The sequence below is a fragment of the Schistocerca piceifrons genome, unplaced genomic scaffold (assembly GCF_021461385.2).
Source record: "Schistocerca piceifrons isolate TAMUIC-IGC-003096 unplaced genomic scaffold, iqSchPice1.1 HiC_scaffold_1682, whole genome shotgun sequence".
Classification (NCBI taxonomy): Eukaryota; Metazoa; Arthropoda; class Insecta; order Orthoptera; family Acrididae; genus Schistocerca; species Schistocerca piceifrons.
Genome location: NW_025727548.1, coordinates 2,408,358 through 2,552,536, shown reverse-complemented (window position 1 = coordinate 2,552,536; position 144,179 = coordinate 2,408,358). Strand labels below are relative to the sequence as shown.

Sequence of the window (144,179 nt, the reverse complement as noted above, 5' to 3'; positions counted from 1 at the left end):
GCAGTGACGTCATACGGGAACAGCTTTTTCATTTTTAGGGACCTTGGGGCTTGTTTTCCACTTCGAGATTAAGAGAGGGGGTAGTTGGCGCCCATCTGCTGTCACTGCCAGCATTCCAGTTACCGTGCTGTTTTTACACTCTGATGTTTTGACGGTATCGTCTTTTGTCCCCTTCTCATCAGTCGTTTAAGTACGTGGCATATCAAACCAAACTGGCGTCTCGACAGAGTTACCTGTTTGGCCCATCGAAAAATTCCTCTGTTTCCGAAGTGTGATGACATAGAGCTGAAATTCTTGATGTTTTTTCTCAAAATCTTGTGGAAGCTTTTGGCATACGGTTGTAAGGCATCGTAGAGATTGGACCGTCCCTCTCATAAAGCGATCAACCGATCCATGGCTAGCCAGAAACTCTTGACTCGGTAGTAGGAACTGCAACCACCTCTTTTGCATAGTTTCTTATGGTGTAATTGGTTTACAGGATGCCCATTTTCCCCCTTTCACGGACAAATTCTAAAACCATTACTTCAACGTCAGGATGTTTTCCTCTGCGAGCTCAGTTTTGAATATGCACATGGTAAAAAAGAGTGTGTATTTGATTCGCGTAAATACGGTAAGTGAGAAAAGTAGAAATCACGTGCACGTTCGGTTCGGATCGACGTAGTCGACAAACAGTGTTGCACTTATGGCAAGCCACAGGTCACTAACATCTTATATATCTCGTTTTTTTGTCGTCAAGCAGATGTAGATATTAATATCACCGACAAAGAACTTTCGAAGTAATTAGCTTCGAAAGTGAAAATTCTTGATGCTCACCGTATCCTGAAAAAAGATTCGAACCACAGTGAAGATAAATGCGCCACTTCTCAATCAGTTAAAATTACTTTCGCTGGTGAGAGATTTCAGATAACGGTCTATATTATGCATACGAGCTGCACTCTAGCCCTCGAGATGTGTGTCCTCTAGCAATTAACTTCAGCAAGTAACTTCTACAAGCACACCCTGAGGTGTTTACATTAGAAGCAAAACTTGCGCAAGTTTACTTCTGCAAGTTGCATGGGCAAGTTAATTCCAGGAATTTCCTACAAGTGCTTGCAGAAGTGTTTCCAGTAGAGTTTCGTCGTGGGATAGACAAGTTGAAGTTTAGTGTACTGGTTAAAAACCAGAGCAGCCGCCATCATCGCTGCATTATTATTATTGAAAAAAAATCGTTAAGAAAAATAACAAACTAAAAAATAAAATAGTTTGTGTGAAGAAATGGACACAAAAGCGTTCAGTTTAAATTATTAATAAACACTATCGAATGAACAAAAATCAGATTAAAAACTACCTGAGAATTTCGTATGAAAGTTTCCAAAATCTCTTGCCTGTTGTACCATAAAATATTCGAAAACGGGGCACAAAAATGCTGCAAGCTATATGACCAAGAGATCGTCTTTTAATTACTCTTCGATTTTTCAGACAGTACTTATGACAAACGTCTTTGTTCACGCTAAAATTTAAACTCATTCCACTTACCCTTCTAGCGAAACAAATTAATAGGTAAATTCATTTCGCACATTCTTGGCTGATAGTAGCCAATTATTTACGTATTCCAATGGTACATTTGTTTCTGTCTATCTGTCTTCGCGCAGTTCTCCTTTTCGACGCTAACCTTTTGTATCGGCATTCAACACACAAAACTGCAGTAAATTTGAGAAAAACTTCCAGCAAGTACTTGCAGTAAGATGCATGAAAGTGTTTCCACTAACATGCGGAAGTTAATTCTGCACGTTGACGAAAGTTGCGGAAGTAGACTTTCTGGGGATGTTTCCACATCAAAGAAAGTGAAAAGCAGCTTCTGCAAGCGCTTACAGAAGTTTACTAGCTAGTGGACAAATGCCTTAAAATGTACACAATATCATAGAGTGATATAGTTACGTTAGTCATGGCCACTCCGAGAACCAGGATCGCTGTGCTGTACAGTGTACAAAATTTGCCTGACCGCTCAACTTATCTGAATGCAATTTCATGGGAGTTACTCATCGTGCCAACTGCCCCATCTCCCCACATACCCCCCTGGTCACGGAAAAAAATTGCACGGAATATATGAAACAGAAGTGTATTAAGTATAATGTGGCACACTACAAATGAAACCATGGAAAAGGCACTACAGCATGAAAACGAACGGTAATTTGTAGGCTGGACATGCTGCCTTTCCTCCAACAGTCTTACGTGTTTCTGATTCTCCGCCGCTGAAGAGTGGTGTATCGGAGCCGCTCGCAAATATCCCGCCTGTGTCGCTGCCGCCAAGCGATTGGCGATTCGGTAGAGTGACTTGCCGGCGGTGCGGAGCCGCGTTTTGATCATGCGACCCGTTGTTCAAACGCAAATACCCGCGACTGCTCACGGCAGTTCAGGCGCGGTAAACGCCTTAGTGGGATGAGAAGTGAAGGGGTAAACAGTTGCCGCCTCGCCAGGCTGTGCTGCGTTTGTCAGTGCCTTGTAATTTTGAGACGTGCTTTTCTGTGGAGTGTTAAATGAATTTTTTGGCCTTTTGTGCTGCAAAGACGACTTTCGACATAGAACTTTTTGTCACTCAAGTTCAGCGTCGTCCTGTAATCACAGCAACAAGCTAGAAAAACGTAATGCTTGGGAAGAGATGTGTAAAAAATATCTTCCTGAATTCGAGAATAAAATTGTATAGCAGAAAAACGAATGTGGTACATATTACTTATTAGAGTACATTTTATATCATTTCCGCATTTTTTGTTGCTCATGAAAACCACACATCGCATGTTGTACCACCATACAGCGAGACCTTCAGAGGTGGTTGTCCAGATTGCTGTACACACCGGTACTTCTAAAACCCAGTAGCACGTTCTCTTGCACTAACGTATACCTATATTCGTCGTGGCATACTATCCACAAGTGCTTCAATTCATTGTTGGTCCAGATTGTCCCATCCCCAACGGCGATTCGGCGTTGATATCTCAGAGTGGTTGGTAGATCACGTCGTCCATAGACAGCCCTTTTCAATCTATCCCACGCATGTTCGACAGGGTTCATGTCTGGAGAACATGCTGGCCACTCTAGTCGAGCGATGTCGTTATCATGAAGGAATTCATTCACAAGATGTTACGATGCGGACGCGAATTGTCGTCCATGAAGACGAATGCCTCACGAATATGCTGCCGATATGGTTGCACTATCGGTCGGAGGATGGAATTCACGTATCGTACAGCCGTTACGGCGCCTTCCATGATCACCAGTGGCGTACGTCGTCCCCACATAATGCCGCCCCAAAAAATCAGCGAACCTCCACCTTGCTGCACTCGCTGGACAGTGTGTCTAAGGCGTTCAGCCTGACTGGGTTGCCTCCAAACATATATCCGATGTTTGTCTGGTTGAGAGCATATGCGACACTCATCGGTGAAGAGAACATAGAGAACATGGTGCCAATCCTGAGCGATCCATTCGGCATGTTGTTGGGCCCATCTGTACCATGCTGTATGGTGTCATGGTTGCAAAGATTGAACTTGCCGTGGACGTCGGGAGTGAAGTTGCGCATTTGTTTGAATCGTAACACGACGTCCTGTGGCCGCACGAAAACCATTATTCAACATGGTGGCGTTGCTGTCATGGTTCCTCCGAGCCGTAATCCGTAGGTAGGGTCATCCACTGCAGTATTAGCCCTCGGGCGGCCTGAGCGAGCCATTTCATCGACAGTTCCTGTCTCTCTGTATCTCCTCCATGTCCGAACAACATCGCTTTGGGTCACTCCGAGACGCCTGGCACTTCTCTTGTCGAGAGCAGTTCTGGCACAAAGTAACAATGCGGACGCTATCGAACCGCTGTACTGATCGTCTATACATGGTTGAACTACAGACAACATGTGCCGTCTACTTCCTTCCTGGCGGAATGACTGGAATTGATTGGCTGTCGGACCCCCTCCGTCTAATAGGCGCTGCTCTTGCTTGGTTGTTTACATCTTTGGGCGGGTTTAGTGACGTCTCTGAACAGTCAAAGGGACTGTGTCTGTGATAACAATATCCACAGTCAACGTCTATCTTCAGGAGTTCTGGAAGCCAGGGCGATGCAAAACTTTTTTGATGTGTGCATATTTCATAAGTTCGTTGCTTCTGCATCCAGTTTTGGAATAATCTTTCTTAGCTGTACCCCGTGGCGGCCCTATCTGTTAATTTGTTTCGTTTAACTGGTGCAACACATTAGAAAATCAAAAAAACTTACATAATCTCTTGTGCTACATATCAGCAAGTGCCTGGCATGATGGTATCAGTGCAAAGTTACAAACACAGTTGTCATTCTTTCAGCATTTTGACAGTTGTCACAATTATTGCCAAGTGTGTGAGCTAGAGTTTCTCATGAATCAAGCCGTGGTAAGCCGGCCGGGGTGGCCGAGCGGTTCTAGGTGCTACAGTCTCGAACCGCGCGACCGCAACGGTCTCAGGTTCGAATCCTGCCTCGGGCATGGATGTATGTGATGTCCTTCGGTTAGTTAGGTTTAAGTAGTTCTAAGTTCTAGGGGACTGATGACCTTAGAAATTGAGTCCCATAATGCTCAGAGCCATTTTCAAGCCGTTGTAACATTTCAGTGTAGTTTAACTGAATTACTACAACGGTCAGACAGATCGTTACGTGATAATCTTAAATCGGCATTCACTCTCACGCTCAGCATGTTTTATATGACCGTTAGGCCTATCATAAGTCTTTCTATCGTCCACGATTCCTATTGGTGTACCTCATACAACTGTAACATACGTGTCTTGTTATGTGATGTGCAGAAAATACAATGATTGGACAAAATTTGTAAACACCACAAGAAATGCATGTTTGAACATAAATGCATATCCTACTCAAGCCCGCATGTTGCGCTGTTGTATTTGATCACGAACGGCATCTCTGTAGTTTCCTCAATATGTTGGAAGAGTCGGTCATGGGCGTAGCATTATGCGGTGTACTTGTGAGTGCATTACATCGAAGATAAGTGAAGTCCAACGTAGGCCAATTTTTGTGCTTTTATTGGGGTCATACGTAACCAAGGTAGCGAAGTTTTCGATGTTTGAAGTGGCGCCGTATCGAAGTTTTAGGGAAAGCGGAAAAATCATCCACTAAGTTACAACACCGACGGAAAAATGTGTTGAGTGGTCGTGATGGACAGTCATTGATGAAAAGTAATAGGACGAGACGACTCGACATTGCAGTGCATGTGTTATTATGAATTACAATGCAAAGTTCCTTCGGACATGCATGCATTCTGAAGCAACAGGCACTGCGACGACTGCAGCCGTCATGAAATAATGAAATACGGCAAATGTATTCTCAGTTGCGAATACGGGAAACCATCAGCTGTATAACGGAATGATGACAGTGAAAATTTTTGCCGGACCAGGACTCTAGCCCAGATTTCTCGCTTTACGTGAGCGGTTGCCTTATCCATCCTTTCTTCCCAAAGCCGCCAGCCTGTCGCTGTACTGGTCCTGCACATGGTACTGACCCTTTTCTTATCTGTTATTTTTTATTTATTTTGTGTGTTGAAACCGAACAACTTGGTACTCAAAATGGAAAGAAACAAAATCGAACATAATCTTACACGGTTACCGCCACTGAAAAAAGAAAAAAAAATATTCCCAATCGTGGCCTACAACAATTTTTATTTCTTCTTTTAATTAAACAAGAAGGGAGAACAAACAGGGCCACAAAAATTAAATAAACTCGCTAAAAATACATCTGAAGAGAGATCGTGACGAAAATATCAGGAGGACTTGTTAACTCAACAATTTTTATTTATTCTTTTAATTAAACAAGAAGGGAGAACAAACAGGGCCACAAAAATTAAATAAACTCGCTAAAAATACATCTGAAGAGAGATCGTGACGAAAATATCAGGAGGACTTGTTAACTCACTGCCTTCCGTGGTTTTTTTGTGTCAAATTTACGAAAAGCGAGGTAACAAGAATGAAAGATACGAACAGGAAAGGGATTCCACACCTCATCCAATTCCCTGACGATTAAATATCAGGTACACCATATCCGCAAGAAACTCACGATAGCATGGTATCCTTTGCTGTGTCCAGTGGGCCCTGACCATGCATTGGTCATAATGAACAAGGAACACAGGTCTGTGTCTTACCCGCACACCACTATATAGTATCCGAAAAGGCAAATTACCGTATTGTGCTTCGTTTTGGGAAAGAAGCTTGAATTGGGAAGCAGGAGAATCACACTGGAGATCGCCGCTTCCGTCGTCCTGGCAAGAAAATCCAAATGTTGGCGGAGCTAATTGCAATGTCTGTGTCCACACGCGACCAAACGATTATATTATGTATCCATTTAATCGTAACGACTACATCGGTCTGCCTCACTAAGGCCAATGTCAAAAAGTCGAACGTTGGTGAGGACAAGGTTATGAACGACTTGGTAACATGAGGACGACACTTTCATCGGAGAAATAGGTAGGCTGAGATTGGACCAAACAACCTGCCAATCTGTCTCTGGCGATAAGCCCTCCACAGTGCAAGTGCGGTTTGGAAAAGTCCAGCGCCATAACACCATTCTGACGGAGAGATGCGACAGGGAAAGAATATCAGCCACTAAGTAACTGAAATAAAGAAAATCACGAATAAGCCGTAATTTACTATTTATCCTACCACCATCTATTGGAGGGGTTAAGCTCGCAGGTCAGATACAGGCAAAGAGGCGAGCTGTTAGTGACAGGGGTGACTTGAAGACACGTTAAAACAGTGTGTCCAAGAAATAAAGCAGAAGCCTTGACCCGAACATGAAGGAGGCCCAAACTTCCCAACAGTCGGGGTCTCGCCATAACCTCATAGCGCACCTGAAAAATAGAGTTTCGCCAAATAAACTTGCCCGATAATCGTTGTAACTTCCAGGACATCATCGCAAGAAGGGGTAAAATTTGGGCAACAAAATAGGCTTTGCTCAATACATATGATTACAAGGTCCGAACCTCAATATGTAACATGAGGGAGCGAAGCTCGTGTTCAAGTATCGGGCCTTGAATATTGCCAGTACGCACTTCCAATTTAACACAACCATCTTCATCGGAAAACGATCAGTTATAACGTTCGACTTTCGATGGCTGGTCACAGCCTTCGCCCATAGACTCTCAGCCCGTCAAATCACCGAAGACTGAGTAACTGACACTTCCGGTCGTCAATATGTGCTCACATTAGACGACAAAATACACCCGAAACGTCTTTGAGCACCGGTATGTCATCATGAGTACGAAGAAGTGTCATAACGTCATCGGCATATGCAAAAACGATGAACCTTTCTTCCAATAACAACCAGCCACCCAATAAATCAGCTACGGACCGCAGTAAGGATTTCAGGAATTGCACGAATAACCACATAGAAAGGGGACTCCACTGCAGGACACCTCGATACACTTCTGCGGGGTAGTAACACGACCATTCACGACAATAGACCCCTGAATACCATTAAGTAGTGAGGTGAGCATCCGTTGTGCGGCATCATTAAAACCAACAGCCGTCAACACTCACAACAGAAAATCAGGAAATCCTGTCAAATGAATGATTGAAATCAATGACAAGTAATGTTCACGACGCATGAAATGAGATAAAATCACGTTATTCAGCAACTAGAGTGTACGACCCGGGAGATAACTTTGATAACGCGTGCCAATGTCAGTAAGCGGAATCGACAAGCAGCTATTGATCACGCGTGCAACGATTTTATAACCAAAATTGAGTAGCGTTATAGGCACGACCTGACCTACGGGCAGACATCCCGTCTTTTTGGGAATTAAAACAATCTTTCCGTCCTTAAAGAAGGGCGGGATGTGCACACCTTGAACCACTTCATTCACCATAGATGTTATCGTATCTCCTACGTTGATGTTGTGGTTTTCAGTTCAGAGACTGGTTTGATGCAGCTCTCCATGCTACTCTATCCTGTGCAAGCTTCTTCATCTCCCAGTACCTACTGCAACCTGCATCCTTCTGAATCTGCTTAGTGTATTCATCTCTTGGCCTCCCTCTGCGATTTTTACCCTCCACGCTGCCCTCCAATACTAAATTGGTGATCCCTTGATGCCTCAGAATATGTCCTACCAACCGATCCCTTCTTTTAGTCAAGTTGAGCCACAAATTTCTCTTCTCACCACTTCTATTCAGTACCTCCTCGTTAGTGATGCGATCTACCCATCTAATCTTCAGCATTCTTCTGTAGCACCACATTTCGAAAGGTTCTATTCTTTTCTTGTCCAAACTATTTATCATCCCTGTTTCACTTCCATACATGGCTACACTCCGTACAAATACTTTCAGAAACGATTTCCTGACACTAACAAATTTCTTTTCTTCAGAAACGCTCTCCTTGCCATTGCCAGTCTACATTTTACATCCTCTCTACTTCGCCCATCATCAGTTATTTTGCTCCCCAAATAGCAAAACTCATTTCCTGTTTTAAGTGTCTCATTTCCTAATGTAATTCCTGCAGTATCACCCGACTTAATTCGACTACATTCCATTACAGTCGTTTTGCTATTGTCGATGTTCATCTTATATCCTCCTTTCAACACACTGTCCATTCCGTTCAACTGTTCTTCCAGGTCCTTTGCTGTCTCTGACGGATTCACGATGTCATCGGCAAACCTCAAAGATTTTATTTATTCTCCATCGATTTTAATTCGTACCCCAATGTTTCTTTTGTTTCCTTTACTACTTGCTCAATATACAGATTGAATAACATCGGGGATAGGCTACAATCCTGTCTCACTCCCTTCCCAACCATTGCTTTCCTTTCATGCCCCCCGCTCTTATAACTGCCATCTTATTTCTATACAAATTGTAAATAGCTTTTCGCTCCCTGTATTTTACCCCTGCCGCCTTCAGAATTTGAAAGAGAGTTTTCCAGTCAACATTTTCAAAAGCATTCTCTAAATCTACAAATGTTATAAATGTAGGTTTGCCTTTCCTTAATCTATCTTCTAAGATAAGTCGTACGGTCAGTATTGCCTCACGTGTTCCAACATTTCTACGGAATCCAAACTGCTCTTCCCCGAGGTTGGGTTCTACCCGTTTTTCCATTCGTCTGTAAAGAATTCGCGTTAGTATTTAGCAGCCGTGACTTATTAAACTCCTAGTTCGGTAATTTCCACATCTGTCAACACCTGATTTCTTTGGGATTGGAATTATTATATTCTTCTTGAAGTCTGAGGGTATTTCGCCTGTCTCATAGATCTTGCTGACCAGATGGTAGAGTTTTGTCAGGGCTGGCTCTCACAAGGCTGTCAGTAGTTCTAATGGAATGTTGTCTACTCCCGGGGCCTTATTTCGAGTTAGGTCTTTCAGTGCTCTGTCAAACTCTTCACGCAGTATCGTATCTCCCATTTCATCTTCATCTACATCCTCTTCCATTTCCATAATATTGTCCTCAAGTACATCGCCCTTGTATAGAACCTCAATATACTCCTTCCACCTTTCTTTGCTTAGAACTGGGTTTCCATCTGAGCTCTTAATATTCATACAGGTGGTTCTCTCTTCTGCAAAGGTCCCTTTAATTTTCCTGGTGGCAGTATCTATCTTACCCCTGGTGAGATATGCATCTACATCCCTAAATTTGTCGTCTAGCCATCCCTGCTTAACCGTTTTGCACTGCCAGTCGATCTCGTTTATGAGACGGTTGTATTCCTTTTTTCCTGCTTCATTTACTGCATTTTTATATTTTCTCCTTTCATCAATTAAATTCTATATATATTCTATTACCCAAGGATTTCTACTACCCTTCGTCTTTTTACCCACTTGATCCTCTGCTGCCTTCACTACTTCATCCCTCAGAGCTACCCATTCTTCTTGTACTGTATGTCTTTCCCCCATTCCTGTCAATCGTTCCCTAATGCTCTCCCTGAAACTCTCTACAACCTCTGGTTCTGTCAGTTTATCCAGGTCCAATATCCTTAAATTCCTACCTTCTTGCAGTTTCTTCAGTTTTAATTTACAGTTTATAACCAATAGAATGTGGTCAGAGTCCACATCTGCCCCTGGAAATGTCTTACAATTTAAAACCCGCTTCCTAAATCTCTGTCTTACCATTATATAATCTATCTGACACCTTACAGTATCTCCAGGCCTCTTCCATGTGTAGAACCTTCTTTCATGATTGTTGAACCAAGTACTAGCTATGATTAAGTTATGCTCGGTTCAAAATTCTACCAGGCGGCTCCCTCATTCATTTCTTATCCCCATTCCATATTCACCTACTACGTTTCCTTCTCTTCCTTTTCCTACTTTCGAATTCCAGTCACCCATGACTATGAAATTTTCATCTCCCTTCACTATCTGAATAATTTTATCTCATCATACATTTCATCAATATCTTCGTCATCTGCGGAGATAGTTGCCGCATAAACTTGTACTATTGTGGTAGGCGTGGGCTTCGTGTCTACCTTGGACACAATAATGCGTTCGCTATGCTGTTTGTAGTAGCCTAGCAGCACTCGTATTTTTTTTATTCATTATTAAACCTACTCCTCTTATATTAGAGGCTAAAACCGAACATAAAATTCTTTGGGAAGCCCATCCAAATCCGGCGCTTTGCTGGAAAGAGAGAGGACTACAATGTCAGATTCCTCGTCACGGTGAAAAGCTGCCAAGAACTCCTCTTGGGAAGCTGCCGTAACATCACTGTCATGGATGGAAGTACACTCATGTACAGAAAAAACAGAACACCTTGAGCGACTGGAGATAGAAAGTTCATATCCACAGGACATGTACATTAGTATGTTCTGCAGAAATGATAACGATTTCAGTCACCTCGGTTCAGCATTTATATTGTTGCCTAGTAGGCACAGGGTCCGACACGGGCCCTGATAACTTGATCCATGCGTGATGGGATTGACGCGTGTATAGCGTGAAGGGGGTCCTGTAGTATAGCCATCCATGCCGCATTCACCTGATTCCAAAGTTCATCTGTGGGGGGTTGGCATTGAGTCATAGTGCTGTACCAGTCGTGTCACCATATCCCAGACATTTTCGATTGGCAACAAGTCTGGTGATCTGGCTGGCCATGGCATAAGGCTGATATCCTGTGACACCAAGAAGGTACGTGGCAGTGCATTGTCTTGCTGAGAAATGGCGTCTCGGGTGTGGTGCCGAAAGGGTGTGGCAACGGATCGCAGAATGATATTCAGTAGACCATAGTGGTTACAGTGCTCTGGACGCGCACCAACTGTGATTTTTTTTGTTGTACCCAACAGCATCCCACAGCATAGGCCTTGAGTTGGCGCTGTATATCTTAAGCGACTGCAGTCGCTGTGATACTACTCCTCCTGTCTGAGACGCACCAAAATGCGGCCATCATTTTCAAACAAACATAATATGGACTAGTCCGAAAAAATTATCTCATGCCATTCAATGGTTCAAATGGCTCTGAGCACTATGGGACTTAACATCTATGGTCATCAGTCCCTTAGAACTTAGAACTACTTAAACCTAACTAACCTAAGGACATCACACATCACCCAGTCATCACGAGGCAGAGAAAATCCCTGACCCCGCCGGGAATCGAACCCGGGAACCCGAGCGTGGGAAGGGAGAACGCTACCGCACGACCACGAGCTGCGGACTCAGGCCATTCCTGTCCCCAGTAACGTCTTTCCGTACACCATTGCGTCTAGCATGTTTCTGCACATTTGTCAAAAGTAGGAGAACAAGTGGACGACACTCACGTAACGCATGCCGTAATAAACGGCGACGGATTGGCACAGACGGTAGTGTATGACGTATTACACTGTTACACCGTTGAGCCACAGCCGAGGAGGAGCAGATCTGTCCTGCAGTGCCATTCGGAGGAGATGTCGACCGTCTCGGGGGGTGGTCTTCATGGTGCGATCTGTCCCATCTCGTCGCTTCCCATAGTCTTCCGTGAACTATTCTCCACACACCCGTTGCACTGCCAAAACACTTTGTCCAGCATGGCCAGCAATTTCCCGTATGGATGCATCACATTCTCTCATGCCAATAATGCGCCCTCTTTCAAACTCACTAATTTGACGGAAGGGATCGCGCATACGTTTGCGAGGTATACTGCACGTCTGCTCACGTGTCACTGATTCATTACCTTCGGCTTATAGCGACAACGAGAGCCGCAGGCACATTTTACTGCTAGGTAGTGTTGCGCGGCGATATCGATGTTGACCTTGAACGCGCGGGCCGACATTGTTCAAATGTTAATAGTTTCTGAAGAATATACTAATGTACATGTACTGTGATATGAACGTCCTATCTCTAGTCAAAAATGGCTCTGAGCAGTATAGGACTTAACATCTGAGGTCAGGCCGGAAAGGGTGGCCGAGCGGTTCTAGGCGCTACGGTTGCAGGTTCGGATCCTGCCTCAGACATGGGTGTGTGTGATGTCCTTAGGTTAGTTAGATTTCAGTAGTACTAAGTTCTAGGGTACTGATGACCTCAGATGTTAAGTCCCATAGTGCTCAGAGCCATTTGAAACATTTTTTCAGTCTTGCTGACCTTCAGATTAGTAACCAGCATTGTGTATAACCCGTTGCCAGCGATGTGGAAGTCGTAGGATACTATTAGCAGTGCCAGTTGTGCTGACAGTTCGAGCGGCGCGCTCTATTGCCCGACGAAATTGTAGCAGTTCTGAAGCGAAAGCCGTGAAATGTTTCCTTCAGTTTAGAAATCGAGTTAAACTTACGACGGCTTAAGTCAGGGGAATGCAATAGGTGGTATAGCACTTAGCAACCCCATCAGTCAAACAAGTCAGTAACAGCTTGCACTGTACGTGCTTGAGCATTGTCCTGCAAAATGATGCTCAGGTCCTGCAGAAAGTGTCATCACTTCTGTCTCTACGCTGTTCATTTTTGGAACACAACCTACGACCAGCTTAGACACAAAAGTGATGATACTTTCTGCACGACCTGACCATCATTTTGCACCGCAATGCTCAAGCGCGTACAGTGCCAGCTGTAATAATTTGTTTGACTGATGGGGTTGCTAAGTGCTATACCACCTACTGCACCACCCTGACGTAAGCCCTCGTGAGTTCAACTTGCTTTCTAAACTGAAGGAAACGCTTCACGGCATTCGCTTCAGAACTGTTACAAATTCATCGGGCAATAGGCCGCGCCGCCCGAACTGTCAAAATGGTTCAAATGGCTCTAAGCACTAAGGGATTTAACATCTGAGGTCATCAGTCCCCTAGACTTAAAACTACTTAAACCTAACTAACCTAAGGACATCACACACATCCGTGCCCGAGGCGGAATTCGAACCTGCGACCGTAGCAGCAGCGCGGTTGCAGACTGAAGCGCCTAGAACCTCTCGGTCACAGCGGCCGGCTCTCGAAATGTCAACACAACTGGCACTGATAAGAGTATCCTAAGACTTCCACATCGCTGGCAACGGGTTATACACAATGCTGGTGACTACTTTGAATGTCAGTAAAACTTTGAAACACGTATCTATTTTGTACGAGCTGTAAATAAATAGTTGCCACTATTAAAGTTCCAACCTTCGTAACTTCGTGACGTGAAGAGTAGGGGGCTCATCAAGGTTCGCTGCGTGAGGGAGGCGTCCACACTCCACTAAGTGGAATGCGAAAAACACCACCTGAAGCGATGATCGTCATCATATAAAGAAGAGACAGGGAATGCAGCATCTGAAGCTCGCTGGATCATCTGAATATCTGGAAGAGAATTCACAGTAACCTATTGCTCCATCGTATCAGATGGAGGAAGTGATCGCTCGTCGTAAAGGCTGAGCAGCAGACAACGTTTCCGTTAAATCATCGGAACCCACCGGAACAAACATTCCTACGGGTGGAGGATAGGACACATATGCTACATTCATTTGAACATCAACAGAACCAGCCTTGTCATGCCTGGCGAAACAAACACCGTAATTATCAACTCTGGAATGAAGCACCCTCCACCACGCCCTTCTCGGAGAGGCGAGATTGGGGAGCGGTGACTTCACCATTCTGAGTCCGCTGGTGTTTAAATTGTGCTACCGGTGCCGACGCCTTAAGGGGATGTGGACGTGAACGGCCTGTGTTTTCATGCTTCGCTTTCGTTGCGCGTTACCCGTGACCTTCAATGCGGAGTAAGTTGCGGTTTTGGACCGACACTGAATGAATTACAACATTTTGATTTTATAACACTCGTTTCATTTCTGGTACTATTTTCTGGGGCATCATCAGTCTAACAGCATTCATACTGTGGGAGGCTGCTGTTAACATTAATAAGAATCCATTATGCCTCTCATTTTGTAGTTTGTAGTGCACCTGAGGAAACGGAAAAATCTTTATTATACCACATAATTATTTTGCTCAGAAATTACCGCTAAAATTAATATGCAGAATGACAAACATAGAAATTTTCTGCAATGTATTAGGCATAATACAATGAGAATATACCATTCTTCACTTGGGAGAAATTTGGTGAACATGAAGACATATGTACCTAAAGTTCGAAAAATGTAGTTTCCAGAAAATGAGGAGAGACTGTTCACAGTGCTTTTGACTCACCGAATGCCTCTTTCAGAACATTCCAGCAACATATTCTTGTTGGCCAAGTGTTTTTTTATCCGCTACACATTTTCAGGAGTCCTTTCCTTACTCTGAACTCTTCAGTGGTGGCCTCCGCAGCCTTTCAGCTTAAACTACTCGCTGAAGATCTATGGCAGTCGGAGGAACTATCATATTATTTCCTGGTTACATGACCAATCTGTCCGTTATTTTTGTCCTGCTAATTGCACCATCATTGAAGCAGATGACAGCATCCATCAGGCCTATTTTGAGTACCGTCCTTCCAACAGACACTGTTTTTGGTGCTTGTTGCCACACACAACTGTTGAAACTCTTATTATGGTTCTGTGTGTGGCCATGTAGACATATGATAAATAATTTTGTATCAGCAAAGTCCCTGTACATTGACTTTATTGTTTGCATGGCTGTGGCAGTGCGACAGTGAACTGAGTGGAGACGTGGCTGGTGTACAGACTTTTGTTCAAAGAGCGTTTAAGAATAAACAAACAATTTGGAAGCTGATAATGCACACTTTTTGGAAACGGGAGAAATTTGTTTTTCAGATGGAGACAAAATTTTTTTTTCTGTTTTTCATTTTCACGTCCATGTCCCCTTAACGGCAACAAGGGCTGCATCTGAACGTGCCGGTAACAGCAGAAAGTCGCGCGTATTGGCGGCAATGTCTCCCCAACGTCCTCTAAAGCTGGAGAAGTACTGACAGTAGATTGCGAAGATACTAATTCAGCTAATGGCAAAGGTTAACGTTGTTCATAATATGAATTTGAAACCGTAACATTGTGCTGACAATTGGGGCTGAGATGGCCGAAGGCATACATAACTTGAATCCGGTAACAACGAACATTCAGGTGTAGAGGAATATTCTATTGAACAAGTATTTCCACGGTTCGGATACCACTGTAACATTTCAAGCGATGTTCAAATGTGTGTGAATTCCTAAGGGACCAAACTGCTGAGGTCATCGGACCCTAGACTTACAACTTAAACCACAAATGTCCACAAAAAACTGAGTCTTCATGGACATGAAAGATTCCCCATCGACTCTTGTAATACCAGGTACCGTGGCGAATAAGCTTCACTGCCATCCTTGGCCTGGCATTCCTCCCACGGTGTGGCCAGGGAGGGGAACAATTTGGGGTTGTACTTTTGTGCGTTGAACCTGTGCTTAGAGACTGCTGGTGTTTGACCACCAACAAGAGATGATGTACTACACTCCACTGCGTGTCATCCGCCCCAATGCCACCTACTCCAACCACGGGCCCTCCTGACAGGCGCCACCCAGCTGCAGCAAATGGGTACATGGCGGCCCCACCACAACGGACTGGCTACCGTGCTGGATATCGGGTGCAACCAAGCAAACAAGTCCACTATTATCGTCAGCGTAGAAAACGATACTTCACAGTTGATGGAAAAATACACACCCAGGAGGGTGACCTCCCCAACAGTTGGAGAATGATCGGAAGTGCAGATCCACGTTGACGAAGGATGCGATAGGTGTTGGCGCATGATGGGGACGATGCACTATGTAAGGCATCCTACCCCAAATGGCTTGCTCTTCGGGAAAATTTTGAATAATGGAGGGCAAACCCTACAGGAGACCGTCACATAAAGCCCGAAATGTGTGGGACTTCTTTTGGTCGCCTCTTACGACAGGCAAGAATACCTTGGGCCTATTCTAACCCCCAGGCCTACAGGGGGGATTACACACTGACGAAAAACACACACACACACACACACACACACACACACACACACACACACACACACACACACATGCCCGAGGGAGGACTCTAACCTCTAGCGGCAGGGGCCGCGCAATCCCTGATATGGCGCATCAAACCGCACGGTCACTCCGCGCAGCCTCAAGCGATGTTGAGCAGACCGGCGTTCCCGGCGGATAGGCCGAACGATTCCATAAGGAAGCAGGGCCATCTTAAGAAATGAATCTTCCACTTCGGGTGGAAGATTGTAAACTCTAACTGGAATATACTCCATCCCCTGATTTGCAAGAAGCGCTGGACTAACGAAATCATCACGATGTGTAAACATCGCCTGAGAACCAACTCGAGACGGAAGCCGGTCTCCTTGCAACGAATCGGGAAACTCTCATAAGAAATGCATACAAATCAGAATCAAAACAAGCAGTGTCTAACTGATCAGATGTAACTCGAATCGTATCAATCACACAGTCGTGAATTTCTAGAGAGCCCGGTTGCACATGCCGTGTACTCCTGTCAAAACTGAACCGAACTGTACCCAGATGTGGAATGTTCTTGTGAGACTCGACAGACATCATGATGCAGTAGGAGAACGCCGCCGCCAGAGAATAAACAACAATGAAACCCACGAGGTAAGAGTTACGTGACACCGGGGGATGCACATAAGACTGGGTACACTAGAGTTCGACACACGCGGCACTGCTAGACAGGCGGAAGTAGGAACAACCTGCTCGTCGGACGCGCAGGGCAGAACTTACCTTTGGCTATCTGTGCGCAATTCACCACCAATCGTCCATACATCGTCGTTCATGCGTCATAACCTGCACTTGTGCCCATTATGTAATTCCTGTAGGGGGGGGGGGTAATTATTAATTGAAAGTCGTTTCCTACTATCGACGGATACCACAACACTGCACTACCTGTGTTGTTTCCGTCATGCGTGCATGTCCTGGAATGGCAGGGCAAGCTGTAATTCCAAAACCAGTCTTTAGTGTTGCCAACTTCCGTAACAGGTAAACATGGTGCCAAAGCCATATACCTGGACTTTGGAACAATTTAAATATATCATTTGGCCGGATGAGTGTTATTTCACACTGTTTCCAACTTCTGGCCGAGTTTACGCCCTAAGAATGAAACATGGAGTTGTTGAGTGATAATTTGAGCTGCCATACCGTCGTATTCCATGCGCCCCGTGATTACTCTGCAAGTTACCATTACTGCCTGGGATTATGTGATCATTTGGCTGATCACATCCATCCCATTGTACAATGATTGCTCCCTAATGGTGACCGAGCGAGGTGGCGCAGTGGTTAGACACTGGACTCGCATTCGGGAGGACGACGGTTCAATCCCGCGTCCGGCCATCCTGATTTAGGTTTTCCGTGATTTCCCTAAATCACTCCAGGCAAATGCCGGGATGGTTCCTCTGAAAGGGCACGGCCGACATCCTTCCCCATCCTTCCCTAATCCGATGAGACCGATAACCACGCTGTCTGGTCTCGTTCCCCAAACCAACCAACCCTAATGGTGATGCTTTGTTGCAAAACATTGCCTCTGTTTTCACGGCCCACATCGTACACGACTGGTTTTGTGAGCACGACGATGAATTGTCGGATCTACCCTGGCTACCACAGACACCAGATCTCAGTGTTATTGAGATTTTGTGATCGCTGTCCACCTCCATAATCGTTACCTGAACATGCCACAGTTCTGCAGTAAGAACAAGATTTCTTTGGACGCCAGACAGGACTTGTGTTTATCCATTCCGCGAGGAGTGGAAGTTGTTTTGAATGCCAACGGTTTTCCTACATCATAGTTGACATGGAAATCTGTGGTGTTTTCGGTGTTTCCATATTTTTCTCGACACCCAGTATGACAGCAGGAGAGAAAATTTCTGTGTAAATTTTCTTGACCAAAAGCAGCAGTAGAGAAAGTTTTGGTGTAAATTTACTTTACCAAAACAGCTGTTAATTACCAAATTTTTTTATTGCAATTTATTCTTACGCTGGCTTGAAAATGGTACTTTCTACCGAAACTAGTCGCAAAAAAAAACATAATTCATTAAAAGCAGCTAATAGTCGTAACATTTATTTCGTTTTAAGAAAGAAAGTAAAAAGTTTTCCAGTATAAGTTGGTGACTGAGCGCTACCGATACTGGAAGGTATCGGGGCCATGTCTCTTCGTAACGCCTACCTTAGCGCCCTGATAGGATCGTGCGATGAAGCTTTAAAGCGCTGTACGCTCTCCAGCTTGTGGTCCTGTCACCTCCAGCGAATTTAAGAGCGAATGAATCTTATAGGATAGCTGGGGAGCTGCTCGCATATGGAGTTGATGCTGAGGGTTGGCACTATGTTACCTTGGACGGATGTTCGGCGGCACCAATTGTAGTAATGTTCACAGGGCTATATGCATGTGACGTGGAGTTTGAGTTGGAGTTTAAACTGAGCATTGTCTGGAAAGTGTTGTTCTTGCTGTCCCGGCTAATTCGCTACCGAGATCACAAGTCCGCGTGCACTTGAAGGGGCTGCCTGTTTTAGTTAAAGGGCAAGAAGCACAACTAAACGTGTCGTGTCGAATGGGAATTTAGCCGAATGTCACCGTATTGCCTGTGAATTTTGTGACAAGGGAAAGGAAAGGCAGAGCAGACGAATAAATGGTGAGTGTTTAATACGCGAACATTTGTCAGGTGTGGCATTAATGTGCACCACCGATTAATCTTGTTTAAGAGTCTCACGTTATTTGAGAGCATTCTATTCAACTCTACATTGTGAGCGGTGCACTCTGCGCCCAGATGGTTCCCAAATTTTTACATTTTGGTTTCTGTTAAAAGCCCTTAAGTTTTTTGTACTAATGTTGATGTTTATTGGTCTGGCCTTTGTAATAAACATATGCATATATGAGCGGGTTCCTTGCTTGCTAAGTGTTTCTCGTTTTCTTTTTTGCAAGTAAATATATTTTAAAGCTTTGCTAAGACGCACGTGCTTTTGCAATCATATTGTGGCAAACTTGTTTTAATCTTGTAATGAGTCCAAGCCTTGGAAAAATTTCGTTGTTTAAGTCATAGTTAAGAGTAGCATTTTATTCAATGAGGTACCTGATTTAAGATTTGTTTTAGTTCTGTTATCGGCTTGCAGACCACATTGTCCAAGAAAGTGTACTTTTTACTTTAGTGCGTACAGCACATAGTGGCTTGTTTCATTTTAAGATGCATGTTATAATTGTTTCTTACGTGTGTTTTAGATTACTGAAGAATGTGATTCCCTAAGTGACAAATTGATCTGTTTGAGACAGCCCACTGCATTTTCAGCGGCCGGAACCGGAAGTTATTTTGAAGCCGTTATTGGGAGTTGGGTTTCAGAAAGGAATTATATTGAATTTAATGTTTATATTGTGCATGTCTTAAAGGAAAATGATTGCTATTCTTTGTGGCCTTTATTGTTGTAATTAGTTTTAAAGTTGGCCTTTTCAATTAGAGTCTTTAGATAAAATAAAATTTTGTAAAATGGTGTGCATGTTATTTCTTGGTGTACGCGTCTGTCACCTTCCACAACCGAGTTACATGTTCTGTCTGACGAAGTACCGTGTTATCAAAAATCAATTACGAGTACAAAAACAATCTGAAATATAACCTATTAAAAATTAACACAAATTTTCATTTTCAAGCCGGGAAAAATGGTTATTACATCAGGAAGATTCAGTTAATTTCCAGATATCACGTGTTTCAAGGTAGAAGACCTTCTTCTATTTCAGTTTACAGCAAGGTGCACAACCGGCTAAGTATGACTTCACCGTCCACGCATTACGTAACCAACTTCAAAAATATGCAGAATTTTATTAGTAATAAAACTCTGCAACTAACGATACACTCCTAATAGCTTTAATATATTACAAAGGCTTTAAATACGCAGAACTCGTAATACTGACAAACATTGCACAACACAAACCTCATGTCTCACAACAACAGAAACTGCAGAAAATGGCGGAAACTGCTTAAGGTAGTTTGGGGCATTCTGAATCATGATGCTATGTGGACTGAATTAAGAAAATATTCTGCTGCACAGACCGCGTACGCAGCTCTGATGTAATTACGTTAACCGGCCGGGGTGGCCGAGCGGTTCTAGGCGCTACAGTCCGGAACCGCGCGACCGCTACGGTCGCAGGTTCGAATCCTGCCTCGGGCATGGTTGTGTGTGATGTCCTTAGGTTAGTTAGGTTTAAGTAGTTCTATTTATTTATTTTATTTAGCGTATGGCTCATAACATCACAGTAAAAATTACAGAAACAACACGATTTAAAAAAAAATCACATATGTATAAACAGAACAATAAATAACAGTTTGTATATAAGGACACCACCAATTGTAAATTTACACTCTCAGAAGAGCAATCACAAGCAGACGTCCAGCTTAGACAATATATAGTCGTTTGCCTCTTGGGTCGCCATTAGGAAATCCTAAGTTCTAGGGGACTGATGACCTCAGAAGTTAAGTCCCATAGTGCTCAGAGCCATTTTGTAATTACGTTACAGGACCGTTGCTAGACAACTCATGCACAACCTTTTTGCAGATATATTTCATGGAGACAGTAATAATGCAGAAGGAAACAGAAGAGGTAAGACAATATTGGTTATAAAAAACCGACCTTGCAATGTTAAGTCAGCTTGAAATAAGGTCTGTTGTTGAAATATGTGAATGCTAGTTGTAAATCTTTCCGTACCTGTTGTATAGATTTTGCCAGGTCTGTCGACAGAAGAACTGGCATCTGTTGTAAAGTTGAGCAACTGCTTGCATTAAAAAATAATAAGGGAGTGGGGATATGTGATTCCATCTTCGTGGGGCTTTATGAATCTGAATATGATATCTATTATCTCTTCCTTGTTAAAGTGTTCATGTAACGTAATCATACAAGATAATCCCTCAACAAATTACAATACCAATTTTTGGTAAAACTTTCAACGTCACCTAGAGAGGTATAGCTAACGTAGGAATGGTTATAAAGGGATTTGAATTGACGGCAACATGTCCCTTCAATTCAGAGATAATATCATCTCACAAAGGCCTTCCTTCGTCCACATTCCTGAGTGATGAGTTCCGTACTGTTACCACAGAATCAGAAACCCAGGCCCCGTGGCTCCTTCTGATTCTCCAAGAAATTCGGAAATTCAGAACGCAGCAATATTATCTTCATCATTATGTTCATCATTTTTTCTTTTTTGCTAACCTCAACGTAAACCATTGGTACCACAAATAGATAAGGTAAAGATAAGATATAAGATAAACATTCAGAGTGCCATCTGAATTCATCTGTTCATGTCAGTCTTACAAAAGAAAAGAGAAAATGGAATTTTGGAGCCATCCAAAGAAAGACGGCCAAAAGTTGTAGAAATGCGCTTGATGTCCAAGAGAAACCTTGTAATCAACATCTACATGGATATTCTGCAAATCACATTTAAGTGCCTGGCAGAGGGTTCATCGAACGACCTTCACAATTTTTTATAATTCCAATCTTGTATAGCTCACAGAAAGAACGAATACCTATGTCTTTCATTACGAGATCTGATTTTCCTTATTTTATCGTGGTGATCGTTTCTACCTGTGTAGGCCGCTGTCAACAAAATATATTCGCACTCGGAGAAGACATTTGGCGATTTGGAATTTCATGAGAAGATTCCTCCGCAACGAAAAACGCCTCTCCTTTAATTATGCCCATCCAATATCCTGATCATTTCAGTGACACTCTCTCCAGTATTCCACGATAACAGAAAATGTGCTGCCCTTCTTTGATCTTTTTAGATCTACTTCGTCAATCCTGTCTGGTAAGGATCCCACACCGCGCAGCAGCATTCTAACAGAGGACGGACAAGCGTAGTGTAGGCAGCCTCATTAGTAGATGTGTTACATTTCCTAAGCGACTTGCCAATAAATCGCAGTCTTTGATTAGCCTTCCCCGCAACATTTTGTACATCTTTCTTCTAATTTAAGTTGTTCGTAATTGTAATTACAAGGTATTTAGTTGAATTTACGGCCTTTAGATTTGACTGTTTTTATCGCGTATCCAAAGTTTAACGGAATCCTTTTAGCACTCATGTGGATGACCTCACACTTATTGTTATTTAGGGTCAATTTCCAGTTTTCGCACCGTACAGATATCTTTTCTAAATCGTTTTGCAATTCGTTTTCATCGTCTGATGATTTTATTAGTCGATACACGACAGCGCCATCTGCAAACAACCCACGACGGCTGTTCAGATTGTCTCCCAAATCGTTTATATAGATAAGGAACAGCAAAGGACTTATATCAATGCCTTGGGGAACGCCAGAAATCACTTCTGTTTTACTCGATGACTTCCCGTCAGTTACTACGAACTGTGACCTCTCTGACAGGAAATCACGAATCCAGTCACGCAACTGAGACGATATTCCATAGGCACGCAATTTAACTACAAGCCGCTTGTGTGGTACAGTGTCAGAAGCCTTCCGGAAATCCAGAAATACGGAATCAGTTTGAAATCCCTTGTCGATAGCACTCAACTCTTCGTGCAACTAAAGAGCTAGTTGTGTTTCACAAGAACGATGTTTTCTAAATCCGTGTAGATTGTATGTCAATAGACCATTTTCTTCGAGGTAATTAATGATGTTCGAACACAATATATATTCCAAAATGCTCCATATCGACGTTAACGATGTGGGTCTGCAATTTAGTGGATTACTCCTACTATCTATCTTGAGTACTGCAGCGACCTGTGCAACTTTACAGTCTTTTCCGTACGGATCTTTCGTCGAGTGAACGGTTGTATATGATTGTTAAGTATGAAGCTAATGCATCAGCATACTCTGAAGGGAATCTAATTGATACACAGTCTGGACCAGAAAACTTGCTTTTATTAAATGATTTAAATTGCTTCACTAATCCGAGGATATCTACTTCTACGTTACTCATGTTGGCAGCTGTTCTTGATTCGAATTCTGGAATATTTACTTTGTCTTCTTTTGTGAAGGCATTTCGGAAGGTTGTGTTTAGTAACTGTGCTTTGGCAGCATTGTCTCCAGTAGTACCTACATTGCTATCGCGCAGAGAATGCATTGATTGTGTCTTGCCGCCAGCATAGTTCACATACGACCAGAATGTGTTTGGATTTTCTGCCAGGTTTCAAGATAAAGTTTCATTGTGGAAATTATTATAAGCATCCCGCATTGAAGTCTGCGCTAAATTTCGAGGTTTTGGAAAAGATCATCGGTCTTGGGGATTTTGCGTCTGTTTGAATTTGACATGTTGTTTCGTTGTTTCTGCAACAGTGTTGTGACCCGTTTTGTGTACTAAGGAGAATAAGCTCTGTTGTTTGTTAATTTATTCGGTATAAGTCTCTCACTTGCTGCCGATACTATTTCTTTGAATTCATGCCACATCTGGTCTGCACTTACTTAATTTGGAAGGAGCGGAGATTGTCTCTCAGGAAGGCGTCAAGTGAATTTTTATCTGCTGTTTTGAATACGTATACTTTTCGTTCCTTTATGGTGGATTTGGAGGTTACAACATTCAGTCTCACTACGTCAACTCTGTGTTCACTACTCTCTGTATCCGTTTTGATGCTTGTTATTAACTCAGGATTCATCTTCATCATCACCTGAAGCTGAGTCGGGCGAAGAAAATGTATCTTGAGGTTTTTGCAACATCAAATTATACGACTCTAGATCTGTGAAGAAAGTGGTAAGTGCAAAATGAGGTCGCACGAAATGTGTGTGGGGACTCCTGGTCGTAGAACTCCACTGTGAAGAATAAATGTTAACAACTACTGGAAAGTTAAAAAGTGTGATCTTCCATACTGTGTGTAATTGTAGACAATTTACAGTGATTTTCGTCTCTCCATTTAAGATTCAAATAGCTCCAATGATTTTTTAATTTTTCTGCTGTTTCAACATTTTATATTTTGCTGTTTACAATGAAGAAGAATTGGAGTTAGAGAAGTATCGTTGTGCGTTCATCATACGAACTTACAACTATGATCTATTCGTTAAAACCCATTCAGTAAGTTTCAGAATCATTGTTTTTTCATAATTGATCAATGATTTGCCACATCACATTCCCTAATCTGTGACCTGCTACGCTGGTGACATAATGATAATTGCAACTCATCAACACGCAGCAGCACTGCAGCAAATGTTATTGACAGGGGGTCTCAAAATGATTCCTTATTTCTAGATTTCCAGAATGCTTTTGTCACCATTCTTCACAAGCACTTCCAATCAGATTGTGTGCCTTCGGAGTATCAGAGTATCACTTCAGTTGTGTGACTTCATTTACGATTTCCTGTCAGAAAGATCACAGCACATGCTACCTACTTGAAAATCACCATGTAAAACAGAAGTGAAATCCAACATTCCCCAAGGAGAGCGTCATAGGCCCTCTGCTGCTCCTAATATATATAATTAACATAGGAGACAATGTGAGGAGCACTCTTAGAGTGTTAGGTGATGATTCTGTCGTTTGCCATATACTAAAGCTACCTGAAGCTCAAAAGCAATATTGCAAAATGATTTAAACAAAATATATGTTCAGTGTAATAAGTGGTAATTGTCTCTGAATAAGGAAATGTGTGAGGTCATCCACATGAGCACAAGAAGAAATCCATTAAATTTTGGTCACACAACAAATCACAGCAACGTAAAGATTTTCAATTCAAATAAGTACCTAGGAATTACTATTACAAACAACTTAAGTTGGAACAGTCACATAAATATTGTTGTAGTGATGGAAACCCAAAGTTTAGAGTAAATTAGGTGTAATTTTTGGTCCAGTTGATCCATAGTAAGGATATTCTCCAGAATGTAGGCTGTGTTTTATTGGCAGAAGACTTACAAGATTCAAAAGGCCTACTCAAGAGAATCCCTGCTATTCACTTGTCTATCCTCTGCTAGACTATCATTGTGTGGTGTAGGATCCTTACCACATATGATTAACAGAGGACATCAAAAAGGTTCCAAGAAGGGCACCACGTTTTGTATTATCATGAAATAGGGGAGAATATGTCACAGGTATGATAAGTAGGTTGGGATGGCAGTCATTAAAACAAAGCTGTTTCTTGTTGCAGCGAAATCTTTTGATGAAATTACAATAACCGGTTTTCTCCCCTGAACACAAAAATATTTTATTGTCACCAACCTTTATAGGGTGGAATGATCATAATAATAAGAGAAACCAGCGTCCATTGTTCATTGTCCCCACGCAGTGTTCAAGAGTGAAATGGCAGAGAAATAGTCTGAAGGTAGTCTGAAGAATCCTCTTCCAGGCCCTTAACTGTGAACTGCAGAGTAATAATCTAGATGTTGATGTAGATATTCCCAGAATGTAGATGCTTCAGTGATGTGGGTTTCCTCTAACAAACTTCTTTGTAATGCTGACAAGACCCATCATCCTCTATTAAAATTATCTAACAGAATAGAAAACACAATGATTAAAGTTTTAGAATTCCATTCTGGTTCCAGGTTGATCTGGGGGGGGGGGGGGGGGAACATATGAGTCATATCTACTGAAGAATATCTAGGGTAACATATGCCGCTTGGGGTAGCTGTGCAGTCTGAGGCATGTTGTCACGGTTCGTGTGGCTTCCCCCATCGGAGGTTCGAGTCCTCCCTTGGGCATGGGTGTGTGTGTGTGTGTGTTGTCTTTAGCATAAGTTAGTTTAATTAGTGTGTAAGCCTAGGGACTGATGACCTCAGCAGTTTGGTCCCATAGTCCTTACCAAAAATTTCCGATTTCATTTTACAGTTGTCACATTTTTCCTGTAAGAAAAGGCACCTCTTTTATTGCCTTTGCATCTGTGTGTGCCACAGTGGCAGTGGGATGCAATATTTATCCAAAATGCAGATAAATTTACCAGAGGCATTATAGACAAGTAATCTTCTGCCAACCTGGTTCATAAATTGATTTTTCATGACATTTCTTCTCATGCCAGCAACAGCTGTACACGTTGCACACTGTAACAGCTTTTTTCAATATTCTGAATGTTAAAAGGCTTTGGTTATGTATTACAACTGAGCAAACATCTTCATTAATCGTACATCACCTTGATGTTGTTTATAATCTTCTATCCTGACCGTTTTCTTATGGTCACCTTCTTGTAGTTTCCCAATGCTCACAGTGGAGATTCTCTATATGTTAACTACCTAAATGAAATTTTTACACAAACAACTTTCATCTGATTGCAAGGAAAAAGTGAAATATGTTTTTTCTACATGAATAACATTTACCACCACAGATCCCCCCCCCCCCCCCAAAAAAAAAAAAAAATTGAGAAGAAAGATGTCGTGTAAATTAACTTAGTTCAAAAATGGTTCAAATGACTCTGAGCACTATGGGATTTAACTTCGGAGGTCATCAGTCCCCTAGAACTTAGAACTACTTAAACCTAACTAACCTAAGGACATCACACACATCCATGCCCGAGGCAGGATTCGAACCTGCGAACATAGCGGTCTCACGGTTCCAGACTCTAGCGCCTCGCCTAGAACCGCTCGGCCACCCCCACCAGCTAACTTAATTAGCTAACTAAAACTTAACTATGACATTGTTCTATTTGATAAATTATTAACATTACTAAAATAAATGACCCCTGAGACTGAATTCAAATTCTCCGCTTAACCAAATCTGAATGAAGATACATCTTACGTCAGTCAGTTTAAGTTGATAGTCTCTATGTTAACCAATGGTAAGAATCATAGTTTGCATTTATGTGTTTGTCTAAGGATTTATTATTCAGTTTAACTGATAGAAGGTTACTACATCCTTTTGATTCTTCATTCTTTCTTAATATAATTTATTTAAATTAATAGCAAATATATTATCCAAAAATTAAGTCTTTACTCTCTACTTTATTACACTCTAGTAAACATTTTTTTCTGGTACCAAACGCCACAAGTTTCGAATCCGCTCCAGATGGCATGGAACTCTATGACCACTAGAGGTCTCTGCAGCAGTCGCGCCACACGCCGTGGCTGCGCGCGCTTCTGGCCGCGAGTCTAACGTGCGGGCGCCACTGTGGAGCACGTGGTCCCAGCGGCCAGTAGCGACGTACCCTGTCGTGTATTTAGGCAACTGCCTCTCACCCAGCGAAGCAGTCTGGTATTCGCGTTGAGTAGGTTGATATCTCGCTTACAGACATCATGTTTACATTGCGTGTGTTTACTTCTCGTTTACGAGTGGACGTTGTTTTGATTTCGTGAGGTTATCTCTTGTGACTCCGTTGCTTAATACTTTTTGATCCTAGTGTCTTGCTCAGTTGTCCATCGTTGTGTTTGTCCTTCCATTCCCATTCGTACGTCTTGTTTGTTCGCGGGCCGTTCCCGTTCGGTCCCGCCGCGTTTTCGTAAGTGGCAAGCCCGTGACCGTCCCTTCACGGTTACAACAGTCTTCTCTTTATCTCTTTCACTGCATTGTTATTAATAGGCAATTACTTCGCTTACATATCATTACACTGTCATAGCCAATTCGAAGTTCTTGTCATGATCAGTTGGGCTCTATCATGATTTCCATTATTTCTAATCAATGGCAGTCCCATGTGATTAACTTGCGACAGTCAAATCTTGTCAATTTTATTTAGTCGTACAAGGCGAAAACTTTTGTTTTCCATATGGAGTTGCATGCTGACGTTTTACTCAATATTACTTGCCCTAGTTCCAGATCTCAGATTTGTGATAAGGTTCTCGACTTTATTCAGAGTCTTCTTCAAAATGCCTCTGAAATGACGGTTGATACCCTTGGCATCACATCCACAAGAACGCCGGCATCACAATCCCAGAAGACTGTCATCATGACTTTTCCAGCAGAGGGGGTCGTCTTGAATTTCTTTTTTTGTGGTGAATGAGGATGATGCCATCCCATGGACTGGCCTTTTATTTCCATCGCAGCGTGGTGCACCCAGCTTTTGTTCCCTGTAACGTTTCTGACAGAAAGCCATCTCCATCAGTCTCAAAAGGCTCCAACATTTCAGATGAAATGGCCTTTCTTTGAAACTTGTGGTCCACTGTGAGCATTTATGGGACCCATCGTGAGCACCTCTTCGAATATCCGAGAGTCTCAATTATTGCAGATGTACTTCCAATGCTAACCGACAACTGTAGAGCCAGTTGTCTAGCTGTGATGCATCAGTTGGCATGAATAATGGCATCCGCATGATTCAGCATGTCTGGAGCCGCTGCTGTGACAGGAAGTCCTGAGCATGGCTGATCACGGAGCTCTGTTTCTGCATTTCCTGAGGCTGTAACTTTCATTACCCATCGCCCAACTGTACTCCTATCAACTGCAGCATCGCCATACACTGCACACAAATGTTTATGGATGTTCACAATGGTTTCTTTTTCTGCACACAAATTCAATAACAGCACGCTGCTTGTAATGTGAGTCGTATGTAGAAGCCATTTTGATGCTGTACTACGGCTCTGTCATCTGCCAGAATGGTTCGAAACTTCACCGGTGTACAGAACAAACATCAGATGTGAAGCACCAACAAAGACGTTCCTCCATGCATATTATCGGCTTTTTTTAAAAAAAGTGGGACATTACTTGTTGAATGACCGTAGAATATTTCTTTGTTCTTTATTATTCAAATTGTATATTCTGCTCACCTAATAAAAACTAAATAAAAAAAAACAACATGGGGAAATTCAGACTAATTTACCATTGATTTGTTATTTTTCCCTTTCATTTATATGAACCAATACTAGCTACATATATTAAACCCTAGATCCATAGATCCTTTTACGAACACCTATTTGTTGTTTCTATTTAATCTTTTTCATTATTACAATATATGAAACATTTGGTTATTTGGTCTTCACTTTTTCTTTCTTACGTTAAAATGGAAATGCCGTGTGTCTAGGGCCTCCCATCGGCTAGACCGTTCGCCTGGTGCAAGTCTTTCGAGTTGACGCCACTTCGGCGACTTGCGTGTCGATGGGGGTGAAATGATGTTGATAAGGACAATACAACACCCAGTCCCTGAGTGGAGAAAATCTCCGAACCAGCCGGGAATCGAAACCGGGCCTTTAGGTATGACATTCCGTCACGCTGGGCACTCAGCTACCAGGGGCGGACTACGTCAAAATTATCCACAGTTATTGCAGTATTTATTCTTATATTCACAAAAACCCTTCAGGCATTAGAACACTCTTCTGAGATAATGCATGTTTTCTGTAGATTAATTTTGCCCCTCACCTGTAAAACAAGTTATCCACATTTTCTTATTGGCATTGTGCGTGGAATCTGAATGAACATTCTCGTGATATTACTAAAAAAGGACTTCATCGTTACTAAAATAATAAATAATTATTGTCAAAGACATAATTCTGTAAAAACCTGTTTCTCACAAGGGAACCTCCCCATCGCACCCCCCTCAGATTTAGTTATAAGTTGGCACAGTGGATAGGCCTTGAAAAACTGAACACAGATCAATCGAGAAAATAGGAAGAAGTTGTGTGGAACTCTGAAAAATTAAGCAAAATATACAAACTCAGTAGTCCATGCGAAGATAGCCAACACAAGCATAATCTCATCGCAGGAGCACCGTGGTCCTGTGGTTAGCGTGAGCAACTGCGGAACGAGGGGTCCTTGGTTCAAGTCTCCCTCGAGCGAAAACTTTTTCTTTATTTTCGCAAAGTTATGATCTGTCCATTCGTTCATTGACGTCTCTGTTCACTGTAATAAGTTTAGTGTCTGTGTTTTTCGACCGCACCGCAAAACCGTGCGATTAGTAGACGAAAGGACGTGACTCTTCAATGAGAACCGGAAACATTTGATCGCAAGGTCATAGGTCAACAGATTCCTGCACAGGAAAACACGTTTGATATATTCTATACGACACTGGTGACGGCATGTGCGTCACATGAGAGGACTATGTTGTCGACCCACATAACTTGTACACTTGGCGAATGGGTAAAAACATTCTTCTACGTTGCCCGATTTAGGTTTTCTTGTGGATGTGATAATTACTCCAAAAGAAGTGATCTGTGTTCAGTCTTTCAAGGCCTATCCACTGTGCCAACTTATAACGAAATCTGAGGGGGGTGCGATGGGGAGGTTCCCTTGTCAGAATCTATCTATGGAAAGGTAATCGAAACCTAAAAGAAACAGTTCACTAAACTCCCCTTGAAGATCGCTATATACATTAAAGAAACAATACAGTTTACGAAAAAACTGAAAACGGGATGAAAAATCTTATCACGTGTAATCCAGACGTTATTTAAATAAACTGGAATATTATAACGAACATGCGTGTAAACACAAACGACGGTGTTTCACGGCTAAACGGTGACCATTAGGTTCAAGAATCATAAAAGAAGGTTGTATACATGGAAGAAGCCTGGAGATACCGACAGGTTTCAGATAGATTATATAATGGTAAGACAGAGATTTAGGAACCAGGTTTTAAATTATAAGACATTTCCAGGGCAGATGTGGACTCTGACCACATTCTATTGGTTATGAACTGTAGATTGAAACTGAAGAAACTGCAAAAAGGTGGGAATTTAAGGAGACGGGACCTGGATAAACTGAAAGAACCAGAGATTGTACAGAGTTTCAGGGAGAGCATAAGGCAACAATGGACAGGAATGGGGGAAAGAAATACAGTAGAAGAAGAGAGATGAAGTAGTGAAGGCAGCAGACGATCAAGTAGGTAAAAAGACGAGGGCTAGTAGAAATCCTTGGGTAACAGAAGAAATATTGAATTTAATTGATGAAAAGAGGAAATATAAAAATGCAGTAAATGAAGCAGGCAAAAAGCAATACAATCGTCTCAAAAATAAGATCGACAGGGAGTGCAAAATGGCTAAGCAGGGATGGCTAGAGGACAAATGTAAGGATGTAGAGGCTTATCTCACTAGGGGTAAGATAGATACTGCCTACAGGAAAATTAAAGAGACCTTTGGAGGAAAGAGAACCACTTGCATGATTATCAAGAGCTCAGATGGAAACCGAGTTCTAAGCAAAGAAGGGAAAGCAGAAAGGTGGAAGGAGTATATAGAGGGTCTATACACGGCCGATGTACGTGAGGACAATATTATGGAAATGGAAGAGGATGTAGATGAAGATGAAATGGGAGATACGATACTGCGTGAAGAGTTTGACAGAGCACTGAAAGACCTGAGTCAAAACAAGGCCCCGGGAGTAGACAACATTCCATTAGAACTACTGACGGCCTTGGGAGAGCCAGTCCTGACAAAACTCTTCCATCTGGTAAGCAAGATGTAAGAGACAGGCGAAATACCGTCAGACTTCAAGAAGAATATAATAATTCCAGTCCCAAAGGAAGCAGGTGTTGACAGATGTGAAAATTACCGAACTATCAGTTTAGTAAGTCACGGATGCAAAATACTAACGCGAATTCTTTACAGACGAATGGAAAAACTGGTAGAAGCCAACCTGGGGCAAGATCAGTTTGGATTCCGTAGAAATATTGGAACACATGAGGCAATACTGACCCTACGACTTCTCTTACAATCTAGATCAAGGAAAGGCAAACCTACGTTTCTAGCATTTGTAGACTTAGAGAAAGCTTTTGACAACGTTGAGTGGAATACTCTCTTTCAAATTCTGAACGTGGCAGAGGTAAAATACAGGGAGCGAATGGCTGTTTACAATTTGTACCAAAACCAGATGGCAGTTATAAGAGTCGAGGGACATGAAAGGGAAGCAGTGGTTGGGAAGGGAGTGAGACAGGGTTGTAGCCTCTCCCCGATGTTATTCAATCTGTATATTGAGCAAGCAGTGGAGGAAACAAAAGAAAAATTCGGAGTAGGTATTAAAATCCATGGAGAAGAAATAAAAACTTTCAGGTTCGCCGATGACATTGTAATTCTGTCAGAGAGAGCAAAGGACTTAGAAGAGCAGCTGAACGGAATGGATAGTGTCTTGAAAGGGGGATATAAGATGAACATCAACAAAAGCAAAACGAGGATAATGGAATGTAGTCGAATTAAGTCGGGTGACGCTGAGGGAATTAGATTAGGAAATGAGACACTTAAAGTAGTAACGGAGTTTTGCCATTTGGGGAGCAAAATAACTGATGATGGTCGAAGTAGAGATGATATAAAATGTAGACTGGAAATGGCAAGGAAAGCGTTTCTGAAGAAGAGAAATTTGTTAACATCGAGTATAGATTTAAGTGTCAGGAAGTGGTTTCTGAAACTATTTGTATGGAGTGTAGCCATGTATGGAAGTGAAACATGGTCAATAAATAGTTTAGACAAGAAGAGAATAGAAGCATTCGAAATGTGGTGCTACAGAAGAATGCTGAAGTTTAGATGGGTAGATCACATTACTAATGAGTAGGTATTGAATAGAATTGGGGAGAAAAGTAGTTTGTGGGACAACTTGACTAGAAGAAGGGATAGGTTGGTAGGACATGTTCTGAGGCATCAAGGGATCACCAATTTAGTATTGGAGGGCAGCGTGGAGGGTAAAAATCGTAGAGGGAGACCAAGAAATGAATACACTAAACAGATAGAGAAGGATGTAGGTTGCAGTAGGTACTGGGAGATGAAGAAGCTTGCACAGGATGCAGTAGCATAGAAGAACTGCACCAAACCAGCCTCGGGACTGAAGACCACAACAACAACAGCTTTGTTTCCTATTGTAGCACACAAGGACCGCTACCAACTAGCAAGGAAAGTCTTTCAAGTGCTGCTCTCCCTCTCGCAGTCCCATTAAATTAACAATTCGCCATCTTAGACTCCTCTTCATCTTATCCTCCCTTCCCCTAATTACGATTTATCGGGTTTATTACCGTTATCAACTTCGTTTCTGTAAAAATAGCTTCACATCCGTGGAAAAGAGAGGAACACGCAGTCACCAAAACATATTACACAAATTACATAGGAGTGCAGCAGCACTCAGACGAATACGTAAGACCAGTCTGAATGCAGTTGTTGTAACTGGGGGAACAGCGCAGCGTAATTTGCTGTGCCGCTCTTTCACTGCATTCAGTGAGTCGGTAGACGTGTTGCACATTGGCAAACACGTCTCTAGTAAACCTGGTCATGCTGCTGTGTATCACCGTTAACATAAAACACTAGCGTGAAAAAATCCGACACGAAACCGACCAGTATGGGATGGAAGCTTCAGGGCAGAATGCAAAATGAGCGTTTGTATTGTCAACAGTAAGTACTAGCAGTGAATGTAGCACTTTAGCTATACAAGCAGGACACTCATCGCATGTCTTTGTTATTTGCACTGTTATACGGATATTTTCAGTGCAGTACAGATAAAAAAAATTAAAAAAATTGGGAGTAAGAAATCAAACGAAATTCGTTTACGAGTCACCAAAATACAAAAAAAAACATTCGTTAAAAAACTCTGAAAATATGCCAGTGGAATTATAGTTCGCCCTATAGACACCTTACAGCACTCAAACAGTGCGAAAGTTAATAGCACTTCGGTCCATCCTGGCGCCTTCCACCTCTCTTACGCTGGTGAATGTTAGAGCTTATTTTTCAAGTACTGCTCTGAAATACGTTCTTCACTATGCCTGAACACAGTAGAAAATTAATAATGGGCCTGAATCTGACAGTCTCATTATCATTATTTACTGTAAACCGATAATTTGCTGTCAGATTACGAAACTGCCCGCCTAGGTTGCGAAAACAGGAATGGCCTTCCGATACCCCAGCACAAAAACACTACCATCCTGTTAATTTAATCTCTGTAGTAAAGGATTCGGGATTTCTTTCGAAACACCGTGCATTAGTTTGCTCCGATAAAATCGTAATTAATATATTGTACGAACAACACATTCCAGAAAATCATTTTGAGTGTTACTGTGGGCACGCATGATGCTACAGTAATGTCTGGTTACTCTTATTCAGAAAAAGAGCGAGGAATGATTGATTGATTCGATAAAAATCATACGAAGGTCGTAGAAAATGTTCACAGCTGAGACCACACAAGACTTCTACAGTAACTTGGTGACATACTCAGTAAGGACTAAAGAGGCGCCGCCGGTTTCAAACTGTTCAGTAGGATTGGTTTGAAATCGTTTATTAACAGATTTAAACGATACAACTGGATGCACTGCTGGAAGTATAATACCATAAACAAAATACTTGTGGGGCTTATCTATACATACGTAGTTTAAAGCCCTCCAACCGTGTTTTTCTGTCTGCATACGAAGGCTAATTTCAGGAACTACTGTAGGGACTTTGACGCGGTTTTCACTAACAGACTGATTCACGAGGAAGGTTTAGATATTTGGGCTATGCCAGACAACTCGTCCAGCCGCAGACACTTACACCCAAACCACCAGATGTCAGACACTCGTACCGGTACCAAACGTGTAGTCCAACAAAGAATACTGACAGTTTTTTTAATGTATGATGCGTGAAAGTGTTATATGGGACTATTAATACTTCCGCACGTGTTATGTAATTGTTCTTTTATTCTACTGTTTATGTTTATTTAGTGAAAGTACAGATGCTGCTTCATGACGAGTGGTGTCTGCTCTGCAGCACATGCCCGGCAGAGCATCACACCTATCTATACAAATGTATTCTGTAGGTTTGTTACTTTCAACTTCCGAAGAGAAAGCAGACTGCCGTAAGAACATTGCTACAAACTCTAAAACGTCCTTTCACATGTCAGGAAGGTGGTCTCCTATACAACGGCTTTACAGTTAAAACGAAGTCAAATCCCAGAGGTTCGAACGCGGAGCCTTTGGCACGACAATCATACGCTCTAACAACTCACCCACGAAATACCTACAGATGTATCGCCTTTCCTATGCTCAGTAGTTCTGGTGTTATTTTTAATTACCATTTACGTATGTTCTACTGGACGACAGCACACAGCACGAACTAAGTCGGTGTTTTGGTTGATACTCTGTCAAAATACGACGTTTGGTACCGATCTGACTGTCTGACATATGGGGGTGTGAGTGTTAATGCTAACCGTGTGAAGAAGGGCGGTAGTAATCTATACCTCACGCTCAAAATGGCTCTGAGCACTATGCACCTTAACTTCTGAGGTCATCAGTCGCCTAGAACTTAGAACTAATTAAACCTAACTAACCTAAGGACATCACACACATCCATACCCGAGGCAGGATTCGAACCTGCGACCGGAGCGGTCGCTCGGTTCCAGACTGTAGCGCCTAGAACCACACGGCCACTCCGGCCGGCCCTCACGCTCAGAATTTACAGTTACTGTGTAAAGTAACTGTTTAAAATGCCAAAGCTTTTTTTTAAATTGATTCTTTTATTCTAGGCAATAGCTTTACGCTTGGGTTTGAAGCCATAACTCCAACAAACAAAAGAACACCCCCTTCCTCGTCTCCCCTTTTCTAATAATCATGGTACCTCAGACGTAAGGATAATGCATGCGAAAGCAATTAGTGACGTCACCCTGCAAATGATAGTCACAAAGAGTTTCACACATGCAATAATTTAATTAAATTATGAAGTAATTAGTCATTAATGAATATTGGAGAAAATGGCAGCCATTAATTGACTACTGATTGACAAACAGTTCAAATATAACATAGTGATTTACTGAGCTAAGGACATGGAAAATATACTATACATTGCAATAAATTGCATGGTAAGTACACAATGATTGGAATATTAAATAAGAAGCTGGCCACGGACTTGAAGGGGCTCCCACTCTCAAATAATAAGAAGAGTAAGCTGGTCAACCACTTGAGTCCGCACATAAATGCTACATCCTCACCTTTCTAACAGAAGGGCGATGCTAGTGGGAGTAATTGGAAAAAGCAGATAAGTTCGATGGTATAGGCGATACTGAGAACTCGTGGAGCTGAGGGCTTCAACGCAGGAAGTTTTACAAAATCCGTTCAAGGCTGGAGCAGCCAAGATACTTTACCACAAAGGTCTTCAGCAGTACGAAGTCGGCAAACAGCAACAGGTGGTGCAGTCGCTGATATCTGCGTCTCCGTCTCTTTTAATATGCCCCGTCTGCGGGGAAGAACCAGACTCAAATTTCTTCTGTACGGGTGACGCAGACAGTGCATTTGTTAGATCGCGATAAAGTCTATCCAGGAGGAGACACAGAGAAGAACGCCTAACCGAAATTTTCCCCCTGGACAATACTAGGGCTATATCCAGAGTCACTTCTGTAGCGCACCACACTGACACGTTCCAAGTTGGCCCATCTGCGAGTACCACCACTGCCGAAAGTTCCCATTCAACGGTGGCCACGGGGACATCCGCAAGTTGTACGATTCAAGGTGCACTGAAACTGATGAACAATATACACCCATCCAATGGGGTCTTGCCCCACCATTTCAGGAAGACGTCAAAGATCATCATTGTGAGCTGCCCTGTCGATTTCTTACATCTACGCTAGCGCGGGAAATAGTCCCGCCCACCGCTACACATACAAGTTCAAAAGTTCATAGAGCCGCCAGCACCAGGGAGTCGCACTCAGCGGGTCGTCCAGCGTCTGCTTTGGGGAAGGTCGGAATACGTTACTGTCAGCCAAGATAGGCCAACAAACTAGACTCTCATAAAGCTATTAAACCAGCGCCGGCCGTCACCTTCCCACTCGCTCCACAATGTGTACAACAGACCGGAATGTAACTCTGGTCGCAGGTGCAGAAGCACAAGCCGGTCACTATTGTCCCCAGACCCTAATTAATTCGCAGGAAGGCTGTTCGAGAACCAGCCCGTCTCTGCCTTCAATGGTCCCAAAGGTATCCTGGATCTGCCATTGACCACCCCAATAAAGGCTAGCGGTACCACAAAGAAAACTTGCCGAGTCCCACACCAAGGACGATTAGTGTTCTCAGTGCTATTGTGTTACACAGAATGAACTTGTTTGACCTTCTCCCGTGGGGACATAATAAAAACGACGACAGAGATGGCAAAAATGAGAGGGGACAGGCCATAAAGGGCATGCAAGAGGCGTGTCAACCCTCATGTAAAACAAATTCACAAACTTATTGACTCAGTTTGCAATATACACTGAAGAGCCAAAGAAACTGGTCCACCTGCTTAATATCGTGTAGGGCTCCCGCGAGCACGCAGAATTGCAGCAACACGACGTGGCATTAACTCGACTAATTTCTGAAGCAGTGCTGCAGAGAACTGACATCATGAATCCTACAGGGCTGTCGATAAATCCGTAAGAGTACGAACGGATGGAGATCTCTTCTGAACAGCACGTTGCAAGGCATCCCAGATGTGCTCAATAATGTTCATGTCTGGGGAGTTTGATAGCCAGCAGCTTAAACTCAGAAGAGTGTTCCCGGAGTCGCTCTGTAGCAATTCCGGACGTGTGGGGTGTCATATTGTCCTGCTGTAATTGGGCAAGTCCGTCGGAATGCACAATGGACATGAATGGATGCAGCTGATCAGATAGGATGCTTATTTACGAGTCACCTGTCAGAGACGTATCTAGACATATCAAGAGCCCATATCACTCCAGCTGCAGACGCCCCACTCCTATATAGAGCCTCCATCAGTTCCAACACTCCCCTGCTGACATGCAGGGTCCATGGATTCATGAGGATGTCTCCATACCCGTACACGTCCATCCGTTCTATACAGTTTCAAACGAGTCTCGTCCGACCAGACTATATGTTTCCAGTCATCAACAGTCCATTGTCGGTGTTGACGTGCCCAGGAGAGGTGTAAAGCTTTGTGTCATGCAGTCATCCAGGGTACACGAGTGGGCATTCGACACCGAAAGCCCATGTCGATGATGTTTCGTTGAATGGTTCGCATGGTGACACTTGCTGATGGTCCTGCATTGAAATCTGTAGCAATTTGCAGAAGGGTTGCACTTTGTCACGTTGAACGATTCTTTTCAGTCGTCGTTGGTCCCGTTCTTGAAGGATTTTTTTTGGTCGCAGCGATGTCGGAGATTTGATGTCGTACCGGATTCCTGATATTCACGGTACACTTATGAAATGGTCGTACGGGAAAATCCCCACTTCATCGCTACCTCGGAGATGCTGTGTTCCATCGCTCGTGCGCCGACTATAAGACCACGTTTAAGCTCGCTTAGATCTTGATAACCTGCCATTGTAGCAGCAGTAACCGATCTAACGACTGCGCCAGACACATGTTGTACACTACTGGCCATTAAAATTGCTACACCAAGAAGAAATGCAGATGGAAACGGGTATTCATTGGACAAATATATTATACTAGAACTGACATGTGATTACATTTTCACGCAATTTGGGTGCATAGATCCTGAGAAATCAGTTCCCAGAACAACCACCTCTGGCCGTAATAACGGCCTTGATACTCCTGGGCATTGACTCAAACAGAGCTTGGATGGAGTGTACAGGTACAGCTGCCCACGCAGTTTCAACGCGATACCATACTTCATCAAGAATAGTGACTGGCGTATTGTGACGAACTAGTTGCTCGGCCACCATTGACCAGACGTTTTCAATTGGTGAGAGATGTGGAGAATGTGCTGGCCAGGGCAGCAGTAGAACATTTTCTGTATCCAGAAAGGCCCATATAGGACCTGCAACATGCGGTCGTGCATTATCCTGCTGAAATGTAGGGTTTCGCAGGGATCGAATGAAGGGTAGAGCCACAGGTCGCAACACATCTGAAATGTAACCTCCACTGTTCAAAGTGCCTTCAGTATGAACAAGAGGTGACGAGACGTGTAACCAATGGCACCACATACCATCACGCCGCGTGATACGCCAGTATGGCGATGACGAATACACGCTTCCAATGTGCGTTCACCGCGATGTCGTCAAACACGGATGCGACCATCATGATGCTGTAAACAGAGCCTGGATTCATGTGAAAAAATGTCGTTTTGCCATTCGTGTACCCAGGTTCGTCGTTGAGTACACAATTGCAGGCGCTCCTGTCTGTGATACAGCGTCAAGGGTAACCGCAGCAATGCTCTCCGAGCTGATAGTCCATGCTGCTGCAAACGTCGTCGAACTGTTCGTGCAGATGGTTGTTGTCTTACAAACGTCCCCATCTGTTGACTCAGGGATCGAGACATGGCTGCACGATCCGCTACAACCATGCGGATAAGATGCCTGTCATCTCGACTGCTAGTGATACGAGGCCGTTGGGATCCAGCACGGCGTTCCGTATTACCCTCCTGAACCCACCGATTCCATATTCTGCTAACAGTCATTGGATCTCGACCAACGCGAGCAGCAATGTTGCGATACGATAAACCGAAATCGCGATAGGCCACAATCCGACCTTTATCAAAGTTGGAAACGTGATGGTACGCATTTCACGAGGCATTACACGAGGCATCACAACAACGTTTCACCAGGCAACGCCGGTCAACTGCAGCTTGTGTATGAGAAATCGGTAGGAAACTGTCCTCATGTCAGCTCTGAAAAGCTAATCATTTGCATATCACACCATCTTCTTCCTGTCGGTTAAATTTCGCGTCTGTAGCACGTCATCTTCGTGGTGTAACAATTTTAATGGCCAATAGTGTATTATATGCCAACTGTCTTGCCGCAGTGGTAACACCGGTTGCCGTCCGATCACAGAAGTTAAGCGCTGTCGGGCTGGGCCTGCACATGGATGAGTGACCATCCGGTCTGCCGAGCGCTGTTGGCAAGCGGGGTGCTCTCAGCCCTTGTGAGGCAAGCTGGGGAGCTACTTGATTGAGAAGTAGCGGCTCCGGGGTCGGAAACTGACATCCGGCCGGGAGAGCGGTGTGCTCACCACATGCCCCTCCATATACGCGTCCAGTGACGCCTGTGACTGAGGATGACACGGCGGCCGGTCGGTCCCGCTGGGCCTTCATGGCCTGTTCGGGAGGAGTTTAGTTTAGTTTAGTGTATTAAATAGGCGTTGCCGACTGTAGCGCCGTATTCTGCCTGTTTACATATCTTTGTCTTTGAATATGCTTGCCTATACCAGTTTCTTTGGCTCTTCACTGTATATGCGGCCATTACTTTCAATCGTCATCCCGTGAAAGAAAGGTATTTTTTGGATGGTATTATCTACTCAGTTACAGTTGTATCTGACGTAAATGACGCCAATTTTCCTGCCGTCGAGGGAGTCAATCTGTTTCGGACTGTTGCCTTCTTCCGCAGCTGATTTTGATCGTGCGTTTAAAGTCCTAGATGTCATTCTACACAAAGATTACATAGTGTACATTCCTCGCCACCAGCTCGATGAAGACACGTGATTAGCAGCCAACATTCACTCCTGTCATATTTGGCCCTTGGTGCACCGCTTTTGCCTCAGCGCCGGTTTTGGGTAGCACCATTTTTCCATGCGCGGTGTACTTTAATTATGGCGGCACGCGTACAGTTTACAAACTTCGCCATTTCCAAAATGCTTGCACCGTTGGCCTGAAAGCCCTTAGCCGTTTCTAAAATGCTTTGATCCTTGGCCCGAAAGCCAACGATCACGCCCTTCTGGATGTCAGATAAATCGCTGCGTTTCCGCATTACAACGAGCGCACCGTTTTCCATGTTCCTCCACTGACACGCTTTATATTCACTCCATTGTTAGCGGTGCCACCCGCCTTCCGTTAGTGCTTATTTCAATCTAACACACGTAGGTAGGCGTTGGTCACATCAATATGACTGTACCGCCGGGGCATATGGCTAGAACATTTTTTATATCTGTTATTCTATACTCATCTGGGTAAGGAGGGATGTTCTAGAACTTTGTAGTCAGATATTTCAGCAGACTGCGAGTCCCTCAGTGGAGTTCGCAACTAAGAATAATCTGGTAAGAAATTTCCACTTCTGGCATTCACCTGATAACCAAGGGAACCTCCAGAATCGGTATCAGATGTGTGTGTGTGTGTGTGTGTGTGTGTGTGTGTGTGTGTGGGTGGGTGGGTGGGTGTGTATGTGAGAGAGAGAGATACTGGGATGCAGGAAGAAATAGGAAAGAGGGACACAAAAAACCCACCATGAATCATAACAGGCTAATCCCAGAAATAGATAGTACGATATATTCCAAAGCTAACATGGTATGACAGTATCTTAAAAATACGAGAGCACTTAAAAAAGCAAGTTATGAATTATTATGACAGGTGAAATAACTTTGATTGAATGCTGCACTATACTTCAAAGTGACTCAGGGACATGGTATTATTTTTCAGCATTGTAACCAAGTCTCTGTGAATAACGGTCGGAACTCTCTACCAGTCATACAATTCCTCGCCGATAGAAAACCGCTCCTTGTCACAGAGTTTTAGAGAGCTGCTGTGAGGACGTCCTTATAGTTAGAAATTCTCTTTCCTCTAGAATGTTCTTTCAGTGTGCCGAAAAGGTGGAAATCACATAATGTAAAATCTGGACTTTGATCAGCATCAACCACGTCTGTGCTGCCTTGGTCAAACTGATGGTAACATTTCAGTGTGGTTAGACGTGACATAGCATTTGGTCCATATATTACCAGAATTTCGCTGTGAACTGTGTGCAGTTAAGACATTTTACGCCGGCCGTTGTGTCCGAGCGGTTCTAGGCACTACAGTCTGGAACCGCGCGACCGCTACGGTCGCAGGTTCGAATCCTGCCTCAGGCATGGATGTGTGTGATGTTCTTAGGTTAGTTAGGTTTAAGTAGTTCTAAGTTCTAGGGGACTGATGACCTCAGATGTTGTCCCATAGTGGTCAGAGCCATTTGAACAATTTTTAAGACAGATTTGGAAAGAGAATCAGCATTGGCCGTATTTCTTTGTTTTATTATCCGCAAAATCGATTTTCGGTCACTTAGTGACCATCCTCAGTGCTGTAATATACAATCAAAATTGGTAGGCACTGGTATCAACAAGTTTAGAGTGAACACTCTAAGCTTGTTGATACCAGTGCCTACCAATTTTAATTGTATATTGCAACACTGAGGATGGTCACTAAGTGACCGAAAATCGATTTTGCGGATAATAAAACAAAGAAATACTGCCAATGCTGATTCTCCTTCCAATTCTATCCACTATTTGGTCGTGGTGCACATAAAACTCCATGGAGTCGCCAATCAATAATTTTTTAAGATGTTTGGCACACAAGAGTTGTACTTTCCCTCACGTTTCAGTTTTGGAATACGTTTCCAGTTGCCGTGCTATTTCATTCCCACACTGTGATGAGCATGTTATCCGTATGGCAACACAACTGTGTCTGCAGAAAACCCGGAGTGTGTACTCTCTACTGCCAACACACAGCTGTAGTTGCGCAATGGGCCTAGCGCGTAACTTACCTTCCGAAGTCCTTAAGTGTGAGAGGCCCTAAGCATCATTAACGTTTAAAAAAGTTCTTTGTTCTTTTCGCTTGTATTTTCTGTCGACTATCCTATCCCAACTCCACAAAGTTATCGAGCAGCCAAGGAAACCAACTTCTTGTAGAACTGGTTTAATTATTTATCAGGAACACTCGTGTCGAGAGAAGTACTTGGAGATGCCAAGGCGAAAATCTTCTACGAAAACTGCTTAATCTTACATCGCACGCAATAAAAATTGAGTGACACAGAGATCGGTCGCCGCGATGGGGTAGTCTATCTGACGCCAGCGCACTTAAATGAGACGGAAAACTTGTGACGGAAAAGATTAATTCGACTTCCGCCAGCCGTCACTCGCACACTTCCTAGTCTGCGTCGCTTTCCACTGCATTAACCGCTATCTGCTGTGAGTGACAGATAATATTTGAACTGACTACCTATCTTTCGTGAGGGATAACCGCCTATTAGTTAACTGATGATCGATAGCTTCTGCGGGGAAGCCGTCTTCTCGTGGATGTTTCAACGCAGTGATATTCGTAAATTCGACGGTTTCCAGTTTTTAAGCAGTTCTTTTGGAAATTAGCCTCGCGATGGGTATCTTACAAAAATATTTCTGGAAAACTCTGGCAATTTAGCGAATAACGCAAACTTAGAAATGTTTCAGAGAATTGCTAATAAGGAAACGTTCGTACGTGGACTAAGATATCTAGACAAATATCACTTTTTGACGCAATGTTACAGCACTGGCGAAATAATGCTGTAATCTACAAAACATTTTCAGTGGCTACAGTATCTGGAACACGTGAGGCAATACTGACCTTACGACTTATCTTAGAAGAAAGATTAAGGAAAGGCAAACCTACGTTTCTAGCATTTGTAGACTTAGAGAAAGCTTTTGACAATGTTGACTGGAATACTCTCTTTCAAATTCTAAAGGTGGCAGGGGTAAAATACAGGGAGCGAAAGGCTATTTACAATTTGTACAGAAACCAGATGGCATTTATAAGAGTCGAGGGACATGAAAGGGAAGCAGTGGTTGGGAAGGGAGTAAGACAGGGTTGTAACCTCTCCCCGATGTTGTTCAATCTGTATATTGAGCAAGCAGTAAATAAAACAAAAGAAAAATTCGGGGTAGGTATTAAAATTCATGGAGAAGAAATAAAAACTTTGAGGTTCGCCGATGACATTGTAATTCTGTCAGAGACAGCAAAGGACTTGGAAGAGCAGTTGAATGGAATGGACAGTGTCTTGAAAGGAGGATATAAGATGAACATCAACAAAAGCAAAACAAGGATAATGGAATGTCGTCGAATTAAGTCGGGTGATGCTGAGGGAATTAGATTAGGAAATGAGGCACTTAAAGTAGTAAAGGAGTTTTGCTATTTGGGGAGCAAAATAACTGATGATGGTCGAAGTAGAGAGGATATAAAATGTAGGCTGGCAATGGCAAGGAAAGCGTTTCTGAAGAGGAGAAATTTGTTAACATCCAGTATTGATTTAAGTGTCAGGAAGTCATTTCTGAAAGTATTCGTATGGAGTGTAGCCATGTATGGAAGTGAAACATGGACGATAAATAGTTTGGACAAGAAGAGAATAGAAGCTTTCGAAATGTGGTGCTACAGAAGAATGCTGAAGATTAGATGGGCAGATCACATAACTAATGAGGAGGTACTGAATAGGATTGGGGAGGAGAGAAGTTTGTGGCACAACTTGACCAGAAGAAGGGATCGGTTGGCAGGACATGTTCTGAGGCATCAAGGGATCACCAATTTAGTATTGGAGGGCAGCGTGGAGGGTAAAAATCGTAGAGGGAGACCAAGAGATGAATACACTAAGCAGATTCAGAAGGATGTAGGTTGCAGTAGGTACTGGGAGATGAAAAAGCTTGCACAGGATAGAGTAGCATGGAGAGCTGCATCAAACCAGTCTCAGGACTGAAGACAACAACAACAACAACACAGTATCTAGAATGAGAGAGTTGGTTGTGCATAAAAATATTGACGGTTCACCGTGAATTTAACCTTAGTGTCCATCTGCATTAAGATCGCCCCGATAGCTGAATGGTCAGCATGACGGATTGCCGTCCTAAGGGGCCCGGGCTCGATTCCCGGCTGGGTCGGGGATTTTCTCCGCTCAGGGACTGCGTGTTGTTTTCAACATCATTTCATCCTCATCCGGCGCGCAGGTCACCCAATGTGTCGTCGAATGTAATAAGACCCGCACCAAGGCGGTCGGACCTGCCCCGCAAGAGCCTCCCGGCCAATGACGCCAAACGCTCATTTCCATCTCCATTAACACTACACTGAGATGACAAAGGTCATGGGATACCTCCTAATATCGTGTCGGACCCATTGGAAGTCCCCTGCAGAAATATTGAGACATGCTACCTCTATAGCATTCCATAATTGCGAAAGTGTTGGCAGTGCATGATTTTGTACCGTACTAACCTCTCGATTATGTCCTATGAATGTTCAATGAGACTCATGATGGCGATCTGGGTGGCCAAATCATTCGTTCGAGTTTTCCACTATATTCTTCAAACCAATCGCGAACAACTGTGGCTGGGTGACATGGCACGTGGTCATTCGTAAAAATTTCACCCTTATTTGAGAACATGAAGTCCGTGAATGGTAGCAAGTGGTCTCCATGTAACCGAACATTACCATTTGAGGGCAATGATCGATTCAGTTTGATCAGAGGACCAAATCCATTCCATGTGAACACAGCTCACACCATTAGGGAGCCACCAGGAGCTTGCACAATGCCTTTTTGGCAACTTGGGTCTATGAGTTCGTGGGCTCTGTGTCACACTCTAACACTACCATCAGCTCTTATCAACTGAAACCGGGACTCATTTGACCAGGCAATGGTTTTCCAGTCATCTAGGATCCAATCGATATTGTCACGAGCCAGGACAGGCGCTGCAGACGATGTCGTATTGTTAGCAAAGGCACCCGCGTCGATCACAGACCACTGACGCCAAATTTCATCGCACTGTCCTAAAGGACTCGCTCGTCATATGTCCCACATTGATCTCGGCAGTTATTGCACGCAGTGTCGCTTGTCTGTTAGCACTGATAACTCCACGCAAACTGCCTTGTCCGTGGAATAGGTAATGTCTGAGGTCTGGCATTCTCGTCACATTATTGACAGTATGGATCTCTGAATATTGAATTTCGTAACGATTTCCGAAATGGAACGACCTGTGCGTGTAGCCCCAACCACCATTCCAAGTTCAAAGTCTGTTAATTTCCGTCGTGAATCACCTGAGTAAAAATGGTAGTAAAAATGGTAGCTCCGCTACTGCTCTAACCTATTATACCTTGGGTATGCAATACTACCGCCACCTGTATATGTGCATATCGCCAACCCATGACTTCCTTCACCTCAATGTATGTGCTAGAGCCGTTTACTATCCGGTCTTCAAAAAGGCAATCCATAGATAAATTCTAATATCTTTCTCTTCGGAGAGGCAGTCCATAGGTATATTATAACATCCTTCAAGCGTATCCAATAACTTAAGAACGTAGGAAGATTAGGGTTTAACGTCTGATTAATTAAAAACAGAACATACGCTAGGACTGAGTAAAGATAGGGGAGGAAATCAGCTGCATCTTTTTAAAGGGACCATCTGGACATTAGCACTAACATATAAGACATTGAGAAAAATGCCACATATTAATGGATAGAATATCTCTCCAAGATTCGATTGGCAATATGCACCGTGACATAGTTGCTCTAGGGGGAGGGGGGGAGGGGGGCGAGCATGTAAGAACATACAGGGTGTTAGGGATATAAATGCAGACATTTTTACTAATGACTTACGGCAGAGTGCCGAATATCATTATTTACTTCATTTGCAGACTAATAAATACAGATATTATGAGCTGTATGTTTTTAGGTTTGTTACTATCTCCAAGTGCTCGTATGTGCGGCAAGACCAAGGCGTGCCGGCCGCTGTGGCCGAGCAGTTCTAGGCGCTTCAGTCCGGAACCGCGCGACTGCTATGGTCGCAGGTTCGAATCCTGCCCCGGGCATGGATGTGTGTGTTGTCCTTAGGTCAGTTAGGCTTAAGTAGTTCTAGGGGACTGATGAACTCAGATGTTAAGTCCCATAGTGCTCAGAGCCGTTTGAACCATTTTTGTATATTGATTTCCGTAACTTGACCAATATGCTATTAAGAAAGTGGTCGTGCTGATGTAGCACATCAGTGTATGTCAGACGATTTAGGACCTAAAATTCTGACGCGTATTACTTTCTGTAAGTCAACATTCGCTACACGTTCCTCAGCACGTGCAGAATCTGTGGGTAGCTGTGGCGCATAACACTGAAAGTAGCACTTGAGCTACGACGCTTCACAGAGAATCGAGGGTGACGAGTACGGCAAAGGAGGCAGCCTGCCACAGGTGTATGCAGAGCTACAAACTGCGGCAGCACAGCTGTTAACCATCGCAGATGCAGTACCTGAAGCTGTAAGGACACTTCATGGTGACGCGTAGACCTTTCTAAAGCGTTTGATTGTGTAGATCACGTTACACTCTTAGAAAAACTTAAGTTTTGGGGAATCGATGGCTTTACACACAACTGATTGGAATCGTAATTGGCAAACGGAATGCAAAAAGTTGTGCTGAATAACTCAGGCATAAAAGATACAAAATTTTAGTGACTGGGAAGAAATCACCAAGAGATTCCACAGGGTTGAATTTTGGATCTACTCCTATTCCTTACGTATGTGAGTAACCTTCCACTTAACATTCATCAGGCAGAACTGATACTTTTTCCACACGATACTAGCGTTATAACAAATCACATTAGAGAGCAAGCCAACAGAAGAGACTGTTAATGTTGTTTTTCAATAAACTATTGAGTGATTGTCTGAAAACTGACTTTCCCATAATTTTGAGAAAACTCACTGTATTCAGTACTATACAATAAATAGCGTCATGCCAACAACTGATGTACCGTATGAACAGCACTCAATAAATTGGGTAGAATTCTCCAAATTTTTGAGTGTACATACAGATGAAAACTTGAACTGGAAGAAACATACTAATGAGCTTCTCAAACACTTAAGTTCAGCTACTTTTGATCTTCGTAGAATTTATAATTTTGGAAGTAAACAAATGAACCTCCTGGCGTAATTTACGTATTGCCACTCAATAATATCTCACATAATTATTTTCTAGGGTAATTCATCAATTTGAAAGAAAGTACTCATCACGCAAAAGCGAGAAATAGGAATAATTGGTGTTCACCCGCAGTTATCATTAGGCACCTCTTCAAGGAGTAATGCGGTTTATCAGCAGCATAACAATACATATTTGCTAATGAAATCCCTCATAAATAATCCACCTCAATTTGACAAGATCAGTGAAATGCACACCTACAACACTAGACGAGAATATGACCCTAATTACCCACTGTTAAAGCTGTCAAGAGCTCAGGGGGAGTTCAGTGTGCAGCAACAAAAAATTTTGATCACTTGACATACAAGACAAAATATCTGACAGTTAGAAAAGCAAGTTTTTAATCTGACCCACAAATGTAACCTGGACACCTCCTTCTATTCTACGGGCGAATTTCTATTTAAAATCTGGTAGCCTATATAAAAATGGTTTTTAAGTGTAGTTGCATGAGGAGGACTAAAACAAAATACTATTACTGTTAACACTAATCATGTATCAGCAGTGATCAACGACATGAGGATGCGAAAGGCAATAGAAATCAGTGCATAGCATGTATTCACAGGACATGTGGCCTGTAACTGAAACAGTGTCATCATGATTTCTTTATTGGCAAAAGATTCAGGAATAGTCCCCCATTAGGATTCCAGGATGTAACTGCCAAGGGAGAGACGACCATAAAAAGATTGAATAATCAAAGAAAGGATACCGTTCTACGAGTCGGCGGCGTGGAATATCAGAAGCCTGAATGTGGTAGGGAAGCTAGAAAATCTGAAAAGGGAAATGCAAATGCTCTATCTAGATATATTAGGGGTCAGTGAAGTGAAATGGAAAGAAGACAATGATTTCTAGTCAGATGAGTATAGGGTAATATCAACAGCAGCAGAAGATGATATAACAGGAGTTCAAAAAAATGTTCAAATGTGTGTGAAATCTTATGGGACTTAATTGCTAAGGTCATCAGTCCCTAAGCTTACACACTACTTAACCTAAATTATCCGAAGGACAAACACACACATCCATGCCCGAGGGAGGACTCGAACCTCCGCCGGGACCAGCTGTACAGTTCATGACTGCAGCGCCCTAGACCACTCGGCTAATACCGCGCGGCATATAACGGGGGTAGGATTCGTTATGAATAGTAAGGTAGGGCAGAGGGTGTGTTACTGTGAACAGTCCAGTGACAGGGTTATTATTATCTTAATCGACAGCAAACCAATACCGACAACGATAGTTCAGAAATACATGCTGACGTCGCAAGTTGAAGTTGAAGAGATAGAGAAAATATATGAGGATATTGGAAGGGCAATACAATACGCAAAGGTAGATGAAAATCTAATACTCATGGGGGACTGGAATGCAGTAGCAGGGGAAGAAGCAAAGGTTACAGGAGAATATGGGCTTGGGACAAGGAACGAGAGAGGAGAAAGACTAATTGAGTTCTGTAATAAATTTCAGCTAGTAATAGCGAATACTCAGTTCAAGAATCACAAGAGGAGGAGGTGTACTTGGAAAAGGGCGGGTGTTACGGAAAGATTTCAGTTAGATAGAGATAGAGTTCAGATAGAGATTCCGAAATCAGATACTGGATTGTAAGGTGTATTCAAGAGCAGATATAGACTCAGATCACAATGTATTAGTGATCAACAGTAGGCCGAAGATTGAGAGACTGGCCAGGAAGAGTAAATACGCAAAGAAGTTGGATGCGGAAGTACTCAGGAATGACGAGATACTGTTGAAATTCTCTAAGGCTGTAGATACAGCAATAAAGAATAGTCCAGTAGGCAGTACACTTGAATAGGAATGGACATTTCTGAAAAGGACAACCACAGTAGCTGGAAAGAAAAACATAGGTACAAAGAAGGTAATAGCAAAGAAACCATGGGTAACAGAAAAAATACTTCAGCTGATCGATGAAAGATGAAAGTACAAAAATTTTCAGGGAGATTTAGGAATACAGAAATACAAGTCGCTGAAGAGTGAAATAAACAGGAAGTGCAGAGAATCTAAGACGAAGTGGCTTCATGAAAAATGTGGAGAAATCGAAAAATAAATAATAGTGGGAAGGACTGACTCAGCATATAGGAAAATCAAAACAACCTTCGGTGAAATTAAAAGCATGAGTGGTAACATTAAGAGGGCAACCGGAATTCCATTGTTAAAGGCAGAGGAGAGAGCGGAAACAGCACGTTGAAGGTCTCTACGAGGGGACAGATTTGTCTGATGTGACAGAAAAAGAAACAGCAGTCGATTTAGAAGAGATAGGGGACCCAGTATCAGAATCAGAATTTAAGAGAGATTTGGAGGACTTAAGATCAAATGAGGTCGAAGGGATAAACAACTTTCCATCAGAATTTCTAAAATCATTAGGAGAAGTGGCAACAAAACGGCTATCCACTTTGGTATTTATGAGTCTGGCTACATACAGTCTGACTTTCGGCAAAATATCGTCCAGAAGAATGCAAGAGCGGACAAGTGCGAGAATCGTTCAGCTCATGCATCCAAGTTTCACACAAGAATAATATACAGAAGAATGGAAATGAAACTTGAGGAAGTGTTAGATGACGATCAGTTTGGACTTAGGGAAAGTAAAGGCACCAGAGAGGCAGTTCTGACGTTGCAGTTGATAATGGAAGCAAGAACAAAGAAAAATGAATACACGTTCAAAGGAGTTATCAATCTAGAAGAAGCGTTCGACAATGTAAAATGGTGCAAGATGTTCTAAATGCTAAGAAAAATAGGGATAAGCTATAGAGACAGGCGGATAATATACATTTTGTACAAGAACCAAGAGGGACTAATAAGAATGGACGACCAAGAACGAAATGCTCGAATTAAGTAGGTAGTAAGACAGGGTTGTAGTCTTTCGCCCCTACTGTTCAATCTGTACACCAAAGAAACAACTATGGAAATAAAAGAAAGGTTCAGGAGTGGAATGAACATTCAAGGTGAAGGGGTATCAATGATGCTATTCGCTGATGACTTCGCTGTCCTGAGTGAAAGTGAAGAAGAATTACCTTACCTGCTGAATGGAATGGACTGTCTAATGAGTACAAAATATCGACTGAGACTAAATCAAAGAAAAGCGAAGTAGCAGAAATGAGAACAGCGAGAAACATAACATCAGGATTGATGGTCACGAAGTGGATGAAGTTAAGGAATTCTGCTACCTAAGCATCAAAATAACCATGACGGACGGGGCAAGGAGGACATCAAAAGCAGAGTAGCGCTAGCAAAAAGGGCATTCCTGGTGAAGAGAAGTCTATTAGTGACAAATATAGACCTTAATTCGAGGAAGAAATTTCTGATAATATACGTTTGGAGCACAGAATTCTACGGTAGTTGAACATGGACTGCGGGAAAACTCTAACACAAGAGAATCGAAGTATTTGAGATGTGGTGCTACAGCCGAATATTGGAAATTAGGTGGACTGATAAGGTAAGGAATGAGGTTCTGCGCAGAATGAGAGAGGAAAGGAATATGTGGAAAACACTGACAAGGAGAAGGGAGAGTCTGATAGGACGTCTGTTAAGACATCAATGACTGACCTTCATGGTACTATAGGGAGCTGTAGAGGGCAAAGACTGTAGAGGAAGACATAGATTGGAATACATCAAGCAGGTAATTGAGGACGTAGGTTGGAAGTCGTACTCTGATATGGAGATGATGGCATAGGAGAGAAATTCGTGGCGGGCAGGATCAAACCAGTCAGAAGACCGATGACTCAAAAAAAGAAAAATCATGTATGCGTGTTCTGTAAACAGACTCGTCTCCCATCATTTCGATGAAAGAATCGCTCAAATGACCTATGGCACATGGAAGTAAGAAAGTAACTAGCTCAGATGACTTATAATTCGCAGAGATTTAAAGTCTCCACGACTGTGAAAAAACCGAGGGAGGTAGAAGTAGGTGATGAAACAGGCAAACAAAATGGAATGAATGAACGGAAAGTATAGACTGATAAAGCAATAGTAGAACTAATACACAAATTCAGCATCGTAGTAAATAATATTACACTGAATTAGAATACAGTCAGACACAGTACCCACCGGACCATCTTCTTGCTATAAGGTGACGACAGTGTCCATGTTTGCAGGAGAAAGAGAGTCGAAAATTGCGCCCGGTTTGGCCGCTGTTGTTGTTTACAGTAAAGTATTTCAGTTTCTACTAGTTATTTATAAATGAATGTTCAAGTAATACGTTAGTGGATGAAATAACTTTACTACAATGATATTGTGAATTTCAAATTCCGAATCGACTTTAAAATAAAAAATCTCTAAAATTGCCACTCTTCATGTAATTCGTGTTTTCCCAAATTCGAGCTCTATCCGGTTCCAGTTACTTCGAGTTAAGTGGGTATTATTGTCAAATGCGCTAAAGGAGAGAAATCTCGATGCCTACATTCCGAACAATTTGTTTCTTAGAAAAGGTCTCTTCCATGACGTGGATACTAATGTATTGCTAAAGGAACTTGTATGAGACCTACATTCTTCGATAAAAGTTATCGGTGTGTGTAGGCTTACGTGGCAATTAAATCAGAAATCTGCTGTGATATTACGAGCGGTTTGTCCACTGGGGAACTGTATTCAAAAAACAGGGTGCTTGGTTGAGACACACGTTGCTGGGAAGTGGCTGTGTAGTTACTGGGCCAGGCAGATGAGCGGATACTGAACAGCATTCCGAGTCATTCCGGCGAGCAGTGAAAAAGGAAACGCGCTAACTGTCTGGCTGGCCACAGTGCGCTCGCTACTTGGCATTCCTGTGACGGTTGGGTCAACTGTGCCACCCCATGTTTATGACCAGACCAGGATCTCACTGCGCTAAAAAACGAAGTTTCATGTATTCACTAAAAGCGCGAAAATCACTTCAATACATCCTGCAGAACATCTAAAGACAGCGCTGAAATCGCAGTAAATAGAACTAAAATTATTGCCCTATAATAAAGTAATTATGAACAACGTTACTAACATTTTTACAGAACATAGTTTATAAAAGTAATAACAGGTTCAACAAATGCAAAAATTGTCAGAAGTAATTCACCGATTAACTCCTGAAATAGTGCCAAAGACAAGATTTCTCCACATGTACTCTGAAGGTTAGTGTCAGCAATTGTACTCTGTCACGTTATAACAATTTATTTATGTTTACTTTCTGAGAATTTCGTGAGATAATGTTTGTAAAAATGGTTCAAATGGCTCTAAGCACTATGGGACTTAACATCTGAGGTCATCAGTCCCTTAGAATTACTTAAACCTAACTAACGTAAGGACAGCACACACATTCATGTCCGAGGCAGGATTCGAACCTGCGACCGTAGCAGCAGCGCGGTTCCGGACTGATGCACCTAGAACCGCTCGGCCACATCGGGCGGCGATAATGTTTGTAAGGTGACCGTTTCAGTCATGTAACACTGGAGCGGCAAGCTGAATAAAGAAATGAACTTAATCCTTTCTCACCGTTATGTTTATGGTGTGTAAAGATCAAAAAGCTTAATTATTCATTTAATAATGCAATAAAAAATTAACTAGAATTATATCTGATGTATATCTGAAACATGTAAAAGTTGAAATGTGGATAAACTGTAATAAGAACGAAAGCCTAGGTGTAACCTGCTCCATTGAACCAAGTAGTGGGTCACATGACCAAGTTTTTAAACACGTGGCCAGAGCACGATGCGGGGTCTTCGGAAGTTCATGTCTTCGTTAGTAACGTTGTTAGGTACGGTTTGCAAGCAAATCAGCTACATGGGATTAAGTGTTGGTTAGGTTCCAGCAAAGGCTCAATCTAGATATAGTAGGGGTCAGTGAAGTGAAGTGGAAGGAAGACAAGGATTTCTGGTCAGATGAGTATCGTGTAATATCAACAGCAGCAGAAAATGGTATAACAGGTGTAGGATTCGTTATGAATAGGAAGGCAGGGCAGAGGGTGTGTGTCTGTGAACAGTTCAGTGACCGGGTTGTTCTAATCAGAATCGACAGCAGACCTACACCGACAACGATTGTTCAGGTATACATGCCGACGTCGCAAGCTGAAGATGAACAGATAGAGAAAGTGTATGAGGATATTGAAAGGGTAATGCAGTATGTAAAGGGGGACGAAAATCTAATAGTCATGGGCGACTGGAATGCTGTTGTACGGGAAGGAGTAGAAGAAAAGGTTACAGGAGAATATTGGCTTGGGACAAGGAATGAAAGAGGAGAAAGACTAATTGAGTTCTGTAACAAGTTTCAGCTAGTAATAGCGGATACCCTGTTCAAGAATCACAAGAGGAGGAGGTGTACTTGGAAAAGGCCGGGAGATACGGGAAGATTTCAATTAGATTACATCATGGTCAGACAGAGATTCCGAAATCAGATACTGGATTGTAAGGCGTACCCAGGAGCAGATATAGACTCAGATCACAATATAGTAGTGATGAAGAGTAGGCTGAAGTTCAAGACATTAGTCAGGAAGAATCAATACGCAAAGAAGTGGGATACGGAAGTACTAAGGAATGACGAGATACATTTGAAGTTCTATAACGCTATAGATACAGCAATAAAGAATAGCGCAGTAGGCAGTACAGTTGAAGAGGAATGGACATCTCTAAAAAGGGCCATCACAGAAGTTGGGAAGGTAAACATAGGTACAAAGAAGGTAGCTGCGAAGAAACCATGGGTAACAGAAGAAATACTTCAGTTGATTGATGAAAGGAGGAAGTACAAACATGTTCCGGGAAAATCAGGAATACAGAAATACAAGTCGCTGAGGACTGAAATAAATAGGAAGTGCAGGGAAGCTAAGACGAAATGGCTGCAGGAAAAATGTGAAGACATCGAAAAAGATATGATTGTCGGAAGGACAGACTCCGCATACAGGGAAGTCAAAACAACCTTTGGTGACATTAAAAGCAACGGTGGTAACATTAAGAGTGCAACGGGAATTCCACTGTTAAATGCAGAGGAAGGTGGAAAGAATACATTGAAAGCCTCTATGAGGGTGAAGATTTGTCTGATGTGATAGAAGAAGAAACAGGAGTCGATTTAGAAGAGATAGGGGATCCAGTATTGGAATTTAAAAGAGCTCTGGAGGACTTACGGTCAAATAAGGCAGAAGGGATAGATAAAATTCCATCAGAAATTCTAAAATCATTGGGGGAAGTGGCAACAAAACGACTATTCACGTTGGTGTGTAGAATATATGAGTCTGTCGATATACCATCCGACTTTCGGAAAAGCATCATCCACACAATTCCGAAGACGGCAAGAGCTGACAGGTGCGAGAATTATCGCACAATCAGCTTAACAGCTCATGCATCGAAGCTGCTTACAAGAATAATATACAGAAGAATGGAAAAGAAAATTGAGAATGCGCTAGGTGAAGATCAGTTTGGCTTTAGGAAAAGTAAAGGGACGAGAGAGGCAATTCTGACGTTACGGCTAATAATGGAAGCAATGCTAAAGAAAAATCAAGACACTTTCATAGGATTTGTCGACCTGGAAAAAGCGTTCGACAATATAAAATGGTGCAAGCTGTTCGAGATTCTGAAAAAAGTAGGGGTAAGCTATAGGGAGAGACGGGTCATATACAATATGTACGACAACCAAGAGGGAATAATAAGAGTGGACGATCAAGAACGAAGTGCTCGTAATAAGAAGGGTGTAAGACAAGGCTGTAGCCTTTCGCCCCTACTCTTCAATCTGTACATCGAGGGAGCAATGATGGAAATAAAAGAAAGGTTCAGGAGTGGAATTAAAATACAAGGTGAAAGGATATCAATGATACGATTCGCTGATGACATTGCTATCCTGAGTGAAAGTGAAGAAGAATTAAATGATCTGCTGAACGGAATGAACAGTCTCATGAGTACACAGTATGGTTTGAGAGTAAATCGGAGAAAGACGAAGGTAATGAGAAGTAGTAGAAATGAGAACAGCGAGAAACTTAACATCAGGATTGATGGTCACGAAGTCAATGAAGTTAAGGAATTCTGCTACCTAGGCAGTAAAATAACCAATGACGGACGGAGCAAGGAGGACATGAAAAGCAGACTCGCTATGGCAAAAAAGGCATTTCTGGACAAGAGAAGTCTACTAATATCAAATACCGGCCTTAATTTGAGGAAGAAATTTCTGAGGATGTACGTCCGGAATACAGCATTGTATGGTAGTGAAACATGGACTGTGGGAAAACCGGAACAGAAGAGAATTGAAGCATTTGAGATGTGATGCTATAGACGAATGTTGAAAATTAGGTGGACTGATATGGTAAGGAATGAGGAGGTTCTACGCAGAACCGGAGAGGAAAGGAATATGTGGAAAACACTGATAAGGAGAAGAGACAGGATGATAGGACATCTGCTAAGACATGAGGGAATGACTTCCATGGTACTAGAGGGAGCTGTAGAGGGCAAAAACTGTAGAGGAAGACAGAGATTGGAATACGTCAAGCAAATAATTGAGGACGTAGGTTGCAAGTGCTACTCTGAGATGAAGAGGTTAGCACAGGAAAGTAATTCGTGGCGGGCCGCATCAAACCAGTCAGTAGACTGATGACCAAAAAAAAAAAGAAAGGTTCCAGTGAACCATGGCGCTCGATTCGATATATCGCTAGCGGACTGATTCGCGATCATTGCAAGTCGAATTGGCTGGCTGGTGGTAGTCTGAAAGTCTGAGAGAGGACGTGAGTGGTATGTAGGGAACGAGAGGCTGCGGGATTTAGCGGGGGCGCCCCGCTGTGAAAACGGGAGGCAGTTAGGAATTTAGAGTGGTGCGACGGGTAGTGTGTGCGGGGCCGAGGAGAGGGACCGATGGGGTTATTGCCTTCATTTTGATGTGAGTGGTGATCGGACGCTGATATCACTGCTGAGAGGAGCCACGATCTTCAGGTGCTGATTTGCATCCAGGGCTTCTTGGCAACCTATGCAGCCAATTCCACTTTCTGAATCTGGTGAGATATTTCGTCTGATAAGTGCGTATTTACGTATAAAAGACAACGCACTGTGCTGCTCTGAAGTTACATTGGAACTTATGGACAAGAATTCTACAATCTGTTGAGGCATAATAAGGCACCACTAAAGAGAGCTAATGTCCTAAGCCGGTGTAATACATGAGTCAAACTGTTGTGTAGTCGTGAATGTTAGATAGATCACTGGGCCCTTGTAAGCCTAATATTCTATCTTGAGTTTGATGGCCGGTATTAATGTTCCGACAACAATATTAATTGGCTCTCTTGTGAGTAAGTGCCGAGTTTCTTGTAGTTTAAATTCGAAGCTTATAGACACTGTGTGGCCCAACGTACGAACAGTACTCTCACTTTCCTTAAGTGGAATTGATTTGTTCCCCATTTATAATTGTTCAGCATAGTGTTTAACAGTTCGTTGATTTAGAATTTGTCTGTTGTAGTTCAGTCCATCCGTGGACCTGCGCGCCCTCCCGGGATTACAGAAGTGTCCGATTCCACTCGTCTGCTTTGACCCATGAGGTCATCAATATGGTGGAAATGGGCTTTCTAAGCATCTCCAATGTGGCGGCGCCTATGACATCACTACATTCACACGGCAACAAACACGAAAATACATATAAATAAGACAATAACATCTCCCTCCAAAAATGAAGTCAAACTAACGGGACGACCGCGGGAAATTGGGGGTTTTTAGATTGGGGACAAGTGAAATATAACAGTAAAAAAGTACACGATCCCAAAACACACAAAATGACGAACAAAAAAGAAATTACAACATTCATCTACTATAATAAATTCTACAGGAATCGGACAGTTCCCCTGGGCCACTACGGGGTGTAGGAAAGGAATAAAGTAGGGGAGAGAACACACAGTAAAGCGATAAAAATAAAATAGATTTGTAGGGTTTTTTCTTTTGTTATTCCGTTTTATTGTTTCGTAATATTTTTTATTTCTTTTTTATTGTATTTTTGTTTTACTTTATGTACCAGAATAATACCAGCCGCCAAACGCATCTTCTCGAAGTTTTGAAGCAGACCCATTTGTAATTCGATCAGAGCGTCTTGTCCTCAAAATAAGCATCAGCATCTCATGGCTTGCATGTTCCAGCTGGAAGACAGGTCATGAAAGGCGCTCCACATAAAACAGGAAAAAAATTGCTTGTACCTTGGGTTGCAAAGAAGTGCACAGCGTCGATCGTGAAGATACATCTAATAATCCAGTTCCGACTTCTCGCCGGGGCCAAAAAGGTGGTGGATTATATTGCCGCTTATGAAATTCACAGCGTTAGTTTTCGTTGCAGGGTAATGAATCACATACGGGAATAAGTGCCTGGAAAGTGATCTGCGCGGGTGTATGTCGGATAAGGAAAGTCAAGATACGCTGCGTGAGCCTCAAGACTTCAGATGACGGATCACAAGAGAATCAGTGGGCATCTGTGTCGTCCACACCACAAGTCAACACATTGGGGTGTGTCACCGAGGCGGATACAGCGCAAACAATACTGGTTGAACTGTTTGCCGCGGACGGTGACATACCAGGCGGATTGGACGCTGGCGTCGAGAAAGCCTGCATGCACTGCTTTCCACACAGGACGCTATATGATCTGGGAAACTTTTGTTCGATGTGATCGGGGGTCGACGCCTTTGTAATGCGTTGGGGTCAGTCTTGGTCCGAAATACATGTGAAAGTGCCAAGGAGCGGAGTATCTAATTCCAGAAATGCCGAAAATGACAAAAAGGGGGGTGGAATCTTTTATAAAATGACTGGAGCTGACGTGAAGACTGGGGCATATTTATATAAAAGCAGCCCGGCGGGAAATGAAGACAGATTTTCAATTGGGAGCTAACAAAAAGTGCCGTAACTCTGTCTGGCAACCCCACCACGCCCCTTGGGAAGGCAGCCGTGCAGCCGTTTGGAAGCATTAAAAGACCTGCCAGATGCTTCCCCACATATCGCCACTCATGTCTGAGCCCCCAGACATCTTCGCTGAATGGGTAGAGGTGAAGATCTTCAGCGTAGGCCATACACTAGAAGCAGTGTTCGTACAATGTCAGACCCACCTGGCGTTGTCGAAGTCCCTGGAGTAGGGGTCTTAAAACCAAAGCATACAGTGTTATTGAAAGTGCGCAACCCTGTCGACAGAGCACTCGATCACTACGTGCGCAGTGAGGCGACCATTATAAGTATTCTTGAAGGCGCGTCGCTCAAGATACGCATTACCACTGTTAGTATATGAACCAGGAGACCCATGCACTGGAGGATCATCTTCAAAAAAGTGTGGTTGACATTGTCGAATGCCCGACTGAAGTCAAGCGATGCCTATAATACCGGTAGATGTCACTACCTGGCGAGTGCGATCATGTCCCTGTTACGGCAAAGGTCCATATGAATATTACTTTTACCACCTAGGGAAGTCTGATGAAGGGACAATACGTATCTTGCTACCTTCTTGAGCCATGATGCCAACAAATGGGTAAAAATTTCATGTCATTGCTGAATATAGTGATGGTACAGTAATTACAGATCTGCTATCGGTAATGTGGCTTAGGGACTGGGATGATGACCCCATCGAGGAAGGCGGCTGGGATTGTCGTTGTTGGGGACATCTGTTCACGACAGTCCAAGTTGGTACCAACAGAAGGCTAAAACAGTTGTAAAATTCTATGGGGAGGCCGTCAGATCCTGGGAGCTTATTGGCAGCCCCCATCTTGATAGCTTCTAGGACTTCGTCAGTGGTCATGTCTTTCTAAAATTCTTGAGCCATTCCTTCCGCATGTTGTTGATGGTGGCGCCGCTACCTCCATAGTTAAGATTGGGTGATGGGGGTTGGCAGCGTACAGCTGGGTGAAATGGGATGGAAAGCGTGGCCAATGATGCCATGGGTCCTTCTGCGTCGGTGAAGTTGTGTGTGAGAGCTCGATGATGACGTCAGCGTTCTGCAAGGAGGTGGTACATCGATGGCGTTTCGTGAGGCAGATGGTCATGGGTGTTGGACCTGACAAGGATCCCAAGTGTAGTCGTATGAGTGAAGTGATCCATGTTTTAGCACGATCCACTATCATCTAACAGATGGGAGAGAATGCCATTGAAGTGCAGTCACATAGGATCACATAAAAATTCATGGTGCTCGCATTCCGTCTTTGCCATATTCCATCATTACCCTGCGTAGAGCTGGTTTCATGCAGGAGAATAGGGTGGATGTATAGGCCGTGTGACGTTGACGAAGGGCCCATGCATCCTCAAAGGTCTGTTGGCAGTCAGTGAGAGTCAGGTGGGAAACATTTAATTTCCACAGGCCACAACTGTTCCACACTTTGTTGTGAGCGAGGGCATCATTGCAGGCGAAGGCCTCATGGTCAGAGAAAGTCAGAGGCCAAATTCAGCAAGGGAGCACATGAGGTATGATCGAGGCGACTGGATGAGTGCGCCATGTAGTATGTGAATCGTGGGTGCCATGAGCTTTCCTCCATGTGTCGATAAGCTGGAGTCGGTCGATGGTATCAGAGGGAATGTTCTGGAAGCTGATGAGTAGGCTCTTGTCTGGAGTTGAAGTCGTCATCGAGGACTATTTCATCCACAGGACCTTTAAAAAAAAAAGCTCCCTTAGCAAAGAAGGTGCACTGTTCGTGACGTCACTCGAGCTGGGCGGTGCATATAAATTTAGGATGGAGATACCAAGTAGTGTGAGAGTTATACCTCTAGCATTAGGATGGTATACTACATCTTCAGTGGGGAGTCCTTCACCAAGGAGGGTGGCCACACCGCAACTGTGTGGGAGATAGCAGTAGTGTAGCCAATGAGACTGTAGAAATCAACGATGATCACTTCTCGGAGGAGAGCAATGTCGACATCAGTAGTGTAAATGGTGTCTCAGAACATTGGCAGTTTAAGTGAAACCCGAATGGTGGCCAGACATATCGTTGCAATGTGGTGGTGTTGTGGATGTGCTCCCCCCTATTGGCATGGAGGGTCCTGCAGAGATGTCTTGCTCTCATGAAACATCCGACACAGCCATTGTGGCCGCAATCGCTGGGTGGAGGCTGGATCAGGCGCCACTGTGAGGCACCACCTGATAGGTTAGCCAACATCCAGATCTGCTCCGTCTTCGACATCGTCAGCCAGCAGATCGGAACCGGTGGTAGGAGACTATTGCGTCCACCGAGGAATATGGTTGCTGACGTCGCTGGAATGAGATTCAGGATACCTTCCTCTATGGGATCCTTCGTTGTTGGGTGGGACCACCAGCAGTGGGAAGGACGCTCGCTAGATAGGACGCCAGGAGCGACCATTCCTGTCTCCGGGGAGCTCAAAGGGAGGTCATTGTCTGGTATCCGATCCACTGCCTGTGATGCCACATGAAGAAGTGTGTCAACGGAGGTCTTTCGATTTCACTTGTTCCGTTTTTGGAGCTACCGCTGATTTCGGAAATGCTATTTCGTGTCAGAATGTGGGCGTTCACTGTCTGAAGCTGTGCTCGTCTGGAGGAAAGCCGAGGTAGGCGCCGTACTCGGTTCGATGTCTATCACAACGGGGGAGCCGTTCATCGAGCTCTGCAGAGTTGATGGCCACGTAGCAGTCAGAGGAAAACGTGCCAGGGAGGCCTCAGCCGCACTGTCATTCCGGAGGGGGAGTGCCGGCGGGTGAACAAGCGCTTCCTGAAGTCACATATCTGGTTTTACCTCTGCTGCCTTCAGAGTTTTAAAGAGAGTATTCCAATCAGAATTGTGAAAAACGCTTCTGTAAGTCGACGAATGTTATAAACGTAGGCTCGCCTTTCCGTAACCTATCTTCGTAGGGTCAGTATTCCACGCACGTTCCCAAATTTCTGGAATCCTAACTGATCTTCCCCGAGGTCGGATTCTACCGATTTTCTATTCTTTTGTAACGAATTCCTGTTAGTATTTTGCAACCATGATTTATTAAATTGATAGTTCGCTAATTTTCACACCTGTCAGTACCAGCTTTCTTTGAAGTTGGAATTATTGGTTCAAATGGCCCTGAGCACTATGGGTCATCAGTCCCCTAGAACTTAGAACTACTTAAACCTAACTAACCTAAGGACATCACACACATCCATGCCCGAGGCACGATTCGAACCTGCGACCGTAGCGGTCGCTCGGTTCCAGACTGAAACGCCTGGAAGCGCTCGGCCACACCGGCCGGCATGGAATTATTACATTGTTCTTGAAGTTTGGGGGTATTACGCCTGTCTCATACATCTTACACACGAGATGGAAGAGTCGTGTCATGGGTGGCTCTCCCAAAGCTCTCAGAAGTTGTTTCGACTTAAATCTTTCAGAGCTCATTAAAATTCTATTCGCAGTATAGCATCTCCCATATTTTCATCTACGTGCACTTCTCTTTCTATAATATTGCCTTCAAGTTCATCTCGGTTGTATAGAACCCGAATTAGTCGACTTATTAGAAGAAGAATAGTCCGAATAAATGATGGGTCAACTATGAGGATAAACAGACCTAACCAAAGATGTAATGCAGTAGATGTATCTTTTACATCATTTACACTTGCCACAGAAATTGTTTGAAATCGGACAAGACCCACTCGGTTCAGATCATTTCCTCACTATAAGAAAAGATCAGTTGACTGAAGTATTAAGTGGAGGAGGGAGAGGAGAAGGAAGAGGCGACGGAGATCAGTGTTTAACGTCCCGTCGACAGCGAGGTCATTAGAGACGGAGCATAGGCTCAGATTAAGGAGGGATGGCGAACGAAATCGTCTGTGCCCTTTCAAAAGAACCATCGGGGCATATGCCCGCAACGAATCAAGGAATTCACGGAAAATCTAAATGAGCATGGCCGGACGCGGGTTTGAACCGCCTTCCTCCAGAATGCGAGTCCAGTGTGCTAGCCATTACACCACTTCGATCGGTTAAGTATAGCGGTTTACCCGTGTTGTAAGTGGAAAATGAATGACAACCGGGTGCAATAGAAACAAAATTAGGCGGTAGAAATTTAAGAAATTTCGGACATGGAATTGCTGCCGACCGATACAAGAAGTCATTCTTGTCCACTGAAAGAGCAGCAACAAATATAGTCCCTCAGAATAAGCATTTCACGTCACGGAAAAACGCATATACTATGTAGGGGGCTAAAGAAATAGCATCTACGCGTCATTCATGTTTTTGAGTTACCACTTTGTGAATGTGGAATCACGGGTGATGTGAGTCACTTGTTCTTTGGCTGCCACAATAGAAGACACGATCAGCAACGTTGAGCTTCTGGTGACGTTAAAATGTTTTTTTTTTTTTTTTTTCGTCGTTTCGCAGTTGCTTCAACATTCATAGATTTGTTCCTCTTAGCAACTGAATGAAAGACAGTTTATTTGCCACACGCGTTTCGGTCCTTTTATTTATGAAGCATCTTCAGTGATGATTTACAATGATGTTAATCCACGTTTGTCGTCCTGGAGATGTATTTACTCGGTCTCCGTACACCAGACGGTTCTCGGAGTTTTTTCGACCACATTTATTTCAACACATTTGCATTTTGTATGTGTTTATACACCCTGCACCAGAGTGTACGTGGATTCCAAACTTCCTCGCAGATTAACAACTGTATGCTGGGCCGCGGCTCGAACCTGAGATTTCTGCAATTCGCTGTAGCCACTGAGTTATCTAAGAACGACTCGCCAGCAGAGCGATCTCCTCCATTCCAACAAATAGCGATTTTCAAAACATCGACCATGCGAAACTCAGCTCACAATTTTCTTACGTAGCATACTAAAAGGCTGTCGAATTCCGAAAAGCATAAAACATTAGCACCCCTACCCCTGCAGTGAAGTACAGCCTGAAAGAAGCTGCACAGATTTTCTGTCAGACGTTGATAAGATTTCAGTGTGGTGCTCTGTCAGCTTGCTTTAAATGTTTAGAAATCTAAAAAGTATGCACTTCATAGAACAAAAATTACTCAGCATCCTATGACTGCAGTATCAACGAGTCACATTTGGAATCGCTAAACTCATAGCAAAACCTGGATGTAATAATTTGTGGGGACAGGAAATGTAAGGATCGCATAATCTCAGTAGTGGGTATAGCAGGTACCAGGCTTCGGTTTATTGGTAGAATACTATGGAAATGCAAACAGTATACAAAGGAGATTGCTTGCAAATCACTCATGCGACACATCCTAGATTATCGCTCAAGTGTGTGGACCTTTACCAAATAAGACTAATAGGGGACATTGGACGTATACGGAGAAGGACAGCACCGATTGTCACAGATTTGTTTTACCCGCATGAGAGGGTCACAGAGATTGAGAAAGAATTTATCTAGCAAATACCTGAAGATATCTTGGCTTGTATCGAGAAAGTCTACTTACACAGTTTCAAGAACCAGCTTTAAATGACGACTCTTAGAATATACTACAATCTCTTAGATATCGCGCGGACAGGAATAGTGAAAAAACATTAGATCAAGTGCAGCAGGCACAGAGTCATTTAAACAGTCGTTCTTCCCGCGCTCCGTACTTGAATTGAACAAGAAGAAACCTTTATAACTTGTAGAATGGCACGTACTTTCTGCCATGCACTTCGCGATTGTTTGATGAGTGTAGGTATAGACGTAGATGCAGACGACCCTCCCTCGCAGCTTTACTTCCCCTTTGCCTCGTCTCCTGCCTTCCAAACTTTACAATGTTCTCCTGCGTACCATACGGGACCTGAACTCCTGTAAGCAACTATACTGCGGAGACACGGCTTAGCCACAGCCTAAGAGATTATTGTTTGAATTTTCGCTACATCTATAAAGCGTGTTCGGTTATAAACATGTAATAATATAAAATGCAATAACTCGAGAGATTTGACAATTATAGTAACTCAAAATGTACACACGTTGATATGTGCACGATTAGTGGTGCAACATACATCTAATATGTATTCCATTTCTCTCGAAATGTTTTGCAGCATGGAAGACGTAACATCTGCGGTAACTGCAAGAACGTGATGGCGCAGATCTGGCAGATAACGAAGTGGTGTCTTGTACACTTGGTTTTTTATAAACCCCCACGTGGAAAAAAGTCAAATTGCGCAATGTCTAGGCTTCTAGGGAGGCAAGCAATCGATGTTGATATTTTTTAACAGATCACGTAATGAGGAAGTTGTGGCACGGCATACAGCTACGTACGTTGTTGCGTTAGCTGTAGGCTCTGGGAAGGAGAATGCGTCTATAAACATGTCCAGCAATCCACGCTACACATTCACTTTCGGAGAGTCACGTTCGCAGTCTTACTACGTGGGGAAAGGAAAGGATTCATTTGTGCGTGTTTACCGTGCTGGAAGTGAGGAATGTAACCTCATCCGTGAAGCAGACGAAATCGAGGAATATCTCGTTTTCATCCATTTTTTGCCAGAATTCTCTCCGCAGATACCTTTCGTCGCGGTCTGTCCTCAAGCTGGGATTTGTTGCAGCTTGTGCCCCCGTAGACACAACCTTCTGCGAATGTCATCGTGTACTGTCGAACGAGGTAGCTGTAACTGCGTACTTGCTTGTCGGGTTGACTTACGAAGGCTCCGCTAGAAGGAAGAAGGCACGGATTAATTCAATAGTAGCCTCTGGAACTGCATACTGGGCATGGTGGCCCGACTTCGAAAACAGACTCCTAAAGTCTTAGCACTTCGAGGCAATCAGGATGCGGCCGTGAAACAACGTGATGGTACTGGTCCCATTTCTTGATTTTTATATGACTGCGAACATCGTCAGTTGGTCGCAGAAAATGACGTTGTACCAGTGTAACGAGTTAAGCTTCGCGAGAGAAAGCACATAGAACTCCTTTTCTTTAGGAGCCTACATGGCTACTGACGCACGTTTACGCAAATAAAAGTAGTTACGTGGTACCAAATGACGAAAGCAAACACAGAAAACACTTCTAGAAATAAACTGACAATAAATAGCCCAATTATGGTACAAGTTATTACATTTTATATTGTATGTTCAACTCGGACACGCTGTATTATCCCAAACGTCCACCTTGTCCATTTTTGGCGGACACTCGCATTCCTGGGAACCGTGTTGGTACTTGGAGCAGTATAGGACACAGCAAGGTAAAAGAAAGCATGTGGTGACTGTCGGTCAATTGACTTACTGCAATGAGAAAGGTTGTGGTACCCCCGAGAAGATAGGCAACGAAACATAGCGGTCATAGCGGAATAATGCGTTGCATTGAAGGTTTGGTATATAGAGAAGGACTAGTACCATCACGATGTTTCATGGCCGCAGCCTGATTGTCTCGTGGTGTTACGACTTTATGAGTGAACACTAGAGTTGCACTCTACCAAATCTATAGTTCGGTAGTTTTAGTAAAATACATAAAGCAGGTAGGAAATGGTAGAATTACAGTTAGTATTGGTAGCATTGGTAGGGAAAGAAACATAAATGAATGTGTTTGACAGAAACTGTGAGCTGACGACTTCTTTTTAATTTTTAATTTGTGTGTTTGTTGTATAAGGTACACTGTTAGTCTAATGTGTATTTTATATCGTTGCAAAATATAAATTGCATTTTATAGGTCATAAACATTAGTTGATCATGTAACTTCTGCGCTATTGTGTCAGCAAAGCATTTACTTTGAATGCAAGCACAGTTTACAAGCTCAGTCATAAAAAAGCGTACATAATTGTTATCTTGCACTCATTATCAAAGGCAGGAGTTTCCTGTTATTATTGGTAACTGCGAAAGTTGCATACGCAAATCAGGAACATGCTTTATATAAGAGCTCGATGAAGTATTCAATCGATGTTTTTAAACGGGAATTACGTTTTCTAGCAGTGTATGATAAATCTGTATCTATATCTCTGTTCCACTTTACACATCGACAATTTTGCAATACGAATGTGAGTCAAATGAAATCTTAAATTTTTTTTAAGTATTATTTATTGTGTAGAAGTGGTACAAAGCTGTACCACTTTTCAACATGATATCCCCCACGCTCAATGCAAGTCCTCCAGCGCTTACAAAGTGCATAAATCCCTTTAGAAAAAAATTCTTTTGGTAGTCCGCGTTACCACTCATGCACCGCGTGGCGTACCTCTTCATCAGAGCGGAACTTCTTTCCTCCCATTGCGTCTTTGAGTGGTCCAAACATATGGAAATCATTTGGGGCAAGGCTTGGTGAGTATGGTGGATGAGGAAGACACTCAAAATGCAGGTCTGTGATTGTTGCAACTGTTGTACGGGCAGTGTGGGGCCTTGAATTGTCATGTTGCGAAAGGATACCTGCTGACAGCAATCCACGTCACTTTGATTTGATTGCAGTCCGCAGATGATTTTTTTAGAAGATCTGTGTATGATGCACTGGTGACAGTGGTCCCTCTAGGCATGTAATGCTCCAAAATGACGCCTTTTTCGTCCCAAAAGAGTGTTAGCATAACGTTCCCTGCTGAGGGTTCTGTTCGAGACCTCTTTGGTTTTGGTGATGACGAATGGCGCCATTCCTTGCTCTCTCTCTTCGTTTCCGGTTGGTGGAAGTGAACCCAGGTTTCGTGCCTGGTAACGATTCTTGCAAGGAAGCCATTACCTTCTCGTTCAAAGCGCCGAAGAAATTCTTCACAAGCATCAACACGTCGTCCTTTCATTTCAGGAGTCAGCTGCCGTGGCACCCATCCTGCAGACACTTTTTGAAACTGGAGCACATTATGCACAATGTGGTGTGCTGACCCATGACTAATCTGTAAACGTGCTGGAATGTCATTAAGTGTCACCCGGCGGTTTTCCTTCACTATGGCTTCAACTGCTGCAATGTTCTGTGGAGTCACAACTCGTTGTGCCTGACATGGACGAGGAGCATCTTCCACTGATGTCTCACCATTTGCGAACTTCCTACTCTATTCGTAGACATGCTGCTGTGACAAACATGCATCACCGTACTGAACCTTCATTCGTCGATGATTTTCAATAGGTTTCACACCTTCACTACGCAAAAACCGAATAACAGAACGCTGTTCTTCCCTGGTGCAAGTAGCAAGTGGGGCGGCCATCTTTATACTGATACTGCGACGGTATGTGAGCATCTGGACTATCCTGCCACCTACAAGCCATTCTGCACGCTGTTTGTAGCACGCTTACCACCTTACAAGATAATGGGGCGAAATTTCGATTTGTTATTATGAATTTAAGTTTTTAACTTCACTAACCCTCGTACAAACTGAATTAGACTTTAAAACTTCCTGGCAGATTAAAACTGTGTGCCCGACCGAGACTCGAACTCGGGACCTTTGCCTTTGTCAGTTTATTTTGCTACAAATATAGTACACTTTTAAGTACCGGACTGGAGGATGATAACAGAAGGAAAACGTTGCCTAGGTTACACGGCCCTTTAAATATCCTGACCCTGTTTCCAGACAGTTCACCGCTTCCGGTTTTAGGGGAATCTTGACACTGATCACATACGCAAACAAAGCGGTTAAAGTGAGTTGGCGCCCGACAGCTCTGCAAAGCATCTGTCGTACAGGTTACGCGGTTATGGTCTCAAATGACCAAGTGTATTTGGGGAAAGTACTGTATACGTCTAGTTAGAATAGCCTACGGTAGTTTTAGAGCTGTAGTAACCACGGCGCACAGGTGAGGGCACCGCCTGGCACCTAAGTGTCAGTGTTGCGTGGGGCAGAGTGCGTCGACCCCCCGCGCCGCTGGGACGGCGGGCCAGCGCTGACAATAGCCACGTGGGGTCACGTACGCCACCGCCGCCGCACCGGCCGCATGGCAATGCACGCGCCGCACCGCGCAGCGCCGCCTCGCCGTTCCGCGTAAAGCGCCGCGGGCTGGCATCCGGCCGTGTGGGGCCGGCGCGCCATCGGGAGCGGCGGCTGGCGCGGCCGATGCGTCCGGGCGTCCAGCACGAAACGTCTCACATGCGGCGGCAGGACGTTGGATCAGTTGGTTTACGACACAGAAAGCAATAGGGACCAGCGCACAGTGCGCCGATTCACTTCAAAAACTTGAAAAACAGGGAAAAAAAGGTGCGCGTTCCAACTTCAATCCCGCGAAATTTTGTGTAGACTGCGCTGGTGCATACTTCCAAATGCTGCGGCGCCATTCCAGTCTCAAGTCGATATGATACGTGCCGTGACAGTTGACGATAAAAAGTGAATCGGACGACAACACATTATTCTGATATTGCTTGGGTGGTCTGTTTAATACGTGACAAGGACTCTGCCTAGCCGTCAGGAAAAAATAAGATGGGTAGAACTCCAGGAGGTATGTTAATGACATTTTTAACCAGTGCAATGATGTACACTACTGGCCATTAAAATTGCTACACCAAGAAGAAATGCGGATGATAAACGGGTATTCATTCGACAAATACATTATACTAAAACTGACATGTGATTACATTTTCACGCAATTTGCGTGTGTAGATCCTGAGAAATCAGTAATCAGAACAACCACCTGTGGTCGTAATAACGGCCTTGATACGAACGGGCATTGAGTCAAACAGAGCTTGGTTGGCGTGTACAGGTACAGCTGCCCATGTAGCTTCAACAGTATACCACAGTTCATCAAGAGTAGTGACTGGCGTATTGTGACGAGCCAGTTGCTCGGCCACCATTGACCAGACATTTTCAATTGATGAGAGATCAGGAGAATGTGCTGGCCAGGGCAGCTGTCGAACATTTTCTGTATCCAGAAAGGCCCGTACAGGACCTGCAACATGCGGTCGTGTATTATCCTGCTGAAATGTAGGGTTTCGGAAGGATGGAATGGAGAGTACACCACGAGTCGTAACACATCTGAAATGTAACGTCCACTGTTCAAAGTGACGTCAATGCGAACAAGAGGTGACCGAGACGTGTAACCAATGGCACCCCATACTATCACGCCGAGTGATACGCCATTATGGCGATGACGGACACTCGCTTCCAATGTGCGTAGACCACGATGTCTTCAAAAACGGATGCGACCATCATGATACTGTAAACAGAACCTGGATTCATCCGAAAAATGACGTTTTGCCATTCGTGAACCCAGGTTCGTCGTTCAGTACACCATCGCAGGCGCTCCTGTTGTGATGTAGCGTCAAGGGTAACCGCAGCCATGGTCTCCGAGCTGATAGTCCATGCTGCTGCAAACATCGTCGAACTGTTCGTGCAGATGGTTGTTGTCTTGCAAACGTCCCCATCTACTGACTCAGGGATCGACACGTGACTGTACGATCCGTTACTGCCATGCGGATAAGATGCCTGTCATCTAGTGATACGAGGCCGTTGGGACCCATCACAGCGTTCCGTATTACCTTCCTGAACCCACCGATTCCATATTCTGCTAACAGTCATTGGATCTCGATCAACGCGAGCAGCAGTGTCACGATACGATAAACCGCAATCGCGTTAGGCTGCAATCCGACCTTTATAAAAGTCTGAAACGTGATGGTACGCATTTCTCCTCCTTACACGAGGCATCACAAAAAGATTTCACCAGGCAACGCCGGTCAACTGCTGTTTGCGTATGAGAAATCGGTTGGAAACTTTCCTCATGTCAGCACGTTGTAGGTGTCGCCACCGGCGCCAACCTTGTGTGAATGCTCTGAAAAGCTGATCATTTGCATATCAGAGCAACTTCTTCCTGTCGGTTAAATTTCGCGTCTGTAACACGTCATCTTCGTGGTGCAGCAGTTTTAATGGTCAGTAGTGTATATTTAATTACAACTAAACTGTTACCGATATTATCCGAAATTTTTGGTTAGAAAACGTCCCCTGCTTGGCTCCACTTTTGTAAATGCCCTCCTACTACCTATTAGTACAGTCAACAAATTCAAATATATCTGTGAGCACATATTTGCACGTTTTTAGCGGGTGGTAATTTTTCTACCGTGCGGCAGTGACACACAGTAAAAATGAGTCCTTCATTACTGCAATTATATCGTAAGATATTATCTGCACAAAAAATGTTATTAAGGTTTGAAACGTCCCCTTTTTACAATTATACAGTACTGTGCTTAACCTGACACACAATATTTTTAGCGCAACGCAATCTGACTTTCAGAAATCCCTACAAAAGAATGGCCCTGACTAACATTAACCTATGCATTTCACAAATCGCTTACCTCACAAAAATCTTGGTTACTCGAACTACTGCAAAACAGCGAGCTCCACTACTGCCAGCTAAATAAAAGATTCAAACTACGGAAGGCACTAACTACTGATAGGCATAGTTAGCAAATGAAAGATTTTAATATAGAACAAACAATGTATTTACCTTAATAGTCATAATATATATAGCAGTTCATGACAGTCTTGCAAATTTCAAAACTCCGCCATCTCTCTCCCCACATCCATCACTGCTGGCGGCTCACCTCCAACTGCGCAACGCTACGCGCTGTTGACATCCAGCTGCCGCTGCCCAACACTACAATGGCAGACAACAATGCAAACTAGCCACAGGCTGCACACAGCACAGCCAGTGATTTTCATACAGAGCGCTACGTAACGTTGCCAATATGAAAACATAAACAGCCTACTTACAGGTTTTCTGTAGAGATCTGTGTGAGTTTTCCGGAATCGTGCCCTTATTTTTTTTCGCAAATTGCCAAATAATTACCTTTTACAACATTAAAATTTCCGATAGTAAGATTGCTTTCTTTCGCGAAATGTCGCAGGACTATTCGAATTCTGTACAGAGGAACTAAAGAATGTCTGTCAACAACGCTGAAAGTAATGTATAATTCTTGTAGGTCAGATGCCAATAAGACCGGACTCAGAATATTCAGCAGTAATGCAGGACGCTTGCCAACGGCCTTGCCGCAGTGGTAACACCGGTTCCCGTCAGACCACCGAAGTTAAGCGCTGTCGGGCAGGGTTAGAACTTGGATGGGTGACCATCCGGTCTGCCGAGCGCTGTTAGCAAGCGGGGTGCACTCAGCCCTTGTGAGGCAAACAGAGAAGCTACTTGACTGAGAAGTAGCGGCTCCGGTTTCAGAAATTGACACACGGCCAGGAGAGCGGTGTGCTGCCCACATGCCGCTCCATATCTGCATCCAGTGACGCCTGTGTGCTGAGGATGACACGGCGGCCGATCGGTGCCGTTGGGACTTCATGGCCTGTTCGGGAGGAGTTAATGTCGGATGCTGACAACAGTCTAGGTGGTTTGGATTCACAGATGTGCCATAATGGAAGTTGCTTCGTTGCCAATTGGTCGGCTATTGCAGAAAGCTAGGGATAAGGACAGACGGCGTTACCGAGAAGATTTCAAAACGCAAATGTCCCGGTGAGACAATGATGTGTGTCCAATTCCTTCGGCTTCTAGCGTCTTCGGATCCGTCCAATTCGAGAGTCAAGAACATACAAGTGAAGATGCCAGATACCACCTGAGGTAAAAGAGCTTCTCCCAGTGGACAATCTGATAGCGGCAATACGGAAATTTCTACTTCTAATTTGTCATCGATGATCTCAAAATACTTAATACCCAATTATTTTCTCGAATTATTTTCGATTCGCCAAACTGGATCCGCCATTTTCTGTTTTGTAATTCCAATATCGGATTGTTAACCAGCGACCCAAAGAATCTAAAAGGAGCACAGTTTCGTAGGATTTTATATCCTCTTTATCTTATCTACAGGTTTTTAAGCTAGTTGCCCAACTCTACTGCGTGTACGTTGATGTCGTGTACCTCGACTTCTGGAAGACTTTCTACATTTGTACTGAATTCTGGGTTTTGTGTTTATCTGAGAGAAGATCATAATGACCGACTTTCCTACGAGCGAGATCTCCTTTCTGATCGATGGCACAAGAGCAAAAGTTGAGAAAGTTCTCCCATGGTACTCTGATTAACTTGATTGCCAAAGAACGTTGCAGAACGATAGCACTGTCGAGGAAGTCAAAGGGCACAATCAAAACGTTTTCGTCTGAGGACACTGGTGCCGCGTATAAGCAACTCGATGCGAATACATAAGCACCGACACGAACGCAAGGGATTGGTGCGGCATTCCCATCTTTCCGATCTGCGTGCGGTAAATGCGGAAACGTGAACTATGACGATATTATTACCAAATAGGTCCAAACAGGACCAACGTGCTGTTATTCTTTTCTTGGCTGCCGAAAGACAAATACCGGTAGACATTCATCGGAGAATGAAGTACGTGTATTGGGCAGCATGTTCTTCGGAAACCACCGTTGTGGGACGGTGTGCGACAAGGGATTCTGCTGCCTCATGATAACGCACGTCCCCATACCGCAAATTTCGTTAACGAACAGGTTAAGCCATCTGAAGTGAGACACACTCGAGCACCCACCATGTAGTCCGGATGTCTCTCCATGTGATTTTCACGGCTTCGGCCCCCTAATAACGCCTTGTAGGGTTGGCGATTCCTGTCAGCAGGCAGATATGGACTTCGTCACGCAGCAGGACACCGTGTTTTAGCAAACGGGTGCGTCGTTGGGACGATTGCTTCTGCGCTCACGGCGATTTTTTCTGATTGGCATTCCGACTTTGGACTGTAAGGCTTTCGAGATACGACACAAGTGCAACTGAAAACAAAAGACCCAGAGCATCTGTCTGGCGAGCAAAGGAAGCAATTGTTTGTCCTCTTGAATTAATACGTGGGGGTATTCGAAGAAAAATCCGGGGCAATACATAGGTATACACGTCACCTTGATGTAGTTACACAAAAAAACTTTTGCCATAATTTCGATCCTATTCCATGGTCGCAACAAAAAGCAATGGGAAGGAGAGGTCAGATTTTGACAGAGAAAGCATACAAGACGAAACATGATGACGGCAAGAAGCTGATCAAAATACGACGGTATGAAATGGACAAGAAATTGTTATTAAGAAATCATCCACGCTTACAACTCTTGAACAAAAGAACCAAGGAGGAAGAGATTAGTGGTTAACCTCCTGTCGAGAAGAACGGGTCTCTTTGTAATTTTAAGAATTCTGAAGCCCGGTGTATAATTATTAGGATACCCGGGAAACGATCTCTCTATCTTCATGGAGATTCGAGGAAGTATTATTCTGAATGAAGTTAGTTAGGCTAACTGGAGAAGACTGTGATGACTAATTTGAATGCTTAAACTGAACATTTTTGTTGATATAATGCATACAAAACTGGTTTTCTTTGATAATTCAACATGATATAAGAGTATATGTGAGATTATTTGACATATATTTATATATTTTGCGTGACTAATTACGCTTTTAATAGTTAAACTGCTGTCCGGTGACGTTCACAACTGATTCTCGAATTTTAATTACTCATACTCTGGGATTTTATGATAAAACTTATTTTAGTTTTCCATAGGATTTCCTCACAAATGGAGCACATTAAAGAAATCTAGGTTAATAGAAAGTCTCGTATCTAAAAGAATCGCTGATTTCAAAAGCAACGCATGTCCACAGAGGCTGCTTTTCAGAAAAACGCACAAAACATTTTAATTTCACGCGTTGGCCCTTAATTGTAGAAACATAGTGCACAATCTCAATGGTGTGTATGTATGTATTTTTAGATGCGATTACAGGGATCTTGCTGAAAGGGAAGTATTTCATTTTTAAAGTCGGGACAATTGTTTCATAAACATATACTAATTTCAAAGGAAAACATGGCCATCATTTAATAGAGAAATAGTTATAGAATAATGCACAATAGCAGGAAAATAGTATATCATTAGCACACTTTTTCAATTTTTCAGTTTTTAACTTTATGAGCTATACGAAGCTGCACAGTCGTATTTTAAACTAAATCAGTCTTCACATTGTTTTACATTATGCTGTCCTTTATTCTTCTCATGGTCCATATCTCCACCTTCAACAGTTTATGAGTTATATTTCATGCCGTACAATGCCTGGAATGTATCTAGTATGTACCCTTCTAATTTACTGATGCCAGCAACTTTTTCCGAACTTATTGGCACACAAGTGTTACATGATTTCTCTTTGGGAAAAGCGACTGAAGAGTTACAGTCAACACCAAGACGGAAACAGTGCACGACAGGTCTTTGGATATAAACCTTCCCAATTACAATACGAAGAGTATTACTCTTGTATTCATATTCAAAGAATTCGGACACCGCAAATGTCTGCTCCTGATCCCTGGGCACCTTTGTACAGGCACTCTCTAGAGAGATGGTATTCTTTTTGTAAAATGTAGGCTACCAGTTTCTGAATGCAAGATTATCGCTTGTTGAAATTACCTTCACTTGGAATTTACTGACTTTCGAACTTGAGATTGCAATCAGTTCAACAAATTGATTGATGATACACCCTATCCACTGAGCGGATTTTTTTCTTCATTACCGCGAAGTCCATATCGCAGGCAGAAATGAATATCCACGTACAGAAAAATAATGATTAATTGTGAGAAATCGCTCTGAGGCTGCCAAAGCCAGGAAAAACCTTAAGACGGTATGATTCCTTTTTTGCCCGGGGCAACCATCTGAAAAGACATGCAGATGTTTAATGTTTTTTGGGATGTTGTTTGTGGTGAAATCTAATAAGAAAGAACACACCTCGTTGGGGGTCTTCTTTGCTGTTCCTTCATGGTAGACGTAGAATTTTGATTCACGATCTTCACATAGTGTATATTAGAGACATTAGCAGGAAGCTGAAGGTAGGAGGAGACATCTTGACCTGTTGGCGAGCATAGATTCTGGTTGAAGTCAATAGCAATGCCTTCTACTTCGTCATCAATGCACTTCCACTTAATTTCACTAATGGGAGAAAACTTATCTGGCCGTTTCTTTTGCATGACGAATTCTGCAGAAGGTACCCGTTTCGATGTGTCATTAAGCATTGTACTTTTCATTTTAGTTGACAGTTCTTCACATTTGCCAGATGTGTCAACCTGCGCTCTTCCGAAGAGAGTGAAATCTCTCTTGGAATATTGTCAGAAAGTACTCGTGTTTTACAGCCATGTTGGGATATTTCACTTGAAATTGTTCATGCATAATTTTTACATTAAGCTGTTCTTGTAAATAATGGCGCTCTCGAGAGACAGTGGGTTACTTTTTGCGGACAGGAGTTAATATGTCCAATAATAGCGTTTGTTTGTCTACCAAATTTCGCACTGCCTGAACAATTTTGACCTCTTTGGTCGGTAGATGACTTGCCTAGTGCGAGCAGTTTGATAAGTCTTCGTACTCTCACTTTCATCATAGATTCATGTCTAGGAATGCTTGCTTACATACTTTCACTTTTCCGCTTCTAGAATTCACAGAGTACCCGAAGTTTTGCCGTCTAAGTTTTTTATTAGAATCATTTTCTATTTTTCGTGAGCGTCTTAGACAGTAATCAGCCATTGGAGATAAATCTTGTGCATTACTTGAGTCCATGTCATAAAAATGTGTGAAGATCTCTGTCCTTGCGTTTTCGTTAACTTTCTCAAAGCACCATCGAGAACATCTGTAAAGTGAGATAAATATTCTGTGTGAATCAGAAGTACCAGAATTCTGCTTATTACTAATTAACGCAAAACTGTACGTAACAATGTATAATGGTTACGTACCTACTTGCAGTCATCGCCAATTTGTTTCTTCGGCATATTTTCTCACTGGCGTTTTCGTAATCCTGCCCTTTAGTACGCACCCTTTCAATCTTCTCGTGTTCAGGTTCTACATTCCTCATTCCCTTCTTTCGTTTTATTGTCCTGCAATGTCGAATTGATTCATCAGGAGATATGTTGCATGATAAAAAAGTACATGTGTTTCACACACTTCTCCCGAAAAAGAATTGGTGCGAGAGCTCGTTTGTCACATTTTTCACTTCTATAAACCCTGCGTACAGAACCGCTTCTGCAGGACAAGTGTTCTTTCTCTGCTCACTCTAAATTTTACCGGTCCAGAAATCCCACAGGTAGTGCGGGTCAAATACTATTTCTCTTACCAACCGAGAGAGCTGCACTCACAGAACAGAGCTGCACGCTTAACTCAAAACCGACAAATTGTGAATAAGTATTGTTTCTGAAATCAGCGATTCAACCATATCAGGAAGAATAAATGAACGAAATAAGTTTCTCCGACAGGGAGTACTTTTGAATGATGCTTCTAGATGAAGAGGGTAATCTAGTTCATTACCAAGCAGCACCAAATTTCTTACAGGAGGCATTGGTTGTGAGAGTCAGTGTGATGTGTTCTGCACCCTTGTGTTAGGCCCCTCTTCAGAGTCGGGTGTTTGGTTTCTGAATATCGGTCTCTGGTATGGCGTCTAAAGACAATTTTAATTTTCTGTGATTGAGCTATTTGCTGCAAGCATCACATCACTGAATTAATACATGAGTGTTTTTGGGTTCTTAAAACTGTGCTTCGAGTGGTGGATATGTTTATAGAATCTTGAACATGAAGACATGTAACCAGGCTGATCTGCATCGAGCGAACAGCTGATTTCTCAGGGATGTAGCCTGTCAATTGACCCGCAAAATCAGTATTCTTGCCGCCGCAGAGAAGCGAGCGCATCAACCGACCGCGTTCTGTCTGAATGGAATGCTGCAGGAACAGTATGTGACTGTGATATAAGGGCATAAAACGATCTGCCAACGAAACTGCAATTAAAAGGAGATGGTCTATCAACAACCAATCTGGGAAAGTATCAGTGTTCAGCATCTGTACTTCTTCTGAAGCAACCCAATTGAGGACAGCTGGTAACTTACAATGTACAGAGAATACTTGGTTGCAGAGCTTGTATTTGAATAGCGTTCTGCCGGCCGGTGTGGCCGTGATGTTCTAGACGCTTCAGTCTGGAACCACGTGACCGCTACGGTCGCATGTTCGAATCCTTTAAGTAATTCTAAGTGAGGAACCCGTGGTCTAGGAGTAGCGTCTTTGATTCATAATCAAAACGTCTTCGGTTCCGGGTACGATCCCCGCCACTGCCTAAATTTTGATAAATAATCAGCATTGGCGGCCGAAGACTTCCGGCATAAGAAGTCAGCCTCATTCTGCCAACGGCCTTGTCAAACAGGGCGGAGCAGCGGATAGAGGTTCAGGGCACTCTATTGTCCTAGGGGTGGGAAATTGCCCCTAAAGGCGGAAGAATCAGCAATGATCAACGACATGAGGATGCAGAAGGCAATGGAAACCACTGCATTAAAGACACGTAACGTGTATCCACAGGACATGTGGCCTGTATTTGACGAAGTGTCATGATGATCTCTCCATTGGCAAAAGATTCCGTAATAGTCCCCCATTCGGATCTCCGGGAGGGGACTGCCAAGGGGGAGGTTACCATGAGAAAAAGATTGAATAATCAACGAAAGGATAACGTTCTACGAGTCGGTGCGTGGAATGTCAGAAGCTTGAACGTGGTAGGGAAACTAGAAAATCTGAAAAGGGAAATGCAAAGGCTCAATCTAGATATAGTAGGGGTCAGTGAAGTGAAGTGGAAGGAAGACAAGGATTTCTGGTCAGATGAGTATCGGGTAATATCAACAGCAGCAGAAAGTGGTATAACAGGTGTAGGATTCGGTTATGAATAGGAAGATAGGGCAGAGGGTGTGTTACTGTGAACAGTTCAGTTACCGGGTTGTTCTAATGAGAATCGACAGCAGACCAACACCGACAACGATAGTTCAGGTATACATGCTGACGTCGCAAGCTGAAGATGAACAGATAGAGAAAGTGTATGAGGATATTGAAATGGTAATGCGGTATGTAAAGGGGGACGAAAATCCAATAGTCATGGGCGACTGGAATGCGGTTGTAGGAGTAGAAGAAAAGGTTACAGGAGAATATGGGCTTGGGACAAGGAATGAAAGAGGAGAAAGACTGAGTTCTGTAACAAGTTTCAGCTAGTAATAGCGAATACCCTGTTCAAGAATCACAAGAGGAGGAGGTATACTTGGAAAAGGCTGGGAGATACGGGAAGATTTCAATTAGATTACATCATGGTCAGACAGAGATTCCAAAATCAGATACTGGATTGTAAGGCGTACCCAGGAGCAGATATAGACTCAGATCACAATATAGTAGTGATGAAGAGTAGGCTGAAGTTCAAGACATTAATCAGGAAGAATCAATACGCAAAGAAGTGGGATACGGAAGTACTAAGGAATGACGAGATACGTTTGAAGTTCTCTAACGCTATAGATACAGCAATGAAGAATAGCGCAGTAGGCAGTACAGTTGAAGAGGAATTGACATCTCTAAAAAGGGCCATCACAGAAGTTGGGAAGGAAAACATAGGTACAAAGAAGGTAGCTGCGAAGAAACCATGGGTAACAGATGAAATACTTCAGTTGATTGATGAAAGGAGGAAGTACAAACATGTTCCGGGAAAATCAGGAATACAGAAATACGAGTCGCTGAGGAATGAAACAAATAGGAAGTGCAGGGAAGCTAAGACGAAATGGCTGCAGGAAAAATGTGAAGACATCGAAAGAGATATGATTGTCGGAAGGACAGACTCCGCATACAGGGAAGTCAAAACAACCTTTGGTGACATTAAAAGCAACGGTGGTAACATTAAGAGTGCAACGGGAATTCCACTGTTAAATGCAGAGGAAGGTGGAAAGAATACATTGAAAGCCTCTATGAGGGTGAAGATTTGTCTGATGTGATAGAAGAAGAAACAGGAGTCGATTTAGAACAGATAGAGGATCCAGTATTGGAATTTAAAAGAGCTTTGGAGGACTTACGGTCAAATAAGGCAGAAGGGATAGATAACATTCCATCAGAATTTCTAAAATCATTGTGGGAAGTGGCAACAAAACGACTATTCACGTTGGTGTGTAGAATATATGAGTCTGTCGATATACCATCCGACTTTCGGAAAAGCATCATCCACACAATTCCGAAGACGGCAAGAGCTGACAAGTGCGAGAATTATCGCACAATCAGCTTAACAGCTCATGCATCGAAGCTGCTTACAAGAATAATATACAGAAGAATGGAAAAGAAAATTAAGAATGCGCTAGGTGAAGATCAGTTTGGCTTTAGGAAAAGTAAAGGGACGAGAGAGACAATTCTGACGTTACGGCTAATAATGGAAGCAATGCTAAAGAAAAATCAAGACACTTTCATAGGATTTGTCGACCTGGAAAAAGCGTTCGACAATATAAAATGGTGCAAGCTGTTCGAGATTCTGAAAAAAGTAGGGGTAAGCTATAGGGAGAGACGGGTCATATACAATATGTACAACAACCAAGAGGGAATAATAAGAGTGGACGACCAAGAACGAAGTGCTCGTAATAAGAAGGGTGTAAGACAAGGCTGTAGCCTTTCGCCCCTACTCTTCAATCTGTACATCGAGGAAGCAATGATGGAAATAAAAGAAAGGTTCAGGAGTGGAATTAAAATACAAGGTGAAAGGATATCAATGATACGATTCGCTGATGACATTGCTATCCTGAGTGAAAGTGAAGAAGAATTAAATGATATGCTGAATGGGATGAACAGTCTAATGAGTACACAGTATGGCTTGAGAGTAAATCGGAGAAAGACGAAGGTAATGAGAAGTAGTAGAAATGAGAACAGCGAGAAACTTAACATCAGGATTGATGGTCACGAAGTCAATGAAGTTAAGGAATTCTGCTACCTAGGCAGTAAAATAACCAACGACAGACGGAGCAAGGAGGACATCAAAAGCAGACTCGCTATGGCAAAAAAGGCATTTCTGGCCAAGAGAAGTCTACTAATATCAAATACCGGCCTTAATTTGAGGAAGAAATTTCTGAGGATGTACGTCTGGAGTACAACATTGTATGGTAGTGAAACATGGACTGTGGGAAAACCGGAACAGAAGAGAATCGAAGCATTTGAGATGTGGTGCTATAGACCAATGGTGAAAATTAGGTGGACTGATAAGGTAAGGAATGAGGAGGTTCTACGCAGAACCGGAGAGGAAAGGAATATGTGGAAAACACTGATAAGGAGACGGGACAAGATGATAGGACATCTGCTAAGACATGAGGGAATGACTTCCATGGTACTAGAGGGAGCTGTAGAGGGCAAAAACTGTAGAGGAAGACAGAGATTGGAATACGTCAAGCAAATAATTGAGGACGTAGGTTGCAAGTGCTACTCTGAGATGAAGAGGTTAGCACAGGAAAGGAATTCGTGGCGGGCCGCATCAAACCAGTCAGTAGACTGATGACCAAAAAAAAAAAAAAAGTTCTAGGGGACACTGATGACCACAGATGTTAAGTCCCATAGTGCTCAGAGGCATTTGAACCATTTCTTTTGAATAGCGTTCTCTTTCTGGAATATATGTCAATAAAGTTTCGCATATGTTTCATGTTCACGCGCCATCGATGCTGATTTCGATTACTGAGATCATGATCCCAATTTTGCAAACATCCTGCAGCCCTGGGTAATATAAAGAAGAGTTTCAGGCAGAAGTTCATGACGTTCAGGACTTTCGGTCGTATGATGGACTGAATCTAATTAATACTGTTTTCATTCTCATTCAGAAAGTGCTGCTGGGATCTATTCCTTCACCCAAAAAACTTTTACAAGATATACAGAATGGAAAATTTTATTTAATCCAGATATTAGTTATTCGGACATCAAGGCAGATTACGCAAACCAACTTTTCCATAATACATACTATGTAAATAGCATATAATATGCGTTTCATACAATAATTCACACCATTAATTTCCTGTTATTAACAACTTCCTATGTATGTAAATTGTTTATTGTGAACCAAAATTGATAAGCTTAGCTCATGATTTTCCGTTGATGCTGAAACCATGTGGGGAAGATTAAGTTAAATCAAATCCAAGGAAGCACTAGTTGCTAACGAGTGTAAAAACGCCCTAGTTGGCTAATTTTGTCAATCTTGGAACATTTAATGCTTTCCAGCTCGAATTTTATGTTGCATTAGAAAAAAATTAAAACATTATTTTCTACTTGTAACACATTGAAAATAATTTCAAATTTTTTATTTTTTTTTCTCCACATGGCCACATCGTGAATATCGGTGAATACAGTCAATAATATTCATAACATAATTTCAAAAACTTTTTTTACTCACCAACAGGAAAAATTACAAAGAAACAAATACTAGGCTCTTCCCTCATTGCATCTGTCTTCAATTATTCCATGTGTTCTTTCCACATTATTTTCAGTCACTTCATCCTCCAAATCTTACTGCAGTTCTTCAATGTCAGAGACAACACAATTCATCGGAATCTTCAGAATCTTTTCTGCTGATAATTTAAACATCTTCGAAGGGAAATGAAATTGGTTTATTCAGAAATATTTCCGTACATAACTTCACTTGGTGACCTGCTACTAGATACTAATGTTCCAACTGAGTCCACGTGGGTCTATATTTTTGTAAGTTCGTAATACTGAAAGTAATACACTACTTCTAGTAAAAGTGCAGTTTTTAAAAATGGTCTCATACTCTACATAATTTTTAAAATAAAAAATAATTACCAAAACGTACCTAAAAGTAACTGAACTTTATTAGTAGAATATCTGATGTAACAACTCCATGCATTCGCCTGATTACAGAATGGAAGAAATGTCCTGCATACTCATGTCCGCCACGAATTCCTCTCCTGCGTCAACCTCTTCACCTCAGAATAGCACTTGCAACCTACGTCCTCAATTATTTGCTGGATTTCTTCCAATCTCTGTCTTCTACTACAATTTTACAAAACAGCTCCCTCTAGTACCATCAAAGTGTCTACCTGATGTATTAACAGATGTTCCACCATCCTGTCCCTTCTTCTTGTCAATGTTAACCATATATTCCTTATTCGCCAGTTGTCCAAAGAACGAAACTTACTGGCAGATCAAAACTGTATGCCCGACCGAGACTCGGGCACACAGTTTTGATCTGCCAGTAAGTTTCATATCAGCGCACACTCCACTGCAGAGTGAAAATCTCATTCTGGAAACATCCCCCAGGCTGTGGCTAAGCCATGTCTCTGCAGTATCCTTTCTTTCAGGAGTATCCTTTCTTTCTGCAAGGTTCGCAGAAGAGCTTCTGTAAATTTTGGAAGGTCGGAGACGAGATACTGGCAGAAGTAAAGCTGTGAGGACCGGGCGTGAGTCGTGAATGCTGTGCTCCAAACGTACATTCTCAGAAATTTATTCCTTATATGAAGACCTATGTCGGATACTAGTAGACGTAATTGGCCAGAAATGCCCTGTTTGCCAGTGATAGTCTGCCTTTCTTGTCGTCTTCGGTGCGTCTGTCATGGGTTAGTTTGCCGCCTAGGTAGCAGAATACCTTAACTTCACCTACTTCATGATCACCAGTTCTGATAAGTTTCCCGCTGTCCCATTTCTGCTACATGTCATTACTTTCGTCTTTCTTCAAGAACGAGGGCGAAAGACTACCCTTTTTAATCCGAACAATTCGTCCAGTCTTATTGTTCTTTCTTGGTTCTTACACAGTGTAATACCTGCCTTTCCCTCTAGCTTACTCCTATTTTTTCCCAAAATTTTCACCATTTGATACTGTAAAAGCTTTTTTAAGGTCAACAAATCCCATGAACGTGTCTTGATTTTTCTTTAGTCTTGCTTCCATTATCAACCGCAACGTGCTAACTGCTTATCTGTTGCCAAACTGATGGTCACCTAGCAGACCTTTAGTTTTATTTTCTATTCTATGTAATTATTGTTGTTAATCATACTTTAAATGTATCGTTTAGGACATGCCGATGACGTATTATATCTCTGAAACCGGTACACTTTAAAATAAACAAGAGATGAACTTACTTGCGACAGGTATTTTGGTGACAGATATTTATTCGAACTGAACGACCAAACTGCCTTCCTCGCGACGTCGTGAACGCTAGCCAGTCAATAGATCCGATTCCGATCTGCCGCAAAGAGTAAGTGTATCAGGTAGTTCCGCATGCGACGGCCGCCACTACTTAGTTGGTTGCAAGTACGTCACACGGGGATGGCTCGACGCCTACGAGAAAGACAGGCCGCGGCGAGTACGTCACGAAGGTATGAAGATGTCATCTGTTCTTTCAGACATGTGTCTGAAAGAACAGATGCCATCTTCATATCGTTTAAGGCTAACCAGCTGATGACCTTCTTCAGTGCGGATGCACACGATTTGCCTGAACTCTTACGGGACTCGGTGGATTGTCTGCCGCGAGTAATGGGCATAATGGCAGGGGCACTACGAATGTAGTGTGTGGACTATAAGTTGTGTAAGTATGCTGTTTAGGTGCTATGTAAGTAGGCTGTTTAGGTTTTCTTATTGGTAACGCCACGTAGCGCTCTGTATGTAAATCACTGGCTGTGCTGTGTGCAGTCTGTGGCTAGTTTGCATTGTTGTCTGCCATTGTAGTGTTGGGCAGTTGGATGTTAACACCGCGTAGCGCTGTGCAGTTGCAGGTGAGCCGCCAGCAGTGGTGGATGTGGGGAGAGAGATGGCGGAGTTTTGAAATTTGTAAGACTGGATGTCATGAACTGCTATATATATTATGACTATTAGGGTAAATACATCATTTGTTCTCTATCAAAATCTTTCATTTGCTAACTATGCCTATCAGTAGTTAGTGCCTTCAGTAGTTAGAATCTTTTATTTAGCTGGCAGTAGTGGCGCTCGCTATATTGCAGTAGTTCGAGTAACGAAGATTTTTGTGAGGTAAGTAATTTGTGAAAGGTATAGGTTAATGTTAGTCAGGGCCATTCTTTTGTAGGGATTATTGAAAGTCAGATTGCGTTGCGCTAAAAATATTGTGTGACAGTTTAAGCACAGTCGTATATAATTTTTCAAAAGGGGACGTTTCAGTTGAGAATGTAGGTCTCACGGGGAGCTTGCCGGCGATAAATCCCTGGAATCACACTATCCTCTGTGCCCTCGGTGGCTCAGATGGATAGAGCGTCTGCCACGTAAGCAGGAGATCCCGCGTTCGAGTCCTGGTCGGGGCACACATATTCAACTGTCCCCGTTGATGTATATCAACGCCCCTCAGCAGGTAATGGTATTGATGTAATTGTAATTTCAGTCACGTAGCCGGCCGGTGTGGCCGAGCGGTTCTATGTGCTTCAGTCCGGAACCGCGAGACCGCTACGGTCGCAGGTTCGAATCCTGCCCCGGTCATGGATGTGTGTGATGTCCTTAGGTTAGTTAGGTTTAAGTAGTTCTAAGTTCTAGGGGACTGATGACCTCAGAAGTTAAGTCCCATAGTGCTCAGAGCCATTTGAACCATTTGAATCGACGTACTAACCGAAACCACAGTTTTACAAGAACGGGATGTAGGAGGGTGCCTGTTCGAGGGTGTCAGACGTGAATGCAGGATTCTGGTGTGTACAGGCGGCTAATTATGTAACACACCATTCTATTTTGCGAGCATACATTGATGTTTCAAAATTTTCACCAATAACATGAATCGTCTTTAAATCTTAAAAACGTTTAAAACAACCTGCCCAGATTTTGTAAAGTAAATCTTTACAGTCCAGTAAAACAGTGTTAAAATAATTAAAATTTTAAATGCCCTTTGTTCGCCTGATAAGGCGCACAAATTCTAATAATACATTTAAAAAACACAGCATTATACTTTCCACTCTAAATAGAAGTTCCAAACGTAAATTTAACTAGGAGTAGCGACGCAGACTATAGCCAATACTATCTTTTGTCACCAAATTATATGTATCCACTGAAGGTGAAGACACCAACTCACTTCTTCAATTTAATTTATACTTGGTACATATCTCAAAACCCTGAAATCTCTCTTGAGAATTTTCTTGAGAGTAGTATAGCAAGTCCAATCAGTCTATCAGATAAGTTTGTCCGTGAAGGATAGCACCATCTTCGCGAGTCCTATTTGTAAGTAGACCCACGCTATCCAAAAACATCTCTTCGGATAATACCTTCAGTTACTTCCAAGTTGCAAGCATGGTACAGTTAAAAATCTGTGAACTCAGCTCATTCATACGTCAAGCTATTCTCTCACTGGGTGTATAAAATAATTACAGGACATCATGTAACACTTAAAGTAGAACACCTTGGCATTAACAAATGGAATTAATTTCTTCGCCCTACTGGGCATTTCACTTTTACGCTAGTGTCCTGGAGCTGACACACAGGGCCACTGCTTCACGGCCGGTATACTGCATAGCACCACAGAACCCGAACCCTGCCCACTCCTTCACAGTCTCCGGTTAAGACCAGTGTTACATCAGCCCCGATGTATATACTTCAACCGAAAAACGTCCAGTTAACAATACACCAATTAAGGATCCTCCCGCCGCTGCGAGGAAGCTTCTAGGCATGCAACGTCAATTAGGGATGCAATTTCGACAACGTCTTTCAGTAACAGGAAATCTCAAACCGTCGATCTGGTACATACTACCTGGACTGTGTTAACCAAACCCGTGAAGGTTAAAGAACATGGTTCACCTCCTCAGCAGAGGCGCATGGGCATCAAATGGTCCAAGAGTTTTAAACTGCACGTCTGCTCGCCAGAAAACGATGTTCAGGTGCCAACCCGGTCACAGCAACTCGCGTTGTACCTCCGTCAGACAACATTTCCATCGGCTGGCCCTTCAGTCGAGTGTACTCTACTCCCTTCGCGCTGTACAAGTGACTTCTTAACTGCCACGGTGTTGGCCGTCAATAACATTCTGTATCAGCGCCCTCTATCCTTCGTTCCGAAATCTCCTAGACAGACCACACTTCAGTGATTCGCGCTGTTCAAATGCCGGCCGCTCGTGTACGTCCTCTGGACCAAGTACGTAATTCCCGTTTCGACCTACGATACGCTCGCAGCAAAATCGATACGGGCGTATCACAAACAAGAAACCACTTGAAGAGAGGCCGCAAGTTCAATCTTTAGTAAGGCTCATTTGGAAGTGTTGTGGTGACAGTTATGACAGGAAAAATATAAACTGTTAGTGACTCACCATGTGCATCAAGAGGCGACAGAAAATGGGTGTCAGAGATATGTAAGCCTTCTTTGCGATGTATGTGTTACTACTACACAAAATGGACATGATGGACATCCAAGAAATGTTCAAACAAAAAATCCAATGACATGCACCATGAACACCGAATGAAAAATGACGCGTCACTCCTTGGGGGCTACAAACTGCGTAGGACATTCAGATAGGTATCCAAAGAAATGCATAGGAATCATATTGGTATAACCGTACGACGAGAACTGGTGGAATGTGATGGCATGCAACAGAATGCGAAACAGTCTATCCTAGAGCTTATCGTGAAACTACCTGCCCTTTAAGGCGTAGTTGCAGATAGTGCGATAATATATTTTATAGGCATCGAAAACACATACATCCAGAGGCAGAATGGGTTCAGTGGTTTCAGGTGGTATGAACCGCAACGTCAAAAATGTTTCAGGAGCGATAGATTGCTATATTTTTTTTTTCTTTATTGTGATTTCATGCCCCTGCCCCATACGGGCAGGGGAGGGCTGTCAGCAGCACAATCCGCCGCTCTTCAGCCGAGTGAATGACAACTAAAACAAGAATAAAATAATACATACATAAGGAGGTAAAAAAGGGGAACATAAAACAGAGTAAGGGGAGAAAATGGAGGTAAAAATACACTGACATGTAGAAGTTCATTGGGGACAGTTAAAAAAGTCACCAGAAAGTTAAAAAACACAGTTGGCGATAAAACACAGAAGACACTGGATGCGCATGCACAGGTTAAAAGTTGGCCACAGTATTAAAAACACTCCGAAACAACACACTTAAAACCCACTTGGAGCACACACAACGAAGAATAAAACTACCAGGCGGGACCTGCCGAGGGAAAGGTCAGAGAGGATGGAAAAGGAGGGGAGAGCATGGGGCAGCTGGGGAAGCGGCGGGATGAAGAGAGGAGGGGCAACCATGGGTTCACGAAGAGGCAGGAGACACATGGGGCAGGAGAGGAAAAGGGAAGACAGGGCAGGAGGGAGCGCAGAGGCACTGAAAGAAGGCACAAGAGATGGACGGGGAGTAGGAGGGGAAATCCGATCAGAAGGAGGGAGGGGGAGGAGAGGGAGCCCTGAGGAGGAGGCGGGAAGAGGGGGTTAGAGTTGGTAGGGTAGATGTCAGGGCGAAGCTCATCATCCGGGAGTGGTAGATGGTGGAAGTTGTGTTGGGAAAGGAGATGGAGGGTGTGGAGATGGAGAGAGGGAGGGACACAACGGTAAAGGCGTGGCAACTGGTTGGGAGTGGAGAGGAAGGGAGACACCAGGGGGTGAGGGGGATCAAGGCGGCGGACAATATATAGTGTGCGGATGTGTTCAAGGAAAAGGAGAAGGTGGGGGAAGGGGATGAGGTCATAGAGGATGCGCGTGGGGGACGGAAGGCGGATGCGGAAGGCGAGGCAGAGTGCATGGCGTTCGAGGATTTGGAGGGCTTTATAGAACCGGGAAGGGGCGGAAATCCAAGCGATGCTGGCATAACAAAGGATGGGGCGGATCATGGATTTGTAGGTGTGAAGGATGGTGGAAGGGTGCAGACCCCACGTCCGGCCGGACAGGAGTTTCAGGAGGCGGAGGCGGTTGTGAGCCTTGTTTTGGATGGTAAGGAGATGGGGAGTCCAGGTGAGGTGGCAGTCGAGTGTGAGGCCAAGGTATTTGAGGGTAGGAGTGAGGTGGATAGGACGGCCGTAAATGGTGAGGTAGAAATCATGGAGGCGGAAGGAGCGGGTGGTGCGACCTATGATGATCGCCTGGGTCTTGGAGGGATTAACACGGAGGAACCACTGGTTGCACCAAATGGTGAATTGGTCAAGGTGGGTTTGGAGGGTACGTTGGGACCGTCGAAGGGTAGGATAAAGGGCTAGGAAGGCGGTGTCATCAGCGAACTGGAGAAGATGAACAGGAGGGGGAGGTTTGGGCATATCAGCAGTGTACAGGAGATAGAGGAGAGGGGAAAGGACAGAACCTTGGGGCACGCTGGCAGAGGGGTAGAAAGTACGGGAGTTGGAATTGTGGATAGTCACATAGTAGGGACGATGGGAGAGGAAGGAAGCAACGAGACGGACGACGTTGATGGGGAGAGCATAGGTCTGGAGTTTGAAAAGGAGCCCAGGATGCCAGACATGGTCATAGGCGTTCTGGAGATCAAGGGAAACAAAGATAGCAGAGCGACGGGAGTTAAGTTGGAGGGAAAGAAGATGGGTAAGGTTAAGGAGCTGGTCGTCAGCAGAGAAGGAAGGCCGGAAGCCACATTGGGTAAGAGGAAGGAGGCGGTGCTGGTTAAGGTGGCGGTGGATACGGCGAGAGAGGATGGCCTCAAAGACCTTACTGAACACGGAGGTGAGGCAGATGGGACGGTAGGAAGAGGTAGCAGAGGGGGGTTTGTTAGGCTTAGGGAACAGCAGGACACAGGAAGTCTTCCACAGGTCAGGGTAAAATCCAGTGGAGAGGAGGACATTGTACAGGGTAGCAAGGACAGACAGGAAGGATGGAGGGGATTCCTTGAGGTGACGGTAGGTGACGCCATCATGACCAGGGGCGGTGTTTCGTTTGGAGCGGAGGACGAGTGTGATGTCTTGCATGGTGATGGGAGTGTTGATGTCAGAGGGGGGTAGCCGATCCAAGTACTGGAAGCTAGGGGCGAGTGGGGACAGAGGCGTCAGTGCGGTCAAGGACAGTGGGGAAGAGGGAGTAATCAAAATGGGGATCGTCAGGAATGGAGAAGACCTCGGACAGGTGGGAAGCAAAATGGTTAGCCTTACTGAGGTTGTCAGGAAAGGGTCGATCGTAGATTGCTATAAAGAAGAATGATTTTTATATGCAGACCAGGAATCAAGCGAAAGCAAGTTATTGCGACACGCCATTATCCAAAAGCAGTGCTCGTAACGTATATGTACACCACTGCCCATTAAAATTGCTACACCACGAATATGACGTGCTACAGATGCGAAATTTAACCGACAGGAAGAAGATGCTGTGATATGCAAATGATTAGCTTTTCAGAGCATTCACACAAGGTAGGCGCCGGTGGCGACACCTACAACGTGCCGACATAAGGAACGTTTCCAACCGGTTTCTCATACACAAACATCAGTTGACTGGCGTTGCCTGGTGAAACGTTATTCTGATGCCTCGTGTAAGGAGGAGAAATGCGTACCATCACGTTTCCGATTTCGATAAAGGTCGGATTGTGGCCTATCACGAATGCGCTTTATCGTATTGCGACATTGCTGCTCGCGTTGGTCAAGATTCAATGACTTTTAGCATAATATGGAATCGGTGGGTTTAGGAGGGTAATACGGAACGCCGTGCTGGATCCCAACGGCCTCGTATCACTAGCAGTCGAGATGACAGGCATCTTATCCGCATGGCTGTAACGGATCGTGCAGCCACGTCTCGATCCCTGAGTCAACACATGGGGACGTTTGTAAGACAACAACCATCTGCACGAACAGTTCGACGATGTTTGCAGCAGCATGGGCTATCAGCTCGGAGAGCGTGGGTGCGGTTGCCCTTGACGCTGCATCACTGACAGGAGCGCTTGCGATTGTGTACTCAACGACGAACCTGGGTACACGAATGGCAAAACGTAATTTTCTCACATGAATCCAGGTTCTGTTTACAGCATCATGATGATCGCATCCGTGTTTGGCGACATCGCGGTGAACGCACATTGGAAGCGTGTATTCGTCATCGCCATACTGGCGTATCACGCGGCGTGATGTTATGGGGTGCCATTGGTTGCACGTCTCGGTCACCACTTGTTCATACTGAAGGCACTTTGAACAGTGGAGGTTAAATTTCAGATGTGTTACGACCCGTGGCTCTACCCTTTATTCGATCCCTGCGAAACCCTACATTTCAGCAGGATAATGCACGACCGCATGTTGCAGGTCCTGTACGGGCCTTTCTGGATACAGAAAATGTTCGACTGCTGCCCTGGCCAGCACATTCCGGAGATCTCTCACCAATTGAAACGTCTGGTCAATGGTGGCCGAGCAACTGGCTCGTCACAATACGCCAGTCACTACTGTTGATGAACTGTGGTATCGTGTTGAAGCTGCATGGGCAGCTGTACCTGTTCACGGCATCCAAGCTCTGTTTGACTCAATGCCCAGGCGTATCAAGGGCGTTATTACGGCCAGAGGTGGTTGTTCTGGGAACTGATTTCTCAGGATCTATGCATCCAAATCGCGTGAAAATCTAATCACATGTCAGTTCTAGTATAATACCGGTATATTTGTCCAATTAATACCCGTTTATCATCTGCATTTCGTCTAGGTGTGCAACGCGGAATTAGCCGAGCGGTCTCAGGTGCTGCAGTCATGGACTGTGCGGCTGGTCCCGGCTGAAGTTCGAGTCCTCCCTCGGGCATGGGTGTGTGTGTATGTTTGTCCTTACGATGGTTAAGTAGTGTATAAGGTTAAGGACTGATTACCTTGGCAGTTAAGTCCCATAAGATTTCACACACACTTGAATTTTTTTTTCTTCTTGGTGTAACAATTTTAATGGCCAGTAGTCTAGTTCTCTTATGCCTATTTATCCGCTCTTGCTTGCTGTGATGTAAATATTCCCTACTGCCTTTGAGAGACCACGCACACGAGAAAGACTCGCACGGCACAGTGCACCTACAACATCTCACAGCGTAGTAAGTAACTTTCGGGACGATTCCGCAGTTTGTTGTGCATCGTGAAGTTCACGCTTTGTTTGAAAGCTATGCAGCCACCCACTCCTTCCCTTGAAATCACTATAATCTGTGTCGCGAGCAGTTTGATGTGCATAATGAAGTAGGTTGCTATCATGCACATCACGTAATTTGTGTCGAGCATCCTTGAAACAGGCATGCACCAGTTTTTGTAACAAGCGCCCCTTATCCTGCCTTGAATATCCGTAGTTTTTCTTATGCAACACACAATCATTTTGCTGCGAACTTATTCGAAATCCGTTCACAATAATTTTTTTTACTATGTTGCGGACGAACCTCTCCAAGACAACGATTGTCCTTTACCACATCTCGCTGGAGAAGGGATTTCAGGCTCTCTGTCCGACAAGGATGATAAACTACATGGCACGACACCTGTTTCAGTATCACTTTTACTTGTTAAGCACGTATCGTTATTACTGTACTGCTCATGAACATTATCCGCACATTCTAACGTATACATCATACAAACCACTGATCCATTTAGCAGAAACGCTAATATTTCATCTGCTACTTCTTTCTCTTTGCAATATTCCTTAGTTTCCTTTTTGACGAAATGTAAACTTAGGCAACTGTTGTAGACATGCAATGTTTGCTTCGTTTATCGTTGCCACTGCTCTGCTTTATATCAACACCACTAGCACTGCGGCAGTGTTGTGCACTGCACTATAGCACAGAACAGTTCAACTACGCTCTGTAGCCTCATGCTGCGCTCACCATTAGATACCTCCAGTTGCCATTGTGGCTGCAAGGTAGATAATATGTGATATGTGGATTGTCGAATGCTGTTCACATCATTGGCCTTTTGCGACCTCGCACTCAGGGGGTTCATTGTAAGTGAACGAAAAACAGCCTTCTCAGCTGCTATTGTATTACAGGGTGTACATAAAGTCCAGGAACACTTTCAATTATTTATTGCACAAGAACCAAACATTGTACAGATATCATACATATGTCATTTTGAAGAGAAACCCTGAAAGTTTTTTTTCCTTGCATACCACCACAGCGTAGTTTGGTAATTTGCCGATAGTCAGCGCTAGTCGCAAACATGGCGAGTTCAGGTACGGAGTGAGCTGTTTCATGAAATGGGCTCCCCGATCATCAAATCTCATTCCGTGTGATTTTTGCTATGGGGACACATTAAGGATCTGGTGTATGTACTGCCTCTATCACGTGATGTAGCAGAGCTCCGGGAGAGAGTACTGGAAGCGACTGCCACAGTCCACGATGCCATGCTGGGACGGGTATGACAAGACTTCGATTACCGTATTGACGTCTGCCGGGTCACTCATAGTTTGCATATCGAATGTTTGTAAAAAAGACTTTGACAGTTTCTCTTCAAAATGCAATAAGTATGACATCTGTCAATGTTTAGTTCTTGTGCAATAAATAATTGCAAGTTTTCCTGGACTTTATGTACACCCTGTACTTTTGGGTGGATGTGCCCCAGTTAACATACGATATGTCTTCCTCATAGCCTCCTCTGCAACATCAGGAGGTAGTTGGCGCTTGTGTTTACCGTGTGTGTGTGTGTGTGTGTGTGTTAGCTTTCCGGAGTTTCTCTGAAAAATCGAGGTTTTGTACTCGCTTGGATAGCATTTACTTCCTGCTATGGAGGGGAAGGTGGGGTGCTCCTGTCAAAATACCGGCGGTTGTCGACTAGTCGACGTCAGCCGGCTGCATAGGTCTCAAGGAAATCAGTTGATCGGACACATCGTTATGAAGTAACAGTCAGTTCTAAACGGAGGGAGACCAACGCACAGCGATAGTAAACAGGTTGAAACCGAAGTAGGCCTCAGTAAATGGATACCTGTGTATAAACTAAGAGACTTTCTTAGGAAAGAGTGGCTTGAAGTGCTGTATTACATTAGTCATCGAATTAATGACCACAACAACAACAACTAATATCAGCAGCAGCACATTTGCTTAACTTTTTAGTTGTAATGTTCTGCTCCTGCTACTAGCGGGTGATCATCAGCATACGCACGTATTTCCATTGCTTTCTTTCTTTTTTTTTTTTTTTTTTGTAGGTTGTTTAAAAGGGCTTCGGAATTATATCCAAAATTAGGGACCAAGTGCTGACGGCAACGCGATGCGTAATTCGTAAGCAAAAGTGAATACTTCGGTGCCTGTTTAGTGATGCATCACTGCGCATCAGCAACAGCCGGGAGACAAAGAATCAGTGATTCCGGATTCTAATTCCAAACCTGTCCCATCACGGACCATCTAGCTCTCTTAGCAGGCGATGCAGGTAGTGGAGAATAAATTCTATGGTAATCTGGCGCAGGAAGCGGTGCCAACTGTTCCTTAACGGCAGTGGACGTGCGTGGGCACCAAATTGGAACGACGCTGGTCTACCCTAAGACGACACTGGGCGACTTGACTCGTGTTGAGTGTCACTTGTCGGCAGTCATTGGTAGTCCGCTCACAGCTTTGCTCTTCCAGACAGGAATCGATTTGTCAGTTCCCGTATCGGACTCAGATCTACAAGGAGCCGGCGAGTGGAGACAAATATAAAGCCATACAAATGTACACATGCCTGCGAGGCCATTCATCGCCCTGTTCCGCCTTTCGCTGTTTCCTTTCACTGCTTGGACAGGGAAAACTGGATGCCGTTATTCCTCGTAACTGTGTCCTACCTGGAAGAATAGCACGAGTCTGGTTTGCGGTTTTGTACCTCTTTGAATACCGTATACATTAACGCACAATGCGGCACAGACGTCAGCGTTTACGCGTTTAAAGCTTAGAGGATTTGCTTGATCGGAATATTTCACTTCGTCAACACGCGAGGGGGGAGACAACGAAAACGGATCACACTTTCCACTGGCGAAAGGGAAAAATGGTGACAAATTCTTATAGGCCCCACTATAGTTCGCAGATGGTCAGGCAGAAATGATAAGAATTTAAGACAGTCCGTAAATAATAACGCTTTTCGAAACGTAAAAGTATTTAATACCACTGGAGAAATAGTGTGTGTAATCTGGGACCACTTCGTTGGGGCGTTACCATATCAGAGCAACGTTCGAACGACCAATGTGATGCATAATGACCGCACATTAAGGCATGTGGTATTGTTCAGACCCAAAGGTTACGGAGCTACTTGTTCGAGTAACAGAGACAAAATTGCCAAGGAATCTCTGTTACTCGCTGTGTATCTGTAAGTATCACTAAATTAAATTCCCTCACAATGGTTTTCAGTCTGTATGTGAAGGTTAATCTCGGGAAGCACTGTAGGAATTTGGCTGAGATTTTCAATAATAGATAGACTCGTTAACGAGCAAGGTTTGTGTATATGTTTTGTAAATGTTTCGTGCAACTTGGCTGAACTATAATGAATAAAAGTCCCCCACCACGTTCGTCTGTCTCTGTCTGTGTCGGATGGCTAATCTTGAGGCACCGCTGCAGTCGCTTTGACTGTGTTGTTACTAATAGATGGAATGATTGACGATCGGGATTTGTGTATATAATTTGTTACTGTTACAAGAGACAAATGGTCCAGCAGTAGTTATTTAGTGTGACCCGTGTGAAGCCAGGGCAGATCGCTAGTCCCATATAAAAGTGAATTTTCACTGCAACGGACTGTGAACGTTATACATGTAAACCATTGCCCGATGGCAAATCTACTTTATATAAATAAGGCAAGTCTACGTCTACTTCTGAAATTAGCATTTTAGTAAGTAGTTTAGTGACTGTATAAAATTTTTAGAAAAGCAATTCATTTCTTTCAGTCAAAAAACGTATTTTACAATGAATTTACTGTCGCTTCATTATTCGTTATATTACTAACATATTTCGAAATTGATTGTGACATCACACTCTGTTCTATTATTTTGCTTCATGAAATGTACTCCCCTGACATTTTAGAGTTGTTGATCTTTAATTCATACATTACTATGTATGAAATGTAACCAATTTAAAAGATTGTTTTAAAACTTGGTTTGTGACTATATGGATTATGGGACCGGTGATGTACTGCTACCACAGTGAATGTAACATACAGTACAATGAACATTTACATTCATAGTTACTTTGATTTCTTTTAGAAGTCAATGTGTGTCAGATTTACACTGATGGCCATTAAAACTTGGTATAAATAGAAAAAATGTCATCTAAGATGATCCACAATCACTTGTTAATTCTTGAGGGTATTTTTTTCTGTCATTGCAACTAAAAAAATGCATGATTTTCTCACCAGACGCGTTTCGCTTTATTGAGGTAAAGCATCATCAGTGGTCTGTAATTAAATTATTTACATTTTGATTTGCTTTTATATCGAAAAACAGTTCGTTAAGAATGTTTTCTTTATATCTTGTGTCGAATCAGCCACATCAGAGCATTTAAATACGATACAAATCATTCAACATTTGCGGACCGTCTAAAAGAAGAACACCATAGACCAAGCAATATTGAAAACCATATGAATATCATAAAAATCAGTAAAGACAGACACCTCCCTTTCCATGAAAATTTCCGTATACAAAAAGCATTAACACAAAATAAACGGTTGCTCAATGACCAGATAAATATTGGAAACCGGACTGTATACAGAATAATTGATGAAACTGATGAAAGAGCATTTTCAATTCTTCATCCCCTCTCACTCTCCCAACACCCCACCCCCACTCACTGTTCCATTTCACATCTCGCTCCTCACCTTCTCCTCTAACTCACACTCCATCACACTGCTACATACTTACGTCCACTCATGGTTTCCCCCTCCCCTAAAAGAATAAAAATACAAGAAATTTTTAAAAAATCCCTCCATCGCTGTTCCTACTCTATTCTTCCACAGTGCATAAATACACATTAACATAATTAAATAGAATTACACACGTACAATAATCAAATTTTTTAAAAAATGTTGTAGGTCAAAGACAAACCAGTGGAAGGATTATGTCGGCAACACTACAAAACACAATCAACACCCCATACTTGAAATACAAAAACAAACAGAATACAGAATACAGTCGCGTGCATAAAAGTGTGTTGTGAAAAGCATAAGAAATGCATAGTGCTGCAGAACATCTAAAAATTAGACCAAAATTAACAGTGTCTGACACAGAAAGACAACGATGTGCAAACAGACGGCATTTCCCGATGTAAGCTAGAAATCAGCCGAAAAATCACCGTTAGTACAAACCAACATATTCTTAACGAACTATTTTTCGATCCAAAAGCAAATCAAAATGAAAATAACTTAATTACAGCCGCTGCTGATGCTTTTCCTCAATAAAGCGAAACGCGTCTGGTGAAAAAACACGCATTTTTGTAGTTACAATGACAGAATAAAAATACCCTCAAGAATTATAAAGGAACTACGGACACTATGGCCACACAAATGAAGAATGTAACTTAATGACTACAAGAAAATGGAAATATGTAGGACGACAGAGTGTGGGAAGTAATGAACAACAAAGATGATTATATGAAGTTTAGGAGAGGGGAAGTGTTGAGTTGTGTCTGGTCATTTAGGATGAGATCTGGACTGTGAGCAAGATGTTTGTTAATTTCCAGGGCTTCCAGCAGGTTGAGTTTATGGGCTTTGTTTGCTAAGTGAAGTACATGGGACACTGGCTGGTAGTTGTGACTCTCACTCAGTACATGCTCAGCAATTGCAGAGTTTTATTTGTTGCAGTTGTCTTTGTATTCCACATATGCTGTAGTTTCAATAGTTAAGGGTTTGCTTTTAACTTGTACTTGTATTACTGTCCATGTTTAACTCCCCTTGTAGTTGTCTCATCAAGTACTGTTCATATTTTACTTTGCTCATTTATTTAATGTAAACTGGTGCAGCCACTGCTTTGATTATAATGTTAATGTTAAAATGCAGTACCATCACACTCTCAAACTGTAGGTTCCCTCAAACACCTCAATTTTCCTGCATTTACTAAATTCTGTTTATCTTATTGATATTGCTTAAGTTTCTCGTGTATTCTGTATTTACATTGACAACTGTCTCTTCTTTTTTAATTGGTTGGGTATCACTCTCCATGTTTCATACCTCTTGATGCAGCCTTGTCTAGTACTAATTTTATCTTATTTTATTAGCTTTGTTTATTAATAGAAACTGTTATGTAGGCATGCTATTCCTATTTTGTGCTAAAGGTTTTCCTGTCAACTCCATTGTTATTTATGTACTGTTCAGTTTTTATTATTTCATTGCAAAGATGTTACTCACTGTATGTTTCTACTTCATTCTAGATGTGTCACTTCTCTTCCAATGTTGTCTGCTAACATTTAACTTCTTTGGTGATAATACTCAGTAAATGTCTGAAGATGGCCTTGTAAGCCGAAAACCGGTTAGCAATAAAAATAATATTGTAGAACAAAAGCAAACTGGTGCTTTTCACTTATTGTTAGGCTGTATATTTTTTAAACGACAACGTAGAGGAAATGTTATCCAAATTCATCATAAATTAATAGTCATAGCAACCGTTTTTCGTGAGTATGTAAAGAAACAAGGGGGGGGGGGGGGGGGAGCCGCGTGGACCGTGACAAGACTCCTCAGACCGCACGGCTACCAATCGGCCATTAGGCTAACGCTATGTTTCATATGGGCGTGAAATATTGAAGTCACAGAGAATGCTACACAACGAGCGTGTGAAAAGAAAGTAATAAACGTGTTATTTTTTGTTCAAAATTAATATGCACGGTGTTTTGAAAAAGAACATACATATTTCGAATCCATGTATTTATTAATCTGTAAGACATACGAATATGAAATTTTACACACATATTTACAAACCTATCAAAATTCAGATTACAGATGTTCAATGTGTCTTCAATCAGTGACACGAATAATATCACATCGATACTAGAAATTCCTCCCATACTGGGACAAGCATGTCCTTCGTCACTGGTGTTATGGCAGTATGCGTCCAGTTTTTCAATTCTTCCAGGTTCTGTGAGAATGGTGGTACATAAACGTTGTCTTTAACGAATCCCTACAGGAAGAAGTGAGAGGGTGTCAGATTCAGTGACCGTGGAGCCCAGCTGAGACATGCTGAGTTTTCTTCAGGAACACGAGGGCGGCCAAAACTCTTTCCTTCGCTTACACATCCTGTATCTAGAAACTGTCGATACCATCTGCGAATTTTCCATCCATTCGGAGGATCAATTTGGTACCTAAACCTGAAACGTCTTTGCACAGTAATCACGGAATTGCACTTCGCAATTGCACAAAAAGGCGTAGTAGCCATTTGAAATATACGACGGTTACCAAGCAAAAATGAAGACTGTTGTCATCTAGCGGCTATTAATATAAACTAGACTATGTATTCGTTTCTCCATTAGCTGAACCAAGACCCAGCTACCGATAGTTTGCACAAAATAATACTTTGTAATAGGTATATTATTTTTGAAACACCCAGTATTTACTTTGAAGTAAGAATGATCAGCGCTATGTGCCTATAATTGAATTTTAAAACGAAGAGGGAAGATAGTTAATTTCACTTTCGGCTCTGCAAATAGTTACTTGGAAGTAAATAAAACAGTATTTTATTTTTCGAGCTATATAGTAACAAAGTGTTAAAGCAAAGAAACTGCTTGCCCACTAGACTCCTATGTAACCTAAAGAAAATCGAAACGGGATGGAAAAAGTAATGTTTGAATATCCATGTTTGTGATTTTACATACAGAAACTTTTATTTTTGATTGCCAGTAGCTGTTCATTATAAAGACAGTCTTTGGTGGATTAGGTCCTGACATTTGTCACGTTCTAGCAGCAGAGTCGGATTCATTTACGAAAATAGTAAACAGATGAGTAATGTTCAAACTGAGTGGAGTGGATTTAGTGTTTTTTAATGTTTAAATTTTGTTACGCACAAAAAAAGCAAGGTCAGTGAGGACTGCTGGTGTGACACTGCAAAAACAACAGCGCAGCGATTACGCAAATTTAGGATATAACGTCCCGCAATCGATGTGGTTACCAGGGAGTTGGAGCAAAAGCTCGAGGTGGGGAAGGATGGGCAAGGAAGTCTACATCGCCGTTTACAAACGAACCATCCGGAAAAAATCGGAGCACCAAATGATAATTAATGTAGAGTATTGAAATGTCGGTTAACATTTCTCTGGATAAAATATTTAAGTGATTAACAAGTTCATGTCGGTTAACATTTCTCTGGATAAAATATTTAAGTGATTAACAAGTTGAGAGGTTAATGTAAGTGTGCGGTAAGCGATTCCAAATGTGAAGCGCTGATATATTAATAAGCGGTGTGCCCGTCAGAATGTTGAATTCAAACATGCAAACGTGCATGCATTGTATTGTTCATGCGACGGATGCCAGTTTCTGGGATAGAGTTCCACGCCTGTTGCACTTGGTCGCTCGGTATAGGGACGCTTAATGCAGGTTGTGGATGACGCTGACGTTGTTGTCCGATGATGTCCCAAATGTGCTCGCTTGGAGACAGACCTAGTGATCGAGTAGGACAAGGCAACATGTCGACGCTTTGGAGCGCATGTTGGATTGCGATAGTGATATGTGGGCGAGCTTTATTATGTCGGAATAATACATGTTTAATTCCGGAGGTACGCATAAAACATCATCCGAAATTGTGCTAATTGATTCTCTGAAAATTATTTCGAGCAATTAGTTCATGAGCCCACGCGAATGGTAAACGGTTGTGAAAACACACTTGACCTCATAGCAACAAATAATTCTGAGTTAATAACGAGAATCAAAACGGATGCAAGGATTAGTGAACACAGATAACTAATGCTCACGATCGTTTTATTTTTATTTTTTTGAGTCATCTTTCTTCTGATTTGTTTGATGCGGCCCGCCACGAATTCCTCTCCTGTTCCAGTCTCTTCGTCTCAGAGTAGCATTTGCAACCTACGTCCACAGTTATGTGCTGGATGTATACCAATCTCTGTCTCCCTCCACAGTTTTTATCCTCTACAGCTCCCTCTAGTCCCATGGAAATTATTCGTTGATGACCTCCAATCGCACACATGACCCCATCAGTGGCCAACATCTCAGAACTGGTTTTTGTAGAGTACTGTGATAGCGATGCTGTTGTAAGTAGGCTGTTTAGGTTTTTTGTATTGGTAACGCCACGTAGCGCTCTGTATGAAAATCACTGCCTGTGCTGTGTGCAGTCTGAGGCTGGTCAGCGTTGTTGCAATAGTCGCTATTGTAGCGTTGGACAGTTGGCTGTTAACAGCGTGTAGCGCTGCGCAGTTGGAGGTGAGCCGCCAGCAGTGGTGGATGTGGTGAGAGAAATGGCGGAATTTTGAGAGCGGATGATCTGGACGTGTGTCTATCAGAAACAGTACATTTGTAAGAATGGATGTCCTGAACTGCTATATGTATTATGACTTTTCAACACTTTTAAGGTAAATAAATTGTTTGTTCTCTATCAAAATCTTTCATTTGCTAACTATGCCTATCAGTAGTTAGTGCCTTCAGTAGTTTGAATCTTTTATTTAGCTAGCAGTATTGGCGCTCGCTGTTTTGCAGAAGTTTGAGTAACGAAGATTTTTGTGAGGTAAGTGATTTGTGAAATGTATAGGTTAATTTAGTCAGGGCCATTCTCTTATAGGGATTATTGAAAGTCAGATTGCGTTGCGCTAAAAAATATTGTGTGTCAGTTTAAGCACAGTCATGTATAATTTTTCTAAGGGGACGTTTCATAAATAATGAAGAATGAAGGGAGATCTCCAAGAAGTAAAGAAAGTTTTGTTTGCAAAATACTGCAGTAAAACAAATCCTGTCCTTTCCTTGTGTTATCCCTCTGTGTGTCTGTGTACATTGTGTATTTATGTTCTTCCTGTCTATATGTGTTTAGCTAATAAGATTTATGTTGTAGAATTTTTCTAATACTCAGCTACATTCACTATGATAAGGAATACTGTTATCTTCAAATATAATTTGCATTTATAATATGTTATTTACTTTGTAAAGACGTTTAGACATTATTTATTCTGCTTTTTTAATGCTCATGTGCGAAGTTGATGTTTCAAAAGTTATTCTCATCTTTTATGTGTTTACTTATGTCATAATTCATGTAACACTGATGTATATGTTTATTTCTGTTCTTTTGTAAAGCACCTATTACTATAAATGTTACCTGTATTGTTATGTTCTTTAATGATGTATTTTGTACCTTTGTCATTCTATTCTCATGTTATAAAATTGTAATTGACACTGGTTCATCAAATTAAGTAACTTGTAAGCATTCATTTCACTGCACACATTTCTGTTGGTCATAGTATATGCACAGTATGTGAGAAGTTGTAACTGTTAGTGCTCGCATGTGTGTTGATAATTCAGCAAGGGACTGGCAAACAGCACTGCTGGTTACAAGGACAATTCCAAAAACTTTGTGAGTGCACAAGTGGTGGTTCATGGACTTGATATATTGTCTGCAAGACTTCTAAGGACAATTCCAAAAACTTTGTGCGTGCACAAGTGGTGGTTTATGGACTTGCTATATTTTCCGTAAGACTCTTCGATGGTGATTGTGCACCTGCACAGTCGCAATAGATGGCTGCTGGCCGTCTCTACAAGGACTATAATGGGTCTGCATCTTTGATGGGCCACCAATACCATTCTCTCTACAAGGACTACAGTGGGTCTGCATCTTTGATGGCCCACCAATACCATTATTTCTACAAGGACTGCACTGGGTCTGCACCTCTGGTGGCCCACCAATACCGTAATCTGTACCAGGACTACAGTGGGTCTACTCTGTGATGACCTACCTACCAATATTCTTCAGAACTTCGACTGACCCTGCGGTGGGTTTGCTCTGTTGTGACCCATTACCTGTCTGCATGTCGAGAGTCAGCACTGTCTTTCCGTTGGAAGGACAACACTACTTCTTCAAGACTGCATGGAAATCCACTACTTCCGTGTGCATTTTCTTTTACTGCTCAGACTTTGAGAAAAAAAAACTGTAATTAATACTGTGATGAATGATCAGGACTGTTTTTATGGACTGTGAGAAAATCTTTGCTTTTGACCAACAGTGTATCAATAAGTGTGTGCATTTGATTTCTTTGTTATTGTAATTGTGAAAAAATTTTAACAAATATGTATTGGCCAGTGCCCAAAACAATTTGTAAAATTTTTTGTGGGGAGCATGTGGGCTATGTAAGTAGGCTGTTTAGGTTTTTTTTATTGGTAACGCCACGTAGCGCTCTGTATGAAAATCACTGGCTGTGCTGTGTGCAGTCTGAGGCTTGTCAGGATTATTGCAATAGTCGCTATTGTAGCGTTGGACAGTTGGCTGTTAACAGCGTGTAGCGTTGCGCAGTTGGAGGTGAGCCGCCAGCAGTGGTGGATGTGGGGAGAGAAATGGCGGAATTTTGAGAGCGGATGATCTGGACGTGTGTCTATCAGAAACAGTACATTTGTAAGAATGGATGTCATGAACTGCTATATATATATATTATGACTTTTGAACACTTTTAAGGTAAATACATTGTTTGTTCTCTATCAAAAACTTTCATTTGCTAACTATCCTATCAGTATTTAGTGCCTTCAGTAGTTAGAATCTTTTATTTAGCTAGCAGTATTGGCGCTCGCTGTATTGCAGTAGTTCGAGTAACGAAGATTTTTGTGAGGTAAGTGATTTGTGAAACGTATAGGTTAATTTAGTCAGGGCCATTCTCTTGTAGGGATTATTGAAAGTCAGATTGCGTTGCGCTAAAAAATATTGTGTACCAGTTTAAGCACAGTCATGTATAATTTTTCTAAGGGGACGTTTCACTGTCTCTGCAACCAGTGTATCGCTGGTAGAACAGCCTACAGAAACCACTTCTGAGATGTTGGTTGTAGACGAAGCATCGCAGTTACAGCAGTCCATGAAAACCAGTTCTTAGATACTGGGCACTGATGGGATCGTGTACACGATTGGATTTCACCTCCACAGTGTCGGTTACAGCTTGAAGAAGGTGTACTGAATCACTGAAACTGGTAGCTATATAATAAATAACATCAAAGGACGGCTGCAGGTATTATATTTTAATACATAAATGAACGGCCGAAACTCCTCAGACCTTGAATCATAGGGATAGACATACAAAAACTTGATAACCATTTCCGGTCTATAATCGATTCACTTTGACCAGAGGACCCAGCCCATTCCATGTAAATACAGCCCATACAGTTATGGACCCACCAACAGCTTGCGGATTGCCTTATTGACAACTTGGGTCCATTGCCTCATGGCGTCTGCGCCATAGCATTAGCCCTTACAAACTGAAATCTGGACTCATCTGATCAGGCCACGGTTTTTCTGTCGTCTAGTGTCCAACATATACTGTCACGAGCCCAGGGGACGCTGAAGGCGATATTGTGCTGTTAGCCGAGTCACTCGCGTCGGCCGTCTGCTGCCACAGTCCATAAACCCCAAATTTCGCAGCACTGTTCTAACGGGTAATTCAGACGTACGTTCAGCATTGATTTCTGCGGTTATTTCACGCAGTGTTGTGTTTCTGTTAGCAGTGACAACTCTACACGAACGCGTGAAATTTAGTACTCTCGTCACATTGCCATGCGTCTAGCTTCAATAACCATTCTACTTTCAGAGTCCGTTAATTAACGCCGTGCAGTCATAATCACCTCGGACAACTCTTTAGATGAATCACGTGAGTACAACTGACAGCTCCACCAATACACTGCCCTTTTTTATGTAGTGTACGCAGTATGGACGCATTACTGTCGCCATGTGTATAAGTACACATCAGTATACTATGACTCGTCAGCTCAGTGTATATTGCGGAATATGTGGTAGCAAGGGACTTTATAACTACAATATTTCGTGGATAACGTATTCTGGATTTGTATTCTGATCTTAGTGGTTCAACAAAGGATTGGTTTATTTCTTCTGTCAAATTTTATTCAAAGATTACATTTCTGCAGAAAGTCCTCAATTACCGTGCTTGGAGAAAATGAACACACTATTAAATTTTCCAACAGCTTGTTGATGAATCAGTATTAATTACTTAATATTTGAACAGTTAGCTATGCAAAATTCATTTCAGTTGAGCGTAGTTTATGTAAGTCCGCGTGTTTAGACCGTTAAATATTCGTGGTCAGATGGCATGAACAATTTGTTTTCTGGGGCGTAAAGGTTAATGTATGTAGTAAGGTTCATGTATTACTGCATTGCTTAATATGTAGTTCAGGATGTGATTTGACTGCTCATGGTAGTGGTTCGATTTCTAACACATTCGCCATAAAAACTCAGAGAATAAAGTTTAGACAGATAGCGCAGACGAATTCCCTCGCTTTGGCCTTTGACTGCCATTGGGATGTATATGTTCTTCGATATCATAGAGCCAGTGTGCATTTGTTGCAAGTTATGTATCAATGTCCTCCTGGTAAAGGGATACCTACTAATAGTTTGCAGGATTCTTATAATTACATCTCTCACCTGTAGTTTGTGCTGTCTTCAAGTTCCATTGTTAATCATCTGGTCTGCGCTGCTTCGTATTGTCGCATCGATTTAGTTCGCGCCTGCAGGTAGGCAACCTAATTAAGAGATCTGCAAAGCGGGCTACTGTCGCGCCTTTCTGGACGATTCGTGCCAATTAACTGTACCAATGTATTGACGTTTGATGCATCAGAGACCGTTTTTTCTGTTTTTGTATGTGTTGTAGTTTTTGCGCAGTCGCCTGCTGAAACACCCGAGGTACTTATGAGTAAATTTGTACATCTCACCCCTCCCCACACTGGATAACGAGAGAGTGGAAAATATTTCTTTTTTCATAATGTTCTTACCGTGACTTTAGTTAAAACCTTTTTTGTATGTCCGTCCTTCTGAAAGGTGGTAAAGGTGGTCTGCGGGACTTTGTCCGATCGCTTAAGTAATAAAATCAAACACCTGCAGCCTTCGTTTTGATGTTGTTGTATTACATTACAAATTGTTACGGTGACTCATTACACCATCTTCGGGCCGTAACTGACGCTGAGGATGGAGTGGGGAGGGGGTAACTCCAATCGTATACACGATCGCATCAGTGGTCAACATCTAAGAACTGGTCTTCATACAATACTGTACCAGCTATTTTGTCTCTGCAGCCATCAACTACCAACTAAGGTGGTGTACTGAGTTACCGAAACTGGTTGCAGTAAAATAAAATAACATCACAATGACGACTGCAGGTGTTTCATTTTATTACTATAAAATAACCTTACATTACTACCTTTGACGCCGAATAAGATATTGGTGAAAGGGTTAAGTTAACATACATGAGGGGCATCTGGACACATAGTGAAATTAAATATATTTACTGAACAGCGGACTTGGTACAGCGGCATAAACGCTGGGAAACAGAAGGTCAGGTATAAGATGCGCAGCTTCAGGCTTGCTTAAGTTACGTATACAAATATGTTTCAGTTACGAGTTTCGTGTGTTTATACCGTCGAAGAGATTAGCATTTATGTGGGACAACACTGTTGGAAGGAATGGAGAAATGTCTTTTGTCCTCAGCAAAAAAGAGAAAATTTGTTGACATGTCCTGCAGTCATGCGTGAGGAGAGTTTTTACCCCACTCCGCGGACTGAGCCTTGGGTGCTACAAAGTTTCTGCGAGGTGACAGTTTGGAACATTTGGAAAATTGTGTGGAAGGTAAAACTTTTTGCAGTTCACATCGAATTATGTGTGTTATAACTTTGCTCACAGAATCTACAAACGTAGCCATGTTTTAACTGCAAAACAGACGGGTCAGTGGGAAAAGAGTAACAGAAAATGGGATTTCCAAGGAAAATCTGCCTTCTTTGTTTTCTAATACAGTCACGGCTAGATTAACAATAATAAAAACTATTTTATTGATTATCAGTTCTTTTATTTGTGATTACGTATTTGACTTGAAAAATGTAGTTACGTGTTTCAAATTATGAAAGTAACTGCATTCTTTTTCCAGTTACTGTTGTTATTATTTTACTTTCTTCTTCCCTGTGTCTGATTCTGACAAAAAAACATGAAAGTCAGAAATTAATTGAAATAGTCTTCAACTTCAATTGGAATTCATTTTCAAATAAGTAATCGAAGTTCTACAGAACATTTTAATTTTTTAACTAACATTTGGAAGTTACGAGTAGATGTGTATAAAATCTTCGTTTCTGCACAAGTCAGATTTTTAGGTCCATCACACGTTCAGCAGCATCTTTGCTCTCGTACACCATCTATGTTACTGTCATTCAAAATCTGGAACTTTTCTGTATACAAATTAGCTACAGCCATTCGCTGTAACAGATATAGGCGAATATGTAGTTTTCAGGATATCGGTATTCATGTTCTGAAGGTACCCTCTAGTTACTTCCGATTCTTCTAGTTTTAGCTGAAATGAATTACACCTCCTTTCCAGTATCATACGAAGAGCAACTGTTTTAGCTCAGATGAGTCTTTTCCGATATCACTGATGCCTGCTTTCCAGTATTTTAGAAAGATTAACTGATTACGAATGTGCAGCTCCACACTCGTAGGAAATGTTTAATGAATAAATTGGTCTCGGGAGATAAACGTTCGAAATGGCAAAAATGTTCGTGGAATATAACATCATACTGGACTCGTGACACAGCACTGCCAAAATAATACGCATCGGTTCACCAGAGACCTATTTCATCAGTTATATTCACATTGCTGTGTTCGGTCATGACAGCATTGCTCCTGAATTAGGTGAATATCATTCAAGAAAAATACGAAAACAAGACAGGAAGTTTTCGTGTCTTATAAGTTCCATAGTTCTTTCCTTTGTGTTTCTGTTTCTTGTGTTCTCTGAACATTTCTTATCCAGGCATCTAGCATTTGAGTGCCACTGTGATTTAATAATCAGCGTCTCTTGATTTTGATGCAGTGGTACCCCTAATTCCATTTATGCGTTGTAACTTCGTATCATCCTTGGCTGAGATGATCCACTCTGAGATCAAAGAAGAATAGCAAGTATTGACGTTCAAGCGGCCGAAGTCTAAGATCGAAAATAGTTTCAGACCGAGATACCACTATAGGTACTTACCTAGCCTACTTCATTTAAGTTTTCACGCACACCTTTCCAGTTTGTTGTTGTTGTGGTCTTCAGTCCTGAGACTGGTTTGATGCAGCTCTCCATGTTACTCTATCCTGTGCAAGCTTCATCATCTCCCAGTTCCAACTGCAATCTACATCCTTCTGAATCTGTTTAGCGTATTCATCTCTTGGTCTCCCTCTATAATTTTTTCCCTCCACGCTGCCCTCCAATACTAAATTGGTGATCCCGTGATGCCTCAGACCATGTCCAACCAACCGACCCCTTCTTCTACTCAAGTTGTGCCAGTATTTTGTTGTAATCCTCATTTCGTGCCGAAGCCACTGTTTGTCCGCATCTACCTGTTTACTTCACCTCATGGTTTTATTTTGCTGGTATGATACACATTGTACACTGTAACATTCGAAAGTGCTGGCCCGTAGGTTTTCTCTCTCCTACGTTTGAAATTTAAGTTCGTTCCTCTCGAGCACTTTTTTCGAATCCTACAGTATTCTTGAGCAGTTTGAGAAGTTTACCGAAAGCAATTGTTCGTCTTACCCTCGAGCGAAACTCCGCCTTTGTGGATCAGAGAGACGGGCTACGATATTTTGAAAGGCAAGAGGCAGCGCATTGTTAGAGCTAAGGGCTGTTATCCGAGTTGGGAGAAGATTATTGGAACCGCATTCGGAAGATCCGTCGCCAGCGGATCTGCGGCTAGGCGGGCTTAGCGGTCAGAAACTGCCGTCCGCTTTCCCAAACTCTGCCTCCAGGTCGTCTCTCCAGCAATTTCTTGCAGTCAAGTCCGCAACATACACGTGAAAAGCAAGACTGCCCACTCCAGACAATTCTCTACCACAGACGAACAGCGCCCGGGAGGCAGAGATCGGGTCTGTAAGACAGGAGTACAGATAGTGGGTGTCCAAAAACATCGATGTAGTTGTGGATTGGGGAGACAGGGAAACATCTACATGGATTTCATTTCGGAATTTTTAAAAAATTTTCGGTTAGATGTACCACGTTTGAAACAGTCTCTTAACAAGATTATTAAAGTATAATTCGGAACAGATGTATACTTCTAACTGAACATTACATTTAATAGTGGAAAATAATTTTATATAGGCTGATTTAGCTGCACCTCCCATTGAATTTTATGGAACCAGCAATGCCTTTAAATGCCACGCGCAAGATTTTCACGTTCTCTTGTTAGCTAAGCACACACTATTAGTCTTACAGAAAAAAATGAAAGGACGTTTTCGTAGGAAATTTAATGCAGTTAAATGTTTTACTGTGATATGTTTTCGTTAGACACCATAGTTTTCTAATTGTTCAAGAAAAACGTACAAAAGTGACCTTAAAACGCGTTTTTCTGTAATAACTCGAAAACAGTGGCCTCCAGCGAAAACTTATCCCAGTACATACCTTAACTACACAAAATTACCTATAAAAGCGTCCTGTTCAGCTCTTTGTAGGACTGGTAATTTGCATGTAGCGAGCGAGAGAGTGTGAAAATCTCGAGCGTAGTTTCTCAAGGCATTGCGCGTTGCATAAAACCAATTGTAAAGGCAGCTGAATTACTCTGCATAGGCTGAAGTCGAGTGCATAAATGTGCCCAGGGTATGGGGCAGGTTTATGCACCTACAGGGGCATGTTCATAGAAATTAAAGAACATAATGATGACTAAACAAAACACATTTATGAACTTGTCAAAATATGTTTGCAGGACACGTAATTACAGACAAACAACACTTAACATAGTAAACCAACAATTTTGCCAGCAGTAAACAAAATCTTTGCAAACTCACACCTTTTAGTATAATGTGGTCTACACAGAATTTTGAATTTTATGTAAAGGCCTATTCATGACCACTGCCTATGTTGCAATTTACACACAAACACAAACTAATGTGTTTCCTGTGACACAATCGTCGTGAGCCCACCATTTACATCTGAGGTACTGAACCGTTTCGTGATATCTTTTTGAATGGTTTTATTGTTTGAAGCAGTAAATACAAAGGCAATTTTCATCCCCTTCACCTGCCTGTTTCAGGTTATAAGAGAAGGGAAGAAGATCTGGATGGAACATTCGTGGAGACGGCAGTGCCTGGAACAGTGACTTTGTAAGAATTCATTAGTGAGAGGAGGTTGAGAAGAAGGACGAGATACAAGATGACAGACGACATAAAGGGAATCGTAAGTTACTCGGATAAAGATAAGGGCACAAAACAGGAGAGTGTGGAGAATTACCAAGTCTTTGTGCACAAAACTAATGATTACATTAAAAAAAGGCCAGTCCACATTTTTCCTTGTTCTTGCATTTAGAAATTTCTTGCCCTCATCAGTTCTTCCTCTCATGGAATTAATTCTTTCTGCTTGAGATTCATTAGGCTCAAATAGCTCTTTTAGCAATTTCTATAATTTATTCTCCTGTGCGTCCGCAGGTCGTGGTCAAGTGGCTAGCGTTGCTACCTCTGGGTCCCGGGGTCCCGGGTTGGATTCCCGGCCAGGTTGGGGATTTTCTCTGCCCAGGGACTGGGTGTTTTCCCCATCATTTCATCATCATCATTCGTGACAGTGGATACATTGGACAGTGAAAAAATTGGGACTTTGTACGGACGCTGATGACCGCTCAGTTGAGTGCCCCACAAACCAAACATCATCACCACCATCATCATCATTCTCCTGGGCATTCATATTTTTAGATTGTGTTCCCAACTGCTGTTGTCTTAAACTTTTCTCTGACTGCGGTATCCGTTTGTATGGAAATGAAAACTAGTGAGTAAACGTGACGCAACAAATCTGCGTAAATCTGCCCTGTCGCCATGTTTGAATTAGTTTCGAAACTACAGTAGTAACTTTCAGGCATTAAAGTTACATAAATCTACTTTGTAAAGTATAGTAATCTCCTGTAAACGGAAGCATATTTATCTGTTCTCAGTTCTAAAAGATATACTCGCTATGAGCTTCGCTATTTGACTAACAAAACCTATTCACCTTGCACAAACAAAGAAGTATATTCTTCGCATTAAGACGTTCCCTTCAGTGGTCCTGTCCTAGATGGCTGTACTAATCTTCAATTTTCTAACAACAACAGTTCCCGCGAAAATGACTCTGTGTAAACGTGCTACGGCCTCGACTATCTATCATTTATGGAACTGTGGACCGTAACCTTGCCCAAGTGTGTCTTATATGAAAGTATCACCGTCAGACTCTGAAGGTAAAACGATATTGACGAACCATCTTCCTCTATCTTTGTCATCTTTGCCATTTGTTTGTAGTTTCTGCAGTTCATTCCAGTGATAACACATTGTAAGACTGATATTCTAAGTCTGCGCTTTGATCTAATCTCCATAATTTTTCCTTCTAAGAAACTTTTTTATGGAGTTTATGTCCAATTACTGACTAATTAATTTAGTTTCTCTTCTTATTAATCACATTAATTAATCCCCTTTTCTTTCCATTTCCTTTAGTTTTTGTTCGTTGGATTTTTATTTCAGTCCAGGCTGTTTTTGTCGCTCTTCTCTATATTAACATCTCTAGTGCTTCAAATTTTTGCTTTCCCCTGTTTCCTCAGATTTCACCCTTCACGAATACAGTGCAGGTTGCTCCAAATACATACCCTGATGAATCTATTTCTTGCTTCTATATGAAGGTGACTGTTACTTACTTCTGAAAATTTGTTTGGTCATCAGAATTCTTCTTTTCATATCTGTTATATCTCTGTTCTCATCTAGTACAGTACTTCTGAAGCAGCAAAATTCATTTACTTGCGTTTACGTGTATTTTCAATTTTAAAGTTTGCCCTCACCTCTCTGAAAGTATAACATACATTATAATAAAAAATTCTTAAGCTGCACTGAATTTGTGAAGATCCTGTATCTTCATACACCGGAGTTACTAACTATGAGTTTTAGCACTTTTTCGAACTTGTTTTTCCTCGTGGCTGCATATCGAGCAGTAATGCATCGACAGTGAAGCAAGGCAGCTGGTTAAACTGTAGCTACTCGACATTAAAAATTATCTTCACCTGTCGATAATGTCTTATGAATTGTCTTTGTTTTTAGGGATGTGCACGAGGTGGGTATATTAAACGAATCGAACAAAGCTGGTTGGTAATGGTCATGAGGTGTAGACGTGATTGGTGTATGAGTATCGGGATGTCGTGAACGGAATTGCACTTCTCTCGACATTATGTTCGATTTAATTATTACGTCTCTTTTACTGCATAATTTACAATTTAAAGAATTTAATTGCGTTGAGGCACGTTTAAAAAAATTATAGTTAGTATTTTTTGCAGGAGGGACAATCGCTGCAATAAATTATTCTTTCTGTGATCCTCAATTACTTGTTGTCAGTCACATCTTTTACTGTCTGTACCAAAAATCGATAATCCGTATCAATATCCGCTTCTTAAATAACTAGTAAATCATTATAGGATTCAAAAATAAATTTAATTAATTCATTATACTTGAGTGATTGTGGCCACAACAGATCTCACCAGGGCGCTATAGTGTGTGTGATTGGTAGTTACAAACGAAAGGGACGAGTTAAGGACAATGAAACACGCAAATAATACTAATAAACATAGATCCGGTACCCAGTGGTTTCTCCGATATTACGTATGCCAATATTACAACATCGCTAATGTTTATTTCGATACGCCACAAGTGAGGCATAAATTCTAAAATGATAAACTGCCCTAGTTTCATTTTATCATCATTACGGATATGTAAGTACTGCTAAATAGTGTTTCGATAAGTTTTTCGGTTATGGCTACCCAATACTATGTATGGCCTTCCAGGTTCCCGACTTCAATCCGCTGGATTTTTTATGCGGTTGTTTAAAAGCTTTGGTGTATTCCAGGCCTGTTGATAGTGAATTTTATCCATAGCGGATGCTGTTGAACTGCGTGACTGTTCCTTTATAAGCTGTAGAAAAATTTCTGCTACCAGTCACAATAAAAGATTATTTATTCCTAACACAACTGGTTTCGGGCTTGTGCCCATCCTCAGGTGTTTATACATTTATGTACATGTTTATACATTCATGTACATGTTTATACTTCCTAGATATAAGGTCTCTGACAAACATGTGGATCAAAAATTTCACAATTTATAATAGCTTTTTAAGTTCCTATGTGTCCAAGATCTTTGCACTACCTATAGATAAGTTCTTTGACCATAACCTACACGTTTGTAGTGAAATATGCAGCTAAATTAAAAAAAAAAACTAAAACGTGGACATGAAAACGGTAACAAATGTGAAACTGAGTGGAAAAACTGTTACCAAAAGTAATTATAATAAGGATACTTCACTTTATTTTCGACAAATGCTGCCTTAACACACAATTATTCCACTTGTATCTGTTTAGTCAACAGCAAATAATTTTCTTTGTATTTAAACGGCGATCTCCAACAATATAGACATGTACATGAATGTATAAACACCTGAGGATGGGGACGAGCTCGAAACCGGTCGTGTGACGAATAAATAACCTTTTATTGTGACTGGTATCGGAAGTTTTCCTACATCCTGTTGATAGTGTCGGTTAAGTCCGAGAGCGCAACGTGGATGATTGTCAGAGCATTCGGAGATTTTAACGTGTACGTACATCGAAGAGGAGACATGCGAAGGCTGCCTTCACATGAAAACTAGTCATGTGGAACACTTATTGTAATGTGTTTGTCCTCAAGTGCACATTGGCAGTTTGCATCCTAAGGGACTCTAAGGGGTGCATGTACTAAGTCGTAAAACATGTTATCGGTGAAAGCATTCGTTTCCGGAGCTGTTTTTATCAGGATTATTTGCTTGTTTAATTATCCTCTAATCTACCCTTCCGTCAAACACCTTATATAATTAGCACTCGACACAAAGCCTGTTGCTATTGCTATGTAAGGCTATGTATACTGCGCAGTACGACTGCCAGTACAACGACCCAATTTGCCTAAGGATTCCTCTGGCCAAGTGTATCAGACTTGGATGTTTATGGCTCTATACAAATGGTCTTCGCTTCCCAGCAAGATCACTTCATGAATTCCATTTCTTGCGAATCATGTTATACGTGTCTCTGCAGCTGGACTGTATCGATCACATAAATAGGTTTCTGTATTTTGGTATCAGAGCACGACAGAAAATGTAGTTCTGCAGCTGCTTGTCTTTTTGAGCACTACTTCTTTTTATATTTTTCTCATCAATCTGTTGACTGGTACGATGGGGCCCGCTCTTGTGCCAACGTTTTCATCTCAGTGTAGTACTTGTAAGCTACAACCTCAATTAATTCCTGGATGTATTTCAATCTCTGTCATCCACTACGGTTTTTACCCTCAACAGCTTCCTCTGGTATCATGGAACATACTTCCTAATGTCTTACCAGATTGTACCATCCTGTCCCTTTTTCTTACCAGTGTTTACCATACATTTCTTTCCTCACGGATTCTGGGGAGAAGCTCCTCATGCCTTACTGTATCAGTTTGTAGGCTGGGTATAATTTCGCACCGTGCAAGGACTCATCTACATACATCGACATGATTTACCATCGGAATTAGGTATCGTGTGATAGGTTGTACATCGTATACATGAATAATTAAAGAAGACTGATATTGTCACGTATACTTTGTAAATAGGTGTTAACGCTTATTGCATGGAAGGTGGTGGACTGTCTTTATTATCAAAACGGCGTAATAAATGATTGCTTATAATAGCAGAGGCTCAAACGCCAGTGGAAACAGCAGGTCTAATTTAGGGCCACAGTAGAAAAGCCCGCACAAGTGTGTTGGTCCTGAAACTTCCTGGCAGATTAAAACTGTGTGCCGGACCGAGACTCGAACTCGGGACCTTTCGCGGGCAAGTGCTCTGCCATCTGAGCTACCCAAGCACGACTCACGCCCCGCCCTCATTCTGGAAACATCCCCCAGGGTGTGGCTAAGCCATGTCTCCCCAATATCCTTTCTTTCAGGAATGCTAGTTCTGCAAGGTTCGCAGGAGAGCTTCTGTGAAGCTTGGAAGGTAGAAGACGAGGTACTGGCAGAAGTAAAGCTGTGAGGACGGGGCTTGAGTCGTGCTTGGGTAACTCAGTTGGTAGAGCACTTGCTCGCGAAAGGCAAAGGTCCCGAGATCGAGTCTCGGTCCGGCACACAGTTTTCTGCCCGGAAGTTCTATATCAGCGCACACTCCGCTACAGAGTGAAACTCTCATTCTGGAAACAACCACCAGGCTGTGGCTAAGCCCTGTTCCGCAATATCCTTTCTTTCAGGAGTGCTAGTTCTGCAAGGTTCGCAGGAGAGCTTCTGTGAAGCTTGGAAGGTAGAAGACAAGATAATGGGCGCGAGTCGTGTCTGGCCCCTAATCAGCGTGTTCTTGCTGTTTATTAATTTTCGATCCTTGGTTGTAGTTTTCACTTGTCTCGTGATTGAGAACGTTGAAGTGATACAATGTATCTAATGAACAGTTTCATATGGTTGACGTAACACTCGTAAGGTAGAGATCCACGTGCTAGTCGTTGTACTATGTCTCTTAGCAATCGCGAAATGCAATATATATATTTCCTTATTTTCTGATACCAGTTTCGTGTCGTAGTTTGTAGCCTTTGCAAATGAGGAAATGCCTAAACGTGTGTTCAGGACATAAGAAAATTTACCAAAGTGAAATTGACCTCTGTTACTCAGTGCAAGTTAACATCAGTAAGTGTGAGAAGATAATACGGAAGCAATGACAGGATATCTGAATTTCAGACTGAAATGATGTATAATTACACATAAAAAGGTAAATAGCATAAATTAAAAATACAATCTTTGAACCACTTCTATGAGTGTTTAAATTTAGGGGAATTAACCACATCGACTGGATGGAAGGTAAAACAAATAAACATAGGATGAAAATAGATGCGAGCGTTTATGGTAAACTGAATAAAGCTTCAAAATAAAGTTTCCATTGTGTCTGACACGAAAAATATACAATTATCATTTATTATCGGATTTTACTTGCGGTAGTAAGACATCGATCTTCAGTGCAAAAAATATTCAAAAATTTCTTTCACCTCTGAGGCGGCTCTGGAAATGACATTATATGACATTATGTGAAAAACGTCAAGTTGCGTAGTGGTTTGGAGTCCATATCAAATCGTGCGACGTTACCTAAGTGGTTAGGTGTATTGGGTCAAAAATCGGCTAGAAGCAGCTGCATACCATCCCAAATTGGGAGCTTATTAAAGTGGATTCAGCGTTCCCTAAGCACAATTTAACCGTTGCGCTTAGTAAGTGTTTCTTGCGATGAGTTATTCAGTTATTCATATCACGCTGTAATAGTATTTTTATGGGTCAATACTAATAGAGAACCAAATGGACAACTTAATCAGAGCAATTTTCTGCAGGCATTTCAATGTCCACTCTGATTACTTTAAACAACAAAAACACCGTTTCTTATCACCATTGATTGAGTATAGCGGTTATCTATTACAAAACTGTTGTACAAAAATTGTTAAACGCTGATTATTACGGTTTTTGCATTAGGTATGCAGTATCCTATTGTGTATATTTTAACCTTGTTATGTAGTTCACATGATACACTTTGGTTGAAAGGTCACAAATAATAACCTCTAATAATTTTCAGGTTAGATGCCGCCTATCATAGTAGACTGAAGCGTTAGTATTTTCATCTAAGTCCAATGATCTCCTTGAACGTCGGTAAATTACTATGGTCAGAGTGACAATGTTTCATTCGCTAGAGGTATTTTCTTTCTGTTGTTTGTCTAATACTCTCCGCTGACGAAGAATAACTTCCCAGCTACATACTAGTGAACCTCAAAAAATCGATCAATGTTTAAAATATTTCTTACGTTGTCTGGCATTTTTGACATTTTCTAACAAGATATGAGCTACCATTTTCATGTGAGTACAATATCTTGCTGGAAGTTTACAACTTCTGTGGCGGAAGGATGATTATTCGTAAACTTTTTACGCTAGTTACGAAGATGACGTATCCACATCTACTGTGCACTTCATAATGAATACACGCTCGGAACTAGTTAGCAATGCTTACTACGGTACTTTTTTAAAATAACTTTTTGGGAAATATCTTTTTAAAACAGTACTTCGTGCATTCTAACCGTAATATGATGATCTTTGTGCAAATTTGTGAGAGAATGGAAGAATGTATGTAACACAAGGACGGACCGTCGTGTTGCAAAGGCTCAGGTTGCTAAGTATCGAGGCAACGGTTTTCAGTAAAAGTAACTAGCTGCCAGAAAAACTGGAAAAAATAGGCTCTTTTCTGTAGTTTGTGAGAAGATACAAGCAGCGGGAAATAATCCGCCTGTATAGTTTTATATGATATTGGAAATTATTTATAACGCTGGGTCAAAATTTCACTGCTGTAATTTTTTTACATGGCTACTTTAGACGCAAGCGTTCTTTCGAATGAGAGCGATATTCTTATCTGACGAAGTGGCTTTACTGGTTTTAAAGTCAGAATTTCCAATTAGAGTGAAACGTCTTGCAGATACGCTTATTCAATCGTTCTAATGGAAAAACACTCAGAACAGTAGACAAAAGCGCGCGCAAGAAGGGGTTGTCTTCAGAGTGAATGAATCGAAGCCGGTCCAGAGAAGCAGCTTTTTATAAAAGCACTGTAATCAACTTCAAATTCAAAGCACGAAATTTTGGAAATTTCATAATCATGCAAATCGTAAAATTTTAATAATTGTCATTCATCCTAATTTCTCTAAACTAATTATGAGCTTAACACAAACATCTAAAAGGAATTATGAGTTTAGACGCATTTCCGGCTTTGATACTGACCCTTCCGTTTCTCACAGACTGTGAATGTACTAAGTGTCATTCTGCTACGATGTGTTATTCCTCACATTCGACCTAATGTTCGTAGGGCAGTTTATGGTGTTAATGGTACAAGTTTCTTTTGACCTACACGAACTGTTTACCTATGTCTCTACGTTCCTGAGAACATTAATGCTAATGTTTTGATTTATATTACATGTTACGCCTAGTTTGATATTAATCATCCATAGCGACCGGGGGTTGCTGTTACTGTTGTCGATTAGATTGTGGTGGACAACGGTATCGTCCTCACGATACCTTTGTAGTCAACCAGAAAATTGTGATGAAAGTAGAAGCAGCCTTAAAAATGGAAAGTGCATTGAGGAATACGCTGAAAATGTGAACGGGATGTCAGAATTTAAACTGTAATTGCCTCATGGAAATATTCTGTAGGATATTAAAAGATCCAACAAGTTTTACTACGTTTTCGTGGTCTTTCCTTACTGCCTAAAATAGTCGCTAATTCTATCTAGGATCAAGGGCAGTCACTTTAAAATACCCCAGGAAATTAAATTATAATCTGTGTGTTCATAATATACTGTGATTCTGGTTTTAATGCAATGAAAACATACTTCTCTGTATGAAATATGGCCCACAAGTGAACAAAACGCGATTTTACTGACATTACCTTATATGCTATAGCGACCATGAGCTTTCTCACAGCACAACGGAATAATGAAAAAGGTATTAATATTAGCTGAACCAAAATAAATTGAAACCATGAGCTTCCGATACATCTTATATACCTATTCCCCATCTATATGAATGGAACGCTCGCTGGGGTGTTCGTGCGAGGCAAATGCAATTGCACACTATATCCTAAAACTGCTAAGAAATTGAAGTGAGCTCGTGTGGTATTTAAATATCGACATCTTCGTCATTGTGAACATGTTGTGATTTGAACAAAGATCAGAGGAATGAAAAACAACTTCGTAAGAGAGGCAGGTTACATAAATACTGAATAAGCACTTATGTATTGTGAAGGAAATGAATACAAAGTCTTATGTCTTACATACAAGTGCCCTTCAACAGGCCACGTGACTTTCATGAAAGTCCTATATTTATCTTAATGTCCATAATATTTAATGGGTGGAAAAGTAATGAGATAAGCAATTTGTTGATCTGGATGACTAATCAAAAAATGGACACGGATTCCCACGTATTCCGACGAAGTTGCGATGCGGAAAAAAGAACTAACATTGCTCACACGAAATGCAATTCCAAAATATCTCTCATCAATAAGTCTGAAAAACCACATAATGTATAACTGTGCAAAGGCAGCGCAAGCCAGCAACCATCTCACCATAAGCCTGGACGAATTCGCTTGAGTGTGTCCACTTAAATATCACAAAACAAATCGCCTGCTCTAAACAGTTTGGCATGTCCGTACAGTAGCTAGCAGGAAGGCAGAGCTCATTTATTGCAATAGGAGGAAACGAATACTGTCCACAGGGTATTCGTGCCTTACTAACTGATTCCCCTTCCAAGCGGAATGATTGGGTGGCTAATCTCAGAGCTTAAGCGATATGCTGAAGATGTGTCTTTGTGGTCCGCAACCAAAGCTACTATAGCACGGAGAAGAGAGGCTATAGACTTTATAGGGATGCATTGTAGACACTGCATACCTTTAAATACATGTTCTTTCTTGTAAATTTAGCTACTTTATATTTAGTTATAGTGTTTGTTAAGTTGTAATGAGAAATTGGCGTATCAGTAAGTGGTGTTGCTTGAGCTATAGTTTCAGTTTAAACGCACATATGTATATTGACTCTCTAGTTCTGGAAGATTCAGCTGGATAGGGAATATTTTCTTCTGTGTAATATAAATCTGAAAGAGAGGAGTTGACAGTTGATGAGCGAATCGGTTTAAGACGGGACTCTGCAGTATTAAGATGACTGGCGTTAGAGAGCAGAGCAGTATCGTAAAAAATTCATTTAATTTGTTGAAGGAAGAGGAGTTTCAGTAGTGGTGAAAGGAGGAATAATTTGGAAGAAATCAGGGACAGTGTGATGAAAAGGAGAACGCAGCTTTTTATCCACAGGAGAGAGTCAAACTGGCTAGGAGTCGTGGCACCATTGTTGCCAGAAATTACTATACCCCAGACAGAAGATTCTCTTTTTCAGAAATCAACGCAGAAGAGGAATCGCAATTGTTGAAGACGTCCGAGGAAAGAAGTAGTTACAAGCAACGGTATTTTAGAAGAAGCGACCATATGTCAGTAAATAGCCTCCAGTAATGAAATCAGTTGGACGCAAATCCACTGTGAAGTATTAGGCCGAGAAACAGATCTATCTTCGTGTTATTTCGTTTGCAAAGTGACTGGAAATTTTACCGTTCTACATACTTGTAAGCGGAAGTCAGTCGATAGTGTTGACAGTGTGAGGACCAAGCTTAGATCAATTAATTTGAGAGAAGAGATAAAGCGTCAATTCGCTATGTAAACACACAGTCGTAGTTGTCAAATTATTCCCGCTAAACTTATCAACCCTATAAATTCCGTCTTGAACCTCGTGCAAATCATTTAATGCTTTATTTGCCACTTCTTTTACCATGAAACGAATACCTGGAGCAGCTGTGAAATTTTATTTGCATTGAATAGTTAATTTAGTTAATTAACGAGATAGCAATAGCCACTTTGCAGCAGCTGAGTAATCACCGAGAACGCCAGAGCGCTGGTTCCAGAGAAATTCCGTCATGAAGTACGCAATATCAAGTGATCCAGCAGTCAACTATGAACCACGACCTTTGTAGTCATGTCATACAAAAACAGATTACCCTACGGAATATTAGATTCAGCTGTACAACATTCAAAGATCAGTGCTAGCATCCTTTAAGACAATAGTCTGCTAATTACATTCCCAGAAACAAATTTCTTCAGGAAACAGAACTTTCCTATCTGATCATACCAAGCAACGTAGTTAACAGCATAGTTTATGTGTGGAATATCATCCTCGATAAATTATTTCTTAGCGCTGGTCGTTGTTAAATAGTTTGAAATGGAATGTAAAGTAAATTAAAGTGGATCGTAACTTTCGTCGAGGTATATGAGATCACAAACAGGACTTACTGCGAAATATAACAGAAGATTTTATTTTGCTGATAGTCACTTGAAATCGAGGCCCCCTACACGTTGACAAACTGCCTATTGGCTTCTGTCTCGGTTTCTTCGGCCGACGTTCATCTAATGATTTTACTGACGTTTCTCCAGCACGAGTGGCTGGCATTGTCAAAGCTTCACCCTCCATTGCCGGTGGTGAAGCTTTGAGAATGCCAGCCACTCGTGCTGGCGAAACGTCAGTAAAATCATTAGATGAACGTCGGCCGAAGAACCCGAGACAGAAGCCAGTAGGCAGTTTGTCAACAAGTGGCCACGAAAGCCTTAACAAGTTCCTACACATTGATAAGCAAAAACCTTATGACCACCTGCTTAATACTTTGCCTGTCCGTCTTTGGAACGAAATACATCACTGATTTTGCGTATCAGGCATCGGACAGTTTGTTGGTAGTTTTATGGGGTATGTGGCATTACATATCTACGCACAGGTGATGTAATTCGGGTGAATGACGGGTCGCTGATTTGCATACGCGGTGATGGAATCCGATAGCAACCTAGATGGGCACCGTAGGATTTACATCAACCTGAGTCGATTGCAATGCTTCTCAAACAGCTGTAGCACAGTTCAGGCTCCGAGATGAGGACAGTTATACTTCTGAAAGATGACATCGCCGTCGGTGAAGACATCAAGCATGAAGGGATGCAGCTGGTTCGCAGATGTCAGCGTGTCTTCGATCACCACAACACAACAGGTCTCATGCAAGGGCAGGAGAATGTCTCCCATATCATAATACTGCTCCCACCAGCCTGCGTCCGTATCGCGCTGCACGTTTCGAGCCGCCGTTCAACTCGATGACGGCGTTTGCGGAGACGACCGTCGACTTAGTGTAGTAAAAGTGTGATTCACCCGAAGAGCGGACACGTTCCTATTGATCGACGGTCGAATCCAGGTTCCGTGACCGCTGCAGTCGTAATTAATGATGTCGTTGGATCAACGTGTGAAGGGGTGGTCTGCTTGGGAGTTCCATGTTCAGCAACTTACGATGAACGGTGTGCTCGGAAACGCTTTGAGTGCACCGCCATTGTGCTTTTTTGGCAGAGGTGTTGTAGCTCAGCATCTATCCTACTCTACAGAGCAGACAAGCCTCCGAATCCCACGTTCTTGAAGAGTAGTGGACGTCCAATCATTTAGCGCCTAATGGTAGTTTCACTGTGCTTTCACGTCTTTCCGTAGATGCTCAAGACAGTAGCACTTGAACATTCGACCATCTTCACCGTTTTCGAGATACTCGTTCACAGTCTCTCTGTCCTTCGACAAAACCGCTTGTCTCAGTGGATTTCTGCATTGGCAGCCCAAATCTTCTCTTGGGTGATCCCGCGTCCGTGTCTGCTACGCTTACGTAATTTTGTCACCGCGGCATGTGCTGCAACGCCTCCAGGTGCCATCCAACCTCCCGTTGGGCAGTGGTCATAATGTTTTCGCTCTTAGTGTAAGTGCTATTAACCTTCAACATACTCTAGTACCATAGTAGTCAATACTGGTAGTAGGATATGCGTGCGGGGTCTGGGCCCACAGGCTCACGGGGGTGATGCCTGCGATGACTGTGAGAAGGGTGCAACGGAATATACTATTACGTTCTGTTGGGGCATATCGAACGGCTGCCGGGTGGGGGGGGGCTTACTGGTGTTAATGGTGCTATGTCCATTAGATATAAAGATAAGGGAGCAGGCAGCGTAGTACTGGGTTACCAAAGGGAAAATAGAAAGGGCTACAGAAATAATGGGGATTCAAGTAAGGTTAGAAGAAGAGGGGAGGAGTTATGACGAGAATTATGGGAAAATGAGGAAACGGGGCGAGGGGTATTCCAACTGCTGCCCAGTTTCAAAGAGAGATTAGAAATGAGTTATTTTGGGCCAATTAGGGATCTGTTGCACTTTCTCACAGGACATGGACCTTATCCATTATATCTATGTCGATTTGGCAAACGGGCAACACCAGCGTGTGACTGTGGCACTCAAGACGGTACACCTGAACACATCATCTGACTGCCCGTTATATGATGTTGTGGCGCATGAAGTGAGAATCTGACTACTGAACAACGACACATATGCCTTAATACGACGTGCTGTTACCTACAATGACTTAAACAGTTTGGCATACGAGATATGACACAAGATCACGAGGGAATTTATTAGAAACCAGAAACACAAGAATCGACAAATACTGAGGTGTATTTGCCCAATACCGCCGGGTGCGGAATTGGCCGGTCGGTCTTACGACCGGGATCCGCCGCGCTACAGGATTTAGGTTGGCAGGTGTATCAAATTTTCAGTAACAGAAATCTGCACTTCCAGTTAGGTAGTAGGTACTAGTAGTAGTAGGTAGAACTTAGAATACTAACAACACTAACAAGAGTAGGGACTTTAGCGGTTTTAAGTGGATAGCCAGCCCAGTGCCAGGGGCACGCTCACTGGGGTTAGCTCGGTGAGCAGGCCACAAAAGTAGGTTTGTAGATCATCTGGCACAACTGTAACGCTGCAGAGTAGTTTAGCATTAGATTAATAGATTAGATTAACTTTGCCCATAGATTCTTGTCAGTTAGTTAAGTATAAACTGATTTTGTTTTTGTATTATATAAAAACCCACTAATTACTTAAGGTGGTGGGTTATTTTGTATCATTGTTATCGTATTGTATTAATAAAGAATTCTTAAAAAAATACTCTAGTGCCAATCAGCATTAAAACTAATTTAATTCCAATTAGGATTTAAACAGCCATTTGTTACTAAGCCATACAGTAATTAACTTGTTATTAAGATCGCACTGACTTTCGTTACACTATGTGTTAACATGCATCTGCAAAGCATCTCCGTTTACTTTCTCAATGTATAACAGCTACATAAAGCATAACTTATGTACTTGTCTCTATATTTACTAACAACAACCAACATTTAGCTACACCGTAGTATTTTGGAATTCACATCTATTTATGTATTTAATTGTAACCTACTAACTGTGTTCTAGGAGCAGCTGTGGTATAGACTACGTGCGTGCAGTATTGGTTGTTCCAGTCAGCTATAAAGAGAAAAGTGAGTCGACGGGTAATTTCATAGATACAGTCGTTCAAATTAAAATGTTGTGCTTTATATCAAATCTGACAGGCGGACGTGACCATTTTAATTAAATTTTGATCAGCAAGTGCACAGAGACATTAATTATTTGTGACAGTACACTGAAATCTGTCACCGCATTGTACACATCGTGGGGGGAGAAATTGATTTCATTCATTTATGTTAATTGTAATCGGTGCTGTCGTAAAGTACAACGATCTGCAAGCTCCACAAACTTTTGTAAAACTATCTTAACCAGGAATAGTCGTGACAGACACAGATCGCAACAGGAAGGGCACAAGGGGAGAGACGTTAGTACTGTTTTAGTGTAAATAGATGACAGCTTTTAACTCGTAGAATTACAAAGAGTTATCTCTCACCTAGCGAAAATGACAGCGTTCACAAACACGCTCAGAATAAGCGACGTGTCTTACGACGTGTGGCGCCCGTCAACAAACCGCGAGCGTCAACCAAGCCGGCGGGTTGAGAGTTCGAAGGCACGGTAAGCGACAAACACGGAATAAGAGAGCGTGCAGCGTCAAGTATTCACACACGAATGCAAGCAAGCGCAGTCCGAAGCAAACAAGCATCCACGCGAGAGCTAGCAGAATACTAGATTTGGAATCCGTGAGCTCGAATCAGGAAAGATGAGACTCCAAAGGCACTGCCCAATGTACGCAACACTTACGCCAAGTACGGTGAGCATCCCTGTTGCTCGCGACCGCGAACAATTCCTCGTCCGACGTACAGTAGACTGGCGGGGATACCCAACGAAATTCTCTCTAAGGCAAAAAAAAAAAAAAAAAAAAAAAAAAAAAAAAAAAAAAAAAAAAAAAAAAAAAAAAAAAAAAAAAAATAGCGACACACCACGCTTAATGGGACGGAAATGGTTAAACGTGATGTACACGTACAGACCAACAAGTTATCACAGTTCCAGAAAAACTGGATGATCCTGAGGGATATAGTGACAAATTCTGTCCAATTGGCGCTTATAAAGTCAAAATTCAAAAAATGGTTCAAATGGCTCTGAGCACTATGCGACTTAACTTCTGAGGGCATCAGTCCCCTAGAACTGAGAACTGCTTAAACCTAACTAACCTAAGGACATCACACACATCCATGCACGAGGCAGGATTCGAACCTGCGACCGTAGCGATCGCGCGGTTCCAGACTGTAGCGCCTAGAACCGCACGGCCACCCCGGCCGGCGAAGTCAAAATTCCAAGATAAGTGGAGAGTCCTGCCTATAATGCTCCAAACGTTCCTAAATCGGGAGAGATCTATCGATCGTCATAGCCAAGATAGGCAAGATAGGGTTTGCTAACCACAGAGACAAGCAGTAGAAAATGTCGCCGTGTGCGGGCGGGAATTATCTTGCTGAAATGTAAGCCCATTAGGACCCACTATGAGGGGCTACAAACCGTGTCAACGTGTCATAGGATATCGTCGACGTACTGCTGTGCTGTAAGGGTGCCTCAGATGACAACCGATGGGATCAACCTGTGAAAAGAAATGGCACCCCACATCATTCCTCCTGGATGCTGCGTCGCATGGCGGGCAACAATCAGGTTCGTATCCTACTGCTTTCCTGGGCGTCTCCAGGCATGTCGTCGGCCTGGAATCTCATTGACTTTAATAGAATTGTCTTCAGTGATGAGTCCCGATTCGAATTATCCCCGATGATCAGGGAAGACGTGTCGAGACATGCCTCAGACAGTAGTGGGATATCAGCCTGGAAAGATAGTATGGGTTTCATTTCGTAGCAGCACCGCTTTGGTTGTCATCCGCAGCGCTCTTGCAGCACTGCGGCACGTCGACGACATTCTGCACCCCCTTTTTGTTTTACTTCATGGCAAGCCATCCTAGGCTTACATTGCAGCAAGATAACGTCCGTCTTCGTATGGCGAGAGTTTCAGCTGCATTTCTTCGTACTTACCGAACCATACCTTGCCCATAAAGGTCACCGGATCTCTTGTAAATAGAGAACATTTGGAGCATTACGGGCACAGGCCTGCAACCTGCTCGGGATTTTGATGATATAACGCACAAATTCGACAGACTTTGGCACTTTGTCCTTCAGGAGGACATCAGCAATTCTTTTCAATGTCTAGCTGAATAACTGTTTACACAAATTCCAGAGGTGAATCAACGTGTTATTGACCTGCTCAATTTGCAGAACTCTTTCCGTTGTATAAATCATCCAAATTTTCTGAAACTAAAAATTCGTTTGCCTGAACATCTCCACGATATCTAACGATTTCCGTGCGATTCGGATAATTTCATTGCGAAGCGTCGCTTGCTTGTACAATGAGTTAACGCGGGGCACATCTAATGTGACATGCCGGATCCACTGCACACTGGCGACTTTCAATTTGCCTCTGTTTTTTTTTTTTTCATTGTCGTAATGTAAAACGACTTTTTTCACAATATGAAGTAATATACAAAGTAGCATCACATTATTTTTAGAAACATGGTTGCTTCCGTAGAAGTTTGACAGTTTCACTAGATTGCCTTGGAACGTGCCCAACATAATGGCCCTTCCTTCTCTTAACGATATAGTGCAAAAGGCGTCCTATAGGTTCAGTACCGTTTTCTATTAATTGATTTTAAACATATTTAGTTAATCAAAGCAGATGACGAAAATGTTTACGTCAACCGCACCTCATCGCCACCTGTGTTTTTAGGACTGCGTAGCTGTCTATTCCCAAGACAAAACATTATCAGGAAAGCTTTAGGTCGGCCTACATTTCTCTTCGGTGTCCGATCTGACATCAATTCTATTTCCATTATAAACTCTCAAACGTACTGAAACGTCTAGAATGTCACACGCAGACTCGTAAGCACTAACAGTCCATACCTGACTCTGAGGAGAGATTTGAGGTTTCAGTGCTACAATGACCAACTATAAATACATCTACACTCTCTCCTAAGATTTTTCTATACTTCGTTTCGCACACCGTGCACATTTCCTGGCTTGCTGCATGGTAATCGCCTTTTTGACATTCTTCTCTTATAATTCTTCGATTGTCTCTGTTGCATCTATTCGATCTTTCATTCGTTCAACTTTTAACTCCTTTCGAATATCTTCATTTCCGTAATTTTATCTAATATTGTGCATTTGTTAGCAGCTCTTAGGAATCTCGTTTCAGATGCTTGAACCTCATATTTCTGAGAAGGGTCTAGCTCTCACTGCCGTACAGGAACTGCATAGTTTCTTTCCTCGTCTTATTTTTTTGATAGTTCTGTATATTTGGAACTATACAATTTTTTATACTAATCTTGGTATTACAGGTAACTTATTTGATTACCAAGATAATTAAAACTTTTTCCTTGTTTTCTTTCCCTGTCACAAAGTACAATTTTGGATTTTTTATATTCACTTCCTCTAAATGCCATTGCTTTTGTCCCATCAGTAGAGTATTCGAAGTATTGCACTAATTGTTTCTCCCATACATATTCTGATGGAATATTATCTATCCCTTCTGCCTTATTTGTTCTTAAGTCCTCCAAAGCTCCCTTAAATTCTGATTCTAACACTTGATCCCGTATCTCTTCTAAATCGGCTCTTGTTTCTTCTTCTATCACGTCAGACAAATCTTCCCTTCTTAGAGGCCTTCAATGTACTCTATCCACCTATCCGCTCTCTCCTCTGCATTTAACAGTGGAACACCCGCTGCAGTCTTAATGTTACTACCCTTGTTTTTAATTTCACCGAGGGTTGTTTTGACTTCCCTGTACGCTGAGTGAGTCCTTCCGACAATCATTGCTTTTTCGATTTCTTCACATTTTTCAAGATACCATTTAATCTTTCTTCCCTGCACTTCCAGTTTATTTCATTCCTCAGCGACTTGTATTTCTGTATTTCTGAATTTCCCTAAAAATTATTGTACTTTCTTCTTTCATCGATCAACTGAAGTATTTATTCTGTTACCCATGTTCTTCGCCGTTACCTTCTTTGTACCTACGCTTTTCTTTCCCTTTTTAGAAATGTCAATTCCTCTTCAACCGTAGTGCCTACTTAGTTACTCGTTATTGCTGTATCCGTAGCCTTTGAGAACTTCAAGCGTATCTCAAAATTCCTTAGTACTTCCGTATAGCACTTCTTTGCGTGTTGATTCTTCCTGGCGAATCTCTTAAACTTCAGCGTACTCTTAATAACTACTGCATTGTGATACCTGAGTCTGTATCTACTCCTGGGTACGCCTTACAACCCATTATCTGGTTTTGGAATCTCAATCCGACCATGATGTAATCTAACTTAAATCTTCCCGTATCACCTGGTCTTTTACAAGTATGCCTCCTCCTCTAGAATTCCTGAACAGAGTATTCGCTATTACTAGCTGGTATTTATAACGGAACTCAATTAGTATTTCTCCTCTTTCATTGTCCGAAGCCCATATTCTGCTGTAACCTTTTCTTCTACTCCTTCCCTTAGAACTGCATTCCAGTCCCACATAACTGTTAGATTTTCATCTCCATTTACATACTAAATTACTCGTTCTATATTCTCATAGACTTCCTCTCTCTCTTCATCTTCAGCTCGGGACGTCGACATGTATACCTGAACTATCGTCGTCAACGTTGGTCTCCTGTCGATTCTGATAAGATTAACCCTATCACTGAAACGTTCACAATTATACAATCTCTGTCTTTCCTTCCTATTCATAACGAATCCTACTCCCGTTATATCATTGCTGCTGTTGACATTACCCTGTACTCATCTGACCAAAAATCCCTGTATTCTTTCCATTTCATCTGACTTTCTCCTCTTATATCTACATTAAGCCTTTGCATTTCTCTTTTCAGATTTTCTAGCTTACCGCGTTCAAGGTTTTGTCTTTCCCCGTCCCGTCCCGTCCCGTGGAAAGTTATCCTTCCGTTGGTTATTGAATTTTTTTCTCATGGTCACCTCCCCTTTGGCAGTCCCCTCCCGGAGATCCGAGCGGAGGTCTATTCCGGAATCTTTTGTCGATGGAGAGATCATCATAACACGTTTTCAGTTACAGGCCACATATACTGTGGATACACGTTATGTGTCTTTAATGCAGCGGCTTCCATTGCCTTCTGCATCATCAAGTCGTTGATCAGTGCTGGTTCTTCCGCCATTAGGGGCAGTTTCCACATCAAGGACAAGAGAGTGCCCTGAACTTCTGTCGCTCCTCCGCCCTCTTTGACAAGGGTGTTGGCAGAATGAGGGTGACCTTACGACATAAGTCTTCAGCCGCCAGTGCTTGAACGGATATACGGTGTAAAAAATTAGTTCCAACTTTTGCCACGAGGTGCAAATCTTGCACTATACAGCATCTCGTCGACGTCTCCAGTGCGCATACTGAACAAAGAATGTAGACGACGGTTAATAATAACATGAACAATATTCTCACTTGACCTTTTATATCTACATCCAGTTCCTAATCCGTTACACATGGAAACATTTCTATATGTCTTTGTTGCATTCACAGCACCAGATTTGCCCCTGGTGGCCAATACTGGAACTAATACTTGCCAGCGCAAATCGATTCCGCTTTAACGCATTAGAATATCTACTACGTTTCGCTGCCATGCAATAATTTCTGTCCACACTGGACCTCTGTGAGCAGCTTCACAGTAATTATAACCACCCGGTGTTTAGCGAGTGCGAAGCATTGCTGCGTTCGCTAGTATGGTATTATAACAGTGGCTGTAAGGAAATCCTAACCAGCTGTAGGCAAGTGTCATGCCTTGTCAATGACAATCGCTCTGAAACCCGACCGGTGTTGCTGCTTTAAGGGAATGCCTTCCGTATCCACCAGTTTACACTGCGAAATGAATGGTACGCAGTTTCGAGGTGAGTACCTCCCAAATGCAGTATGGATTCTCATACAGTACCGTTATGTATGGACATACAGTATAAATATTCATGCTGATTTCACAGCGGCACACCAAGCTGCACGTCTTCGATGGGATGAACCATACAGATATTGGACAGTAGCTGACTGCAGTCACTATGTGCTCTGCCGAGTCAGGATTTCGCCTCATTTCAAACGATACAAGGCGTCGGGGTCACCGACGACCCAGTGAGGAGTTTCATCCTCAATATGTAGAGGATGTACACCCATAAGCCAAAACATTATGACCTCCTGTTTAATAGCGTGTTGTTCCACTTCTGAAACATAGGACGGCCGAGATTCTGCCTGTGATGGATTCTACAAGTCCTTGATTGAATTCCAGAAGTATGTGTGGGGCACTAGATGTCTAGGCACAGGTCAAGCAAATCACACAAATTACAGGATGGTGGTTTATGGGTATGCAACTGGGACCATTATGTGTTCCAATGGATCCAGAACAGGCACATTTGCTGGCCAAGACACCAGTGTGAGTTCACTAAAATGCGATTCATTCGACAGCCGACACGTTTCTATTGATCCAGTGAAAACTCTGTGATCCTGTGCCCACTGCAGTCATAACTGAAGATGCCGTTGGATCAGCACAGGAACACGTAGGGGTCGTGTGATCTGGTTTTCCGTGTTCAACAACAGGCTTTGAACGTTGTGCTCCAAAACTCTTACGCCTGCAACAGCATTGTACTCTCTCGTCACATCTGCCACAGATCGCTGCCTATCCTGGATTACACGGCGGTCATCCTTCGACCTCTAAGTTTTGTTGTGAGATGTGGTCTTTCAGTACCATATGACCTGCTCGTTATTTCACCTCCTTCAACTACACTCCTGGAAATTGAAATAAGAACACCGTGAATTCATTGTCCCAGGAAGGGGAAACTTTATTGACACATTCCTGGGGTCAGATACATCACATGATCACACTGACAGAACCACAGGCACATAGACACAGGCAACAGAGCATGCACAATGTCGGCACTAGTACAGTGTATATCCACCTTTCGCAGCAATGCAGGCTACTATTCTCCCATGGAGACGATCGTAGAGATGCTGGATGTAGTCCTGTGGAACGGCTTGCCATGCCATTTCCACCTGGCGCCTCAGTTGGTCCAGCGTTCGTGCTGGACGTGCAGACCGCGTGAGACGACGCTTCATCCAGTCCCAAACATGCTCAATGGGGGACAGATCCGGAGATCTTGCTGGCCAGGGTAGTTGACTTACACCTTCTAGAGCACGTTGGGTGGCACGGGATACATGCGGACGTGCATTGTCCTGTTGGAACAGCAAGTTCCCTTGCCGGTCTAGGAATGGTAGAACGATGGGTTCGACGACGGTTTGGATGTACCGTGCACTATTCAGTGTCCCCTCGACGATCACCAGTGGTGTACGGCCAGTGTAGGAGATCGCTCCCCACACCATGATGCCGGGTGTTGGCCCTGTGTGCCTCGGTCGTATGCAGTCCTGATTGTGGCGCTCACCTTCACGGCGCCAAACACGCATACGACCATCATTGGCACCAAGGCAGAAGCGACTCTCATCGCTGAAGACGACACGTCTCCATTCGTCCCTCCATTCACGCCTGTCGCGACACCACTGGAGGCGGGCTGCACGATGCTGGGGCGTGAGCGGAAGACGGCCTAACGGTGTGCGGGACCGTAGCCCAGCTTCATGGAGACGGTTGCGAATGGTCCTCGCCGATACCCCAGGAGCAACAGTGTCCCTAATTTGCTGGGAAGTGGCGGTGCGGTCCCCTACGGCACTGCGTAGGATCCTACGGTCTTGGCGTGCATCCGTGCGTCGCTGCGGTCCGGTCCCAGGTCGACGGGCACGTGCACCTTCCGCCGACCACTGGCGACAACATCGATGTACTGTGGAGACCTCACGCCCCACGTGTTGAGCAATTCGGCGGTACGTCCACCCGGCCTCCCGCATGCCCACTATACGCCTTCGCTCAAAGTCCGTCAACTGCACATACGGTTCACGTCCACGCTGTCGCGGCATGCTACCAGTGTTAAAGACTGCGATGGAGCTCCGTATGCCACGGCAAACTGGCTGACACTGACGGCGGCGGTGCACAAATGCCGCGCAGCTAGCGCCATTCGACGGCCAACACCGTGGTTCCTGGTGTGTCCGCTGTGCCGTGTGCTTGTACAGCCCTCTCGCAGTGTCCGGAGCAAGTATGGTGGGTCTGACACACCGGTGTCAATGTGTTCTTTTTTCCATATCCAGGAGTGTACTTTCCATAGGTGCTCACAACAGTAGTACGGCAACAGGCCACCAGCTTCCCCGTTTCAGAGATATCGTTTCCAGCCACAGGGCTATAACCGTATGTCGTTTGTCAAAAACCGCTTATATCAGTGGATTTCCGCATTTTCGGCCCATATCTTCGCTATAATGACTGCCCGTTCGTCTCTCTTGCACTTACACTCGTTCCTTACTACGTCACGTGCCAGGAAAACCACCAGGGGGCTTTCAACCTCGCGGTGGGCAATGGTCACAATGTTTTGGCTCATCAGTTTAGTTGAGGCCGGAGGTGGTTCTGTGATGTTTTGGGTGTGCTTTTCAAACTTTGACTTCAATCAGGTTTCCATGAACACGAATCATGCTGATTATTTCTACATCTTCGTGAGCAAATGTGGCGCTTTTCTCTGCAACCTCATAATGAGTGTGCTGTCTGCACTTGACATTCTATACGACAACAATCTTGTTCACTGGGACGAACGCATACGATCCTGATTTGGTGAACAAGCAGGCAACACATCGCACTTGGACTGGCCAGATCACCCAATCGTAATCTCATAGGAAATGTCTGCGACTATTTAGAACACTGGAGGGAACGTACCAATCAATATCCAAGCAATTTGGTAGCTTCAGAAACTCGAACAATTAAGTGAGACCTACTCTAGCGGAGCTAGTACAAGGGATATGCGAGAAACTACGACTCTACTTAAAATCTGACAACGTCCTGAAACTCAGAAGGAAATAGCATTAAATCTTACCATTGCATAAATCGCTATTGTATTTGAACGAATTTGCAGTGTGAGTTCTCATACAGCACTGTTATGTATGCATATACAGTATAAATATTTATGCTGCTCTTTAATTAAAGTTAACGAACAAACGCGAGAATGTAGTCCTACAAAAATTGAATTGAACAATATGTACAATATTTTATTTGGTTATGGGAGAACAATGATTTGTCAAGTGGGCTGCGAAATAGCATTTCAGTCCCTATTTATGTATTACAATAATGGGCAAACACGTTACCAGACTTTAATCAGTTTCAGAACAAGTTTCGAGCATTCAGATGAAACAAGGAAGGAACTTGTGTAAGTATTAAATGCCAAATAAATTAAATATATAATGGTAGATTGACTACCAACGCTGTCGAGAGAATAGAACAAGACAACTCTTGCAGAGAATACCATCATACGTCACTAGATTGCAGGACGAACGAAATCTGAGAAATGGACAGACTCATGGTTGCTGTCTCCTATTTATTATCTGCCTCTTTTACGTATGTCCTGCACACTAAAAAACATTGTAGTTAGTCTTTCATAGTTACGCGTGTTGTTAAAATCCACAGTGCATGAAAAACATTAAGACAGGCTGTGGACAATGGTAACCAGATCGCAGACAAATCGAAAGATCCACCAGAACTCGATATTTCCAGAACTATCATATAAACTGTTCCAACAGTTCGCATCATGCTCAAACACAGCCCTACTTATCAAGAGTAACTTTCGCTGGCTATAAGGGCAGTTTCCTGCCTTTAACACGAAACCTGATTGTTGTTATTGGACTAGAGCGAGGGTTCCCAAACTTTTCCTCTGACGGAACCCCTTGAGGATCCTGGTAATATGATGGAGCGCCTTGTTTATTTTGAAAGTCAATAAGACATAATACGAGGGCGGTTCAGAAAGTAACCTCCGATTGGTCACAGTGCGGGTTGTGGGGGGAGTAGCGACGCCATCTCTGCGTTCACGCACTCAACAAGTCAGTCGGCATCAAGCCGTGGTCGAGTGAACGTCGTACCTGAGCTAGTTTAGTTTTTGTGGCAGTTTGAAATGTGTGCTGCAATAGAAAACCCCGCCAAATGTGAAGTGCGTGCTGTCATAAGGTTTTTTACAGCCAAAGGATATTATGCAGCAGCTATTCATCGTGAGCTTTGAGCCGTGTACGGACCAAGAGTTATGAGTGAAGGAGTTGTCCGTGAATGGGTACGTTTATTTAAAAGTGGACGAGAAAACGTTCATGATGAAGAGAGGAGTGGTAGACCATCATTGGTGACTGACGAACTCGTTCAGACAGTTGATGCAAAAGTTCGTGAAAATCGACGTTTCTCAATGTCGGAGTTGTCTACTGGTTTGCCACAGATTTCTAAGACTCTCTTGTACGAGATAGTGACAGCAAGATTGGGTTACCGTAAGTTCTGTGCACGATGGGTGCTCAAAATTCTTACCGACCACCACAAAACTCAAAGAATGGCCTCTGCATTAGACTTTCTGTCACGTTATGAGGACGAAGGAGAACCATTGTTAAACAGAATCGTGACCGGTGACGTAACCTGGATTAAGTACGTGAACCCTGAGACAAAAGAACAGTCAAAGATGTGGGCACATTCAAATTCGCCTACCAAACCAAGAAAAGCCTCGCAAGATTTTTCTGCCAGAAAACTGATGGCAACGGTGTTTTGGGATGCCAAAGGGGTGTTGTTGGTTGAATTCATGGAACGTGGTACGACCATTAATCAAGACGTGTACTGTGAAACAATAAAAAAGTTACGACGGGCTATACAGAACAAACGCCGTGGTATGCTGACTTCCGGTATCGTTTTTTTGCACGATAACGCCCGTCCTCACTCTGCTCGCAGAACAACGGCCCTTCTTGAGTCCTTCAAGCGAGACGTTATCAACCATCCACCTTACAGCCCAGACCTGGCGCCAAGTGATTATCACCTCTTCATGCATTTGAAGAAATGGCTCGGGTCACAGCGGTTTGATGACGACGAAGAGCTCAAAGATGCGGTCACAGGCTGGCTCCAGGCACAAGCGGGTGATTTTTATGCAGAAGGAATTTCAAAGCTTGTGGAGACATACGATAAGTGCCTCAATCGCTATGGAGACTATGTAGAAAAATAGTGCAAAGATGTAGTTGTAAGATGTATATATTAAAATATTTTTATTTAACTTCGTGTATTTTTTTAAATCAACCGGAGGTTACTTTCTGAACGGCCCTCGTAGAATTAAAAAAAAAGATTTAAACTTATTTTATTCAGTGATTACTTCAGTTTTAAATCATAACTAATAATACAGAAATCATAATAAATTTTTAAAAAAATAAGAAAATTCGAAGAACACCTGTGGGAAACCAGTGTCCACGGAACATAGTTTTAGAAACCGTGTACTAGAGTAAAAGTCCTACACATAGAAGAGATCTCTGTCGGCAGTAAACTATCTACGCTTAAGACGGTTTGAAAGACTAGTCTGCAAGTTGTGCAGTCTATCACTACGTTTGCGATGATTCAATTTGTTGCATTTTCTTGACGGAAGTCGCAAGACTAGTAAGCTCTTGGCTAGAACAATTACATCGGCTCCATTGTCGGAATGAAAATGTGTCTGTCTGTTCCGGGAAGCTGACATAGAAACCAAATAAACATAATCTGCTAGAAAAATCTTCCGCTGATATGAAATCTGCTCCCAGCGGTAGTTAGGGTGATGATTCGGCTGCCTAGTAAATCAGCTAATGTACCAATGCCCAGACAAGTCCTGAACTTTCATTGTAAGGCTCATGTCTTTGAAATTATGCAGTGCATGTTGAAATGCCGTTGCTCAAACATTACGATCTGCAGGTATCCCTATCCAATATATAACATTGTACTTCTCGTGCAATTGTTGGATAGATGACGATCTGAGAAGGAGAATCCATTGTATAGATCCTGGTCTGGGAAGGCGAATCCTCAAACATCAGCAGAAGTCTCAACTCACCTTCGGGTGGTCCTTCAGATTTCATTGGTATTTGTCTACATCTATTGTATAATTAAATTTTGAGACGTAACTAGTGACGTTGTATTTATAAGAGTTATGTAGCTAAATGGTAATGTAGAATGCTAGTGTAGTGTAATACGCAGTGCTCTGTATTGATAAGTAGTTGGTCAGATGTGATTCGATTCCGTAAGCCGAAATGATGACCCTTGGTCTGGCATACTGCCAGTCTGTCAGTCATATTTATGCGGTTTTCAGTATTTGTTTAGGTTAACGCGGGGCTATTTTCTCTATTTCAGAAAAACGCAATGCAGCTATTATGTTAATATACAGAGAACAGTGTTTGCACAATTCAGTTACAGATGTCTTCATGACTTTCATCCGATAGTGTTATTGCCACTGTGGTGACAGTAATGGCTGCGATTGCAGGCTTTCTCTGCGTATTTTAGCTATGAAATCTTCACGGGTTATCAGCCGAGTGGCGTCGTCTTCTAGTCGTAACGTTTCAGTGGATTGCGTGGATACACAATTCATTGAAACGTTGAGACTAGAAGACGATACCACTCGGCTGATTACCCGTGAAGATTTCATAGCCGATAGTAATGGCTTTTAGCCACAAATATAAAACGAAAAAACGTAACTGTCAAACAATGAATGGGTTTTCACCCGTCAAAAGTAAACCCAGATAATACCGGGAAAGCCGACTGGGGTGGCCGAGCGGTTCTAGGCGCTACAGTTTGGAAACGCGCGACCGCTACGGTCGCAGGTATGAATCCTGCCTCGGGCACGGCTGTGTGCGATGTCATTAGGTTAGTCAGGTTTAAGTAGTTCTAATTTCTACGGGACTGATGACCTCAGAAGTTAAGTCCCATAGTGCTCAGAGCCATTTGAACCAAAACGGGGAAAAATACTGGAGAAAACATCTGGGTAGTTGGTAGTGTAATGGGAAACGTCCACTGACGATGAGCTGAAATCTGATACGCGGTGTAGAACATTACATATAACAACACAGTGCGCATATCATAAAATTGGGCATTTTTTATGACTTACAGACATTGCAGTTTTCGTTGTACTGTGTGGGCTCTCTTCTGCCTATCATGGTAGAAGCATAAAAATAAGTGTGCGCTAATCTACAATTAAACAATGTAAATGAAGTAGGAGACAAAGTTAAATACAACTACACAGTATGATACTCGATTTTGTACGAGGGTTGTCCAGAAAGTACGTTCCGATCGGTCGCGAAATGGAAACCACTGGGAAAATCCGATAAAACTTTGCACAGATGTGTTGGGCAGTGTCTCTAATATGCCCGTCGATCGTGTCGAGTCGCACTTTTCAGTTTTGAGTGAACGGTGAACACGTAAAGACGCATAGGAAATAGCATCTCCGCCATGTATGAGGGCCTGGTTAGAGATTTCGCCTGTGTCATGCAACCCACATAACACACCTGTCGAGCAGTTCCTTCTTCATGCCAATTCTCTGCCGCACACTGCAGGGGCAACGAAGACGCTACTGCAGCGTTTCCGATGAGAAGTATTTGATCACCCACAATACAGTCCGTAATTGGCTCCCCCTGAATCCCATCTCTGCTCACGAGAACAGCTGGCTGTGAAGACAAAATTTTTCCACAGGCAACGAGTTGCAGACCAGTGGAGATAACTGGCCGAAAGCACAGGCGGCTGCTTTCTATGACGAGGATACTGGAAAGTTGATACAAAACTAAGAGAAAACTCGAATTTTGAGCGGCGACTGTGTAGAGAAGTAGGTGGAAGGTGTACCTAACTGTTGCAAATAAAACATTTCTGGTGTTCACTGTGGTTTCCATTTCGCGACCTATCGGAACTTCCTTTCTGGACAACCCTCGTATTATTCGCAATGTCCTAGCAAAAGGCGACAGATTCAAATGCATTAAGGGAGATTTGACTTTCCACTAAAACTAAGTATTCCTCTGGATCTCGACCTTTAAAAAGCCAGTCAACTCTTTCAGAAATTGTTGCAATGAGTGAGATCAAATTCCAAATCCGTTTAACAGATGAGAGGTTCGTGGTTACACGTTCTAGAGTTTTCTGAATATAGGAAGGCAAGGCCTTGCTCGATGCTTCTCCTTCCTTTTACTGCAATAATAAAATGTTTAGCAAAGATTTGCTCTATTTCTATCTACATGTCTAAAATCAGACATTTATCGCTGAGGAGAGCTAGCCTACAGAGCTCTGTCTGGTGATTACGTAGTAGTTTGAACCAGTTGCTCACCACATCCACTGCAGAGCTTTGTTGTTACTGTATTTCTGCATTGGTCTTTGCGCTTTAGAATTTGATCATCACCAAGAAATGATTGATGTGTTGGCTGAAGAGCCAACACCGTGTTACTAGAGGAGGCCGAAATGCACGCGTTTTAGCTCACGCAGGCTGGCGTGAGATGGGAAGAATTATACTGACGTGAGGTCTGGAACATGACAAGGAATTAGAATTCAGAAAGCGGACATAATTAGTTTGATATTTAACTTTAATCCATTAATGAGGAACATCGCTCTTGACGGTTCATGAGTCACAATATTATCTGTTCAGAAGACATAGTAACTGAATATGGCGCCTTGCTAGGTCGTAGCAAATGACGTAGCTGAAGGCTATGCTAAACTATTGTCTCGGCAAATGAGAGCGTAGGTAGACAGTGAACCATCGCTAGCAAAGTCGGCTGTACAACTGGGGCGACTGCTAAGGAGTCCCTCTAGACTAGACCTGCCGTGTGGCGGCGCTCGGTCTGCAATCACTGATAGTGGCGACATGAGGGTCCGACGTATACTAACGGACCGCGGCCGATTTAAAGGCTACCATCTAGCAAGTGTGGTGTCTGGCGGTGACACCACAATGATCTTAGTGAAAAGTATGACATAGTAACGGCCATGTATTTACTTTCAGAATATTTCCAAATGAATGAAGTTCACCATGAATATGACAGTACTCAACCTTTATCCACACGATTCGCTGATGCGAGTTTTGTTGTGGTCTTCAGTTCGAAGATTGGTTTGATGTTACTCTCCACGGCTAGTTTGTTCTGTTCACGACTTTTCCTTTTTGTAGGATTGCTGCAACCTACAGCCATTTGAAACAGCGTACTTGCAGTCAAGCCTTCATCAGCTTCTACAATTTTTGACTTCGCACATTTCCCTCTATTATCAAACTGATGGTTTCTGGATGTCTCAAATAAGTCTTACCAATTTGTCCTTTCTTTTAGTAGTATCGTACTATAAATTTCTTTTTTCCTCTAATTCGCTCCAGTAACTCTTCACTTATTATCCGATATATAAATCTTATCTTCAGCACTGAATTGTAAAACCGTATTCAAAACGACTATTTTCTTCTGATATGAATTTTTTATCCTCCACATTTCATTTACGTTTAAGGCTGCACCCAATGAAAATGTCAAATTCAGTATTAACTAATTTCAGTTTTTCTAAACGCTTTTCATGCTGTTGTTAATCTGCATTTTATATCTCGTATACTCCCGTCATATTCAGTTATTTTGCTGCCCGATAGCAACATTCATTAACTACTTTTAGTGTGTTTACACCTACATGATTACTCTGCAGTTCACAAGTAAGAGCCTGGAAGGGGTTCATCGAACCACCTTAAAACTATTTCTTTTTCGTTTCACTTTTGAACAGCACGCAGTAATAACAAACACTCACATCTTTCCGTGCGAACACTGATCTCTCTTATTTTATTGTGCTTATCATTTTCCGCTATATAGGGGGGCGCTATTAAAATGTTTTTACACTCTGAGGAGAAAGTAGGTGGTTAAAAAATACGTATTTGTTTTAATGATTGCCAGCCCAATACGTGTTTCATATCCTTGGCACTCGCTCCCCTGTTTCGCGATAATATAAAACAACTGGCCTTACTTGACAAGCGCAATGTAAGCAATTTCTTTAGTAGATCTGTTATATTTTCTATGTGTTCTGTATAAATCACAGTCTTTGACTTGCTTTCTCCACAACATTCTCTGTGTGTTCTTTCCAATTTAAGTTATTTGTAAGTAAAATGCCAAAGTATTAAGTTTAATTTACAGCCTTTAGGTTTGTGTGATTTATCGTGTAACCGAAATTTAGCTGATTACTTTTAGAACTCATGAGACTGGCTTAACACATTTCATTATTTAGAATCTATTGCCACTTTTCGCACTATACAGGTATCTTGTCTAACTCATCCTGCAATTGGTTTTGATCGTCTGATGACCTTACAAGACGGTGAATAACTACATCATCTGCAAACAGTCTAAGAGTGCTGCTCAGATTATCTCCTAAATCGTTTACGTAAAACAAAAACAGGAGAGGGCCTGTAATACTTCCTTGTGGAACACCAGGTATTACTTTTGTTTCACTGAATGACTTTCCGTTAATTATACGAATTTCGACCATTGACAGAAAATCACGAATTCAGTAGCACAACTGATATGATAATCCATAGGTACGCAATTCGATCAGGAATCGCTTGAGAGGAAAGTTGTCGAAAGCCTTCTGGAAATCTAAAAATAAGAAATCAATGGTACATCGTCTATCGATTGCACTCATTACTTCCTGTGAATAAAGATCTAGCTGTGTTCCGCAAGTACGAAACTTTCTGATTCAGTGTTCGTTATTTGTCTGTAAATAGTTTTTTCCCGGGGTAATTCATAATGTTCGAGGACAGTATATGTTCCCAAATCCTACCGCAAATAGACGTTAGTGATGTGGGTCTGTAAGTCAGCGGATCAGTCCTGTGTCCTTTCTTGAGTGCTGGTGTGACTCGTACTACTTGCAAGTCCTTAGGTATGGATATTTCGACGAGCGAGGGGTTGAACGTGACTGCCAAGTACGCAGCTATTGCATCAGCATACTCTGAAAAGAACCCGACGGTCTACAATCAGAACAGGAAGCCTTGCCTTCATTAAGTGATTTAAGCTGCTCCGAGGACATCTACTGTTAAGTTACTAATGTTGGCAGTACTTTTTGATTACAATTCTGAAATATTTACTTCCTCTTCCTTGGTGAAGGAATTTCGGAGAAACCTATTTAGTATGATTACGATCGTTACCACGGAATGAAAGTATTGGTAGCGTCTTGCCACTGGTGTACTTTACGTAAGAGCAGAATCTCTTTGGGTTTTCTACCAGATTTCGAAACAGTTTCGTAGTGAAAACTATTGAAAGCATTTCGTATTGAATTCCGCGCTAAATTTCGAGGTCCTGTATAACTTTGCCATTCTTGGGGATTTCGCAATCTCTTAAATCTGACAAGCTTTTTTTGTTGCTTTTGCAACAGTGTTCTGATGTGTTTTGCGTGCTATGGGGTATCTACACATCTCTTATTAATTTATTTGGTATAATTATATATCTCTTAATTGCCGCCGATGCAGTTTCTTTGAATCCAAAGCACATGTGGTCTACCTTTACACAGTGGGTTTGGAAGGAGTGGAGGTTTTAGTTAGACTGCAGCCCGCTACTCCTGTTTTGGTGTAGATGATATTCACCTTATTTCAAGACAATCCATTCTGTCCAATTAATCTCAGATGTCCTTTGCATCTCTGACATGATAAATATGTTATTTATGTTTGGTTTCTTGAACTTTAATTCGCTGTTCAGATTTGTCCATGTATTCTTATATCCCTTGCTCAAGGTGCAATGAATAACGTCGGATATAGGTCACAACCACGTCCGATTCCATTTTGAACTATTGGTTCCATGTTCTTCAACTCTTATAATAACTCTGTATATATCAAGGCATAAACTTACGTACCTTGCATAGCTATTTCTTTTAATATTTATAAAAATGTTCTTTAACTTACTCAGGAACATGAAATTAACTGAAGTTCTAAGTCTGATCTCAGTGATAAAATCCACTATTCTTACATGCTGGATATTGGAGCAAGTGGGAATTTGAGGCAATGGATTGGTGGATTCATATTTGTCCATGTGGAGCTACATTACTCGTTGCATCGTTAGCAGCGCCTACAGTGACTCAATGTAAAGCGCCTCCTTTCTAGTAACCTTGCTAGTCAGGTAAAGCATTCACGCAGTAGAAATTAAGAGTGGTTTTATATCACACGAAAAAACTGCAGTTAAATAAGATATACTTTTTACCCATTTGCTGCGCACCAACGTTCTCTTCTGTCTCCTTCCAAAATAAAGCCTCGTAGTTTCTTCCCTGAATGTGACAATACCTGCGAACTCATCTACATATTTTCTGGATTAGCAGTTTCCCTTTAAGATTTGTGCCTGTTAGCGACAGATAATGACACTTGCCAAGTGGGACAAATAAACACACTTCCTTCACATCTCATTCACGAAATGAATACATCAGATACGGAATAATAGACACCTCCGCAAGCCTAATACAACTGAGGTGCTTATGCGTTACAGGTTTTGTCGGTAAGGAATGTTTCGCTTGAACTATCGTCTATTCCATATCCACTGAGCACACCTTGAGGCTCAGGCTTTTATTACACATATTTGTGCCATCTTCTCTGTGAAGGCGGTTAAGCACGGATCGCCGTACCCTGCGACATACAAAGTTCCACTGTTAAGCAGACACGCCCAGATTTTAAGTGGCAGAGGACTGGCGGCGCTGCCCAGCCTCCAGATGCAGGACCCTGGGTTTGCCAAATCCCCACCCAGCCCAGACTGGCGAAATTCCATGAGCTGTTCGCCATTTGGCTCGACCAAAGGGTCACGTGTAGCTTATTGAATGCTGTGAACGTGATGTGAATCATCACACAGCTCACTGTTGACCAAATGCAGAGTTATGAGAGCGTTTTGAACTATATGCCATTATTGTATGTGATTATAAAAACTCATATGAATTATATATACACTCTGTATTTGTACATTTAATGTATTCCGAAAGTTTTATTTTTAAATTTAATGTATTCCAAAATTTTTATTTATAAATTTAATGTATTCCAAAATTTTTATTTATAAATTTAATGTATTCCAAAATCTTTAAATTTCAAAATGGATAATTGAAGTTGCATTTTTAAAAAAAATAATTGTGTTTCTCAAATGAAAGCTCAGAGATTATACTGAACTAAACAACAACATTCTGGACCTGGGAATGTGGAACAACATGTCGCTGTGTTGGAACACTGGACTTGCATTCGTATTCGGATTGCGAGCTAACATTCCAAAGATGTTCGGGCCCACATGCGGTTCCCCTTCGACGAAATGTCTTGGCTCAAGCTCGTCTAGGGTTTGAATCGCACGTGTCGCACTACACGCCCTAAATTAGACACTTGTGATCCTTTGGTTAAATTGTCTGTCTCATGGCAAGTTTGCGAAGTTGTATGAAACATACAACTTTAATATAACATATAACAACAGTAATAATAATATTGCGAGCTAAACTAACGACCCATAAATTACGTAGGCCACACAGTTGTGATTTGGTTAGAATAATGTTTATTCAGAAAGCAAACTAATACCGAAAGTGGTCGTATTTAGAGTTACTGTTACACTCGAGCGCATACCCATTTGACACAGTTCGATCAGTCACAATCTCATCGCGTAACCCAAGTCCAATACTCCACCTCGTTATTTACACGAAAACTTAAAGTTCACACCAGGCGCGTGGATGCTCACCGCTCAGAGACTAAGTTCTGCGATACCACACAACGCGAAATTTTCTAAGTCGTTGCACTTCCTAGCTACCTAAAGACTGTCCGCTTTCGCGTCTCAATCCGAACTGTACCCATTGGTGTCTCCAGCCGAACTCTCCCTTTGCCCGTCCCCAGCCGCGTTTCCCGCGCGCCGAATATCCTCGCACAACTGACTCGTGCAGTTCCCTTTCCTGAAGCCGTCCATCTGACTGGCTACGGCTTGTTATACATTATTTTACATTCTGACGTATTTAAACAATCACAGCTTGACCACTTTAACGTTTTAAATAAAGTACCAATAATATCCATTACCTAACAAACATTAAATTCTTTTAAGTAAAACCAATTCAATTTCCTTCTTAACTTTGAATGTCACGGCCAGTAGCCTAGCACCAATGTGCTGCCTGAAAAAATAAATAAAGAAAAAGGAACTATTATGAACTAAACTTTACAACAAGTATTATATAACCTAATGATTCAGGAAGGTGTCATGCTGTCATTGTTTAATGTGTTTTGTGTGGAAATGATGATCTGATGCTTAACTGAAAATACTGATACTTTAAATTTAATATATCTTTTAAACAAATAAAGTTACGAGTTGATATTTACAACATTTGTCATTTTATTGGTGCGCTTCTATACGAAATGTCGATCGTTAAGATCGACCAAAGCGTTCAGGTTTTAGCATTGAGGTCTTTGTTACAAAACTTGTTAATTTCACTTAAATAACAGTAAATCCTAAACTATTATAGATATGACCAGTATTCAAGTTTTATGTGTATCACCATGAAATTGTATGAAGGATGATAGATTAAAATTACTGTGGCTTCATTCCCTGAATTATTACAGAATTAAATAGTTTTATGAGTGTTTCCCTTTATGGCCGATCTTAGGTCTACCATAGTTAACACTGCTACGCCACCATGGTCACAAACAGCTTCTACGGGGTTTCCCTATGACGTACGTTCTCGTCTGTCTCACTCGCACACTACAGCGCTTAGGCCTCATTCAGCACAATAGGCGTCTGTGAATTTCCCAATCTCGTGGCGAATCCGTGCTCTTTGTGGCACACGGTCCTGGACGACAGGTTTCGTTTCACAAATCCTGAGGGCTGACTCTTTCGGCCATATACTTAAATGAGAGCGAAATGCTCGTTAACTCACAGGGTGAACTGCAATTCAAGCCCCTGTCCGGCCCTTCTGGCTTAGTGTTTTTGTACTTTCGTACTTTTTGCCCTCTCAGAGCCTTTGCTTCGTCGGTAATGACTTTGCCGTCGACGGGACTCTACATTCTGATCTACCTGGAAGAGCTGTGTGTTGTTAAAGCTAACATCTACGAGGGCTATTCGTAAAGCAAGGAACAACCGGTCGCAAAATGGAAAGCCCACTGAAAATCAAAACTGTTTGGTTTTCTACGGTTAGTTACACTTTCCAGCTACTTCTCTACATAGCCACCGCTCCGAAATTGATATTCGTCGTAGCGTTGTACCAATTTTCCAATACTCTCGTCATAAAAGGCAGCCCCCTTGTTTTCCGAAAATTTTCTGCGTTGGACTGCGGCTTTTTGTCTGTGTCAGAATGTTGTCTTCATAGCCAGCGGTCAAGTACGGGCTGTATAGTTGGTGGTCAAACATTTCGCATCGAATACGCTGCAGGAACGTCCGCACTACCCCTGCAATGTGCGGCCGAGAAC

At 42.5% G+C, this 144,179-nt stretch overlaps 1 pseudogene; it reads left to right on the top strand.

Annotated features, from left to right (window-relative positions):
* The first annotated feature begins 71,303 nt into the window (after positions 1 to 71,303).
* LOC124735546 lies at positions 71,304 to 71,421 on the top strand (annotated as a pseudogene).
* Positions 71,422 to 144,179: the final 72,758 nt, after the last annotated feature.